Source organism: Microtus oregoni, unplaced genomic scaffold (assembly GCF_018167655.1).
Source record: "Microtus oregoni isolate MIOR12 unplaced genomic scaffold, Mior012 000019F_ref0000042, whole genome shotgun sequence".
Classification (NCBI taxonomy): domain Eukaryota; kingdom Metazoa; phylum Chordata; class Mammalia; order Rodentia; family Cricetidae; genus Microtus; species Microtus oregoni.
The window spans coordinates 34,314,626-34,450,513 of NW_024543078.1; the positions used below are offsets into that span (position 1 = coordinate 34,314,626).

The 135,888-nt window shown below is 45.2% G+C and overlaps 3 protein-coding genes across 6 annotated transcripts; 2 read left to right on the forward strand and 1 right to left on the reverse strand.

Moving 5' to 3' along the window:
* Positions 1-13,749: 13,749 nt before the first annotated feature.
* Ogdh (oxoglutarate dehydrogenase) lies at positions 13,750-79,735 on the reverse strand. Of its 4 annotated transcripts, none has more exons than XM_041668748.1 (24): positions 79,617-79,735; positions 72,944-73,191; positions 56,758-56,949; positions 54,307-54,409; positions 47,524-47,568; positions 38,293-38,408; positions 34,439-34,593; positions 34,091-34,237; positions 33,400-33,490; positions 32,868-33,047; positions 27,459-27,587; positions 22,827-23,006; positions 21,936-22,088; positions 21,191-21,293; positions 20,779-20,907; positions 20,131-20,281; positions 19,725-19,852; positions 19,458-19,636; positions 19,034-19,105; positions 18,356-18,484; positions 17,424-17,496; positions 15,329-15,492; positions 14,973-15,127; positions 13,750-14,848 (listed from the first exon to the last, which is right to left on the reverse strand). In XM_041668748.1, the coding sequence occupies exons 2-24, from the start codon at positions 73,163-73,165 to the stop codon at positions 14,728-14,730; spliced, it is 3,117 nt and encodes a 1,038-aa protein (XP_041524682.1). In that variant the 5' UTR covers positions 73,166-73,191; positions 79,617-79,735; the 3' UTR covers positions 13,750-14,727. The 4 variants fall into 4 exon arrangements, with proteins under 4 accessions (XP_041524682.1, XP_041524678.1, XP_041524679.1 ...); XM_041668744.1 differs by lacking the exon at positions 54,307-54,409 and adding an exon at positions 54,531-54,621; XM_041668745.1 differs by lacking the exon at positions 47,524-47,568.
* A 19,791-nt stretch (positions 79,736-99,526) lies between these two features.
* Positions 99,527-103,620, forward strand: Tmed4 (transmembrane p24 trafficking protein 4). The gene is made up of 5 exons (XM_041669858.1): positions 99,527-99,718; positions 99,896-99,996; positions 100,161-100,286; positions 100,498-100,644; positions 102,085-103,620. Exons 1-5 carry the CDS (start codon positions 99,559-99,561, stop codon positions 102,232-102,234), a joined length of 684 nt encoding a protein of 227 aa, XP_041525792.1. The 5' UTR covers positions 99,527-99,558; the 3' UTR covers positions 102,235-103,620.
* A 3,078-nt stretch (positions 103,621-106,698) lies between these two features.
* On the forward strand, positions 106,699-114,668 carry Ddx56 (DEAD-box helicase 56). Its single transcript, XM_041669984.1, has 14 exons — positions 106,699-106,793; positions 106,874-107,035; positions 107,488-107,648; positions 107,774-107,944; positions 108,056-108,146; positions 108,704-108,948; positions 109,817-109,936; positions 110,274-110,387; positions 110,500-110,594; positions 111,432-111,505; positions 111,596-111,685; positions 112,397-112,502; positions 113,965-114,038; positions 114,316-114,668. Exons 1-14 carry the CDS (start codon positions 106,734-106,736, stop codon positions 114,391-114,393), a joined length of 1,641 nt encoding a protein of 546 aa, XP_041525918.1. The 5' UTR covers positions 106,699-106,733; the 3' UTR covers positions 114,394-114,668.
* Positions 114,669-135,888: the final 21,220 nt, after the last annotated feature.

Consider the following 135,888-nt stretch of genomic DNA (forward strand, 5'->3'; position numbering starts at 1 on the left):
TCCACCAACCCTCACAGTGAGAGTGCTCTGAGATCTGTCTCCTCCCATTTTATATTCTCTAGGGCTGAGATTGAAGGTGTGCCACCACCACCCAGCCCTGCTTCACGTTCTCAATCACAGCTCGATTGAGATAGAGTTTCACTTTGCATGGTTCATCTGCTAGGAAACATGCAGGTCAAGCTGAATGTGGTGTTTTCATCAACCTCTGAAGAACCCACAGACCCTAGCCATCGTCTAGCTGCAAGCTAGCTTCTGTTTTCACTCTGTGTGTGCCTGTTGCATGTACTGCATGTGCGATCGTACAATATATGACCATCTGTACCTGGCTTCTCTCAGGGAGCAAAACCTTCAGTGTTGCCAGGCAGTGGTGGCGCACGCCTTTAATCCCAGCACTCGGGAGGCAGAGGCAGGCGGATATCTGTGAGTTCTAGGCCAGCCTGGTCTACAAGAGCTAGTGCCAGGACAGGCTCCAAAGCTACAGAGAAACCCTGTCTCGAAAAACTTAAAAACAAAACAAAACAAAACCTTCAGTGCTTATCTGTGTGACAGCATATGCCAGAGCTTCATACTTTGTCTGTACAGTGTTCTGTCGGCATGCATCACTGACCACCAGAAGAGGGCACCAGATCTCATTATAGATAGTTGTGAGCCGCATTGTAGTTGCTGGAAACTGAAGTCAGGACCTCTGGAAGAGGTCTTAACCTCTGAGCCATCTCTCCAGCACCCCCTACCCCCACCTTTTTTTTTCAAGACAGGGTTTCTCTGTGTATCCTTGGCTATTCTGGAACTCCCTCTGTAAACCAGGCTGGCCTTGAACTCACAATCTGTATCTTCCTCCTGTGCGCTGGGATTAAACATGCTACCTCACCTGGCTTCACTCCTTCAATTTAGTTTATATATATGAGTGTTCTACTAACTTTATATCAGAAGAGGGCATCAGATCATACTATAGGTGGTTGGGAGCCACCATGCAGTTGCTGGGAATTGAACTGAGGCCCTCGAGAAGAACAGTCAGTATTCTTTTTTTTTCTTTTTTTAAAAATATTTATTTATTTATTATGTATACAATATTCTGTCTGTATGCCTGAAGGCCAGAAGAGGGTGCCAGACCTCTTTACAGATGGTTGTGAGCCACCATGTGGTTGCTGGGAATTGAACTCAGGACCTTTGGAAGAGCAGGCAATGCTCTTAACCACTGAGCCATCTCTCCAGCCCCAATTGGCCTCTTTCATTGCTGTTTTGGATTCAAAGTGACTCTCTTGCCTGTCTTTTACTCAAACTAAACACCATACCAAGGGAGTCCTTCTCAGAAACCCATCCTTACAGCAAGGTGAAGCTTGGGATTTCCAGTGTCCCCATGGTGGCCCAATGTAGAAGGAGCTGCAGGCAGGCCTGCTTTTCATCCCACCCGGCTCCCGCTTGGTTAGCTTTACACCTGAAATAACAACACATAAATTGTATTCTTTTTTTTTTTTTTTTTTTTTGGTTTTTCGAGACAGGGTTTCTCTCTGGTTTTGGAGCCTGTCCTGGAACTAGCTCTTGTAGACCAGGCTGGTCTCGAACTCACAGAGATCCGCCTGCCTCTGCCTCCCGAGTGCTGGGATTAAAGGTGTGCACCACCACCACCTGGCTCAAATTGTATTCTTTTACACACTGCTTGGCCCATTAGCTCTAGTCTCTTACTGGCTAACTCTCATATCTTGCTTTAACCCATATCTAATAATCTGTGTAGCACCATGAGGTGGTGGCTTACCAGGAAGATTCTAGTGTACATCCATCTTGGGCTGGAGCTTCATCGCATCTGCCCTGGAGAGGAGAGGCATGGCGTCTGGCTCACTTCCCTTCTTCCCAGCATTCTGTTCTGTCTACTCCACCTACCTAATTTTCTGACCTATCAGGCCAAGCAATTTTCTTTATTGATTAACCAATGAAACAATAGATTGACAAATGACCTTCCCACATCATTTCCCCTTTTTCTGTTTAAATAAAAAGGAAAGGCTTTTAGTTTAACATAGTAAAATTACATATAACAAAACAGTTATCAAGCAAAATTACAGTTACAATATTTATATCTACTTTATCTTTTATCATAACTAAGGAAAACTATAACTATCTATTCTTCAACTCCATCAAAGACTCCAGAAGGATATAATATTACCTAAGTAAACCAGAAGTAAGCAACTTCCAAAACTCTGTAAGTGACAGAGACATCTCGCTGCCTGGACAGTCACCCAAAGTTCTTTTGTATATAAATATTGTAACTGTAATTCTTGCTTGATAACTGTTTTGTTATATGTAATCTTACTATGTTAAAGTGAAAGCCTTTCTTTTTGTTTAAACAGAAAAAGGTGAAATGATGTGGGAGAGTCTTCTGTTTTGTGTTGATTTCATTGGTTAATAAAGAAACTGCCTTGGCCCTTTAATAGGACAGAAAATTAGGTAGGCAGAGTAGACAGAACAGAATGCTGGGAGAAAGAAGCTGAGTCAGATACACGCCATAGCTCTCCTCTCCAAGATGGATGTAGGTTAAGATCCTTCCCGGTAAGCCACGACCTCATGGTGCTACACACATTAATAGAAATGGGTTAAGTAAGATGTGAGAGTTAGCCAGTAATAGGATAGAGCTTATGGGCCAGGCAGTGTTTAAAAGAATACAATTTGTGGGGGCTGGAGAGATGGCTCAGTGGTTAAGAGCAATGCCTGCTCTTCCAAAGGTCCTGAGCTCAATTCCCGGCAACCACATGGTGGCTCACAACCATCTGTAATGTGGTCTGGTGCCCTCTTCTGGCCTGCAGACATACACACAGACAGAATATTGTATACATAATAAATAAATAAATATTTTTAAAAAAGAATACAATTTGTGTGTTATTATTTCGGGGCATAAGTTAGCCAGGTGGCCGGGTGGCAGGAACACAGCCTGCTGCTCTACACTACAGCCCAACTGTTGTCCCTACTTGTTCTGTCACAGGGAGGACTGACTTGCTGGTTTCACTCCCTGCCCTACGACATCTCGAGCTCTCCCATTATTCCTCTTTCAGCCCATCTATATGCATTATCTTAAATCTGCACAGTGAGGAGCCGGTGCTGTCAAAGAAAAAGCTTAATGTTTTAGGTTTTGGAAATCTGAGGTGCATCAGGTCATGTGGGAGACCGATGCAGAAGTCAGGAGAAATTGCAGGCCCAGACCTTTACTGGGGTTACAGGGAACGTGAGGTGGAGCAGGGCAGCAGCTGCAGTTGGTTTCTTGGTTGGTTTGGGGTAGGGGGAGTGGTTCTTGTTTTGTTTTGTTTTTCGAGACAGGGTTTCTCTGTAGCTTTGGAGTCTGTCCTGGAACTAGCTCTTGTAGACCAGGCTGGCCTCGAACTCAGAGATCCACCTGCCTCTGCCTCCTAAATGCTGGGATTAAAGGTGTGTGCTACCACCGCCCCGGTAGGGGCAGTGTTTTTTTGGTGTGTTAGAGAGGAAATGGTTGCAGACAGGTCTAGGCTAAATGGTTTGCATGTGGTGGCCATGTTCTTGGAGGTGAACTTTACTATCTGCTAGAGCTGGCAGTCCTGGAACGTGTTTCCCTAGATAGCGACACTAGGCAGAGTAGAGCTTCCAACACACACACACACACACACACACACACACACACACACACACACAGAGGAAGAAAATACAGTTCAGTGCCAGGTGGTGATGGCGGTGTATGCCTCTAATCCCAGCATTCAGGAGGCAGAGGGAGGTGGATCTCTGAGTTTGAGGCCAGCCTGATCTACAGAACAAGTTCCAGGACAGCCAAGGCTACACAGAGAAATTCTGTCTTGAAAAACTTGAATGTATGAATGAATGAATGAATTTAATAAATAAAATATATATGTATATAAAGATTCAAGATGGCTGTACCCGTTGGCATCCTCAGGACTGTGGAGCTGCTCTGAGGAGCCTGAGAGACCCAGGGAAGCCTTGAGGGTAGAGGAGTCTGCAGAGGATGAGTCTCCAGAGCAACTATTATCTCCTGAACAATTGAAAAAAAAAATGCAGGTCTTATGGGAAGATGCTTTTAAAAAGTGGGCTCACGGAAGTGAGGAAATAGGATGGTGGAGCACAAGGTGGAGAGAAACTGTGGTGGTCGCGGGTGTGGAAGTGCAGCCATAGGGGACAAAGGAGCATGTTGTTGCATGGTAGGTCCTGGCCTGCACCTTGGAGCCGCCACTGCTGCAGTGCTACCTGCCTCTGCCTCCTCCCCCCCAGTGCTGGGATTAAAGGCATGTGCCACCACTGTCCGACCGGGAGTGGATATTGTTAAGGAACTTATGAGCATTTTGCTATCTGTGGAAGCAGACCTCACCTGCCTTTTGCTATAGAGCCAGACCTCACCCAAATCCCCCTGAGTGTGTACCCCAGACTCTCCCTCCCTAGACCTTTATCCTTAGCTCTCAGTTCCTAGAACCCGTCCTTAGGGGCGATGCCACAGAGCCTGCTGACCCCTATGCTACCCCAGTCAGAGACCACACCAGATCCTAGGCCCTTGAGCTGGAGAGCCATCCCCATGGTCACATGTATGTTGCAAAGGAGTTCCTATGATGTAATCACACATTAAGTTTTATTGATAGTGTACCTGGAGTTGGTATTACCTGGAAACTTACCCCAAATTCTACTGGGTTTAAATGTGCTTGCAATAAACTGGCATTAGACTCTCTATCAAAGTTTGATCCAGTCTGGCAGACTAAATCGTGCTGAATTGAGTCTCCATTTTCTTCTCTTTGCAGTTCATTTTCCTGTCTGCCATGACTCCTACAGGGACCCCCTCAAGCTTGGTAAGAAACTGTCTTTCTGTTTTCCAAAGTATATGTGCCATCTCGCATTCCTAGAAGCAGCAGATGAGTATTCCTGCTGTTCCATACCCTTGTCCTCACCAGATGATGTCAGTATTTGGGATTTAGCTATGCTGGTCAGTGTGTAGTAAGATGTCATTGCTGTCAAATAGCACACCGTTTGAAAAGGATACAAGATCAGTCTTCCTGGGGTTGAAATTTATCACACTATGACTTATATTAGACCTTTGGACACTGTGACCAAATAGCAGCGACAACAGTTCCGAGGGAGGATTGGTTCTAGTTTATGGGTCCAGGTGTTTCAGCTCATGCTTAGCTGGGTCCACTGCCATGGGCCTGTGGTGAGGAGAAGAATATGGCATCCAGGAAGCAGAATAGGATAAGACTGGGGACCAGGAACAACTCTCTAGGTCACACTGTAAATCTAACTGTGGGTCAATCCATTTACAAGGACAGAGTCCTATGATCCAGTCCCCCAAGCCCCATCTCTGAATGCCACTTGTACCGGTGACCAAGCTTTCAAAACATGAGCCTTTTGGGTCATAAAGTCCATATGAAAACCATGGCACCAATATAATCAATAAAGTATAGTATTGATGGAGAGAGGACAGAGATCAATAAGCAGAATAGTGATGCAGGAGTTACTTTCATTAGTTAATAAAGAAACTGCCTTGGCCCATTTGATAGGTCAGCCCTTAGGTGGGTGGAGTAGACAGAACAGAATGCTGGGAGGAAGTGAGGCAATCACCATGCCGCTCCTCTCTGGGTCAGACATGATGAAGCTCCAGCCCAAGATGGATGTACACCAGAATCTTCCTGGTATGACACCACCTCGTGGTGCTACATAGATTATTAGATATGGGTTAAAGCAAGATATGAGAGTTAGCCAGTAAGAGACTAGAGCTAATGGGCCAAGCAGTGTTTAAAAGAATACAGTTTCCATGTTATTATTTCGGGGCATAAGCTAGCCAGGCAGCCAGGAGCCAGGTGGCAGGAACTCAGCCCACAGCTCCATCTACAGAATAGTAAACCTAGAAATAGATGCTAATAATGCCTAGCCGATTTGTTTTCTAGGGGTGGGAGTTTGTAGCTCAGGTTAGCCCATAATTCGCTATGCAGATCTGGCTAGTTTTGAACTTGTGACAAACCTTGCACTTCTACTTCCTGAGCAGTAGAATTATGGGTGTGGGCTCCCATTCCTAGTTCCTCAGCTGATTTTTTTTACAAACATACACCATGAATTCAAGGGCTTGGGAATTTAGGTCAGTGGGTACTTACTTAGCAAGTATAAGACTTTGGATTTGGTTTTCAGCTCCAGGAACAGAACAAAACAAGAAACAAATTCAAGGCAGAAACCTTGGTCTTTTTGTCAAATGGTGCTGGGGCAAGTGACCAAAAAAAGAACTCTGTCTTATACAATCATTTGAGATGAATTTAGATTAAAAACAAAACAAAAACAACCATGAATGGGGGGGGGGGCAGCTGAGCCAGTTACACAGCTCAGTAGGTGAAGGGTTTGCTGTCCAACTGTGGGAGCCTGGCAGCTTGAGCCTTGACCCTTGGGATTGATTCCACACAGCTGCCCTTTGACTCCACATGTGTGCTGTGACATATGTGCTCACACACGCACACACACATGCACACACATGCACACACATGCACACACACGCACACACATGCACACACACGCACACACACATGCACACACACGCGTGCACACACGCACACACATGCACATACACGCACACATACATGCACACATACATGCACACACATGCTTACACACGCTTACACACGCACACACACGCGCACACACACGCACACACGTACACACATGCACACACATGCACACACACATGCACACACACGCACACACACGCCCACACACATGCACACACACGCCCACACATACACGCACACACACGCACACACACATGCACACACACACACATGCACACACACATACACACATGCACACACACACACGCACATGCACACACATGCACACGCACACACACATGCACACACACACGCACACACACATGCACACACACGCACACACACATGCACATGCACACATACACACGCACACACACATGCACGCACACACTCACACACACATGCACACACATGCTCACCCCCCACACACATGCACACGCACACACACACACATGCACACACACACGCACACACACATTCTAATAATAAAAATCTTAGAATAGAGAGACGCCTACTTGGTGGGAACTGGACACTAGCAGGAGGCAAGGGAGGGCAGAGAGTAGGTGATAGCCTAGCAAGGAGGACCGGAGGGCATCACATGCACATGTGGAAGGGGAGGAGGGAATGCATTATGGCCACAGACCCAGCGGTGCAAGCCTGCTGTGATAGCTAATTCTGAGTGTCAACACCATCTAGAATCACTTCCTGGCAGACAAACTTGGGGGACGTCTGTAGGGGAGTTTCTAGATTGACTTCGTTCGTGTGGGAGGACTACCCTATGTTCAGGTGGGAGGACTACCCTATGTTCAGGTGGGAGGACCACCCTAAAGGTGGACGGGAAGATGGTTCCGAGTGAAAGTGCTTACCTGGATTCAGATCCTCAGAACCCAGGTGCTATGTCCAAAACACCCCACCCCAAAATGGCAGTGCTGGTGACAATGTCCTGCTTTGGTCAGGTAAACAGAGAAATTATGTGTAAATGTAAGCCTGAAGGCAGGTTCTATTTGACCAGGAACCTCTCAATCCACTCCCAAAGGTCAACTACCAGGGCAAGGGCATCTAGTTCCTTAACAGCCTGTACCCACCCTAACTGCCGCATAAAATCCTCTTGGTTTTGTCATCTTTCTTCTCTCTGCATGCCCTGACCCTGCCAGGAGGTAGACATAGTGGTTTGATATCCAATAAAATTTTCTTTCCAGGAAACAGTCTGGTTTGGTAGTTACTTGGAGGCCCATCTGTAATTGTGGCTCAGAAGGCAGAGCCAAGTGACCCCAGAGCAAGGTGGCTAGGAAAACTAGCCATCTTGGTGAGCTCTGGTGTTTTGTTTTTTCCCTTTGGTTTTTCAAGACAGGGTTTCTCAGTAGCTATGGAGTCTGTCTTAGAACTCACTCTGTAAATGATGCTGGCCTGGAACTCACAGGGATATGCCTGCCTCTGCTTCCCAAGTGTTGGGATTAAAGACATGCACCACCACCGCCTGTGAGCTCTAGTTTTAAGACCCTGATTTATTGAATGAGGTGGAATTACATCAAGGTGGAAGAGCTATTAATGATTCATCACATCAGCTTCAGGCTTCCATATGCACACACACACACACACACACACACACACACATCCCATACACATTCAAAACACACATACAGAAGAAACGAAAAAAAAAAACTGGTTATGGTGATACACGCCTTTGTTCCAAGCACTCAGGAGGCAGAGGCAGGTGAATCTCTGTTGAGTTCAAAGCTGAGCTGGTCTGTGTAGAGAGTTCCAGGCCAGCCAGGCTACATAAAGAGACTGTCTCAAAAACAAACTGGCTGGTGTGGTGGCACACGCCTTTAATCCCAGCATTTGGAAGACAGGAGCAGGCAGATCTCTGGGTTCGAGGACAGCTAAGACACACCAAGAAACCCTGTCTTGAAAACAGAAACACACGTATACAAAATAAAACAACCCCCCCCCACACACACCCACACTTGTGAGGACCTCACTTTGCAAACTCCATTTTAATCAAGTGGCTTCATCTTAAGCTACATAATGCGCGGGGGCAGATCTCAGCGCCAGAAATGTGCTGTGATAGTGGAATTTGAACGGATACCCTGAAAACAGCCAATTAAGGAGCTAGGGAGCAGGGCCATAAAATTTAACAAGGCCCAGATGTTCGCAGGAGGCATCCTGTCCTTGAAGATACCTTGTCAGTTATTAAAAAAATGGCTCTTTGTTAGGGTTTTTGTGCCCAAAAACTGACCAATGGTTTCAAGAACTACCTTACCCAATGCCCTCCGACGCAATCCCAAGAAGACAGGATGTGACCTCCCCTTTAAAAATTCTCCCCTCCCTGGGCTGGGCTGTGCTTCCCTCACCCACTCTGTTGGTCCAAACTCGAGTTTGTATTTTAAAAACCCTCACCAGGTGGTGGTGGCGCACACCTTTAATCCCAGTACTTGGGAGGCAGAGGCAGGCAGATCTCCGTGAGTTTGAGGCCAGCCTGGTCTACAAGAGCTAGTTCCAGGACAGGGTCTAAAACTACAGCAAAACCCAGTCTCGAAAAACCAACCAAACAAAACAACCCCTCTTGTGCTTTACATCAGAATTCAGCTCATTCAGTTCCATGAAGTTTCTTTTTCTGGGGCTCAGTAACTTGGGCATAACACACCAAAATAAATAAGTAGATAAATAAAAATAAACAAAATAAAATAAAAATATATTTAATTACTTTATGAGTGTTTGCATTTTGCATGCGTGTATGTCTGTGTGAGGGTGTCAGATCCCCAGGAACAGGAGCTACAGACAGGTGTGAGCTGCCATGTGGGTGCTGAGAATTGAACCTGGGTCCTCTGGAAGAGCAGTCAGTGCTCTCCACTCCTGAGCCATCTCTCCAGCCCCACATAGTAAAACTTCTTCTTCTTCTTTTTTTGTTTTTGGTTTTTTGAGACAGGGTTTCTCGGTGTAACAGCCCTGGCTGTCCAGAAGCTAGCTCTGTAGACCAGGCTGGCCTCTAACTCACAGAGACCCACCTGCCCCTGCCTTCCAAGTGCTGCCACCACCAACTGGCTAAAACTTTTATGCAAATACTTTGCTTCCCTCCCCTCTCAGTCAGTAAAACCTTTGTTTATATAAAGGCCCTGCTATATTCATTGATTAAAATGGCTGGCTTCTCCCTCATTCCCTTGGCACTGATTCTTTAAAAATTAACCAATCTCAGAAGACTGTGAAGTTGAATCCCAGACAATGGGGAAAAGACACCACCTCTGCCTGAGTAGAATAAGAACCAAATGCAGTTCCTCTCTATTTCTTGATCGAGAGTCAAGTTTTGTTTTGTTGAGACACTAAAAAAAAATGTTAGTTGATCTAGGGAATCAGGAGCCCCCCAGGGACTATTTTATAACGTTACACTAACTGCCATGGCCTGCCTTACATTTTTATCTACACGTGTGTGATAGCATGTGCTTGGCTATCTGAATATTGCTTTGTTGAGTAAGAGAAATTTTCCAAATTTTAACACATTGTAGGATGTGGTGTCAAAAATTATACAGTATCACGAAAACTCCCCAGGAACCATTGCGATCATGGTGGTGGTAGACACAAGTTTCCAAATTTTTTCAAATTCTTATTTTCTAACAAAAGCTTGAGTCTTGGGGATAATGATTTATTCCAGGTGTTTTCCTCGCAGAGGCTGCTTTAAATGTTGACTGAGTGTCTGGGTGTGAATTTTGTATTCAAAGTGTGAAGTTTGTATTCCAGTTGTCCATTCACATAGAGGTGACCTGGAAATACATGGAACTGGGAAAATTAGACTTAGGAAAACCAGGCCCCAAAGGACAAATTGCATGTTCTCTCATGACTCTTCAGTAGGGCTTATCTAACATGGAGAACCTATGCAAGCCAGGAAACCAGGAAGGGATTACCTAAAGGAGAGGGGAGAGGAGAACACAGGTAAGGAGGGAGAACCTCATAGGTGGACAGTTTACGCAGGGGAGTTGGGGAAGGGTAAGGAGGATTAATCAGGACAAAAGTATAAAGAAGTCATTTGGAAGTAAGATATGCCCATCTGTGCAATAGTGTCTGATGCCCGTATGCATGGGGTTGGGGGACAACTGCCCTCTGAATGGATTCAAGACTCATGGAGGGGCATGGAGGAGGACCAATGCCTGGTAACTAAACTGGTCTAGTAGCAAGACGTGCGCTTCTCTCTCTTCCCTTCTCCTCTTTTCTCTCTTCTCTCTTCTCTCTCTCCCCCTCTCTCTCTCTCTCTTTCTCTCTCCGTCCCCCCTCTTTGTGGATTTGTGGATCTTCAAGACAGGGTTTCTCTGTGTTACCAGTCCTGGCTGTTCTGGCATCTACTTTGTGGGCCAGGCTGGCCTTTAAGTCACAGAGATCTGCCTGCCTCTGCCTCCCGAGTACTGGGATTTAAGGCCACCACTTTCCAGCCTAATTTGTCTTGTGTGTGTGTATGTGGGCAAGTTGCTACCTAAACACCTATTTCTACCCATAGTTAAAAGGGTGCCCAGCTTTAACGGGAGAAGCTTCTTCTTACACTGAACAATGGTGAATGAACAATGAAAGTAGGTGCGCAGGTGCACAGCTGCCCCAAGATGCAGAAAATAAGCAACAGATGCGGGCCCAGCCCAAAGCAAGTCACTCACACCACTATCTTGTAGGTGCAGGAACATTGTAGAAGGGGGCAGGAAGAACATAATAGCTGGAAGACAGGGTGAATGACTGCAAAATGCCTTTCCTTAGACTTGGCACAACCATTGATAGGCTGACACACGACCAGCCCTATCAGTGGTAGTCAAGGAAGGGGGAGGGCCTCCAAGGACCCTATCTTTCACTGCTTAACGGTTGGCTACTGAGAGACTGCAGGAAAAGGACCCGCTATCTTTCCTGTGGACTCTGCTGAACCCACCAAGCTCCAACGGAGAGCTCCAAACCTATGGCCACATGGCCGGTCACAAAACAAGTAGATATGGGAGACTTGTGGGAAGGGAAAGGGCGGTATGGAAGGTGATGGTACATGTCATTAATCCCAGCACTTGGGAGGCAAAAGGGCAGGCATAAACACATATGGGCTGATCTGACAACCTAGGCGATTTCTCAGCAGGGCTGGTTTCCTAGGTGACCAGGTCAGAGGTTTACTGTGGGAAGGGACTTCAGGCTGTGCAGGCCGAAGGTCTCCAAGACAACTAGCCTACCTGAGGCCAGCTCTGGGGTAGCAAGGGTTAGCAAGTGACAGAGCTGACAAGCCCCTGCACACCAGCCAAAAGGCACCTGCTAGCTGGGAACTTGGGGGATTAACACAGCTTCATGGCACCTGGGACAGCAGGCTAGGGTGGGCACACAGAGGGGAGAGGCTCGGGTACAGTGACCCTGCACTCACCTAGAAGAGGGTCTCTGTCTGGAGGACGACAGAATTTTAAATAAGGACATGTCTCTGTGATTCGTCCAATTCTAACTGAAAACTGCTCTGTAACAGTGAGGACGAAGCAGCCTTGGCCATTCATCTTTGCTCACTCGCTGAGTATGTGGGGCTCAGTGCCATTCTGGCCACACCTGGCTTCTTCCTGGCCTTTCAAGAGTATTTATTATGAAGCCATTTCTCCTTGCAGGGTACTCAGAGCCACTGATCCATACACAGAGGACTTTCAACAGCTTCACCAGCAGCCAGGCCTGTCACCACCAGTGGTTACCACACCGAGCTGCCTTAGAACCCCGCTTAGATCACACTTTTCTGGGCTCCAGTCAGACACCCTGACCCTTGTCATCCTTTCAGTCCAATCGGTGAGTCTCCCTCCTGCAGTTGCCTTGGTCTACCGTTTTTTGTTTTTAATTATTATGTATTCTGTCTGCATGTGTCTCTACACGTCAGAAGAGGGCGCCAGATCTCATTACAGATGGTCGTGAGCCACCATGTGGTTGTTGCTGGGAACTGAACTCAGGACCTCTGGAAGAACAGCCAGTGCTCTTAACATCTGAGCCATCTCTCCAGCCAAGTCTATCCTTTCTAAATGGTGTTTAGGTTGAGGGGAGACAACACAGATCTCATCACCAGCTAGCCGGCAGGATGAGGTCAGCAGTGAAGTCCCGGCACACTCCCTCTGGTACCTTCCCACAGCTCTAAGCTACCCACCCCTGGGAAAACCAGGCGAGTCCAAGTACTGAGCAAGCACAACTTCCTGCAGACTGACGACCTCGGCACTTGCTCTGCGGCTCTAGCTTCATCAGATCTCAGAATGGATCCCAGCTGCTCCCACTCCACCAGCAGCTCCTGCAGCTGCGAAGACTGCAAGCGCACCTCCTGCGAGAGCTTCCACTGCTGCCCAGTAGGCTGTTTGCTTTTCTCTGTAGCTTTGGAGCCTGTCTTGGAACTAGCTCTTGTAGACCAGGCTGGCCTTGAACTCACAGAGATCCGCCTGCCTCTGCCTCCCAAGTGCTGAGATTAAAGGCGTGCGCCACCACCACCCAGCATAGGCTGTTTTCAAAGGTGCACTTGACAATGGCACCTGCCAGGAGGACAGTGCTGATCCTGTGTATAAACAGAGCAGTGTGGAACAACCCAGCTGTTCTTCATACAGCTCTACCCTGTTTACTAAATCCCTTTTTCTATCAAGTAGGTGAATAATAAAAGCCAATGTGAATCTAAAAAACCAAAACAAACCAACAACCAAAAACAAATGTTGTGACCTCAGACAGCACATTTAGTGTTCTGTCCTTCCCACCTGAGAGTAAGGGCTGTTCCCATCCCAGGACATTCTCTACTGGGTACTGATGGAGTTATTAGGAGTGCCTCAACCCAAGCTACATGAAGGCACCGGAGCTCCAGGCTTGGGCTAGTGTTGCCTAGAACAGGGTGAGGGGTCTGGGCTAAGGCCCCAGTTTTAGGACCACTGTTGGTGCAAGGTCTCATGTCCGGGTTAAATGAGCTGCCAAGGCTTTAAATCTGCAGGCTGAAAGGCAGTCATTAGGACGACCTCATGAGGAATGCTGACTCGGAGTGCAGGGTACCATCCAGGAAGGGCAGCCTACTCAGTTTGCATTACACACCTACGTACAATGACTGCTGTTGCCCATGAGGGGGCGCAGAAAGCTGTGGGGCAAACATCCAGCTGGCAAGTGGCAGCTGGCACCCTGTCCCCAGTGAGAAGACTGTTCCCAAGCAGGCTGGAAGGGCCTGGCTAGTGAGGAGGTGGAACACACAGAATGACAGCAGACAGACTGGCCATGATAACTTAGTTTATGGGTCAAGCCGATGCAATGCAAAGTTGGTTATCCTTTTTATCATTTCTTTTTTTTAACCAAAATAAATAAATCAGATCTGTCCCTTTGAAGGTCAAAAGAGGAAGGAAGGACAGCTGGCTCCGAGGTCACCTTGCTCTTAATCACTGATCTCCTGTTTCTGACCTGCCTTGGCACAGCGAAGAGAAGGATCTATCAACTGCTTCCTTGTGTTCAAGGGAACAACAGAAAGAGAATTAACTGGCTGGGGGATTAGGGAGGAGAAGATTCAGCAGGACCAAGAGGCAGCCAGTGCCTGGGGTTTGGGACCCAAGGGAGCTTCTGGACTCTACTCAGAGCCAATCACTCCAGCATGGTAGTCAGGGCAAATTCCCCACAGCCCAATCCCAAGAAGGGTAGCAGAACTGGACCTAACTTTGTTGCTAAGGCCTTTTTAGCTGCTCTGTACCATTCTCCACTCACCCAACAGCTGAATGACGCCCCAAAAACCTGCCAGCTATAGCTCCTCCATTACTTCTTAGTTTGGCCCTAGCAAGACAAAGCTAGCCCTAGTCTTGAATCTGTGGCTTGCTAGGTGACAAGGACTGACTACTGGTGCTCTGGGAAGCCACACAGGATTTCTGTTCCAATCCTGGAGGATTACATGGTGAGCATGGATAGGGCCAGAGCTGCCTTTCCTAGGATATCTTGAGGGACCTTTCTTCGTCCTGCTCCTTATCACCTCCATGGCAGGTGTGCAGCCTGAGAAGTCAGCCCAAGCTGGGCAGTATCTGGCCTGGGGAGCAGCTGAGCACTGGAGTAGACAACAGCTTAATTCCTATGAGAACAGGAGTGGGGTGGGGAGGATGTGGCACAGCAAAGGGCAGAAGTGTGGGCAGTGCTGAGGCACTATTCTTTAGTTGAGAAGCAAAGAGCATCATGGACTCGGGGGACCATGGCCTGATCAGCTCCAGGGCACCTAAGAGAATTTCTTGAAGGCGTCCAGGTCAAAGGCTGTGTCCAGGAAGCGCTGCAGCTCTGTCAGGTGAGTCTTCTTGTTGCCGGTGGCTGGAGCAGCTGCTGGGTCTCGGCCAGCATACCTGAGAGAAAGAGAGAGGGAGTAATGAGGGCAATAGTCAGAGGTGGGCCCTGCCTGCTCTCGTCTACCTGTTTCCAGGTTAACTGCCCACCAGCAGGCCTCCCCATTGGGGACTTGGGCCTTACCAGACAGGCTTGGCACGGTCAATGGTGGTCCGAAGTCTTGGCTTGACATAGTCATAGTAGCCTTGGTTCTTGTGCTCTTCCTGGCACCAGGCCAGCTCAGCATTGGGATACTTCTGTGCCTCCTTCAGTAGGAGGTCGAAGGGGAATGGTGATAGCTGAAAGATCAAGAAAGGGACATCCAGAGGGTGGGGAGGGTTACACAAAGGGAGGCTGCAATTCCAGCAGGCAAAGTCTTGCAGCTATTGCAGGTGGGAAAGGTTAGAAACCTCAGTAAACAACGTTCTGCCAAAGCACCGTAGCCCAAATACCCTAGAGGTGGGATACTGGCAGCTGGCTGCGATACCACATGCTCTCACCTGCTCAATCCTTGTAATTGCCACCTGTTCTGCCATGTCCCTGGCTTTGCGCTCTCGGGTGAGGTCATAGTACACCTTGCCAGTGCAGAAGAGAAGTCTTTTGACATTGTTTGGGTTCTGAGCTGCAGGGCCATCTTCTGGGATCACACGCTGGAAGTGGGTTCCTATAAGAAAATTTCTACAGCTGGGCTGGTTCTTTCTCCAGGCCTATTCCATGGTGGCTGTGCATGAGCTGTCCCACAGTGGCTGGGATCGATGGATTCTGAGGGTTAGAGATACTTCTACCTCATGAGCTGATGAAGCCTGTGAATCTGCTCAGACTAAGAGTGCTGTAGAACCCGCCATGGGGATGTGCATCTTTAACCCTAGCACTCAGGAGACAGAAGCTCATTCTACACAGTAGTAGAGACTGTCTGATGGCTGCTTTCACACACACCTTACAAATGTGCAAACACTCAGGACACGTCTAAACAACTGCTGGTACAACTGGTGTGTACCAAACACGAGACCTGACTGTTTCCATGATTGAACATTCAATGGGAAACGACTGAGTGATAGATGAAAAACCCACGGCAAAAATCAGATTCAAGCCAGGCGGTGGTGCCACATGGTTTTAATCCCAGCACTTGGGAGGCATAAACCATATTCAATGGTGAAAGACTGGAAACTGCCTCTAAGGTCAAGAACAAAGGTAGCAGGCCCACCCTCACCACTTCTATTCATCATACTACTGGAAGTCCTAAACACAACAACTGGGCAAGAAAGAAGAAATAATGGCATTAAATGGAAGGTGGAAAGTGAGGGTGTTTCAGTGGATAGAACACTTGCCACGCACACCTGACGTGAGCTCAGCCCCTGGAACCCCGTAACATGGAAGAACCAACTCCTGAAAGTTGTCCTCTCACTTCTATACATACGATACAAACTCTCCATCACACACACACGCACACAAATATATTAAGTTAAATAAAATGATGATGATTTTTGTAGAAGAAAGGCTTACTCTCTAAAATTCATATAGCAACACAAGGGACAATGGATAACCAAATAAAATTTTAAGGCAAAGCTCAGAAGGAAACTTTCAAAATGAACTATAAAAGCTTTAGTAAATAGTGTGGCACTGGCAAGGGCGGTGGTGGTCACACCTTTAATTGGAGCACTCAGGAAACAGAGGCAGGCGGATCTCTGTGAGTTCAAGGCCAGCCTGGTCTACAAGAGCTAGTTCCAGGACAGCTAGAGTTGTTACACAGAGAAACCCTGCCTTGAAAAAACAAACCAAACAACAAACAAATAAACAAATAATTTCTTTACCTGATGAAAGCTCTACAAGTAAATAGATGGCGTGATGGCTGGGCAAAGTACCAGTGTTCCTCTGTAACACTGAACACTTACAAGTGGCTAAGACAGTAGATTTCACATCATGTAAATGCTGCCACACACAAAATGTAGAAAATAAACAACAGGCCTGCTGTACAGAAGACTGTAGGGGCTTGGTGGCTGAGAGGAAGCAGTTTTCATCTGGGTAGCTACGGCCTGTATTAGCACTGCTTGTCACTTTCCAGGTAAACACCTCAAGCTACAGACTCCTACCTCAGCAGTGCAGCTGCACGGTCCTTCCCCTGCACCTTTTCCTCACTGTGAGGAACACACTCCCAGACCTGTGCCCCTGAGCAGTGTGAGCTGTCAACCCTAGACACACAGTAGGATCCTCACTGTGAGGAACACACTCCCAGACCTGCGCCCCTGAGCGGTGTGAGCTGTCAACCCTAGACACACAGTAGGGTCTCTTTTGTTCTTGTTGTTTTGTGTTTTAGACAGGGTCAGACCATGCAATTGTGACTGGTTTGGAAACTGCTCCACAACTCAAGAGATGCTCCTGTCTTTGGCTCCAGAGTGCTGGGATTAAGAGAATGTGCCACCATGTTCTGCTATTTTAATGCAGTCCCGGGGCTACTCAAAGTCTTTTATCGCATGACTAAAAATCTCGAAAGAGCCTCAGGAGATGGATAAATACAAGCCCCATAAGCCCTACGGAACAGCAAAGAGCCACCAGTGCTAACACGGTTCCAGGAAACACATAAGCCCCCACACCTACCTGGAAGCATCTCATCAAAGCTAGTTCTTGCCTCAGGGTGGCGTAGCAGGGATTTGGGAGTGAAGACGATTAACTGAAAGACAAAATAAGTTCACAGTAGACTATATTTTAAAGATTCTAGAATGGAAGTACAAGGTAAGGGCCATCTAAACCTTGATTTTTGGTACAAAGTCGGGATAGTCTGTCTTCCACATCTCAATGGGAGGCTCACAAAATACAGGAAGAAAAAGGAAGACACCAATTTCTCTGCTGTTTACCTCTTCTGGGTAGGTATTTACTCTCCATGACCATCTGCCTGGAGCCCCTCCTTGGTGAGCTGAACAGCTCTCAGTGGTCTTAGAGATAAGGCACTTTTAGCCTGTCTAAAGCTAAGGCCTAGCACTAGGGCTGTTCTGCCTGGTGGGCCTGCAGGCTACTAGGTACACAAAGCTGGAAGCCTTAGCTTTGCATTCACCCTCTGCGGTCTCCCAGGGCAGCAGATTCCCTCTTTCTGATCATCTGCCCACTTACGCTCCCCACACAACTCCTACTCACACTTCAACACGCAGCTTAAACGCTGCTTTCTGGGCTCCTGGAATTCCTTGGTCCCTGCTGGGGCTCACTTTTCCAGTGCTCAGCATACCTACATGACAACCTGTTTTATTTCTCAATATACCACGGCTATACTTGTCCTCCCTGCTGAGCTGACAACTGTGTTCTGTCAGACTCTCCCATGTGGTACTCAAGAGCATGTGAGGACTCAGTTTAGGAGTGAGAAGGTGCAGTTCGCTGGCATTCATGACAACAGGCCTGGCTTCCTGAGAACACACCTCACCCTTATATCCCTTTAGGTATCATCCACCCAACCTACAGGAACAGACACCAGGGGAGCCTGTCTTTGTGGTAACACAGGAAGGCCAGCACCCTGGTCATTCTGGAGAACCAGCACTGACCGGCTTCCGGAAGGGCAGCAGGATCTGTCGTCGAAGTACATGGAAGAAGTTGCCAGGGGTGGAACAGTTGACAACAATCCAGTTGCAGTCGTATAGCTGATTGATATCAAAGTTGTCTTCCTGCAGATCCTGCAGCATGGAAGGAAATGGCCAGAGGCCAGCAGCAGCTGTGAGCACTTTGCCTGGGAGAAGGGTAACTTAGGGCAGAGGTGCCTCAGGATGTCTCACTGGAGACTCAAGGACTCACTACAGACAGGAGCAGGGGCCACAGGTTCCCTGAGTCTGGTTCCATTTAACCCTTGGCTACTTGGCAGTGGATGTATGGAATATAGGAGACACAGGTGCTGGCTATAGTTAAGTCTATTCTTCCTTAGAAACTGACTCCCAGTAGAGTTCCAAGTTCTTTAAAATTGCCTTAAAATCCTATTTGAACCAGAGCAATGGCAATATCACCTAAGAGGTCAGACCAAGGATCCTCGGCTTTCAGCAACAGGACACAAATGAAGTAGCCTATTTCAGGGAGATCAGAAGGCATGGGGTCACACTGAGCTACCCACTCTGATTCCTAAGCCCGAGGGAGCACCAGCTGCAGCTGAGATCTGACCCCTTAGGACATTCAAATGGAATTCTTTCCTAGATGCCCGTAGGCAATTGAGTATCAGGGTCTGTTCTACTCACAGGCAGGACATCTGGGTCATCATTGCACATCTGCAGAAACCGCTCTGGGCGGGCAGAGGAATGCTCTGGACCCTGGAAGCAGACACACAAATCAGTTTGCAAGTTCTCACATGCTGACGACATCTACTGTACTTGTTTCTTCCTCCTGATGTCAGAACTCATTTGATTCTTCCCTTTCTCACTAGCAAAGTACAGGGCAGCAGGGATGAGGAGACTGAGCAGCATCAGCACCATCTGCTGCCCATCTAGGGATGGCTATTCATATTCAGGCTGCATGCAGTTGGGCCACTCTTGCCTTCCAAAGTCTTCTAGTTTTCCCATCAAGTAGATGGTAAACACTAACAGAACACTCTGGTCTTTGGGATGGGGTCCTGAACAGGTCCTTCCCAGGACTTGAATTTGGTGGGCAAGGGGAAGATCTCACCATGCCTTCCATGCCATGAGGCAACAGGAGCACAATGCCATTCTGCCGCACCCACTTTGCCTGTCCTGGGCAGATGAACTGGTCAATAATGCACTGTGCCATGTTGTTGAAGTCACCAAACTGAGCCTCCCAGAGAACCAGAGCATTAGGGCTAGCCATGGCAAAGCCCAGCTCAAAGCCTATAATGGACAGAAAAAGAAGAACGGCATGTCAGGACACCAGGCAAGGGATGCAGAAGACTTGAGGTGGGGTTGGGGTTGTCCTTACCCAGGACACCATACTCAGACAGCGAGCTGTTGCAAACAGTGTAGGGGGCCTGATTGGGCCAAAGATGGTTCATGGGGATGCAGGTTCTCTTGTCTACGTTCTGATCATGGAGCACGTGGTGGCGATGGCTGAGGCAGAATGACAAGATTAATAAGCAGGAGTACACATAGTTGAACCAACCACTTGAAACTTGAAGCTCTAGTAGATCCACTGTGACAACTCGTCTTTCTGCCAGATGCTTCAGAGTACAGCCCTCCCAGCATCCACAACACAAGAGGAAAGGGTGGGGCAGCCTCAACACTGAGGATGCGGTGACTTTTCTGGAAATGACTTCCCCCACTCTGGAGTATTAGATTCCAAAGCCCTTCCCTTCCGTTTCAAACTGAAGGGTAAATATTTTTGTTACCTAAAGGTGCCCCGCTCCACATCCTGGCCACTCAGCCGGACGTGGATGCCTTCCTTCAGGAGTGATCCGAATGCCATGTACTCTGCCAGGGCCCAGTCCACAGTCCGGTTTGTCACTAGCTCCTTCCGAGTCTTCAAGATCCGGCTCAGCCCTGCAGAGAAAGAGAATGAGATGCTGGGCAGTGGTGGCGCACATGCCTTTAATCCCAGCACTTGGGAGTCAGAAGCAGATGAATCTCTGTGTGTTCGAGGCCAGTCTGGCCTACAGAGTGAATTCTAGGACAGGTTCCAAAACTACACAGAGAAATCCTGCCTAGAAAAACCAATAAATAAATAAATTAAAAGAAAAAAGAGTAGCACTCATAACACTGCAGGCCCAGCTCATGTGGACATCTTACTGTCTGTGCTTCAGGGACACAGACACAGGCAGAGACTTTGTCACCCAGTGTTAGGACAGCAAAATGGTGACCTCTTAGTTGCTTCTCTGCTTCTTTCCAAGTGAAGGACTTGAGTGTTGTGGGAGCTGAGTCTACCAACACACACAGTGGGCTCGGGACAGCGAGTTTGTACAGTGCATGGCTGAGGACACTATCTTCAAGAGGTGCTGATCTAGACCCGTGTTTCCACAGGCAAGTGCAGGGTTGGTTACCTCCATGGATGGTAAAGTTCTCCACAGGTACAGAGCTGGCGACATTCCCAATGTGGGCCAAGACATCCTCCTCTAGGCCAGTAGAGGGGCAGGACATGCTCCTGGGCTGTCCATCCAAGGTGAAGAAACCTAAGAGAACAGAGATAGCCTGGGGCACCTGCAGAGCAGACCAGAGTAACAGCTCTCTCTGCCTTTCTAGAAACTTCACCACAGTACCCCACGGTTTTGGGTAAATGGAAAGTAAGAGACAATAAAGCCTAGATGGCCCTGAGGACCACAGAGGCCTTGCTGAATGGACACTCACTATATGTTGTGGGTACAGAGGAGGAGAGCAGGAGCTTTGTCTAGGAAGGGCTTCATGGTTACATCCTCTCTATAAGGAGTCTACCTGGGGTGATGGCCCCTTGCTTACCAGGCCAGGGGGAATCCAGCCAGTGCTTAATGTGCAAGATCTTCTCATCTTTGGATCTGGTGAATGCTTCCTCACAGATCTTGTCATACTTGGAGATTTCCTCCTGGAAGAGTGGGTGGATACACATAGCTAACCGAGCACAGCACCCATGTCATACAGGCCTACTGTACCCTGGCCTTCAGTCCCCAACGACCCACCCACTGTATTTATTCAGAGTTGCCAGTTTCCAACAAACAGCCTCTTTAACATCTGAAAGAAGCCTTTAATTTCTGGTCCTCATTCCCTGCATCATTCAGCTTAGAGTCTGTTTAGTCTGAGTCCCTAGACCAAACGTTTTCCTAAGAACTGCTTCAGTTTTATGTATTTGTAAGTAGGCTTAGGAGCTGCCCCTTCAGCAGCTGTCCAGTCTGGGCCTCAGCACCATCCCAGATGTCTGCAACTGTTGCTCATACTGTCAGGGGACAGAATGCTCTGTGCAGATCATATAGGATCTTTACCAAGCAGCATGGACCCCCGTTTATACATCTCTCAACCCACATAGCCCGTGTCAACAGAGAAGCTATTGGGTAGTCACTCCCTCATCCCTACAACACTTTTCTCCACCTCCTTTAAAAAGTTCAAGTTGAAATGCTGAAATGCTACAGTTGTCAAGACCTCACATGCTTTCACTGGGGTCCTAAGAAGAAGACTGGCCTGGGATGATCTTCTCTAGTTTGCTTAGGACCAAAGGCCTGCCAGGACACACCTCATATTCGGGCTGGTTGACGACACCCTGGGATACCAACAGTTCTGCATACTTCTGCAGTACAGGCTTCTGCTTGCGGATCTGCTTGTACATGAGTGGTTGTGTAAACATAGGTTCGTCCATCTCATTGTGGCCATTGCGTCGATAACATACCTAGTCAGAGTAGCAAGAGAGGACTATGAGAGTGTGTGGCTGGTCTGTAGAAAAGAACACCATTGTGTGTGTGTGTGTTGGGGGTATCTGCCACATCTGTGTGATGGCAACATAGCGGTTACTGCTTTGCTTCAATGTACTTCCTCTACAGCTAAGATTTTGATTTTCTTTTACATGGCGAAATTAATTTTTGTTTTTTTTTTTAAAAAAAGAGTTTATTATGTATACAACATTCTGTCTCCATGTATGCCCACATGCCAGAAGAGGGTGCCAGATCTCATTACAGATGGTTGTGAGCCACCATGTGGTTGCTGGGAATTGAACTCAGGACCTCTGGAAGAGCAGCCAGTGCTCTTAACCACTGAACCATCTCTCCAGCCCCCTAATTTTTGTTTTTTTGAGACAGGGTTTTTCTCTGTAGCCCTGGCTGTCCGGGAACTTGTTCTGTAGACCAGGCTGGCCTTGAGCTCAGAGATCCACCTGCCTCTGCCTCCTGAGTGCTGGGATTACAAGCCTGCACCACCCGGCACAAACTATTTGTAAAGCAGTCTTACATAAGACAAGATGGATCACATAGCTCCCGCTGAGGAGTATTCAGAGGCAAGTGTGTGTCTGAATACTCTAGAAGCAGAAGGATCCTACCTGAAGTATGACATTACAAAGACCCTCGGTGACTTAGCAAGACTAAGGGACAGGCCAGACATTCTGCTTGGATGTGCGTACCCTGGCATCACTTACCAGATCAACGACAACATCCTTGTGGAAGGTGCTCCTCCACTCAGCTGCCACCTTGCACACATACATGACAGCCTCAGGGTCATCTGAATTGACGTGGAAAATGGGGGCGTTCACCACTCGGGCCACATCAGTGGGGTAGGGGGAGGAACGGGCCATCCGAGGGTCTGTGGTGAAGCCAATCTGTAATTACGGAACACATGATCAGGCAACAGGGTACCTGGAAACGGTAGTACAGGGTACAGAGGCTGGTAGGCAGTATGGAGCACAGCCTATAGTTCCTGATGGGCTACTAAGACTATGTGCCCTAAGTGGCTTCTCTGCTTAAGTTTTGCTTGTTTCCCCTACTCTGATAACAAATTCATGTATGTTTAACAAAGGGGATTTGGAAGAGGAAATAGGCTGTCATACTAATTTTTTTTTCTTTCTTTTCTTGGTTTTCCAAGATAGGGTTTCTCTGTGCAGCCCTGGCTGTCCTGAAACTTGCTTTGTAGACCAGGCTGACCTCAAACTCTGCCTCCCAAGAGCTAGGATTAGAGGGATACACCACCACTGCTGGGCTGGTATGAACATTTTTATTTTTCTTTCCAGATTATTTTCTCTGCAGGCATACTTATGTAAATACATATAAGTATATATTGAAGCTTACGATCTTGCTTCCCCAATACACAACTGTTCCGTTCCTCTGCTACAGGTGAAGTAGGTTAGTGGTAGCATGCTTCCCTAGGGTGCACAAAGCCCTGGGTTTGATCCCCGGTACTGGAACAGATATGATCAAGTCAACCAAGCTGTGCACTTTAGAGAGGCCAAATTCTCCCTCTCACTCTGATTTCTTTGTGTGGAGTGGCATGTGTGTGGCTTGTTCTCACGCGGGGACAGGCAAGTACACTGGGAGGTTAAACATCAATGGAGGTTGTCTTCTTGTCTCACTGAACCCATAACTCACCAATTGGTGAGGCTGGCTAGACAGATTGCTCCTAGAATCTGCCTGCCTCTGCCATCCCAATGCTATAACTTCGTTAAGGCCCTCATACTAGTGTGGCAACTACATTACCAACTGAAGTATTTCGCTAGTCCCCGATGACTATCAGCACTTTTTTTTTTTTTTTTTTAAGTTTTTCGAGACGGGGTTTCTCTGTGGTTTTGTGGTTTTGGAGCCTGTCCTGGAACTAGCTCTTGTAGACCAGGCTGGTCTCGAACTCACAAAGATCCGCCTGCCTCTGCCTCCCAAGTGCTGGGATTAAAGGCGTGCGCCACCATCGCCCGGCTCAGCACTTTTTTTTTTTTGAAGCAGGGTCTGACTGTGTAACTCTGACTGGCCTGAAGCTCATGTAGACCTAGCTGGCCTCAAACTCAGAGATCTACCTGTTCCTGCCTCTCAAGTGCTGGGATTAAAGGTGTGGTATGGCTAGGTACAGTTGGAATCCATGGATATTATGTGCAGAAAAAACACAAAACTTTGAAACTGCTCAGTACTCAGGAGGCAGAAAGGAACTTTATAAACGAGGCCAGGCTGGTCTACCTTGTGAGTACCAGGTTAGCTTGGGCTACAGAGTAGGAGCTAAAAACCAAACAAACAATAATCTCCACAAGCCAGGCATTGGTGGCACACGCCTTTAATCCCAGCACTTGATTCCAAGGCCAGCCTCTGTCTGCAGAGCGAGTGCCAGGACAGGTTCCAAAGCTACACAGAGAAACCCTGTCTTCAAAAGCCAAACAAAAACTCCACAAAACAAACAAATAAAACAAAAGTTTAAATGTTACTCTTCTATAAGCCAGCAATTCCACTCATAGGTGTATAGCCAAAACACCTGAAAGGAGGGTCTTGAAGGATATCTGTACACCATGTTCACAGCAGCATTATCAACACAGGGAAATGGAGAGGACGCGAGTGTCTATCAATGGATAACTGAACAAAATGTGGAGAATTCCTAGTGGAATGTTATTCAGACTTAAAAAGATTCTGACAGGGCACAACAAGATGAACCTTGAAGGCATTAAAATTAGTGAAGGAGCCGGGTAGTGGTGGCACACGCCTTTAATTCCAGCACTCGGGAGGCAGAGGCAGGCGGATCTTTGTGAGTTCAAGACCAGCCTGGTCTAGAAGAGCTAGTTCCAGGACAGGCTCCAAAACGACAGAGAAAGCCTGTCTCGAAAAACCAAAAAAAAAAAAAAAAAAAAATTTAGTGAAGGAGTATTATCTTAAGAAGACAAATACTGGGGCTGGAGATGGCTTAGTGATTAAGAGCGCAGCAGTCACTGGCCACTCTTCCAGAGGACCTGGGGTCAATTCCCAGCACCCACATGGCAGCTCACAACTGTCTGTAACTCCAGTTCCAGGGGATCTTATATGACACCTTTGCACCAATGCACATAAAATAAAGTTAAATAAATTATTTAAAAAAAGAAGACGAATACCAAAGGATGCCACTTAAATAAGGTACCCAGAGTAACCACAAATTAGAGACAGACAGTAAAATGGTGGTTCCCAGGAGCAGGGGAGAGGGAACAGAGAATAGGCAGCAATTGTTTTTGTTTAACATTTATTTTACTGTGTGTGTGTGTGTGTGTGTGTGTCTGTAAGTGCCTGATACACGTGTGTGGGTGACCACAGAAACCAGAAAAAAAGCTGACACTGGGTAATTATGAAAGGCCCAAAGTGGGTACTGGAAACTCCACTCAGGTCCTCAGGAAGGGCAGCAAGCACTCTTTTTTTTTTTTTTTTTTTTTTCAAGACAGGGTTTCTCTGTGGCTTTGGAGCCTGTCCTGGAACTAGCTCTTCTAGACCAGGCTGGTCTCGAACTCACTGAGATCCGCCTGCCTCTGCCTCCCGAGTGCTGGGATTAAAGGCATGTGTGTGCCACCATCTTGCAGCAAGCACTCTTAACCATTGAACTCCTCTCCGGTTCCAGGCAGTGGTGTTTAATGTGGAGCTTCTGTTGACAGAGATGAATGGTGATGATTGCTTATTATGGATGTGTTTAATACAATTAAACAGTTCATTAGAAATGGTTATAATAAGCTTGCTAGGTATTTCACCACGATATAAAAAAGGGGAAAAGTTCATTAGTGGAGATTTTTGTTTATTTTAAAAGATATTTCTTTGTCCTTGGTATTTTTTTCCCAAGGTTTCTTAATACCATTTTCTGAAGGCAGGCAGATTACATACTAGTACTATCATCTACCTCAAGCAAGCTACTCAGTCCCTGTTTCTCAATGTTCCTTTTTGGAAAATAGTAATACCATAGCTGGATGTGATGGCACATGCCTTTAACCCCAGTACTGGGAAACAAAAGAGGTGTATCTCTGTGAGGTCTTTGCCATCCTGGTCTACATATCAAGTTCTCAGCCAGCCAGGGATTAATGTGAGAAAAAGAGAGAGAGAGGGAGAGAGAGAGATTGAGATTACTACACAGGTGACAATCCCATGTGTTGTTCTTAATTCCCGTTTGTCCTATGGGGCAAAGACGATTACGCAGGGAAAAGACACAGACACGCGGCGGTACCACGTGGTAGGTACACTTTTTAATGGGAAGGGAAAACACACTAGGAAAAGAGAAAGGAAGGGACCAAGGGAAGGGTTAAGAAGGGGAGGGAAGGGGCGAACTCGTGGCTTGTCCTTGCTTTTAACAGAGGATGCAAAGGCTTCTGGGAAATGTGTCCCGCGCTTGCCGTCCAGAGGGATGTTGGGAGTTGTAGTGTTGCAAGGGAACAACACCATGGACTGAGTTACTTACTGCATGTGAGCTTCCTGATTTGATATGTTGCAGACCATACACACTCAGTCAATGGCAGTTTTGCCACTTACCAGTCCCTCCCACAATCTCACAATGCATCTGGTCTTCAGCTTTCTTTGTAAATTACTAGCTATCAACCTCTGGCCTTCCTTTCCTTCTTGGTATTTTGAGTCCCCACCCAATGGAATCTGAGTTCTGTGTTAGTAGAGCACAGCAGCTCTTGCTCTGTTTGATGCCCAATGTGGTATTTATACTTAGTCAGTAGTGGAGTATTTGTTGGGAGAGTTACACATACTGGGTTAGATGACCCAAAGGAAGGACATACTAGGTAACAGATGACATGTCAACAATGGCCAGAACTGAACTGTGACAACTAGAAGAATACTTGAAAGAAGAAAATCTAAGATTAGAAGTCCATTTTATAAAACAATCTGTAATGACTACTTCTGCGAAAACTGTTTTAAAGGACCACATAATGACATCAGGAAATAATATGGTGGATAAAAGCGGATAGTAATATGTGTATATATAGGATTCCAGTTTCTTAATGAGAAAACCAATTACCTAGAACTGTGACTCTAGACAGAAATACTCTAAAACAATTAATGCCCTCCTCTTAATAATGTAAATAAAATCTTTCCATTGTAAAAAGTGGCTTTCTGGGTTACCCAAAGAAATTTATTTATTTTGTATGTGTTTTGTACACACACCAGAAGAGGGCATCAGATTCCTAGGACTACAGTTATAGACAGTTGTGATCTGGCATGTAGGAATTGAACTCAGGACATCTGGAAGAACAGCCGTGCTCTCTTAATCATTGAGCCAGCTCTCTAATGCTATGTGTTTTCCAAATTTTAGCCAGGGAGACACACAGGAGGTGACAGACACCTAAGGTTACCTGGTTGTTGACAACCACATGGACAGTGCCATGGGTTGTGTAGGATGGCAAATCACTGAGATGGAAGGTCTCATACACGATGCCCTGGCCAGCAAAGGCAGCGTCCCCATGCAGCAGGATAGACATCACCTGCAAAAGAGACTCCAAAGTAAAATATCTTTTTTTTTTTAAAGAATAGATAATGATTTTATTTTTTTATTTTTTTTTAAATATTTATTTATTTATTTATTATGTATACAATATTCTGTCTGTGTGTATGCCCGAAGGCCAGAAGAGGGCGCCAGACCTCTTTACAGATGGTTGTGAGCCACCATGTGGTTGCTGGGAATTGAACTCAGGACCTTTGGAAGAGCAGGCAATGCTCTTAACCACTGAGCCATCTCTCCAGCCCCAAAGTAAAATATCTTGACATTAAGTTTACAAAACAAGTGGATTAAATGAGCTGCAATTAGTTTTTTTTAAAATATTTATTTATTTATTATGTATACAATATTCTGTCGGTATGCCTGAAGGCCAGAAGAGGGCGCCAGACCTCTTTACAGATGGTTGTGAGCCACTATGTGGTTGCTGGGAAATGAACTCAGGACCTTTGGAAGAGCAGGCAATGCTCTTAACCACTGAGCCATCTCTCCAGCCCCTGCAATTAGTTTTTATTACTTGTGTTTGTGTGCATGAAATGAAGAATAGGGTACACACACCACAGCATGTGTGGAGGTCAGAAGACCACCTTGTAGAGGTGGGTTCTCTTTTTCCCCATTTCTGTAGGTTCTCGGGATCAAGCAAGCTCCTTTATGCACTGAGTTATCTTGTGCAGCTCGTAATTTTTTTAAAGGGTAATGTTTTAAGGTCATTCACAACTCACAAAGTAACAGCAGTACAAAGGCTTCTAGAAGGGCATCCCTTCTAGCCTGACTTGCTGCCATATCCACGTGTGCCACTGCCTGCTAGCACCTGCCCTGAATACAGAGAACCGCGAGATAGCATTCTACACCTTACAAACCCTCCCATCCAAGAAAACAACTCCAGCCCCAGCCACCCAGGGAATGTTTCCTCGGTTGTTATGTCTCTGGCTGCTCCTATATACCAGATAGATTAGTTCTGGTCACTTGGTCTGGTCATTGTCTGCCAATTTTTCTTCAATTCATCTTCTCAGCAATGAGCACACAGTGTAATTGGTGGGAAGAACTTCATCTTATTCCTTCTCGATCAAACCTTCATCTCAGCCTCAGCAACATCTAGACCCACCTCAGCTAGTTCCTTGAGTGGCTAATGAATGATGATCTCTGATTTATTACTTCTGCATCTATTAATTGCATCTTCTTCCTTCTCCCTGATTTATGATTGTATGCTCATGATTCCTCTCATTCTACAGAGTGCACATAAGAGATTCAGGATACCATCAGTTATTCTGATGCTCACATTATTTCAATGTGCTGGATCTTCCAGGGTACCTTATTTTCTAGTACCACAGCACTGCAGCCTCATATTGTGCTGTCTATTACCAGCCCTGATTCCTCCAGTAAAGGATAGGACTTAGATTCATGGCTGTTAACCAACACCAGTCTCTAAGCACAGAGCTAGGGAATATATGGGTGTGCACACACAAATGTTATTTCTGTATCTCTGTATACCACATCTACCAACATCTCCAGCTACCCACAGAGTTTACTCAGCATTCCCAGTAGGACCCATTCTTTGGCTATATAGCCTATTTCTCTCCCAATCTCTCTCTCTCTCTCTCTCTCTCTCTCTCTCTCTCTCTCTCTCTCTCTCACACACACACACACACACAAAACAAACCCAAAAAAACAGCTAATGAGGGAGAGGTTGGTATAGGACTGCCTAGCTGATTTTAAGGAAGTAAGCTGGCATGTTTAAGCACTGTGAGGTATTCAGGGCAGTGTGTGTGGGGGGGGAGGGGGGGACGGCTACAGATCTAGGGAAGAACTGAAAATTCAGTGTGAGTCTGAAACTATTTAGAGGCAGAATTCCTTCTCTTTTTGGTACCTGGGTGTTTAAAAGAGGGTTTCATGAGCCAACGCTGGCTTAAAAGTTCCTATGTAGACAAGGATGACCTCTGAACTCTTCATCCTTTACTTCCATCTCCCCAGAGTTGGTAGTATAGGAATGCACCACCATATTCAGTTTTATATAGTGCTGCAAACTAAACACAGGGCCCATGCTAAGTCCTTATGGTATTATTCAGGAAATGGTGATGAGCTATTGAAATCATCCTAGGCACATGTGGGCTTCCCTTGAGTTTAGAGATGTAACACCTCTGGCAGGAGCAAGTTTTCCTTTGCACTGGCTGAGCGCTTATACAGGCTAATTTTATATCAACTGGCACAAATCAGTCATTTGGAAAGAGGGAACCTCAACTAAGAAAATACCCCCACCAGACTGTTTCTTGATTGATGACTGGTGTGGGAGGGCTCAATTCACTGTGGGTAGTGCCACCCTTGGGCTGACGGTCCTGGGTGCTGTAAGAAAGCAGGCTGAACAAACTACGAGGGACAGATCATTAAGCAGCTCTCTCCACGGTCTGCCTCAGTTCTTGCCTCCAGCTGATGCCCCGACCTCCTCTGATGTTGGACTGTGATATGGAACTGTAGCTGAAATGACAATACCTCTCCTAGTTGCTTTTGGTCACAGTATCTTATCACAGCCATAGAGAAGTAACTAAAACTCGGCTAGGGCAATGATTTAAACTTTCACCAAGGAAATGTTTCTGGAATACAAAATCTCAAAGGCCACACTGTACCAAGTCACCAAATTAGGTGAGTTTCTCAATGTACAAGGTTATATAGACTGACCTCAGCCCAATTTACACGAAGTTTTTCCTGAGCACTAAGATTATGTAACCTGCCATCTTAAAGAGTTCTAGATTTAGCAAAAATCAAATCATTTCTAAGGAATGTCAGAAAAGTAGCAAAAATAGACAGGAGACCAACTAAGCTTTCTCTTCACCTAGTGGAGATCATGCAAGGCACTTAGAGCAAGGTGAGGAAGTAACTCAGAAATCGGGCTGGCAGCTACCTGCACTGCGGTAAAGGGAAGCACAACAATGAACTACATGTGGATAGGACACTCCTTAGAACACGAGGAATGGCGCTACAGAGATGGCTTATCAGGCAAGAGCACTGTCTGTTCTTCCAGAGGACCTGGGTTCAATTCCCAGCACCCACATGGCAGCTCACACTGTCTGTAATTCCAGGATTCAACACCCTCACACAGACATACATGCAGGTATAACACTAATGCAGTAAAATAAATTAAGTTAAAAAACCCAACCCAAACCAAAATATGTGTGAATTTCCAGCCAACCAGGAGCTAGCCAATTTCCTTGGTTTAGATCCTAAAAAGGACCAAATATTGAACCCTTTTCTGCCACCTTTCTCATTATTTTATCACCTTTCAGGACACATCCAATATTCTAAACAAGGTCTGCCTGAGTGGATTTTTGTCTACATTTTCAAAGGTAGAAGCCACCTAACCCTACTTACAACTTCATTTTACTACCCAATACCAAATATCCTGGTCAGCCCCCTCACATAGCCCCAGTGTTCTAAATGGACATGGGGCTACTTGTCTCCCAACATAGCTGAAGCTTCACTGTAGGTGTTCTTTGTCTACTTAAAGATTTCCAGCCCCTAAACTGGAACCCAGTAAGTGTCCTCTGTGTGCCTGTGACAGTATCATCAATGAGAAATTCCTTTCACCTTTCAAGGTTATTCCAGCCAGCTCTGTCACTTTCCTCTAAGTCACCAAGCACAATACTATGACTTATAACTCGTTTTTTCTTCTTTAACTTGTGTGTAGGAGTTTTGCCTTCATGCATCTGTGCACCACATCTCCAAGAACAACAAGAGTTTTTAACTGCTGAGCCATCTCTCCAGCCCTGATTTATAGTATTTTAAATAGCCAAACCAGGTATGGTGGTACACATATAAAATCCAAGCACTTAGGAATGGCTGACGCAGACTCTCTTAGATGAGACTAGCCTGGGCTATAGTATGAATCTGTCTTTAAATAAATAAAAAATAAGTATTGCAGACCCTACCCTAATTGTACCCCCCTACAGGCTACTCTGAGAGGCTGGTTGCTGCTATGGTCCCAACCGTCTCTCCACTTTTTGTCCATCTTCACAGAATATTCTTTCCTTTTACCTCCCTAAATCATATTGTTTCTTCAATATCTTTTTTTTTGGTTTTTAAATTATGTGTGCATACATGTACAATGTGTGCAGGGTGTGCTAAGGTCAAACAGCATTAGATTCCCTGCAGCTAGAGTTACAGGCAGTCATTCAAAGGTGTGAGTGCTGGGAATTGAGCTCAGGTCCACTCCAGGAATATCATGTATTCTTGGCTGTCCAGGCATCTCTCCAGCGCTGATAATGTCTGATTGTCTCATCTAACTTGACCTCACGTCTATAGAGGCTTATTCTAAAGCACTGTATGGTCCGTTCTGCAGCTCTGCTTTACTCACTGTTCAATGACTTCCTGGCATTTCCCCCCATTTCTTTTACCTTTTCTTCTTCAAACAGCAAAGATCCTAGAGAGTGGGCTGACAGTGTCTTTTTTACGTATCACTCAATGGACATTATACCACGTACAATGAATATGAATACATGACTTTTCCCCCTGGTTTCTTAGTTTTTAACATCATTTAAAAAAATTTATAGCCGGGCGGTGGTGGCACACGCCTTTAATCCCAGCACTTGGGAGGCAGAGGCAGGCGGATCTCTGTGTGTGAGTTCGAGGCCAGCCTGGTCTACAAGAGCTAGTTCCAGGACAGGCTCCAAAACCACAGAGAAACCCTGTCTCGAAAAACCAAAAAAAAAAATATATTACTCTATTATATACATAGTGTTCCTCCTGCATATATGCCAACATGCCAGAAGAGGGCACCAGATCTCATTATAGATGGTTGTGAGCCAACATGTAGTTGCTAGGAATTGAACTCAGGACCTATAGAAGAGTAGTCAGTGCTCTTAACCTCTGAGCCACCTCACCAGCTCCTTAATACCATTTTTTAATAAGAACTAAACAACTTTATGGAAATATAAAATTGCTACAAACTAAGAATTATATCCTGAGGTTAAATAAGGATAAGATTACAGTCAGATAAGGGTTTTAGATTACAGCCAGATAAAGGTTTATATATTTGAGCAGGCCAGCCAACCAATATTCAGCATTCTCTATCACACAAAGGAAATGCCAGGACAGTTGGGAGTTGTCTGACATGCACTTTTGGCCTGATCAGTGCCACTCTCTCCTAACATCTGCGTCCCACACCTTTTCCTGGCAGTCCCTTTTTCTGTTCCTCCATCAATACTGTGAAGACAATCTGGAAAGCACTGTGTGTAATACGGGCAGAAGGAACTTTATTCACAGTCTCTCAGGGCCTCACCTTTTTCCCTTCAGTGTCTCCACAATAAAACTGCTCAGCTTTGGTCTTGCCCATCACCACAGGGTCAGCAGCCTCTAGGTGGGAAGGGTTTGCCACCAGGGACAGAGTGATGTTTCTGTCCGTCACACGGTTGATCCTGCGGTGATACATGCCCAGGTGGTACTTCATGTCCCCGGAACCCTGATGATAAACATGGCAATGATTGTTGAGTAATGATGGTAGAAGCAGTTCATTCTTAACGGCAGCCCTACAGATGGGATTTTGACTCCTAGGGTCCAACTGTAGGAGGAAGGGGAAAGCTTCCCCAACATTATTCCCCCAGGCACAAGTATAGGGCAGAAGTAAAATATTCTTGCCCCCAGCAGGAGGAATATAAGGCAGGTAGAGGAGGTGGGCCAATTCCAATAAGGAAGGCAAACTGTAAATGGTCTGGAAGAGTGGTGCTTTGGTTAAGACATTCTGAGAAACCAGTGGCTGTAGGGGGTCTCAAGCAGACCAACCACAGTGGATGTATCTCCATACAGAACCTCACCTCATCCGCTGCTTCCAGCTTGGAGTCAAACTGACAGAAAATCTGCTCCAGCTCCTTCCTGATGACATTCGCAAGCACATTCAGTCGTCCTCTGGGACACAGAGAAGAGTGAGTAATCTCAGGGCAAAGCTGCACGGCCCTACCCCTATCCAGGACACATCCTTGGTTTGTAGCCCAAGAACAGTTATGATCCAAAGCATGTTGAACCATAACCCATGAACAAGAAAAGGCAGAAAGCAGAAAAACTACCAGCTCCAGCTCCCCGCCTCTCCCAAACCTCAGAGAGCGGTCATTATTATAAGTGAGACAGCAGCAATGGCACTGGGGTTGATTTACTTATGATACACTGTGTGTGCAACAAAGGCTAGTCTAGCACTTTATAGTCCAAGTTGGACTTGAATTTTGTGATCTTCCTGCCCTAGCCTCTCAAGTACTGTGATTATAGGTATGTATTACTGCATCCACCTAGATTTAATTTTAACAAAACTCACTATAGAATGAAATACAAGTCTAACCATATTTGGCTTTCACTTTGACCCTGACTCTGTAGTCACCCTGATGTGGGAGGGTGAAAACTTGGAAAGTAACACATCTTCACACACTCAGGTACCATCAGATCTCTAGCTGCACTGGATGAGCGAGGAGCAGGACCCGACTACTGTGTCTCCAAGGCCCAAGGGACCTAAAGTACCTGTGTGGCATTCCCATGATCACATAGTCTATTCCATTTTCACTTGACTTGTCAATGATTGTCTTGAGGGCAGGGATCAGCACCTCACAGCCTTCCAGACCAAAACGCTTCTCAGAAGACCACTTCCGCTGTAGGAACTCCTCAAACCTGGATAGAGAACCAAGCACCTTGAAGAGCAATGTCCATAGAGCCAGTCTGAATGTTAGGTGTTCTCAAATGACAAGAGGGTACAATGGAGGCCAATTCTGTTCTCCTGCTTGCTCACCACCCTGGAGGACAGGCTACCCAGATTCCACAAATATGCCATGGATCCCCTGGGCGCCCATGGCCCAAATCACACCTCTTTACCTGGTGGACCGTACAAGCCTGGCCAGCAGGGTCCGCTTTTCCTCATTGGTGAACTGCATGATTCCAGGAGTCTCAAACTTCTGCCGGATCCATTGGCATTGTTCCAAATCATTAATGAACATGAACTCCACACCAATGTGCTGACAGTAGGCCATCTGTTCATATATACATAGGACACAAAAGCCACTGGTGAACACAGACTACAAATTCCAGTGTGCCAGCAATTAGCCATCTACCTGTCCACCACCCTCATACAGGCAAATGTAAGAAGGTACCAACTGCCCTATTATCCAGGCTAGGGAGGAACAAACTTCCTTCTCCTATATATCTAACATGCTGTGACAGAAAGCAGAAATCAAGTAGGTATCAGTCTTGCAACCTTCCGGCCTTGGTCTTTCTATGCTGGGCTTACCAGCTTATAAATGGAGAATGACTCAGTGGTGAAGAGCACTAGCTTCTGCTCTTCCAGAGGTCCTGAGTTCAATTCCCAGCAACCACATAGCGGCTCACAACCATCTGCAATGAGATCTAGTGCCCTCTTATGACAGACAGGCAGAACACTGTTTAGGTAATAAATAAGTCTTTTTTTAAAATGCCACACTTAGCTTCTGAGGTCCTTCTAACACAGCCATGCAGCACATTCTTAGGATCTGGTTTGGTACACTGAGAACCCGAGGAGCAAGGAGTCAACCAGGCTAATGAACAACCAGTTCATTATTTTCATGGTAAGTAAGCAGAGACCATGCCAGCTTTTGGACTGGATCCCTTTCTAAGAAAGGCTGGCTATCCTTATAGTATGTTCACCATCCATGATAAGAAAAGCTTGGTGGCTGAAGTTAAAGACTTAAGACTTTAAATTCAACTTTCTAATAACTGATTTTCCTGGAAACTTAAGGACTGAAGAACATGACAGCATAGGAAAAAGGACAGGACTTTTTAGTTGGTTTGCTTGTTTGAGACAAGGTCTCTCTCTATATAGCCCTGGCTATCTTGGAACTCACTATGCAGACCCACTTGGCTTTGAAGTCAGAGATCCACCTGCCTCTGCCCCCAAATGCTTGGACTAAAGGTATGTGCCACCACAACTGGGTAAAAGAACAGGTCTTAAATAGACCTGATGAGCCTTGAGCCAAGTCTGGAAAGGAGGTGGTGGTCATCCCTGCAAAGGTAGAGACCAGTAAGATAGCTGGCTCTTGGGGAACGAAAACTAAGGGAAGAGAAACTGTGTGTGTGTATATAAATATAAAACATATATATTTATACACACACACACACACACATATATAAAATCTGGAGGGGCTCTTGCAAACCCACCTCATGGATGCCCAAACCCAGTCTTACACAGACTCTTGGTTCTCACTGAGCCTTTACCACTGTCCTGGAGGCCCAGAATACAAGTGTGAAAGTAAGCCAGGGAGCAGCAATGGGATAGCAAAGGTGTCTGACATTGCCAACTTTACAGACCCACAAGCCCAGTTGTCTTTAGCCAGAGGCCTGAATATGATCCCAGTGATTCCTTTCTGTGCCTCCATTTGCTTTAGACAGTGATTCCAGCTGGAACTGGCAGTTACAGGCTTGCTGGACTTGTGGTCAGGTGCCTGTTGTACAGCGGGGTCAAAGAAGGCTTTGGCTGAGCTTACAAAAGTATGGCTGTCCAACATATACTACAGCCTTTCTAGCCAAAAGAAAAATCATATAGCCTGGAAGACCTCTGAAATTGAAGGTGTTATAATTAATTCATATCATGTCTTTTCTTTTTTTAAAGATTTGTTTATTTATTACGTATACAGTGTTTTGCCTGCATTTATGCCTGTATGCCATAAGAGGGCACCAGATCTCATTATACCTTTGGAGGCACCATGAGGTTGCTGGGAATTGAACTCAGGACCAGGGATTTATCATCTAAGATGGTAACTTGCATAACTTCTAAATTAGACTAAGTTATTCATAACTTCATAGTTTTCACCAGTCCACTGTCATGTTTCATTTTTGCAGATCTGCAAGGAATCTGGTGACCAGCAGGACAAGGCATGCTTCTGCATAATTTAGACCCAAAGAACACAGAAAGACATGAGCCATAACTGTTGTCCTCAGAGCAATCCCAACTTGGAATATAGGTATGCACATAAACCCCTCACTACCATATACCTACATGTGATGTGTATATGTGTTATGCTGTGATGTAATTACACAGAGCATATGTTTAGAAAACTTCAGTAAGTTAAATTTTCCTAGAAGAAATAGATGAGATGAATTTCCCTATCTTATTTGACCCAATATATCAAACATATCATTTCAATGGTTAAAGTTATCCAGGTGTTTTGCCCATTTCAAGTGTTCAATAGTTCTACAGACCAGGCTGGCCTCAACTCTGAGAGATCCACCTGCCTCTGCCTCCTGGGTTCTGGGATTAAAGGCGTGCGCCACCATCGCCTGGCTTCAAGTGCTCAATAGTTGATAGGTGGCTCCCACGCTGAAATGGGCAGGATCAGACAACAATCAGTGTCAGTTTGCGACAATGATGCACAGGTGGGACTCAAAGTCAATCAATCACATTGGATTAATCCCGAGCATTTCCGTAAGATGACCATTCCTTCCAGATAAAGACGTAAACAGTTTCCACTCCTTGCTTTCCCAGGGGCCCATTAGAAAGTTAGGCAGCTCCTAGCTGAGATGCTTACAATAAACACAGGAAGTATCCCAGGTAACATTAAAATATTTTCTATCACTCATGTGCTAAGTATGGACCTGGAACGTGCAAAAGATGAGCTCACTGGAAGAAACACTAATCACCAGGGGTGATATGGGTGTGTGTGTGTGGGGGGGGGGAGTTCTGACTTAGGTGACCACAGCAGGATCTCTCCCTGGCCAGGTATCCCTGATTGTGACTATGCTTCAGTCTGGGTTTATGAAGAATAATCTGATGCTACCGATGGGTTCAGAACCTGTTAGTCCTGAATATCATGGATAGCACTATGTAAAAGCAACAGCTAATACTGGATGAGTACCTCTCAGCAAATCCACTCCCTTCTGGCACAGGTACCCTTACATACAGAATAGAGGCAATGACTTGCCCGAGAGATGGAAACACACAGGCAGCCTGATGTGAGAGCCAGGCTCTCAGCTGATATTTGTAGTATACAAAAAAGAGTCCCTTGAATATCAATAAAGTACAGAAAGAAAGAAAAAGTAAGATGGGAGAAATGGGGTTGGGTGGGTGTAGAAGAGGAGCAGCCACCACTGTGAGTGCACTCTGCAGCTGCAGGCCTGTACACAGGTGTAGACGAGGAGCAGCCACCACTGTGAGTGCACTCTGCAGCTGCAGGCCTGTACACAGGTGTAGACGAGGAGCAGCCACCACTGTGAGTGCACTCTGCAGCTGCAGGCCTGTACACAGGTGTAGAAGAGGGGCAGCCACCTCTGTGAGTGCACTCTGCAGCTGCTGCAGGCCTGTACACAGGTTAAGGGAATCTTCCAGGGAGACATGCACCTGAAATAAAATCTAGAGGGAGCTGAAAACAGATTTTTTTTCCCCCCTAAAACAGGGTTTCTCTGTTTAACAGTTCTAGCTGTCTTGAAACTTGCTCTGTAGACCAGTCTGGCCTCGAACTCACAGAGATCTGTCTGCCTCTGTTTCCTGAGTGCTGGGATTAAAGGTGTGCACCACCTGGCTTTTTTTTTTTAAACCAATTTTTCTCTCTTTATGTCTAATGAAAAAATAGATTTCTAGTTATAAAACAAAAACAAACAAACAAACAAACAGGCTATTTTTCCATTTTTAAAAACACAGGACTAAGCCCAAAACAAATAGCCTGGTCTCAAGTCTGATAGATTTTTCTATTAACGGTTCTTACCTCCAGCCGCCGGATAATCTCCCGAAGAGGAAGTGCAGACTCCTGTCCCCCGATGAAAGTGGTGGTGGGCAAGTGGAAGACCTTGTCAAGGTCAGACTCATCTAGGCCATAGAACCCTATAGACGATGAGGGACAAGGCACAGCCATGCAGGGGTCACAGTTTACAGGAAGGGAAGAAGAGGGATGTCCCAAAGAGCAAAAAGAGAGAAAAAGATATCACATACCCCTGATATTTAAATATATGTATATGAAAACAGTAATTCTATCAAAACCAGAAATTTTAACAATAATTAGGCACTAAGATTATTACTATGTAAACCAGAATAAAGCTATTATGCACATATTAGTCCAGTGTTTGGCAATTACTTACAATTTAGAGTTAAATACATTTGAAGATCCCAAGATAAAAGTCAATTTTTGGAGGTGGAAAGAGCCAAAAGAAATCAATCAAAAAGTAAATAAAAAGTTGAGAGAATTAAGTAGGAAACGAGGAACTGATAGAGAACAACAGACCATATATGAGTCATTTAACAGGAATATGAGTATATATTACAAAGTGAGTGACAGAGAGCTGGGGTCTACAAAGTGAGGGTGAAATAGTCACTGGGGATCAAGCCGCTTGTGGGAGAACTGTCCTTCAGGGTACACTTAGGGCAGCAAAGAAAGGTAAACAGCCCTTAGCCTTGGATTAGGGAAAAGTCTTTTTTCCTGAAACAGCCAAATTGCTAGATTTTCTAGGTGTAATCTGCAGTGCGAGTGGATTACAGGTCTAACGCTCACTTCCCTATCGGCTCTCCATCTGAGAGCATGTTTCAGACTGGAAAGAACAGGAGGCTCTTCAGCATCATGCCTGTTCCAACCTGAAGTCATTAAGGGAGCAAACTACCAAATGACACCATTGGTTTGTTTTCCAGTTTGGCACTTATTCTGAAGGGTAAAGAGCACAGTGTAAGAGTCGCCAGTACTTGAATGCCTGGTTCTAGCACTTTCTCTGGCTCCAGAAATGAAAAGTGACCCACCGGCAGACAATCAGCTGAGTCTCTGACATCTGACTGGTCGAGATAAAATGTTTCACTGTTTCCTGCCTGAATTGAGTAGAAATAAGGGCTGCTGTGCGACACGAGTCAGGGAACCGCACTAATGTAAGGAACTTGAAACAGAGACTTTTTGTTCTGTTTCCTGACAGAGTGCCTGTTCAGCTCTGAATTGGCCTAGAACTTGCTATGTAGACAAAGATGGCCTCAAACAAAGGTAATCTTTCTGCCTGGCCTCTGATTAGTGGAATTACAGCTGTGCACCAGTCTGCCTTGTTCTCAGGGGGATCTGTAAAAACACCTTTTCAGTCTTTAACATCGGTGCAGACCCAGGTATCTCCTAATGATTCCCACTCAAGCTAGGTTGGGGGATTGGATCCCCATCCCACTTTTTTTGAGACAGGGTCTTTGCACATAGCCCTAGCTGTCCTTGAACTCAGAGATCCACCTACCTCTGCCTCCAGAGTGCAGGAGTTAAGTGCACCACCACACCTGGCTGGGGAATTAAATCCTTAAGTCTTAAAAAGTTACATTTTATTCAAGCCCTTTTAATTTTATTAAAACAAAAGCAAAACAAATAAAAAAACAAAACCAACAACAAAACCCAAAACAAAACAAAAAAACCCAAACCTAGAGGAAAATAATGGTAAAAGTAAAAGTGGTCAATCTATTCACTTGTTTTTTTCCTATTATTTTACCATAAAGGAACAGCAGTTACGGGCTTAGAGGAAGCACATAGCTCTTGCCTTTTATAACCCAGCTTGTAAGCAACAGCTCTACAGTGTTTATGGAAGAAAACAGGAAATATTTTCTATAGTTGTGTTTTTTAAGACAGGCTCATGTTATATAGACCAAACTCGTCTTGATCCAGGAGCTATTCTCCAGAACCAGCCTCCTAAATGCTCTAACTACAGGTATGCACCACTGTCCTTGATTAACAAGGTTATTTTTGAGAAACTTTTCCAGGCTTACAAAACTCAGCTCAGGCCAGGCATGGTTACTGCAATCCCAGCACTTTGGAGGTGAAGGCAGGAGGATCATGAATTCAAGCTCAGTCTTGCTTATAAGAATACTATACCTCAAAACAAAACAGCAACTACCACCAAATAAAACAAGACAAAACACCAGAAATCTCAGGTTAAGGGGAAGATCAGAGGAACACTGTTCAGTGTAGAAAATATCCAGATTGTGATGTTAACCAACCAGCTACTCCTGCAGATGAGAGCTGCACTGCTCCAGTACAGCCTGAAGAAGTGGGAGGAGGCTCGTGGTGTGTGATGGTGCTTTAGGTGGGACACTCAGTTGTAATTCACTGATCATCCTCAGAAGTACTGGGCCCATTTCTAGATCTTCAGTCATTTGAGAAATGGAACCACAGATATAAGTTTTGGTGGGGGAAAAAATCACTCTTTTCTGCGTTTCTACTAACTCCAACTAAAAACGGTAGATTTTCTATGTAGAAAAAAAGGGTAAGATAACCCTGTGAAAGAACAAAAGAAGGTGGACAAAGCCAGAGGACAAAGCCAGGGAAACCCCTGAGTTCTCTTCTGCTCCCACATCTCAGACAGGGAGGAGAGAATCAGCAGTAGAGAAATCTCAAGTAGTGCAAAGAGCCAAGCCCCACAAATGCTGCTCTATGAAGATCAGGAGGGGGCAGCTTCACAAGATCAGAGACCTTGAGACAGTTCTGCTGCACCTGCCCCGTCTTCTCACTAACTTGTTACAAGCCTCAGTACCCAAACAGAGGTTTCAGGAAAAATCTGAGTCTAAAACTTTTACCTCCTTTCTGAGAGATAAATAGGAAGAAGGTAATTCCCCTGACAGCAGCAATATTCAGAGGAGGCCTGTTATGACAGACTTATATAAGACCACCAAATGCATAATACCAAAATGTCTTTGTTTCCATTAAAAATTTCAAAACATACCACAGAGCTGGTAGAATGGCTCAATGGGTAAAGGAGTCTGCCACTAAGCCTGATGAGTTGAACTGGTCCCCTGGTCCCATGTAGTGGAGAGAACTGAATCCCTCAAGTTGTCTTCAGATCAGCACTGCACTCACATTCACTAAACAGAACTTGGTGATTGGCATGGCAGGGCATTCTGGCACTTGGGGGACGAGGAGGGTCAAAGGGTTAAGATCAGCCTCAGGTACACAATGAATTTGAGGTCAGTCTGGGCTATATGAAAACCAAAAACATACAAATAACAAACAGCATCAAGCACCCCACTATATAAAAATAGAAACAGAACTTTTTAAAAGTAGACATACAAATCCCTAGCACAACAGGAACAATAGCAAAGACATAGGAATATTTGCCAGATGTGGTGGCACATGTCTTTAATTCTACACTGGAAGGTAAACAGGAGGATCTCTGTGAGTTCAACATAAGCCTGCTTTATGTAGTGAGATCCTTTTCAAAAGAAGCAAGAACATTTCCGAATGAACGGGAAACAATAATCAATAGCCTCACAGACACAGATGTTAGAGTTACTTGAGTCAAATAAAGCCATCACAAAACCATTCTAGTGAGTAATTACAAATATACAGTGACAAAAGAGTTGAGTTACAAGTTGAAATTCTTAGCAAAAACTAAAAACATACGAAACACCAGATGGAGGGGCTCGTGCGGTAGTTCAGTGGGTAAGTGTCTGCCGCCAAAGCCTCTGATCTGAGCTCAGTTCCCAGAGAACACACAGTAGGAGAGAACTGACTCCTACACACTGTCCTCTGACCTTCAAACATGCACACATACATAGAGAGAAAGTCAGTGGATCTGAAGATGGAAGCCAACATTAAAAAGCACTGAGTACATGTGACACTATAATTAAACATTTCACACTCATGTGGGCAAATTCCCGAGAGTACCTGAAAAGGTACTTAGAAAATGCCTGAAAACCTCCTAAATTCAACAGAAGACCTAAACTCCCAGATTCAAGAAGCTGAATGAATCTAAAGAATAAGGCACTCAAAGGAGACAAGTTTTCTACTCCAATTGAACAGGTGAAATAATGACATAGTAGACTGATAAATTATGTCTACATAATGTAATGCCTTTGAGCAACTAAAGAGCTATATAAATAGATATATTACAAAGATGGGATTATAAAATAAGAGTATTAAAATCCAGGCCAGGAAGATGGCTCAGTGGGTGAAGGTGTTGCCACACAGGCTAGGTTTAACTCCTGGAACTCATGTAAAGGTGGAAGGAGAGAACTAACGCCACAAACTGTCTTCTGACCTCCAGGTCTGTACCATGGCTTGCTCATGTCCCCTCTCCTGCCCCTACGATGTTTTCCTAAAGGTTCATAGACGAACAGAAAGTAAAAGCCATTTTTTAAAAACTGTCCTAACAAGAATAAAGATATTCTACAGTAACAATTGTAGCCCTCCCTGTGGCTTTTATTAAATAACTGTAATTCCCCAGGTACCTGGTAGGAATTAGCAGAACGAACTGCTCCTTCTTAGAAGTACTTTGACCCTGGAGAGTCCTTGTGGAGAACAGTGATTGTTTCCCAGGATCTGTAGAATGTTTCACTGAAGGGGCATTGTGGCCATCCAGTGACTTTGATCACAAGACATCTCAGGCACACCTGAGGCTCTTGTATTACTGTGTATTGCAAACCATAGGAATGAAGGACTAGAGTCATGGGGCATGTGATGTTCCCCTTCAGTAAGACATGTGAATTAGATTAGCAACCTTGGTTTGAGGAAACACTTTGTGTAACTTTCAATAAATATACCTTTGTATGGCTGTTCAGGGGTTCAGTCCATCAGAGAGGCTGAACTTTCCTGCTGCCACACAGCCCTTAAAATTTCGTCTTGGAGTGCCTTCTTTCTTCAACTGACCTGTGCTACCGGGTGCACCCCAACACCCAGGAATCTTCCTGGGAAAAAGCAAAGGCTGAAGCCTGGTGCCTGCCAGAGGGATGCCTATTTCCTGGACAGAGATTCCACAGAGCTCTGACAACCTGTTAGACAACTAGAACTGAGATAATAATGGGTGTAGACCACACCTTAACCAGGATGGCTGAGTTATGCGTACTTTTGCCCTCTTACTTACACCTAAACTTCACGTAGGGATCCCCAATGGTCTTGGGAAGGTCCCTGGGCCTCTTTACTCCTCTCCCCACTGTGACCACATGGAGTAAGTCTTCTTTTTCTGTTTCTCACCATACTTTCTTTCCTTGGCCTTTTGAAGATGAGTAGCTGAGCCTAACTTGTTAGGGCTGCCAGGGCCCTGGTTCTGATCCACTAACAATATGAAAAATAGAAAAACAGGAAAAAGAACAAAATGGTGCACTTCCACTCTTTTTTTTTTTTTTTTTTTTTTGGTTTTTCGAGACAGGGTTTCTCTGTGGCTTTGGAGCCTGTCCTGGCACTAGCTCTTGTAGACCAGGCTGGTCTCGAACTCACAGAGATCCGCCTGCCTCTGCCTCCCGAGTGCTGGGATTAAAGGCGTGCGCCACCACCGCCCGGCTTGCACTTCCACTCTTAATACATCAATAACCACAGTAAATATAAATAACATTAAATAAAAAGAATTGGCAGGGTAGATTTTTTAAAAAAAATAACTCAACAGAAAAACTAGGACCTAGCACCAGACAGTCTTGGTTTCTTTCTTTCTTTCTTTCTTTCTTTCTTTTATTTTTGTTTTTTGGTTTGTTTTTTTGGAGACAGTGTTTCTCTGTGTAGTGCTACTGTCCTAGAACAGCTTTGTAGACCAGGCTGGCCTCGAACTCATAGAGATCTGCCTGGTTCTGCCTCTTAGAGTGCTGAGATTAAAGTAATGCACCACTATTCCTGGCATGATCATTTATAAAAACCTTACTTATCCTTATGTTATGACATGGGCAGATAGAGAAGATAGCAACCCTAAATGCACAAGCAGATTTTATACATATAAATATATAAATTTGTGATATCATACAAAAAGCTTGTATTTCCAACATTGAGAATAAGGCAGGAGGATTGCTGCAAGTTTTGAGGCTGGCCTGGGTTACACAGTTCAAAGCCAACCTGGGCTACATAGTGAGCCCATGTTTCAAAAAAAAAAAAAAAAAACTAAAACAAACAAACAAAAAGAGCTATAAACTATTGCATCAAAAATTAATTAGAGACTCAAAGGAGAAGTGGACACATCTATATAGGCAATTGAAGATTTCAATGCCCTTCTCTCAAGAAAATTAAAAAATTAGGAAACTGTTATAGATTTAGGAGAATAATCATCAAACAAGATCTAACTGATGTTTCTGTGTACTCCCCTTAACAACAGGCAATACTCTTTTCAAACAACCATGGTTCACATGTCAAGACATGACGGACTAGGCCTTAAAAACTAATAGATTATGTAGAAGGATTGAGATCATAACAGAATCGACTTAGAAACCAGTACAATTTGGATACTCTAAATAAACCAAAAGTATTAAAAACAAAACACAAAGTATGGGGGGAAGGTTATGAATTTATCGAAACTTGTGGGAAATCTAAAGGAGTTCCAAGAAAGAAACTTACAGAAGAAAAATGCACACATCAGAAAAAAAGGTCTTTAATCAATAATCCACGTTCCTAACCCTGATCCAGAACTAGAAGAGGGAAAAACAAAACACAAACCAACAAGCAGATGTAAAGAACTAAGAGAGGGGCTGGAGAGATGGCTCAGTGGTTAAGAACATTGCCTGCTCTTCCAAAGGTCCTGAGTTCAATTCCCAGCAACCACATGGTGGCTCACAACCATCTGTAAAGAGGTCTGGCGCCCTCTTCTGGCCTTCAGGCATACAGACAGAATATTGTATACATAATAAATAAATAAATAAATATTTTTAAAAAAAAGAACTAAGAGAGCAGAAATTAATGCACAAAATAATGAAAACCAGGGAAACAAAGGGGCATTTCTTTGAAAAGATCAATATATTAACAATCTCCTTGTAAAACAAAGACAACACAATTTACAAATGTCAGAAATGAAACACGATGTCACTACAGATCCTCAAGATATCAAAAAGATAAAAAGGGAATATCACAAACTGTAGATATTTTACAGTTTAGAAAAAATGAACATGGAGGAACTTCTCAATTTCCCTGTAAGTTTAACCTAATTCCTAACAAAATGTTGACAAGGTTTTATACAGGCAGAAACTTATTCTAAAATGCTCCAAAACTATCATAACAATTGTGAGAGCAAAGTTATAGCCACAGTAATCAAGATGTGCTACTGGTAAAAGGGTATACACAATTAAAGGAAAACTGGAAATCCAAAGTAGATTCACACAAATGAAACCTAATGATTTTTTGAAAAATTTATTGTAAGCCGTTCTTTGTGTATGTGAGACATACATGGTACAAGGCATGCACGTGGGGTCAAAGGCCCAGAAATGAACTCAGGTTTGTCAGGTGTGGAAGGAGGTGCCAGATCCTATTTTCATCTTATTTTCATTTTATTTTATTTTACTTCCCCCCACCTCAAGGCAGGGTTTCTCTGTGTAACAGCTCTAGCTGTCTTAGAACTCTCGCTTCATGAACCAGGCTGGCCTCGAACTCAGAGATCTGCTTGCCTCTGCCTCCTGAGTGCTGGGATTAAAGGCACTACCACACCTGATTTTTTTTTTAAGATTTATTTATTTATTATGTATACAGTATTCTCAGTATTCTGTCTACAGGCCAGAAGAGGGCACCAGTTCTCATTACAGATGGTTGTGAGCCACCATGTGGTTGCTGGGAACTGAACTCAGGACCTTTGGAAGAGAAGGCAGTGCTCTTAACCGCTGAGCCATCTCTCCAGCCCCCCCACACCTGATTTTTGATCCTACTTATTTTTGAGGAAAGTGCAAAAATATCACTGAAGGAGAGACTTTCCAGCTAACAATGCCAAAGCAACTAGAGACTATGGGCAAAATAAATATTTAAATAACTCTCAGTTTAGACGTTGCTTTTATATGTAAATAACTTTAAAATAGATTCTAGAGTCATTCAAAATTATAAACCATTTATAGTTCAGCTGGCCTCAAACTCAAAGCAACATTTCTGCCTTGCCTCCAAAGTGATAGGATTATAGGTGTGGTCTACTATGCCTATCAAAATTACAACGGGAAACCTCTGGGACCAAAGGTTAAGGGAAAAGTTAAAATTGACAATGAAGTGCAGTAACTGTACATCACAAAATTAAAATGTTTTGTAAATATTTTAAACCAACTGCATCTCCCTGCCATGGGATAGCACTCAGCTGAGAACACTAACAACCTGTATGTATCGCTATATAACTAAAGCTAAAGGAAAAAACTCCAATCTCAAAAACTTACCAATGTTTTATAATACTCATAAAATGACAGAATTACAGAAATGGAGAGGGACAAGAGCAGCTGCCAGGTTAAGCATGGTGGTAGGGTGAGAGGGGAAGAGTTCCGAGCCTTGTCCTGGTGTGATATGTGCTGCAGTTAGAACTTGACCACTGGGTATGCTGACTAAGGCTTGTGAATGTCATTAATTCTCAAAACTGCACAAGTCTACACACTTGTTTCAAAATGCAAAGTTTAATATCTTACAGGGACTATGAATAAGACAGAGGAAAAGAAAAATGTCTTAAGAGAAGCCTGAAGGGAAAGAAACTGGCCGGAAAGTGAGGGGTAGGTAGAGAAGACGACAGGCAGATGGCCCCAGCATCTCAACTCTGGATTCCTCAAGGGTATTCTACACAGAAACAAGTCCTCCAAGAGCTCCTGGAAAGCTTTTACAAATACTTTGGTTGTCTTTAAACAGAATGGTTTCAAAACCTTGCTCAAAATGCCCAGGAAGGAGAATCTGAAGGAATCCAGAGTCTAGCAAAATCCACAAACAGAACGGAGAACAGAACAAGCCACCATGCAGAGCTCGTGTGGCCTCAGGCCCCAGCAGGCTCCAGCAGGAGCTAAAGGTGAGCAGTGCTAAAGATGGACGCCTACAGCAAAGCCATGATAGCAAGTGTGGGATGAAAGTGCTCTCCACAACAGAAAATGAGCAGAAAAGCCCAAAACAGGCACACAGCTCTGCTTGTTGGTAAACAACTAAGTGAAGGAAAAATGTATTTTAAAACAATTAAAAAACTTTTAAAACACTGATGAATGTGTGTCAACTTTCCCCAAGACACATGCTAGGAAAAGTTGCACCTCCTATTCAAACGAAGTCCTCAACTGCAGAACAGCAAAAGGCTCATTATTTTCATACCTCCTACTGTTAGCATTCGGAGTCGTTCCTTGAAAACTGCAAGATCTGAGAGGCAGAGTAGGGTAGCATGGGTGAGCGCAGAAGGAAAAAGACAGGTGAGAGTTAGTTTAAAACCTCAACATCAAAATCAGATACCATCACCACAGAAACAGGCAACACAGATGGAGGGATGGACAGACAGATGGATGGATGGACATGGACCCACACACACACAAAAGGAGACAAGGTTGGGTCTTGTGATCAGGGGTTGAATTGCTGAAACCTGTTCTGGTAAATGTGGGACCCATTCATAGAAAAGCTGAATAAGGTGGATCAAAAGGCACGAAGGCCACCCCCCTGACTCCGAGAAGCCACCAGGCAGCATCACTTAATCTCACTGGTCTAACTCAGCCTCAAGAAGCCACTGACACAGTGCTACCTGGGAAGTTGCACATATTTCTAGACCACTATGTGATGGAAGACAGAGGAAAAAGAAGGTAAAAAGACCTAATTTGTGAAGTAGTCGTCTTTCAGAACTGTATTCTAGAGAATAGAAAGATCTTTAGTCTAGTCTTCTTGTAGAAGATGGCAGAACTGAAACAGAAGAACTCAACAGCCAAAAAAACCAAAAAACCAAAAACCACTATAGGAGCCCTAACTACACACAGCTAAGCACACCTTACACGGTCTTCTATCTGTGAGCTTTTAGGCCTTTCCACCCCAACTTCCCTGGCCACTAGTGAAGCCCAACACATCCTCCCAGACACACAGAATCCTTCCCCGTGAGCCACAGCCATTTCTCTGGTCAGGGAGTGCAGATAACGGCGGCCATGGGCTTCCTTTCAAGTGGAGGGCTCACAGAGAACAGGCGGTCTCACTAAGACTCCTCCAGTGTGCGGATACCAGGCAAAGCTCTACCTTCTTCTCCTAGGGGCATCCATCTAAGACCTGAGCACCCAGTGACTCCTTATGACAACAAAATATCTAAACTCTGCACAAAAGCAGCAATGTTCTGCTTAAGGCTAGGGTGAAGATTTTAATTTTTCTCCTTGGATCTCTAGAACCAAGACAGACCAGGTCAAGCAACCATTAGTGATTCTGCAGAGCTCAGAAACAGGAGATGACCTCAAAGGAAATTGAAATTGCTCATTCTTGTTAAAAAAAAAACAAAACCAAAAAAAACCCTAAATACACTGGTGGTGGTGCCATGTGCCTTTAATCCCAGCACTCGGGAGGCAGAAGCAGGTGGATCTCTGTGAGTTGGAGTCCAGCCTGGTCTACAGAGTGAGTTCCAGGACAGCCAGGGCTGTTACATAGAGAAACCCTGTCTCAAAAAACCACCCCCCCCCCCAAAAAAAAATTTGACCATAGCATAGGATAGTTTTACCACCTGGGTATTGGGTGTACAGACACAAGCAAAGTGGGTGAAAGAGAACCACTGTGCTGCCATAGACACAACTGTCTCCCAGGGTATCTGAGTACTTCGGAGTCTTCTCAGCAGCTACTTTTAGAGTGCAGGAGTGTCACCATAAGTAGACAAAAGCTGTTAGGAATACAGCTGTGAAGCCGGGCGATGGTGGCGCACGCCTTTAATCCCAGCACTCGGGAGGCAGAGGCAGGCGGATCTCTGTGAGTTCGAGACCAGCCTGGTCTACAGAGCTAGTTCCAGGACAGGCTCCAAAGCCACAGAGAAACCCTGTCTTGAAAAACCAAAAAAAAAAAAAAAAAAAAAAAAAAAAGGAATACAGCTGTGAAACTTCTAAAAGCACAGGATACACATGGAGTAAGTTCTTGGGCATATACAAAGAATATCTGTTAAACACTTAGTGGCTTCCAGGTCTGGGCCTCAATGTCCTTTGAATACAGCTTCAGGAAGGCCTGCTTACTGTCTAGACCTGTCCACTCACACAACTCTAGCATTTTGCAATACGGACTAGTTTCTACTTTAAGGTCACCTAGGAAAAGCCTCCTTCAGCAGTGGGATGTCTGACTCTCACTACCACAGTCAGAAAATACACGGAGCAAACCATGGCTGTGGGTGACAGGAAATGTGTCCACAAGGAAGAATGGTCTACAGTACCACCTAGTACAAGTTAAAATGGCCCTCCAGAGGCTTCCTTGGAAACTGAACCCAACTGAGTACCTTATGGAAAGAGGCACCCACCCCGTTCCAGACATCATAAGCACAATCATGGAACATAACCCATAATAACCACCAAGGAACTGCTCTAAAATAAATCTTTACAGTTTTTAATGAAAGCTGTAGTCCTGGTTGTTCAAGAGGCTGAGGCAATAGGGCCTTCTGAACCCTGCGAGGATGAGGGAGGGGGGCAAGGAAGTGGAAGGCAGAGAGAGACAGGAAGGAGAGAGAGACCAGGTGCAGTGGCTCACAAGCATAAACCCAGAACTCCCAAGACAGAAGAATCACTGCAGTGAATTCAAAGTCCCACCAGCTTACACAGAGAACTTGCAATAAAGGTACAGTTTAGTTCTGAAAACAATCTTAGATGATGTTGTCACGTCTGCCTTAAAGATGAGGTGACTGGGATACAGAAAGGTCAAGTTTCCAGCGGAAGGCCATCCAGTCAGGGACTATAAGATTGTAGTCTAGTGAGGAGAGGCTGGGACTTGATTACTTTCTAAACTCATGTCAAACCTGTGCACTCAGGGTAGTTGTTCAAACATCTAACAAGCTGACGCCTTTTTTAACCCACAGGTATCTTCATGTCACACTATCTAAAATTCACAGCATCACGGATAGGATGTAGTTAAATGTGCAGTATTTGCCTAGCTTACTAGAGGTCCTGAGTTTGATGGGGTAGGGGTTAGAGGGAAGCAAACTACGGTGGGAAAGTGCTCTATTCATCAATACTAGGAAAACCCAGGCAGGACAATCTTAAGCTCCAGATCAGCCAGGGCTACAAAGAGAATTAAAGACCTGCTATGGCTTTATAATTTTTCTGATTAAAATAAGAAAATTTACAGGATCAGGTGGTACAGCTTTGTAATCCCAGAACCTGAGAGATAGAAACAAGAAAATCAGGAGTTCAAAGCCAGCCTTGGTTACAGAGCAAGTACTAGGCTAGCCTGGGTGGCATGAAACCCTAACTTAAAAAAAATGTGCTTTTCTCTCTTCCCGAACTTAGTGCATCCACATGCTCCAGGTCACGGGGAGTTGTCAGAGGATTTCAGAGAGCTCTGGGCCATTTCCATGCACTTGAACTTTATGATTTATAAAGTCTTCAATTAGGGCTGGAGAGATGGCTCAGTGGTTAAGAGCATTGCCTGCTCTTCCAAAGGTCCTGAGTTCAATTCCCAGCAACAACATGGTGGCTCACAACCATCTGTAAAGAGGTCTGGCACCCTCTTCTGGCCTTCAGGCATACAGACAGAATATTGTATATATAATAAATAAATAAATATTAAAAAAAAGTCTTCAATTATGATCTTCAGAGAAGCACAAAAATACTTAGGACATATCCAAAGTGGATACAAGGCAAGGCCCTACCTAGAAAGGGAAGGAAGGAGAGAGGGAGGAAGGGCAGGCAGGGCAGAGTAGTGCAAAATGGACTTAGTAGGCTGAGCTTTGATGGAATTCCTTAAGGTTTTTTACCCTTCAAAGACTGCTAGGCTGGGATCCCCACAATTTGCCTTGATTTACACAGTCTGATAGCTTGAGCGTCCCCAATTATTCTAATGTGCAGACTGAGAGAGGTACATTTTAATGCAGATTCCAGCAGTATAGAAAAAGGCCAGTTTTCTCATCCGTTTCTCTCTAGACCTAACTGGTCTCTAGCTTGACTGATAGAGGAGGTGCTCCCTGAGAGAAGAGGAGGTTCCTGGAAGGTCTCAGCTCACAAAGAGAGTGAGAAGTCCACAGTCAGGAGCTTACCCTGACCCAAGCACATGGAGGAGACCCTTTAGGTCTTTGGAGTAGCCACAGAACCGATGGGATACAAACAGGAGGATGAAGAGGCTTGGGACTGCTATGCAGTGGAAGAACTGGGAGACAGTGAGCAAGAGTTCTCACACTACAGGATGACACGGACAGAAGGAGGCACTGTGCAGAAACTGCAGCTTAGGACCAAGTTTTCACAGCTGAACCCCAGAGCAAGGCTGAACTCACACCCAAGTCTATGGTCAGATTCAAGGACTTTCTCTACACTTTCCTCCTGGCTTATTTTATATCTGTGTTTTTGTTCATGGTTTCTGCCTTATAACTTTCTCCCCAAGTAAGGCCACAGAAACTAGAGTTTCTCTTATTCAAGTGGGTCCAAGAAGTTCTTAATCTTCCCAAGTCTTCCTATCACAACTGACTGACCTTGATCTACCCTCTGACAGCAGGTAGCCTCATTTCAGAAGAGTCCTGCCCTAAGCCTGAGAGGAAGAAATGCTGAGAAATTGGTGTCCAACTGCATTTTAGCATGACTGTCCTTGCTTTGATTACACCTGTGTAATACAGTCTCCATAAAAGCTCATGAGGACAGTGTTCTGCAGCTATGTACTACAAACATGGCAGCTGCTCAGATACTTGTCTACATGCCAAGATAGTACTCTACGCCATAGAACAGAGCACGAGACTCCTCCAGACTAGCCCTCGGCTTCTCTTCATCTGACTGATTATTTACATTCTTAAAATAGCTTGTATAATAAGGTAAATATAGGCAAGTGCTTTGCTGGGTTCTGTAAGCTAATTGAACATTTTGGTATATGGCACAAACTTTAATCCCAGTCGGCACCTGGAAGGCATCTCTCTGAGTTTGAGGCCAGCCTGGTCTATATAGTGAGACTCTGCCTTTAAAAAAAGCTATTTGAAGCCAGATGATGGTGGCGCACATCTTTAATCCCAGTACTCAGTGAGTACTCAGTGAGTTCAAGGCCAGTCTGGTCTACAGAGTGAGTTCCAGGATAGCCAGGGCTACATAGAGAAACCCGGTCTTGAAAAACAAAACAAACAAAAAGCTATTTGAACATAAACTGATGGAGGCAGTCTTGGGAAGGGAGGACCCATCCTGGATCTGATTCCATCTCCAGGTAGACGGAAGTTAGGCTGTCTTTTACACTTGTGTGTGTGTGGTATGTATGTATGCACACAGTGAGAGCGTGGAGGTCAGGGGACTACTTGCAAGAGTCCATTATCTTCTTCTATCATGAGGGCTCCAGGGACCAAACTCAGGCTGTCAGGCTTGGCACCAAGACCTTTACCTGCTGCACCACCCAGCCAGCCTCAAGTGGCTTTTGTCCATAGTTCCTGGTTCACAATTTCTTCCCGAAAGCAGGCCATAGAAGCTAGAACTCCTCTTACCCAACATGGATCAGAAAACTCTAATCTTTTCCAAACTTTCTGTTCTAGAGTTCACCATAAACAAGTTCTTTTCATGGAACCAGCTATCAGAACTGAATTAAATGAGAAGAAACCAGTTGGTATTGACTGCTTAATGGGTGGGGAGAAGTCTGTCTAGACCTTTCATTTAGTCTCTGTGCACCTGCACATAGACCAGAGGAGGGCGCTGGGCATCTCGGCCTTATTTCCTTGAGACAGGGTCTTTCACTCAACTGGAGCTAGGCCAACAACAAAGCCCCAGCGATCTTCTACAGGCTCATGTGGCCATGGGGTTTTTTACATGGGTGCTTGGGATTTGAACTCAGGTCCTCATGCTTGCACAGCAAGTACTCTTACCCACTAAGTGATCTCTCTAGCACCTTTTTATACCTTTTGAGGTCACAAAATTTGGGGGGGGGTGTTGATAAACAAGAAAAAGGTTTGTTTTGTACACATTTCCTAAATTGGCTAAAGGGTATATACATGGAGGAAATTCTGTGGTATCTAGGAGTGTTCTTGAAAACTAAACAACAATTTATAAACTATCAACCCAATTACAACATCAATAATGTCTGATGTCCAACTGGAGCTGATTAACATCCAAATCCTTGGTTACAATTCAACAATACTTGTAAGACCACAGGGTAGTACCTGCAAGGACACTAATTTCATCTTCTCCCCAAGGATATTAGCAAGTAGGTGATCACTGATTTCATTAGCATGCAAGGTGCCTATTGTGCACACTCTGGTCATTTCATTATTAGTCACATCATCGTTTCTTTAGTACAGGTTAGCAGCACGGTGACATAAGCAGATTAACTCTGGAAGCAACTGCAGTGAGCACCACAATGCCCATTCACCTCACAAGGAGGACCAGGTACAGGTTGGCATATCTTCTGGCAACAGTGACAAAACCCCAATTGTCCTCCACACATGCACCTCCCAAAGGCCCTGGCCTCCTGACACTGTAGGGAACGCCTTCCAAAGTTTCCTCAGAGTGATCACCAGTATTTACAAATCAGGAAACCCAAACTGCACACGTTGCTCTGGAATTCGCTCCTTAGGGATATGAACATCCTCCAGCCCGAGCAGGCCCCACCATATTCCAGAATGGGACAGCCATGACAACAGCAGCCTTGCGAGCCTGGTCAGCGGCCTTACGAAAGGCAGTGTTGTGCAGGATATGGAAAGCTGGAGCCAGAAGAGCTATTCTCTGAAGCAGTGAGCCAGGTTTTCTCAGTGCCACAGACCCTTCCTTTGAAATTTTATTTTCCAGATTGAAACTTGGACAATCTGGCTGAAAATTGAGATAAAAATAATACCCTTAAAACACACTAAGGCTACATTCCTGCTCAATTTCAAGTGATCAGAACGAAGGAAACTTAAGAGCCTTTCCCTCCTGTCTGGATGTCCTGGCTAGCACAGGCTGTGCACAGCGAGAGGAGCTCAAGCAGCGCAGCTGACTGCTCGCAGACCCTCACCAAGTTTGTCTGTGGATGAGATAATGTCAGCGGGCACGGAGGAGTCCAGATCAGCATCCAAAATCCCCAGGGGGTCCAGCTGTGCTACATGGTGCCCTCGTATCTATGAGTGGGCCAACAATGAGAGGGAAGGACACACACAAAAGGACAGGAGAAAAAAAAGAGGGAAGGGGCAAAAAAAAGTAAAATTACATTAAAATTAGCATTTACATATTAATTCTCACCCACGTTTGAAGAAACAGTTACCGGAGCATCATCAAAATTTACACAACTAATTCCGAGAGGATCAAGTTTTGCAATGTGGTGACCCCTGACCTGGAATAATAACACAAGCAAGTCATTAAGCAAATCCAATAAGCTGTGGGAAGTGGTAAAAGAATTATACTACATACAAATCTTTCTAAGAAAGGAACATAGCTCAGTGAACCCATAAATCAGAGTTAGTTCTTAAAAAACAGTTTATTTTAAAAGGCATTATGTGAGCTAGACCTGAAAGCACAGACCTATAATCTAGGCCACTTACAAGACTGAAGCAGAGAATCAAATATTCAAAAACTGCCTGGACAACTTAGTGCGATTCTGTTCAATTTCCAGTAAAACACATACATAAAAACAATGAATAAAAAAACCCCAAACAACCCAAAGTATTATTGTATATAAAGGCCCTTTTATGAGGATAAAAAAGGAGTATATTTCAAGTTATAATAAACTTGGATATTTAAAAATGAACTGTATCTTGGGGATCCTTAGTTTCTCTAGATCAATGGAAATGAGATATAAATTATTACTTTAATGTAAAAACATTTCCCAGAGGAGGAATATGAAGGCTCAGATGTTAGCTGTTACTGAAAGAGTATAAACAAGGTGTCATCTTATTCAGGGAAGGTTTGCCTTTATATATCCAAGTGTGTGGAGGACTAAAGGCTCTGGCTCTAATGCTGCACAGAGTGGGTCACACATAGAACAGAATCTCCCACTACTGCACTGGTTTAAAGCACTTGATCTGAACTATTAAAAAAAAAAAACAATAGAGACGTGACTCAGCACTAAGGAGCCCTGGTCTTCCAGATGACTCAGGTTCCATTCCCAGCATCTATATGGAGGCTAACAACCACTTGTAACTCTCGTTCCAGAGGACCAGGTGCACATATGGTGCACACACACGAGGCTGGGGAAGAGCTCAGTGGTAGTCCTGAGAACCACTTGTATACCCACGTGCTGCACTCAAACTCCAGCACCACGGAAACAACAAAGGGCAAGGTGGAGTGGGGAAATCCCTTCCATTTTAAAATTTTTTAAAAATATATTTATTTTTAAGATAGTGTCTACTACTATTGTCCCTGGTTGGCCTGGAACTCCCTATATAGACCAGGCTGGCCTCAAACTCACAGAGAACCACCTGCCTCTGCCTCCCAAGTGCTGAGATTAAACATGTGTGCCACCACACTCAGAAAATTCCTTCAAGTTTAATGGGTTTATTTGCTTTTGTTTTTTAGTTAGGAATATTTCTATCACAGTTCTTGCTAGCAATTTGAGAACAGTGGGTGATGAGAAGTCACTGGAATCTAGATCAAAAATGTTACTGTAGCCAACTGTATACAGGCTATGATTAGGGCTATAGCATTTATAGCACTCTGTGCATCTTCTTCCCATGTCAGCACATGTGTGTCCCAAGAGCCCTCATTGAAGAGTATGGCAGGGAAAAGACTAAGGACCCAGGACCTTTCTGAACAACCACCACCAGGAAACTGAAGCATGAAGCAGAAGAAACAAGAGCTCAGGGCAAGCTCCCTAGATACTACTGTTGTATCCATGCTAGTGTGGGGCCTGGACTCTCATTGGAGGTCCTAGAAGGAAGCTACCTGGTTTATTATTCTGTACCTTTCCTCCTCAGTCTACTCAAATTTTAAGGTCTGAATTCTGGTTTCCCAACAGAGGTGGGCATGGAGGAAATCTTTAGTTACTGTACTGAGATGGAGAAAGGCCAGGAAAAAAAAAAAAGAGCCCATTCCTGTTGAATGTATCTGATGAGGCTGGCTGCTTGCTGGCAGAATTTAGATAGAATGTTCTTGTCTCGCCCACATTTTGCCGACTCAGTTCCTCTTCCCTACTCTCCGGCTTCTGTCTCTAACCCCCATGGATTTACTTTTTTACAGTACCAGTTGTTAACTGAGACGGGACAGCGATCCAACCTTCTCACCCTTCCATGCCCACACACTGACTTGCCTATTTATGAACAGACATCATGAGCTACTATGAGACTGACTACTGCAGTGGAAGATTGCTCAACTAGGGTACTCTTGCTTCTTTTCTCTTATAAACTTGCTGTTTGCCTCTGTAAGCCCAAAGCAGGAAGGAAACAGTTGGCATTTGGAAGAGATTTAAACAATGTACATCCAGAAAGGCCTAGGGAATTCTGTATCTTGTATGAAACTGATGACAGCCGCTCACCTGATATGCCCTGATGAGAGATTGCACTGCCAAGTGGTCCTCCACGAGTTTGTCGACGTTAGGTTGTGCCTCCACCAGGGACTGTGCATGGGCCATGGTAGCCAGGGAGCTTCGACTCAGGGAAAGAGGACTCTGGTAGGCAGTGCCCGGAGGTGCTCCAGCATTGGTGTTTCGGAAAAAAATGTCCCATGACTAAAGACAAAAAGCACAGTTATGTGACTCTTCCTTAAATGCCATAAAGAACTGTCCTCTACAAGAAAGCAACACCATCATTTCCTTATATTCCTATTTTTATTTACTTCAGATTTCAATAATTTAATCTGCATTTTGTATTGTAAATTATATACTATACATTACTTAACTCACCTCACACAAGATGTAAATTAAAATATTTAAAGACATATTTATTTTTAAAATTTTACTTATATCTATTTTTGTGTTGATGTGTGTCTTAAAATTTTCATTGCTGTGACCTAGGAAGTAGAGAAAGATAAGATCTCCTGAGTAAATTGGGAGCATGGGGACCATGGTAGAGGGCTGAAGGGGGGGAGAGGCAGGGAGGGGAGCAGAGAAAAATGTAGAGCTCAATAAAATCAATCAAAAAAAATAAAATAAAAAAATCAATCAATCAATCAATAAAAAGATACCATGACCATGGCAACTATTATAAAGAAAATAATTGTTTGGGGTTAGTGGCGCACGCCTTTAATATCAGCACTGAGGAGGCAGAACAAGTGGATCTCTGTTAGTTCGAGGCCAGCCTGGTCTACGGAAGAACAGATGGAGTTCCAGGACAGGTTCCAAAACTACAGAGAAACCCTGTCTCGGGAAAACAACAACAACAAAAACCATTTAATTGGGGTGACTCACTTACAGTAAAGGTTCAATCCATTATCATCATGGTGGGGAGCATGCTAGCACGCAGGCAGAGTGGTACTGGAGCTCAGAGTCCTACATCTTGAAGGCTGTTGTCTGAGACACTGGGCAGTAGCCTGAGCATAGGAATCATCAAACCCCCTCACCCCATGACACACTTCCTCCAACAAGGCCATACCTCCTAATAGTGCCAATCCCCATGACCTTATAGGCGCCAACTGCATTCAAACTACCCCTCTAACCCTAACGCCTATCTGTGTATGAGCATGTACCCATGGAAGCCAAAAGAGGGCATTGAACATCCTGGAAATGGAATTCCAGGTAGTTGTAAGCTGTCCAGGTAGTTGAGAACCAAACTAAGTGCTCTTAACTGCTAAGCCAACTCTCTAGTCCCTTAAAATAGTTGAGAGATCAGAGATGAAGACTTATTTCCACTGGGGAGGAAAAAAAATAGATCTGTTAAAAGGCAGGGTTTTGTGGGGAGGGATGAGCATGAGGACAGGATCTGACTAAGTCACTATTTAGCTGAAACTAGCTTTGTTGTGGGCTACTTGTACACTGTGTGAAGATGTACTGTGTGATTGGTGTAATAAAAAGCTGAACAGCCAATAGCTAGGCAGGAGGAGGTATAGGTGGGACTTCTGAGCAAAGAGAAAACTGGAAAAAATCTAGGCATGCATGCAGGAGATACAAAACAAGTTGGACATACAGAATGGAGAATAGGTTAAAAAATATGTGGTAGAACATAGATTAATAAAAGCAGATTAAGAGTGAGTTGGGGGCTTATGCCAAGACAAGCTTCCATAATAAGTCATTGTTTGGGAGCTGGCTGGCAGGACAGAGACCCCTGGCTTTGGTCTCCCCAACTTAGCTACCATAACACAGCCTTGTAAGGTGAAATGTTGTCTTCTCTGCAATACAGTTTTGTTTCTAAACTTTCCCACCAGTAAACTCTGATTAGACTGTCTTGAAAAAGTATGCAAGGTGAAAACTTACTAGACTTTTATGCTCACCTTCCTAGGAACTCTGCAGAGATACTACCCAGATGTGGGTTTTTTTGGGGGGGTGAGATAGGGGATTAGATGGGTGTGGTATGGGGAGGTTAGTGGCTATCAACTACTCTGTGCCTAAGGGCAGCAGGTAAAGACAACTCAATAAATCATAATATTGATCACTGATCACTGAAGTTCTTTGTCTTATCATGCTAGAAATCAAACCCAAGGCCATCAACTCGCTAGGCGAGTGATTTGCCAGTGGCCCTCTTCTTCATCCCTATCCTAGTCATCTGGCTTTTTAGACTTAGCTCTTTCATGACAGTGTCCAGAAACCAACATATCTGATTTACGAATATATCTATATATTCTTGGTACATAAACCAGGAAGTTCCCTGCTATACAAAGGCCTGACTGCCTCTTACAGAACAGGGTAGCCTCTCATTCTGGATACTTATGAAGACTTTTCTGAAATGCTTATAATAGTCTACAATAAGAACATCAATAAGAACATACTCCACTGTATTCATTTAAAAAAATTAGCTGGGTGGTGGTGATGCACGCCTTTAATCCCAGCGCTCAGGAGGCAGAGGCAAGCGGATCTCTGTGAGTTTGAGACCAACCTGGTCTACACAGTGAGTTTTAGGTAAGTCAAGGCTCCAGAGTCAAACACTGCCCTAAAACCAAAACAGCAAAAAAACACACTGGGAAGATGACTGCGCCACCTTGTGAATATGGTAAAAACACTGCACACTTTAAAATGATGACATCTGTGTTATATAAACTATACTCCAGTGACAATTTCTAAATGTTTTAAATTATCACTTTTCTGGTTAACTTGGTATTGACTGGGGAAGACAGACCTGATATTCTCTTCAGGTACCTACAATGAAACCTACTATAGAAACATTGAGACGTAAGCTGACTGTCTGAAACAGGAGAAAAGAGGTTACAGAGCTGGGAGGTGATAGTGTATGCCTTTAAGATCTCTGAGTTTGAGGCCAGCCAGGTCTACAGAGTGAGTTCCAGAGCAGCCAGGGCTACTCAGAGAAATCCTGTCTCAAAAAACCAAAAAAACAACAACATTATCCAAGTGTTTGCAACACAGATCAAGGATGTAAATTTCTCAAAACCATAGTCTTAATCTTCCTCTATGAATCTGGCTCCCACCAGAACTCACTCTGGCTCTTTCTCTAATGTGGGAAAGAGCAATATTTCTACCTGAGTGGGGAAAAATGGAGGACATGCCTGTTAGCATTCCATTCAGACCCTGCCAGGTTCTATACAAGACATCTAGAAGATGGCTATCCATGAAACTCAATGGATATCCCCAGGTGCTTCTGACTTCATGGAGCCTTTCCAGCAAGCCCAACAGAGCTCCTTTACATCTGGAAGCAGGAATGACCAATGACAGCATACTTTGGCTGTCCATCTTCTCGAAGCAGACATTCTTCTGGAAGACTACATACTTTGGCTATAGGTGCTTGTTCTAGAAGCAAAGATGATCAATGACAGCATATGTGAGTATCAGTCTAGAAGAAATGACCATGGGCCACATGGTTTTAGTGGTCCATCTTTAAATACTCAGTCCAAGAAATCATTAGACAGCTCTCCTTGGCCTACACCCAGGTCTTCAGTAACAGTCTCTGCAATGTAGCAGAAAACTGGGCAGGAGACAATCCAGCCCTATCCCATCCCAGTACTACATGCAAGCAACAAGCAGCTCCTCCCACAAAGAACTCCAAACTAGCTGCACGAAGAGTAGCATAACCCTGACAGCAAGTAGCCCCTGAAGAACAGCACAACTCAAAACACCTTCTTTTTATCTTCACAGCACCCACCAGGGCTGGGGAATCAAACCCAGAGCCTCTCATACCCCAAGCAGGCTCTCTACCATTAAACTAAAATAAATCCGAAGCATGATTTCTTCCTTTATTTTCTAACAAGGTCTCATGTGTCCCAGGCTGGTCTTAAACTTGCTATTGTAGCCGAGGGTGATATTGAGCTTCTTATCCCTTGGCTCTACTCTAAAATGCTAGGATTCCAATCATGTGCCACCATACCTGGCTTATGCAATGCCAGAAATCAAACTCAGGACTTTGTGCATATTAGGAGAGTAATCTACCAACTGGAGCTACAACCCCATTCCCCAACCATTCCCCAAACTTTGTTTTACTTATTTTTGACTTTTTTTTTTAAAGATTCATTTATTTATTATGTACACAGAATTCTGCCTACATGTGTACCTGCACCCCAGAAGAGGACACCAGATCTCATTATAGATGGTTGTGAGCCACCATGTGGTTGCTGGGAATTGAACTCAGGACCTCTGGAAGAAGAGTCAGTGCTCTTAACTGCTGAGTCATCTCTCTAGCCACAAATTTTTTTTTCTTTTTTTTTTTTCTTTTTATAGATAGGTTCTCACTATGGCTAACTGGCCAGAAACCTACTTTGTAGACTAGGATGGACTGGAACTCGGAAATCTGTCTCAGCCTCCAGAATACTGCTCTACGATGCTAGGTCCCTAAACACTTTTTTTTCACTTTTTTTTGAGACAGAAATTCTCTGTATAGCCTTGGCTGTCCCGGAACTCGCTCTGTAGACCAGGCTAGCCTCAAACTCAGAGATCTGCCTACCTCTGCTTCCTGACTGCTAGATTAAAGGCATGCACACCATGGCCCAGCTTCCCAAGCACTCTTAAATCCTTAAAACATACCATCCTTGATGTGGAATAATCCTCTGTACATTGTGAAAATGTGTTGCTCTCATTAATAGAAAGCTGATTGGCCAAAAGCTAGGCAGAATTTTTGGGGCAGAGAGAATGCTGAGGAAGAAGAGCAGATTCAGAGAAATTACCAACCAGACAGAAAGGAAGCAGGACCTGCTGGAGAGGTAAAAGCCACGAGCCTTGGGGCAGCACATAGAGTAATAGAAATGGGTTCATTTAAGTTGTAAGAGCTGGTTAGTAATAAGTTTGAGCTATTGGCAAAGCATTTATAATTAATATTAAGTCTCTGTGTTGGTGAGTTGGGAACTGAAAGGTGGGAAAGAAAAGTCTTCCTACACATCTCTTCTATCTCATGGAATTCACTAAGAACCCAGAAATAGTACCTAAGACCAAGATCTAAAACTGACAATCTACCTGAGCTATAAAAATGACATCGTAGGGCGGTGGTGGCGCACGCCTTTAATCCCAGCACTCGGGAGGCAGAGGCAGGCGGATCTCTGTGAGTTTGAGGCCAACCTGGTCTACAGAGCAAGTTCCAGGATAGCTAGGGCTGTTACACAGAGAAACCCTGTCTCGAAAAACAAACCAGCAAACAACACTGTATAATCCTGGTGAGCAACAGCCACTTAAGGATCAGCATCTATAAAAACATTTGAAGCCAAGTACAATGATGTACTCAGGAGAGTAAGGTAGGAGAATTAACAATTCAAGGCTAGTCTGTGCTACATAGAAAGACACTCATGCGGGAGAAGGAGCAGGTACAGCAGCGGGGTCTGGTTTCAAAGGCCACTCAGAAGGCTAAGAAGAAAGGTGAGTTCAATGCAAGAGCTGGGACTATAGTTCACCTGGTAAAAATCTTTGACACATAAGCACGAGGGCCTGAGTGTGATCCTCATATAAAAGAGCCAGGTATGATAGTGTGCATCTATAATCCTTGTGCTGGGGAGGTAAAGGTCATATCTGGGGCTTGCTAGCCAGCTAATTTAGTGAAATTGGCAGACTGCCTCAAAAATAAAGTAGGGAGGCTAAAGTTATCGTTCAGTGTTTGCTGTACAAACATGAGGACCTGAGTTCAAATCCTGGGCACACAAGTAACAAGAGAGGCATGGTGGCACCACACCCAGCTCCCTGTGACCTTCTTTTGTGCCTAAAACGCCAGGTGATTGGCTGAAGACAACAGACAAAACCTCTGCTTGTACTAAAGTTAGCCAAAAAACCAGGTTCATACCAGTATTCTTGGGTTTCCAGAGGGGAAAATAAAGGTTACGCAGCTCCAGTGGTTCTTCTCAAACAAACTGACAAGAGAAGAGTGCCCCCATACTGGGTTGGGACTATACCTAAAGAACCCCCTTTGAACCACGACTGCTGTCACACTAACAGATAACCATCAGAGGCTACAGTACACAGCAGCCTGCCACACCTACTTGGCAAAACTCATACTACATATACTGAATAAATTTAAATATGCTATTTAAATATTCTTTTAAAAAAACTTAGAGAAGTGCAGGATATCATTTGGCCACAGGTAACCAAACTAGAAGCACTCTTACCTGGTGACCATATTCTCTTCCTAGCAGCCTTAATGAAACAACTTTCTTCTTGGGAAGGCCAGAGACCATTCCCATTTCTCTCTTGCCTCTGCAACCCTGCATTTTACCCACAGCTCCCATCCCCCAGTCCTGCCTTCATCTCTCCCACCCCTGATGTGCCAACACATCCACGTCATTGTCCTCTATAATATCCCAGTCCTGGGTTTGGGGTTCTCTTTACTGACCACCGACTTCTAAGATCCTTGCCTTCCCCATGTCCTCCTCAGATACCTAGATACCCATTCATTCACCTCACACGGGAGTCACTGTAAACACCTGGATTTACCACTATCTCGGATAGTCCTGTTGGTCTCCTGCATATATGTCAACTTGAGAGTCTATGAATTTATCGCTCGTCTGTCTCCATGCTGCCACAACAACTGAAGTCTTATCTTCGCAGGAATGCAGGAGATCACCACTAGGGCTGAGACATTAGTGCTTGGTCTGTACAAGAGGAAGCTTCTGTAAATGTAAAAAGTTTCAGGGGGCTGGAGAGATGGCTCAGAGGTTAAGAGAACTGACTGCTGTTCCGGAGGTCCTGAGTTCAATTTCCAGTAACCACATGATGACACACACCCATCTATAATGAGATCTGGTGCCCAGAACACTATATACATAATAAATAAATTTAAAAAAAAAAGAAAATGAAAAAAAGTTTCAGGGGGAAAAAAGTCAACCCCCTCACCCCCAATTTCTGCTCAGTGCAAACTAGAAGACGGAAGGCCACTCACTAAGGCAAGTAGCAGCACTGGTGGCATAGATGAAAACCTGACCAACCCCAATCTTCTGAGTGATGAAAATGAGCCTAAGCCACCAACCCCAGTTCTCTGAATCAAATGTATTCCCACCTTCATTATCCCTTGTTATCACCTGGATAAAGTCCACCATCAATGTGAAAAGGGCAGCAATTTCTACCTTCAGAAATATGTCTGGGGACCAGGAAGAAGTAAAAAGAAAGAAAGCAACAGCTAGGTCACTGGGAAACATGATTCACAGAAGTTTCCTGCAGCTGGAATAGTTTCTTGTCCACAAGACAAACAGAGCTGGACTCTGGCTCCAGGACAATGAGGGTGGTGGAGACTTCTGAGTCACGTTGACCTTCGCTCTCGGCCCCATCCACCACACCCATTTTTAAGGTCACTTGCCTCTCCAACCTCTTACTTGGCATGTTTTGCAATAAACAAGGAAAATATGTCTCCTTGCCTAGATTAGTACTAGACTGCACAAAGTTCACAACATTCAAATCTCTGAACAGAGATAAAGAAAAAGGTTAAAATATCACAGTAGGTGGACAAGGTTATAAATGATACTCATAGAACAGAAAGCTGTCAGGATTATGTCTGGATAAGAGGTGCCTATCCCAAGGCACCAGTCTCTGCACCTACTAAGCAATTTTGAAAGTATACATAGTTTTTTTTTCTTTTTTTGGGCATATTGTATATGTGTGCATACATGTTTATGTGTATGAAGAATCTGTAGGTCATGTGGGCACCAGGGGTATCATCTTCCACGACTGCTCTTTACCATAACTTTTTCAGACAGGGTCTCTCACTGTACTTTGGGCTCACTGATGCAGCTAGACTGGCTTGCTAGAAAGCCAGGGATTCTATCGTTTCTACCCCCCACCCCCGTGATGGGACTACAAGCATGCACTGCCCACTGTAGCCGTATTTTTAATTTATTTACTTTTATGTGCATTGATGTTTTGCCTGCATGTATGTGAGCTGTCATGTGGGTGCTGGGAATTGAACCCGGGTCTTCTGGAAGAGCAGTCAGTGCTCTTAACTGCTGAGCCATCTCTCCAGCCTACTGTGGCCATATTTTACATGGATGTTAGGGATTCAATGCAGGTCACTGCTTTACTAATTGAGCCACCCCATTAGCTGAAAACACTTTTTTTTTTAAAAGAGTTAGTTGTACAGTGCATGTGGGGAGTGGGTGAAGGGCATTATTTTTGTTTTGAGACTGGGTCTCACTCTGTATCCCAGGCTGGCTTTGAACTCATAGAGATCTACCTGTCTCTCTCTGTCTCCCCAATGTGGGGATTAAAGGTATGCACCACCATGCCTAGCAAAAACATGGGTTCTAAAAACATGGTTTTGGCCAGGCAGTGCTGGTGGGTTTAAGGTTATAACCTTTCTGTCAAAATGACTTGAAACAGATTTCAAATGCAAATAATTTTAATACTATGGTTGAAATAAAATGAAGTCTGACTTCCCACGTTATTTATAGAAAACCAAAAGCACTTAGTCCTGTACTGGTACCAGTCAAAGAATAACCAACGACATGTGACAATAATCCAGCGGTATGGGTAGGGCGGGTTCAAAGGCCTACCTACTACTGATAAATTTTTGATGAATCCCAGCATTATCAAATATATACCCTTGATTATTAAGATCAAATGCTAATTAATCTTATTGTTATCAATATGAGCTACAGGGAAATAAGTGAAAAGGCAGATACTCCGAGTGACCCAGTGTCCACCCAGTGCCCTATGATCACCTACCCACAGGATGGTAAGTGCCATTTGGAAGGGTGAGCCCTGCTGTCCTAGCCACAGCATGCACAAGTAAGGCTGACTGCATGCTATCTATCCCCCTCCTCCAAACCTATGATTCTGTTCTTTCTCGCAGGCTCTGAGTCCTTCCAGAAAACACCCTGGGAATGATTTCCAATGTGAATGTGTGTACCTTGTGTGAACAGGTCTCAGGCCCGATGTGAAAGTAGCCAGAGTAAAGGCTAAGCACAAATGTTCAAAAAAAAAAAAATTCAAGAGGGTCATTCCAGCACTTGGGAGACAGAGACAGGAGGATCTCTGTGAGTTCAAGGCAAGCCTGATCTTTAGTGAGTTCCAGGACAGTCAAAGCCGTTACACAGAGAAACACTGTCTTGACAAACCAAAAAAAGATTCAAGAGGCTGGACTCCAGACACTTTCATCCCCTCAGGCAATCCCTAGGCAGAGGTCTCTTTTCCAGCAAGATATGACCACTGACCAGCACCATCCCATCTATGAGACAAAGCCTCAGGTAGACTGTGATCCATGCTTGCTGGTACTACAAACCCAGTTAAAACTAGAGCATGCCTGTAGTCCCACTACTCTTGAAGATGGCAGCCTGTAAATAATAGTAACGTATTGTTACCTAGCAGGTAAATAAAATCACAAGGAACTAACAAAGACCTAGGGAGACCACTACCAGATGTCATGCTCCATTACCGCAATGCTGTTGTTTTTACAGTACAGTACAGGTGACAGAAGTTTCTAAACTTTCTGTCTGGGTATGTGAATTAAACTGTGATGGATACCTAAAACTAACAAAGAAAGCTCCCTTAGCTCTGACTTATGGAGGGTACTGTAAGTAAGGCGTGCTGCACTGAACTACAGGTGGTCACACTATCAGACCACAGTCAAACAGGATGGAGGCTAGCCTAGCCAGTCAGTCCTACATGGTCTTCCATCCATACACATGCCCTGCCTCTCATCTCTCAGGGTAGAGTCTGTCTCTCTTCAACCCTTGAAGGCCGACATCAACCTGCACTTACCAATAGGTTCCAGTAGGAGACCTGAGCTTAGATCTCAGGAACTCTGCAGCCACTCCTTATCACTGGAACCTTCTTAAAACTAAGACCCAGTGCCTGAGAAGCAGGCCAGCAACGACTGCCAGCTATGAATAAGGCCTTCATAGACCCCGCCTAGAGTAGTCTTGGCTGCATGGGGACACGATGAGAAACCAGGGGCTTTCAGCTGACTGAATCAAGAGAAACACCACACTGTTACCACTTTAAGATATAGTTTGGGAATGGTTTGTTATACTGATACTCTAGGGAACCAAGCTTTCCCCATAGGAAAAATACTTTCCTATGGGAAACATACCCCGTGACTCTTCTCTTGAGCAGACTCAGGAGATTCTGCAGCAAAGGAGAGCACTTACCTCTGCCCAGCTCTATACGTGACATAACTCATGAGAGACCAGTCAAAAAATGGTTATCTGGGGTCACCTATGTAGATCTGGTTGGGGCCCACCTGGAAAAGGACCAAGCAATTTTGTCCTCCACAGTTGTGACTGGGCCTCCTGCGTAGGAGCCCTAAGCTTGCTGGGAAAAGCAGCTATTCCAAGACTTCTTTTAGAATGCTGAGGCTTCAAGTCACCACGTCCTCCCCTCACAAGATAACCACTGAGTTAAGCAAGAGTCCCAAGGGTCTCAGACCTGCAAGATAGTCTTGAATGGAGGGAAGGAGCCAGAGTGTAGAAAGCCTCAAGATTGTACAGGCTACCTCTACAATGTGAGAACTTCTGTTTTCTAAACACTGGCATTGGTTCCTTAGAACACGTAGAGAAAATGAGCTATTTCTTGGACTTACAAACAGCTCTTTGATTTTCTCTGGATTTTTCTGAATGCAGTCAAAGCAGTTGTCACTCCCATGGAATGAATGTGACTTGTAATGTAGATTATGCATATGGACTTGTATCTTTTCTGTTCTGACAGGTTCACTCGCAGAAAATAAGAAAATTTTGGTTTATGAGCATGAAAGAAAGCACAGGCCAAAAAGGGCAAGAGTTAGGCCAAATGAAAGTGATATCCCTCCTAGTTTCTGAATGCAGAGTCCCTCACTCCTACAGCAACCACCTGGAACTGTAGTTCCTACTGTACTTTAGGAATGGGCAAGCAAAAGACATAAGAAAAACACAAATAAAAAATGGCTATCAAGATGGGTGGTGGTGGTGGCACACACCTTTAGTTCCAGCAGAGGCAGAGGGAGGCAGAGGCAGGTGGATCTATGTGAGTTCAAGGCCAGCCTGGTCTACAGAGCAAGTTCCAGGACAGCTAGAACTGGTCCTGAGAAACCCTGTCTCAAAAAAGAGAGAGAAAGAAAAAAGAAAGAAGGAAGGAAGAAAGGAAGAAGGAAGGAAGGATCAATTAACAAATTCAGAAAGAAGGGAGGCTTTGGGAAGGTGGAGGTGTCATTCAAGCCAGGAAAAGGCTAGAGTGCTGCAGCCGTGAGAGCGCTCAATGGCAGGCAGGCAGAAAACAAGCAGGACCAATGACAGGTGCTGGAGCAACACGGGGAAAAAGGGGTAAAAGGAGCTGGTCCTTCAGAACCAAACTAGATTTATCTCAGTCAGGCCCAAACCAGGTAGTTGCTTCAGGAAGAACTAGATGCCATACTATACCTGGAGCTTAGGTACTGTCTCTACTGAGTAAAACAAGACCAGTTTCAAGATTGACAGGGGCTTAGCAGTTTTCAACTACCTGCTGCTTTTAAACATTAACAAAGGCTACTGAGATCACACATATGTGCCATCATGCTTGGCTAGTTTTGACTGTTTTTTGTAATTTTATTTATTTATATTTTATATATGAGTACATATATACCTGCATGCCAGAAGAGGACATCAGGTCCTATTATAGATGGTTGTGGGCCACCATGTGGGTGCTGGGAATTGAACTTAGGACCTCCGAAGAGTGGGCAATGCTCTTAACCACTGAGCCATCTCTCCAACCCTAGTTTTGACTGTTTTTAAAACAGAAAAATGGCTGGGCAATACCTTACACCTTACTCCCAGCACCCAGGAGTTCGAGGCCAGCCAAGGCTGTTGCACAAAGAAACCCTGTCTTGAAAACAAAACAAACCACCCCCACAAAAATAGATGTCATCATTCTAAGTATCCCCAACAAATTATGATATCAAAAAAAAAGATAACAGGCTACCACCAAAGGTTCTTAAAAGCATTCAATGAGAAATACCTATAACAGATAAAGTCTCAGAGAAGACCAAACTTAGAACAAAAGGATAGTAGACCTGGTGCAGAGGCAGATCAAGTAAGAAAACAGAACACTGTGGAGCAGCACTGGAAGAAGGGACATAGGAGCTCTATCCTGTGGCAATATTTTTGCCACACACAGAATTTTCACAATTATATATTCTTTTTTTTCTATGAAATACTGGGGATTGAACCAGGGGCCTCATATATGTTGGGCAAATACAGTACTACTAAACTAAAACCCAGCCATCTTTTTAAAAAGTCGCTTCTGTGGTTATTGTTTTCTTTTTCAAGATAGGATTTCTTGGTAGCTCTAGCTTTCTTGGAACTTGTTTTGAATCAGACTGGCCTCAAAGTCACAGAGATCTGGCTGTCTTTGCCTCCCAAGTGCTAGAATTAAAAGCATGTGCCATCACGGCTGTCTTGTTTTAAATATGGTCATACACGATGGCTCATGTCTGTAATCCCAGTACCTGGGAGACTGAGATAACAGAATCACCATAACTTCCAAACTAGCCTGTGCTACACAATGAGTTCCAGTCAGTCTGGTCTACAATGTGAGACCAAGATTCAACCAAATAAATAATATCAGACAGAGACATAGCTCAGTGCCCAAATCATTGCCTCATATGCACAAAGCCATGGGTTTAATCCCAAGCATCACAAAAAGGGGGAATGGGGTGGTAAAAGCAAGGCATAGCAGCCCACACCCACAGACCCTACTACTTGAGAGGCTACAGCAGGACTGCTTGAGCACAGGAATTCAGGGACCTGGGCCAGGGTCTGAGCGACACAATACAACAAAACAGAACTCCTTAAAAAGCAAAAATTAAAAAAAAAAGGCCCCTGAAGTAGTACCCTGATTGGATTCTGAGCAGCATACAAGTAAAAATATGTTTATGCATATGCATATTTAACTATAAAGCAAAATACAAAAGGCTGGAGAGACAGCTCAGTGGTTATGAGCACTTGCTACTCTTCTAACAAATCACAATTCAGTGCTGGACTGTGGTGGCACGTCTTTAAACCCAGCACTTGGGAGCAGAGGCAAGCAGATCTCTGTGAGTTCAAGGCCAGCCTACAGAACTCTACAGAGCGAGTTCCATGACAGTTAGGACTAAATAGAGAAACTCTGTCTCAGAAAAAAAGAAAACAAACAAAAATACCCCCAATTAAGTGCCCAAAATCTATGTCAGGCTGCTTATAGTTATCTGTAACTACAAGTCCAGGGGATCTGACGCCACTAACCTCCCCACATACATTCATCTACACACACACACACACATACACACACACACACAAACACACACACACACACACGCACATTCATAATTTAGAAGGGCAATTTTATGATATTTGCAAAGATTTAAATACAATCAAAGATGTAATTAGAGAATTACACTGTTAACTGTATTCAGTGTGGTCATGAAAACACCTCCTTATGCTGGGTGGTGGTGGCGCACACCTTTAATCCCAGCACTTGGGAGGCAGAGACAGAGGCAGATGAATCTCTGTGAGCTCGAGGCCAGCCTGCTCTACCAAGCGAGTTTGAGGCCAGGTTCCAAAAAGCTAGAGAAACCCTGTCTCGAATCCCACCCCCCAAAAAAGAAAAAAACACCTCCTTTTGAGGCAGAAGCAGGTGGATCATGAGTTGAAGGCCAGCCTGGGCTATATGATTTCAAGACCAGCTTGGTTACATAACAGAGACTCTGCCTCAAAATTGACAGACAGACAGGCAAATAAACAAATAAATTTAAGTTTGTCCTATTGAACATCTTTCACCAGCAGCCCCCATGACCTCTCTGAAAATCATTATTGAAACTGACCTCAGACATTTCTAAAATAGAATTTACCAGTGCGGTTAAATTGGCTGACCAGGCAAGCCTCCAGGATCCTCTGATCCCATCCCCAGCACTTGGATTATAGGCACATGTTGCCACATCTGGCTTTTCATATGGCTGCTGGGGGGTCTGAACTTATGTCTTCATACATGTACATCAACCACATCATCCACTGGTCCATCTCCCAAGTCCCCAAAGCATTTTTAATAAAACTGAAGCATTCCTAAGGTTACAGATCCTAACATTCTGTGGATTACAAGTATCTTTAAAAATCTGACTTAAACCTGGTGGTGGTGGCACATGCCTTTAATCCCTGCACTTGGGAGGCAGAGGCAGAGGCAGGTGGATCTCTGTGAGTTTGAGGCCAGACTGGTCTGCAAGAGCTAGTTCCAGGGCAGTTAGGGCTACACATAGATGCCCTGTCTCTGAGGGGGGGAAAAAAAAAAGACTTAAATTAAGGGTCATCTCCCTCAAAAAATGTGTATGTACCATGTGTGTGCATAATACAATTTGAGGAGGACTATCTAGCGGTAAACAAGGCAGGAGAGATATCAAAGTGCTGTCAGACTACAGCCAGAATTTCTAGAGGGCCCAGCCCTTCAATCAGCCTTTCTGGTCCTCCCTCTACAGGTAGAAGGGGCAGAGCAATGCCTAACTCTGTAAAAGTAGCCCAGACTCGTCAGGCAGTGGTAGCGCACACCTTTAATCCCAGTATTTGGGAGGCAGAGCAGCAGGATCTCTGTGAGTTTGAGGCCAGTTTGGTCTACAAAAGCCAAGTTCAGGCCAGCCAGGACTAATACATAGAGAAACCTAGTTTCATAAAAAGCAAGAAAAGTTTTTTTTTTCTTCTGCCAGTTCATACAGTAAATGAAGAATCCTTGAATATGGTCCCAATTAGGTTTGCCACCAGAAAGCTGCCAGCATCTTCAACATCACTTTTCTCCTTAAAGAAGGTGATATTCGTATGCTCAAATGCCACATGTACATGAGAGTCGTCTATAAGGTGTCCAAGAACACAGGTGGCCAGAATCAGAAGCAGCAGGTTTGGGAAGGGCCCAGGTAAATGAGTCTGCTGATTCAGGCCCACCGAGGAACCACCACTATCAACATATAGAAAATGAAAGAGGAGTGAGGATGAGGTAGGTATATAAGAGCAGGTATATGGGTGCCATGGGTGGGGCTGTTTGTTCTTTGAATTGTTCATGATATTCATCCAGGGTCTCAAAAAAAAGACCTGAAGTTGAAACAAATAAAAAACTTAGTCACAGGTCAATGGATAACAGGCACAGGATGCCTTCTGTTGAGGTGACTCTGTGATTGAATAGGGCAAACAGGCCCAATTCACAGGAAAGGTAAACATCTTGGCTGAGCATGGCCTCCATGAAGATGATAATCATCATGCCTCTGCCATTTTCTTCTTTTCTCTCCAAAAACTTACAGATGAGGAGCTGTGGAATATAAACTCTTACATCACACCACACTGCAACCACTCCATGTTCCTTATCCAAAAGCTAAGAAACCTATAAACAAGCCGGGCAGTGGCAGCACACACATTTAATCCCAGCACTCAGAAGGCAGAGGCAGGAGGATCTCTGAGTTCAAGGTCATCCTGGTCTACAAAGTGATTCTAGGATAGCCAGGGCTGTTACACAGAGAAACCTTGTTGCCAAAAACCAAACCAAAACAAAAAACCCTATAAGCAGTCATTGGCCACAAACAGACCAAACCAATTCTGACACTACTAAGATGACTGGGCTAGCCCAGGGCAAGTGGATATATTGTGATAGTTTGGGGATTCACATCTCCACATTGTCTGAACAAATTGCCCTCAGAAAGGGTTCAGGAAAACAGTGCAGAAAAGAAAAGGGTCTAAGAAGAAAGTGCCCATGTAGATGATACAGAAAAATCAAAAACAGGAGAAAAAGAGAAACAAGGATCTAAACCAGTTTATATAGAAATTACATGTACTGAATTTATAATGTCACAAATACATGTGTTCTCTCAGAGTAGCAAGGACGAAGAGCATCTCGAGGTCCCATTCTTTCTCACAGACTTTCTTCAGAGGCTTCATCCTAAAGCAAGCTTTGGGGAAATCCTGGAGCGCCAGTCTTGTGCTTCCTCAATGTTCGCAGGACCACACTTGTATTTCCTCATATCCTTGAAGGGCTACACATGCTTCCTTGTGTGCTCAGAGTGTTGAGTTTATTGCTGGAAATCATTCAAGAAGGCTGTGTTCTCCGGTGAGGCCACACTGAGTCTGATGCAGCTGACATGGTAGGTGGTGTTGGGGTCCAGTTGCCTGCCTGCCCACCGACTCTCCTAGGTACACTTACTTACCTGGCAGTCAGTGAGCACCTAACCAACACACACAGCACAGGAACTCTCTGTGAGCCTTACCTTATGTACACTTTTGGGATTCTCCAACCAGGCACAGTACATTTCCTCCACATAGTTCGAACTAGTCCCACTAAGAAATGGTTCAGCAGCTACAGGTGCGGAATAGCACCGAATCTGTTGAAACGTCCTAATTGCTGCTGGTTTGTTTTGTGACAATGTCTTAACAGTCTGGGAGGCCGTCAATGGCCTCAACTTAGCAGCACAAGTCCTTAAATGAAACATTTTGTCCTGAAGCCTTCCACAAGTGCCTGTTTAAAAAGAGAGAGAGAAGTTTTAGGAGAACATTAAGGAGATAAAACTTGCCCAACTGTTCAGGAAAAAGACTCTAGCTTGAAAGGTATTCATACCAGCCAGTGACTTGCTCAATGCCCAGTCCACATGAGAGCAAGACAGAGCATGACTGTCAAACTGACATACTCACATCCCTGCAATGCCTGGATTAGCCCCAGAAAAGTAGGCACAGAGTTGCAGACTTGATCCCATCTGACTTGGGATCTTTACATTTATTTATTTATTTATTTTAAAGGTAGTTCCCAATCAGCTACCCTGAGAATCCAGGCAACTAGCTGTAGGACTAAGATTTAAAAAAAAAAAAAAAAAAGATTTATTTAGTTAGTTATGTATACAACATTCTGCCTGCATAAATGCTCGCACGCCAAAAGAGGGCACCAGATCTCATTACAGATGGTTGTGAGTCACTGTGTGGTTGCTAGGAATTGAACTCAGGACCTCTGGAAGAGCAACCAATGCTCTAAACCACTGACCCATCGCTCCAGCCCCCTCTTTACATTTATTATGTACTGTCTAAAATGACTGCAAAAAAAAGACAACAAGGATTGGTTAAAGATTGACTATAATTGCAAAATGGCATTTTCTACTGTATCCAGAAATCATTGAGTATTCTCTGTGCTCTTAGTATTCTGGGGAAGTAGAAGTGTTGCATAGGAACTGGGGCAATAGCTCTGAAGTTAAGAGCACTGGCTGCTCTTCCTGAGGGCCAGGTTCAATTCTTAGAACCCACTTGGCAGCTCACAACTTTCTGTAACTCCTGTTCCAGGGGATCTGACACCCTCACAACAGACATACATGCAGGCAAAACACCAAAGTACATAAAACACAAATAATTTTTTTAAAAAGGTGTTGCATAATGACATACACCTGTATTCTCAGCAGTCTGGAAGCTAAGGCAAGAGCATCTAAATATTAAATACATACAGATATATGTATGATATATATACTTATATACTACTACTCATAAATATGTGTACTTATAGGGAGGCCCAAGGTCAATCTCTGGTGTCATTCCTTAAGTGTTGCCTTCCTTTTTGGAGACAAGGTAGCTCACTCGCCTAGAACTTATCACATAAACTAGGTTTGCTGGCCAGGGAGCCCCAGGGATCCACCCGCCTCTGCCTCCCCAGCTCTAGGATTACAAGCATGTACTACCATACCCAGGTCCTTGTGCAGTAAGAACTTTACTGATAGTGGCACAAGTATCAATGATACCCATATGCTGTGTAAGCATTACTTACTAGACCTGACCTGCTCAGTATCTTTGAACCAAACAGTAGAGACAGTAATTACTCTTGTCGCTCTCATTTGTTTGTAATTATAATACAAATATTCTATGACTAAAGAATTATAACTTACAAGTAGGCCAACGTACAATTATAACTTATAAGAAGCTAACAGAGATGTTTGAGAAATTCAAGTTCCCAAGATAAGTAAACATCAGTCACCTTGGTATGGCAATTACTCTAACTCGTGAAACATTAGTGGAGTATCTCCATTTTCTAGTACACGGCCTACTTAGCCCGTCTAACTGCATGCAGGCTTTCATCCAGTACTTCCAAAGCCAGATCGCTGAAGGAGCAAGTCTCTATACCTGAGTCTGAAGATGGCTGTGCTCTTTCCCTAGCTGTGGCTCTGCAGCATCAGAGGTGCCCAGGCCTGCAGGGGTCTAAAGCAGGCAGACTAGTGAAGGCAGAAGGGAAGAGGCACTTTAAGAGGTTGCATTATGGGGGCTGGAGAGATGGCTCAGTGGTTAAGAGCATCGCCTGCTCTTCCAAAGGTCCTGAGTTCAATTCCCAGCAACCACATGGTGGCTCACAACCATCTGTAATGAGGTCTGGTGCCCTCTTCTGGCCTGGAGACATACACACAAACAGAATATTGTATACATAATAAATAAATATTTAAAAAAAAAAAGAGGTTGCATTATGACACACACCTATAATCCCAGCACTCTGGAGGCTGAGGGAAGCCTCTAGAGGCCTCTAGATTTCCAGCCGGAGTTACTTATTTAGATAGACCCTATTTCAAAGAGAATTTAAATTTATTTATTTGATGTGCATTGGTGTTTTGGCCTGCTTGTATGCATGAAGGTGTCAGATATGGAATTACTGACAGTTCTGAGCTGCCATGTGGGTGCTGGGAATTGAACCCACTGGAACTGACTGGAAGAGCAGTCAGCATTCTTAACCACTGAGCCAACTCTCCAGCCCCTTGATTTTTTGGTTTTTGAGACAGGGTTTTTCTTTGTTGCAGTCCTGGCTGTCCTAGAACTCACTTTGTAGATCAGGCTGGCCTGGAACTAACTCAAAGATTTGTCAGTCTCTGCCTCTCAAGTGCTGGGATTAAAGGCAATGGTATGTTCTGAAAGAGTGAAAATTCTGAAATCTTTATAGAAAGCATGATAATCTGCCAACATTTTATTAAAGTATATACAGAATTCCTGTTTCTTGCTAAACTCAGCCCCAAACATAAATGTTAAATTTAAAACAAAAGTCTCCAAAAGGTGGAGAAAGCAAGCAAACTGACTTGAACCTTGAATCTTGGACAGAGCACTGACAGAGCACCGTCCTTGTGCCACAGGTTCCAGATTAATGAACAGAGGAACTCTAAGAAAGGTCAACAGGCAGCCGTGCGGTGGTGTGAAGTGCCTTTAATCCAGCACTTGGGAGACAGAAGCAGGCGGATGTCCGTGAGTTGTCCGTGAGTTTGAGGCCAACCTGGTCTACAGATTTAGATCCAGGACAGCCAGAGCTACACATAGAAACCATGTGTCAAAAAACCAAAAAGAAAAAATAAATGCTAACAGGTGTAGACAAGAGAAGGCACAAAGCCTATGCTCTTAAGTCAAAGGATAGTGACAGGTGCAGCAAAATGAAACATCTAAACTATTTTCCTACTACAAACATCAGAGAAGGTACCACAGCTCCATCTTCAGTGACGTCAAAACACAAATGAGGGACTTTATCTCCACCTTTACTCCAGCGACAATCAGCTGGGGCCTGATTCCAGCAGTAATGAGGGCACATTCCTCATACTGGGTGGGGACCACAACTACAGCGGTAACGAAGTTCTTAGACGTGAGGTAGCATTCTCTGCTATTTAGCAGTCAGAAAATGCCTGCTCTACTCTGCTTAAATATTTAAGAGCCAGACATGGTGGTGCATACCTTTTATCCTAGCACTGGAAGGCAGAGACAAGAAGATCTCTATGAGTTCCTGCCTCAAAAATGAATGAATGAATGAATGAATGAATGAGAGAGAGATCTGGGCCAGCCAGAGATATACAGTGAGACCCTGACTCAAAAATAAGTAAAAAGATGAGATCAATTCTCATACCTTCTCAACTTACACTAATACCAATATATCACAGCTGTTAAGACTACCATATCTGGATAGGGCCAGGTGCCGTAATGCGCAACTTTAATCCCAGCACTCAGGAGGCAGAGGTTCAAGGCCAGCCTGGTCTACAAAATAAGTGGACAGCCAGGGCTACAGAGAGAAATCCTGTCTTAAAAAACAAAGCAACAGCTGTGCAGTGGTGACGTCTGCCTTTAATCAAGGCACTCAGGAGGCAGAAACAGGTGGATCTCTGTGAGTTCGAGGCCAGCCTGGTCCACAGAGCAAGTTCCAGGACAGACTCTAAAGCTACACAGAGAAACCATGTCTTGAAAAAACAAAAACCAAAAACAGCAACAACAAAATTTCCTGATTTGGTAAAAGGCTTAACTACACATATTCAAGAAGATAAACAGACCCTAAAGCTAAACACTACAGACATATCATAAACTTATAAAAACCTTGTGAAAAACTACAATGACGCATTATGACCAAGAAAATGAAATTAAGAAAAGGTTTGGGACCGCTTAAGTGGGTGAGAGTGTTATATAAGCATGAAGATCAGAGTTCAAATCCCTAGAAGCTACTTGCAAAGACAGGTGTGGTCACTCATGTGCATCTGTAAGTCCAGTGCTGGGGGAGGCAGGAGGAGGACTGCTGGGGCTTGCTAACTGGCAGTCCAGCTCCAGGGAAGATCTTGTCTCAAGGAATAGAAAAACTTAAAAACGGACAGTTTTTAAATACTAAAGGAACAGAACTGTCGATCTGAAATCATCCAACAAGAGCTGCCAAGAAAACTCATCACTTTGGTTGAGGCACTTGCTGCCAAGTATGACAACCCAAATTGAATCCCCAGGATCCGCACGGTGGGAAAGTGACTCTCTGAAGTTGTCCTCTGACCTACACATGCACACGCAGTGCCAGGAATGGTGTGGCATGCCTGCAAACCCTAGCATGCAGAAGGCTGAAGCAAGGGGATAACCTTGGGTCCAAGGTAAGCCTTGGCTGTATGTACTAAAGTAACCCAAAGGAAGTCAGTACAGAGAAAGAGGAGAAATGAAACTAGAATAAGCAAAATGGAAGACTTAACATTTAACATGCCACTATAAATCCTGACATCAGAAAAAGCCCAATAGGCAGGAGGATAAAAATAAGAGTATATGTTTGTTGACAAGATAGTAATAATGAACATAAGATCGAAAACACATTATTTCACAACAAGTGGTGGTGGCACACACCTTTAATCACAACACTTGAGAGGCAGAGGTAGGCAGATCTCTGTGAGTCTGAGGACATTCAGGTCTAAAGAGAAATCGTATCTTGAAAAACCAAAAAGAAAACCCAAGTATTTCCAAGAATGGCCCTATTATCTAATAAAGCAGAGCAGTGAAAAGGCAACTACCAGAGACTGAGAGGAACATAAATAATGCAAAGGTCAATCTGCCCGAAAGATAAGCAAACCTAAATGTGTACAAACCAGGGGGAAAACATCTGCAAGATGGATCAGGGCCACCAAACCTGACCACCTAAGTTCAATCCCCAGGACCCACACGGTGAGGAGAAACCCAAATCTCACAAGTTGTCCTAAGGAATCTACACAAGCGCTGTCACATGTACATGTTCCCCTACACACAAATAATGTAACTTTTTAAACAGAAAGAAAGAAAACTGCCTAATATGTGAGGCAAAGGGACAAGAATAGAAAAGAGAAAAAGACAATGACGGTGTCACGCATCCTAACGTCAGCTACTAAGTAATCTACCCAGGGGCCACGTCAAGGGCAGGACCACAAGACCGGGCAAACTAGGAAACTCCAACAGTGCCCTCTGCTCAATGTCACAGCACAGGATGCACAGACGCAAGTCGGGCCCATAGGGTAATGAAATCCACAGGGAAAAAAAACATTTGTTTTTAGTTATTTGCTTCTACAGAGAGGTCAAGAAGCTGAGTTGCACAGCTGAATTGGCGTCACTATTTACAGATAACACCTCTGACTGACGATCACCGTATTTAAAGTGTTTACACGCCCTTCGAGGCCTCGATCGAAAACTGGCTGACCCCACTGACCCCACTTGGGCCCGTAGAGAGGTGTTCCTTGAGTGACCTTTTGACGTCAAGGGTCTAAAACTCCACCCTCCAATGGTAATGCCGCCATTTTCTCATCCCGCAGAGCGAGTCAGGAAGTGGGGCTACGCATGCGCACATCACCTAGCGCTGCGCTTCTCATTTCCCTTTAATTCCCTTTCCCCAGCCTCACCCTGCAGCTACCCCTATGCGCTACCCTCGGGCCTCCGGTCTGCACGCTCGTGTCCGCCACGTGACTACTCTTCCCGAGCTTGTCATCTCGGCTACTGGCGCACTGCGCGTGGGTAAAAGGCACACGATCTGGTAACTCCTGCGAGGGCACGGTCGCAGGCTTCCCAGTCACTCGGAAGGATAACTCGGGTCTGTCACACACACTCTCGCGAGGAAAGCGGTGCGTGGACGGGGTTTCTAGGGAAACGAGTGTCACCTTGGCCCGCTGCCGGTTTCACCTCACACCGGCAGGTGGGGCTGCCGTAGGCACCAAGGTCAGCGCCTTGACCGGGCGCGGCGAACACAAGGACGGCGGCCTGCTGGGGCCAGGGCACGCAGGACAAAAGAACGCGCGCGGGCCGGAGGAAGCGACCGGGCCACGTGACGCGCCGCGACCTTGGGGTTCTCCCGAGCCGCCGAGCCACCGACACCCAAGCCCGCCGCCTCCGAGGCTCCGCCGCCAGAGCCAATCGCGCTCGGGCCGGCGACCCCCGGCGCGCGTCCGCGTCCGCCAATCTCCGCCCGCCAGGCGGACCCTGCCGTTCCATTGGCTTCGACGCCTGTCCGTCAGGCTCGTCCCCCGCCCACCATCGCCGCCCTCCGTCAGCCCGACTCGGTCCGGCTTCACGCCCGTCACTCGGGTGGCCCGGCTGCAAGGGCGTATAGGCCTCCCCCTCGGCCGCCGGCTCCAGCTGGCAAGCGCCGAGCCGCCCAGCCCTGGACCGAGCCCGTCCGCCGCGCAAGGTTACCTGTCTGCCGTTCTGCTCCACCCGAGTGAGGCGCCGACACCCCACTCCGGGCTCCAAACTCTCAGCCCCGCCCCGGCGTGTGGCGTCAGCGCGTAGCCCCGCCCCGGAGGAGCGGCCTGCCTCAGCGACGGGCTGTGGGCGTGTCGTGATGTCACAGAGTTGCCTTTCCGTCCCTCTCCGGCTTCGCGCCAATGCGGAGCTTGCAGCTGGCCAAAGTCAGCCTGTTGCTCAGCGCGCTTCCACTGTCATTAGTTAGAGGTGAGAAGCTTCCAGAGCCTGGTTAAGACTCTAGTAAACTCAGGGCGTGTGGGCACTCTGGTCATTGCAGCGTTTGACAGGCCCAAGGCGAAGCGTCGCGACTTTGAGGCCCACAGGCTTTGGAGCCAAAACAAGCACTAAACAGCTTTTCTCTATAGCTTTAGAACCTATCCTGGAACTAGCTCTTGTAGACCAGGCTGGCCTCGAACTCACAGAGATCCGCCTGCCACTGTCACTGCCTCTGCCTCCCGAGAGCTGGGATTAAAGGCGTGCGCCACCAATGCCCTGCTAAGATCTACATTTTTGAACACTTGTTTTGCAGCCGTCTTGCGGAAGAGGAGTTAGTGAGCCCCGTTGTATATCAGCAACCTGTGACTTGGGTGTCCCCTCCTGCTTTCTGACAGGAAGCTGTTGCTGGGTGGGATTCCCCTGGATCATCCTGGCTCCAGAGCCTGCTATAAACAGGCAAAGTACCACTAACTAAACTATCGTGCTCCGCCGATCATAAAATTCTCCCAGTGTAAAAATGTTGAGCCAGATTTGGAGGTACACACCTGTAATCCCAGAACTGTGAAGGCTGTGACCAATTTGAGGTCAATGTGGTCTACATAAAGATCTTGAGGGCAGTGTGGGCTACATAGCTGGATGCAAAAGGGGAGTCTCAAAAAGGGGAGTGGTTCATTTCAACTCATGTTTTTTGTTGGTTTTTGTTTGAGACAGTAGCTCATGCCTGCCTAAACCTCACCATATAGGCTGGTGTTGAACTGTTCCTTTTGCCTCCATACACCAAGTACTGGGATTATAGATATGTAATGCCAGCTTCATGCTCGTAGCCTTTAACTCCACTCTTATTTCTGTTTTTTAACAGAGTACAGATTATAGACTCAAAGTTTTTGCTGGACAATAATACAGATTTTAAAATACTTTATGATTTTACCCTTGCTGTGTATGGCAGATGGTGCCAGTGCTCTATGGGCGAGATGGTTCTGGAGTCCTCTGCCTTACTGGAATAGAAGTAAGTGAGTAGGGCTGGAGAGATGGCTCAGCGTTTAAGAGCTGGTTATTGCTAAGTCCTGATTTCTGAGGTTCAATTCCCAGCAACCACAATGTGGTTCACAACCATCTGTAATGTGATCTGGCGCCCTCTTCTGGCCTACAGGCATACATATAGGCAGAACACTGTATACATAATAAATAAGAAAAATCTTTAAAAAAAAAAACAAAAACAGAAGTCATGAGATCTGAATTTTAGCAGCAGTGCACGGGCCATAGTGCACAGGCAGAAGCAGCAGAAAATGGCACAAGTGAGTTGTCTTCCTTCTCAGGTATTGGAGTTCTTGGCCCTACAGGTGATAAAGCTCTTATATGGGTCTAGGAAGCCAAGATTCCTCAGTTAGATTAGAATTAGAACTTAACCAAGATTCCTTGGTTAGAGTTTGTTGCAGATTAAAGGCAGCCTAGGTACTCAAATTCCTTGTCTGAGATCTAATAAAGAGTCAGAGAAAAGTGTCAAGTGTTTATGGCCAAGGGTCTGGTACCCCACAATATAGCATTGGCTGATGTTGAGCGCTAAGGAATCCTGCTTTCCCAGGCCTACAGAAGAAAGTTTTCTTTGTGCTATAGCCTCAGCCCTCACTACCAGAAGTAGGCAAGAAAGGACACTCAAGTAAATACTTTTAAGATTTGACCCAGCCAAATAGTGGTATCCAACACCTTTTATCCAAGCACTCAGGCGGCAGAGGCAGGTGAATCTCTGAGTTTGAGACCAGCGTGGTCTACAGAGCAAGTTCCAGGACTACACAGAGAAACCCTGTCTTGAAAAACAACATCAAAAAAAAAATTAAAAAATAGCCGGGTGGTGGTGGCGCACGCCTTTAATCCCAGCACTCGGGAGGCAGAGGCAGGCGGATCTCTGTGAGTTCGAGACCAGCCTGGTCTACAAGAGCTAGTTCCAGGACAGGCTCCAAAACCACATAGAAACCCTGTCTCGAAAAATCAAAAAAAAAAAAATTAAAAAATAAATAAATAAAACTGAACCTGCTATTGCAACACCAGGGAAGCAGCACAGGACAGCATCTCCCAGTGTCCTCAGGAAGGGAGCTTCAGCATCCTGTTTATACCAAAGGAAGAGTTTGGTTTATTCCCAGTTGTGACTCTTAGCACCAGCCACTGAGCATGTGTTTTGAACACCCACAGCTGTAATAAAACACCATGACTAGCAGGCGGTGGTGGCACACTCCTTTAATGTCAGTATTCAGGAGGCAGAGTTCTAGGCAAGCCTGGTCTACAGTGAGTTCCAGGACAGCCAGGGCAGTTACACAGAAAAACAAAAAAACAAAGAGAAAACCACCATGACCAAAAGTAAACTATGGAGAAAGGATTTAGTTTATTGTATAGATATTGAAGGTAAGGCAGAAACTGAAGCAGAGACCATAGATGAACATTCCTCACTGGTTTATTCTCCATGGCTTGCTCAGTTTGCTTTCTTGTACAACATAGGACCACCTGCTCAGGAATGGCACTGCCTGGGCCCTCCCATATCCATAATTAATCAAGAAAATGCCCTATAGGCCAATCTGGTGGAGATATTTTTTCAATTAAGAGGTTCCTTCTTCCATAATGATTTTAGCCTGTGTCAGGTTAATAGTAAACTAACTAGCACAGCCCCACACCTAGAAGTTAATTCTGGGCTTCTTGGTAAGCATAGCTTTCCTGACACTGAGAAACCCATTGGGCAGTTGGACTTTGACTACTCATAAAAGAGTGTTAGAGCTTCGTGGGACTGCGTTGGCTCTGTAGATCACTCTGGGTAGCATCGACAGGTTAGCACTGTTGAATTTTCCAGTCCAAGTCAGGCTATTTTCCCATCTCCCTTCAGAAGCTGGAAACACTCCCTGTGCAGAGCCCATGCGGGCAAAGTTGTAGCGGCTATTTCAGAAGGGAGTTCAGCCACCTCATCTGCCCAGGTTCTTCACCTACAAAGAGCGTTCTTCAACACCTGTTTATAAGGATATAATTTTCTCCAAAGACTCCATTCTTTTTTCTTGTTTTGTTTTTGTTTTTTATTGAACTATGTATTTTTCCCACCTCCCTTCCACCTTCCCCCATAACACCTCACACTCCCAACTCTCTGGAGCTGTGACTTGTAGTGTGGTTGTTTTTTGTGTTTTTTTTTTTTTTGAGACAGAGTTTTTCTGTGTAACTGGATCTCAAACTCATATCTCCCTGCCTCTGCTTCCCAAGAACTGGCATTAAAGGCATGAATCACTACCACTCAGCTAAAGACACCATTCTTGACCAAGATACAAAGTACCGGAGGCTTGAAGATTCACAGTAAAGGACTATGTACAGAGCCAGGTGGTGGTGGCGCACACCTTAAAACCTGGCACTTTGGAGGCAGAGGCAGGCAGATCTCTGTGAGTTTGAGGCCAGCCTGGTCTACAAGAGCTAGTTCCAGGACAGGAACCAAAGCTACAGAGAAACCCTGTCTCGGAAAACAAAACAAAATAACAACAACAACAACAACAAAAAAAAAAACAAAACCTATGTACAGCTGGGAATGTGTACAGCTGGGAATGTGTTGGAACCTCTCACTTCCTTGCACTTAATCTCTCCATGTTTGTGACTACCCACAAAAAATTCAATTTGCATTTTTTAATTTTTTACATAAAAGACTTTATGTGTAGGGGAACAGAAATGTAATCAAAAAGCCAAATTCTGTGCCATAATCTTCAGACTCCTCCTTTTCGTCTTTGTACCCTGCGTGGGTGGTGGTAGAGCATGAAGGAATGGCAGTGGGAGCCAGTCTCAGGAGCTACAGAGCTAGGGGCAGCAGGGGCAGCAGAAGCAGCAGCAGCCCCGCGAGCAGGCACACAGGCGAGCTTGCCCACACCCTCCTTCAATGTTTCTTCCGTTCTGTTCACTATTAACTTCGCTGCTGGCCATCAGTTGCCTTGATGCCCAAGCTGTCTAGAATCTTCTTGATGTCTGTCCTGGGAGAGAAGTTGCTCCAAGGGCAGCCAGCAGGCAAGAGGCCACGTATCACATGTCTGTCAGCTGGGGCTGACAGGTCTCACGTCTGCAGTGTAGGGCAGCAGAAAAAAAAAAAACATTTTTTTTTTACGTTGTTCATGTAATATTTAAGAATTCATTGACAAATCTAAAGTCATGGAGATTTATTCTTGTGGGTTTTTTCTAAGAGTTTTGTGTTTTAACTAATATTTAGATGATCTGTCAGTTTGTTGAGACAAAATTTCAGTCTTTCCCAGGCTGTCTTCAAACTCCAGACCGCAAGTTATTCTCCTGCTCAGCCTTGTGAGGAGCTGAGATTACAGCACTTACCACCACAAGCAGTTTATATCCATTTTAAGTTAATTTTTCTGTAAGGGATGCAGCAAGGGTTCAACTCTATCCTTTTGCTTATAACTCCAGCTATCTGTGCCGTTTGTTGAGAAAATGGTTCTTTCTCTCACAGAGCAGACTTGCAGTTCACATGAATCTGAGAACTGGACTTCCCACAACTCAAAAGATTGTCAGAGTTTAAAGGGACTGTGCTGACTCTATAGCTGACTCTGGGGAGCATTGGCAGCACTGTTGAATTTTCCAGTCCATGAAGCCAAACTCTTTTCTCATCTCTCTTTATTTAGGACTTATTTAAATTTTTTTTCAGCAATGTTGTGTAGTTTTTATTTGACAAGTGTTTACCTCCTTTGTTAAATTTATTCCTAACATCCATTTCCCACCCCACCCTTTTTTCTTTTCTTTTTTTCCTTTCTTTTCTTTCCTTTTTTTGTTTTTGTTTCTCTCTCTCTCTCTCTCTCTCTCTCTCTCTTTTGAGATAGAGTTCTCAAAAGCTATGGAGCCAGTCCTGGAACTCGCTCTATAGATCTGCCTGCCTTTGCCTCCTGAGGGCTGGGATTAAAGGCATGTGCCACCACCACCTAGCCCCGACCCCCTTTCTTGAAGCAGAGTCTCACTGTGTAGCCTTAGCTGTCCTGGAATTCACTATGTAGACCAGGCTGGCAAACTCACAGAGATCCACCTACCTCAGAGGCCTCACTCTGCCTCCCAAGGGCTAGAATTAATGACCTGTGCCACCAAAACCAGATTTTTAAAAGCCCTCCCCTACCAAGATGTTTATTTTTTAAAAATATCCTTATAAAAGCCAGGCGGTGGTGGCACACGCCTGTAATCCCAGCACTCGGGAGGTAGAAGGCAGGCGGATCTCTGTAAATTCGAGGTCAGCCTGGTCTAGAAGAGCTAGTTCCAGGACAGGAACCAAAAAACTACAGAGAAACTCTGTCTCGAAACCCCCCCCCCAAAAAAAACCAAAAAAAAACCCCAAAAATATCCCTATAAGTGGAAGCTCTCTCACTTTTGGGTTGATCATTACTAGTGTATTGCTTTGGGGGTATAAATGTGTGCCTTGAAACTGAGTTTGTTAGTTTTATTAAGTGTTTGCTTGTTTTAGTTTTTGAATTTTCTGTATATAGGATCATACCGGTAATCTGTGGATAGAAATAATTTTCTTTTTTAGTTTGGATGTCTTCTGTCTTTTTGTTTGTTTGCTTGTTTGTTTATTTTTTTGTTTTGTTTTTCAAGACAGGGTTTCTCCATGTATCAGTCCTGGCTGTCCTGGAACTCACTCTGGAGACTACACTGGCTTTGAGCTCACCGAGATCCACCTGCCTCTGCCTCCCGAGTGCTGGGATTAAAGGCATGTGCCACCACCGCCTGGCTATGTCTTCTGTTCATGCCTCTTGCCTAATTGTTCTGGCTAGAGGATTCATACAATACCAAGCAGTAATGAAGTGAGCATGCTTGCCTTGCTCCTAATTTCAAGAGAAAGACTTTCAGTTTTTCACCTGGAATTCACTGCTTTCTGTGGGATTTTCATGGATGCCTTTTAACATGTTAAGAAAACTTCTGGGTGCCAGGCATGAAGCAGGATAAGAAGATAGGAAAGATCCAGTAGGTAGTGGCACACACCCTTTATCCAGCACTTGGGAGGCAGAGGAAGGTGGATCTCTACGAATTTGAAGCCAACCTGGTCTACAAAGCTAGCTCCAGGACAGCGAGTGCTGTTACATAGAGAAACTCTGTTTTGGGGAGAAAAAAAGAAAGGAAGAAAGGAAGGGAGGGTGGGAGGAAGGGGAGGGAGGGAGAGAGGAAGAAAGAAAGAAAGAAGATAGATAGATAGATAGATAGATAGATAGATAGATAGATAGAAAAAAGAGGAAAATAAGGAGACCAGACCATATGTTTTTCTTTAAGTTTTAAACTGTACATAATCCTTAAACCTTGTTGTAAATAACATCCTTTGATCAGTGGAACTTGGGCCACAGTCACACACATAGCAATTAGAAGGACACCTATGTCCTTCCCTCAAGAAGCCTACACCTGCCAGGCGGTGGGAGGACTGTGTCTTTAATCACTTTGGAGGCTGAGGAAGGCAGAGCTCTCTGAAGTCCAGACTAGCCAGGAATGCGTAGTCAGACCTGGCTCAGACCAACCACAGCAAAAAGAGCCCATGTTGTCATGTACTGATTTTCATATGAGTGTCTCTAAAGGTTGTATTTAAATCTAAAGTGTACGCTATTCCATATCACTACTTAATATATTTGCTGACTTGACTTGTCCTGACATACCCTTTTGTGATATAATCTAAGATCTGTCTTTACCTCCCAATCCTTCCCAAACAAATCTACCAACAAGGGATCAAGCATTCAAATCTATGAGCCTGTGAGGACCATGCTCATCAAACCAACACAAAAGCCCAGTAAAGGGTTCTGGAGCAGTATCACTTACAGTTCCCTGATTCTGTTGAATCTAGAATTCAACTTCAATTCCTGGACACTGGTCACTGGTGGGTCAAGATAGAGGTCCCTAAGTGGGGATTGCCTCAGGCTACTGGTGCAAGTGCTAGGCTGTCTCTCTGCCACTGCTGATGGACACGATGGTATATGCTTCTTGTCCTAGGATTGGAAGATTGAGTCAGTAGGATCATGAATTTGAGGCTAGACTAGGCTACAAGTTACAGACCAATCTGTGCTACATAAGACCCTATCTCAGACGAAGATTGTAGTAGGAGGCTGCTTGTTCATTTCCCAACCACCCTGACTCAGAATAATCACTCAGAAACTATATTATTGCAATACTCTTTGGCTAATAGCTTAAGTGTATTGTTAGCTAGCTCTTCCATCTAGAATGAACCCATTTCCATTATATTTTATCATGAGGTTTGTAGCCTACCAGCAAGGTTCCAGCTGACAGCTTGTGTCTTTCCCCTCTGGTGGCTACATGACATCTTGTGACTCCACCCTCTTTATCCCAGCATTCAGTTTAGTTCCCCCCTCCACCTACCTCTATTCTTCCCTATCACAGGCCAATGCAGCTTCTTTATTCATTAACCAATAAAGGCAACACATATACAGAAGGACTTCCCACACCAGAAGATGACAAAGGGAGAAAAAAATAAAAAGAAAATTATTGGGCTGGCATTGTAGTTCAGTTGTAGAGCACATTCCTAGCATATGAAAGGCCCTGGATTCTATTCCCAGCAGAAGGGAAGAAAATTCTTCTAATATTAATTAACTTTTTAAAGATACTTTTTAAAGTATGTGTTTATTTGTGTGTGGTGATTAGTTTTGTTTTGAGTTTTTGTTTTTTGGTTTTTTTTTGTCAACTTAACTCCAACTAGAATCATCTGAGTAGAAGGAACCTCAATTGAAAGTTTGGCCTTTAGACAAATCTGTGGTGCATTTTCTTGGCTAATTATTGATGCAGAAGAGCCCAGACAACTGTGGATGGCATCATCCATGGGCAGTTGGTCCTATGGTATGTAAAAAAGCAATCTGAACAAGTCTCACCAAAACATAGTCATGTCTGAACAGCAATATTTTCTTCTCCTGGTACCAATTTTTATCTTAGTTATAGTATCTGTTATTGTGATAAAACACCACAGCCAAGATCTACTTGAGGAAAGGATTTACTTTATCTTACAACCCTCAGGTCATACTCTATCACTGAGGGAAGCCATAACACAAGCTCAAAGCAGGAACTTGGAGGCAGGGACTGAAGCAGAAGCCATGGAGGAATGCTGCTTGATTGCTTGCTTCCCATGACTTGTTCAGCCTAGTTTTTCATACAACTCAGGACCACTTTCCCAGGGTTGGCATCACGCATGGTTGGCTGGGCCCTTCTACATCAATCTTTAATCAATAAAATGCCCAACAGACTTGCCTATATGAAAATCTGTTGTTGTTGTTGTTGTCATTTTGTTTTTGTAGACAGGATTTCTCTATTTAACAGCCCTAGCTGTGCTGGAACTTGCTTTGTTGACCAGGCTGGCCTTGAAGTCACAGAGAAACCTGTGGCTCTGCCTCCTGAGTGCTGGGATAAAAGGTGCGTGCCACTATGCCTGGCTATAGGAAAACCTTAATAGAAGAATTTTCTCAATTGTGAGCTTCTCTTCCCAAATGACTATGGCTTGTGTTGAGTTGACAAAATACTAACCATGACATTAGTAAGCCAGCAAGCAGTACTCTCCTTGGTTTCTGTTTCAGTTCCTGCCTCCAGGTTTCTGGCTTTTCTTCATGATGGACTATAAACGATAAGCTGAAATAAGTCCTTTATTCCCCAAATTGCTTTTGGTCATGTTCTTTATCATAGCAACTGAAAGGTTTTTTTTTTTAGTATTACTTTAATACTACTGTTAGTTACCTGTATATCCTATGACCAAATATTTGAAACAATTTTTAATGGAAGATATTACTTATTTCGGTTTACAGCATTGGTGATTTCAGTCTATAGTCCTCCTGGGCCCCTGGTGAGGCAGAGTGTGGTGGGAGCATGTGGAGGAAGCTGCTGTTCATGGTGTGTATGTGAGAGAGATAGACAGACAGGCAGGCACAGAGATGTGTGTGTGTGTGTGTGTGTGTGTGTGTGAGAGAGAGAGAGAGAGAGAGAGAGAGAGCACCAGAAGTCAACATCAATTTTGAGAGAGTTTTCCTGTTCTGGAAAGTACTATTGCCAGCCTCTGCCTCCTGAGTGCTGGCATTAAAGACCGTACACCATCATGGCTTCGCCGTTTTTTCCTTTTTTTGGAAACAAGGTTTCTCATTGAACTTGGAGCTCACTGTTTCAATTAGACTGACTGGCTAGTGAGCCCCGAGGATCTTTCTGTCTCTCCCTGCCTAGTGCTGGGATTACAGAGGTCCATGGCTGCATTTGGCTTTTTACGTAAGAGTTGGGGATCCAAACCCAGGTTCTCATGCTTGCACAGCAATTACTTTACCAACTGAGATGTTTCCCCAGCCCAAAGCTAGGCATCCTATGGTAGACAGGAGCAGGACTGAGGATAGATTTAACCTGCAAAGGCACACCCCTAATTATGTACTTCCTACCTCTAAACATTTATACAGCTTCTGAAAACAGAGCCACCAGCTGGGGACAAAACATCCAACACATGAATCCACGGGGGAGGGGAAGGCGCTTTTTATATTCAAACCACACCAATCACAAAAGGTTACTGGGTTGTGTCCAATGCCATTTCTTCATTACTTGAGATAGACATGTATTTCTTTTCTTTCTACTAAGGTGATAGATATATCATGTTGATTTTTGGAATGACTAATTTTATGTCAACTTGACACAAACTAGAGTTATCTGAAAGGAAGGAACCTTAATTGGGAATATGCCTCTGTAAGATCTGACTGTATAGCATTTTCTTAATTAGTGGTTGATGGTGGAGGGTCCAGTCCATGATGGGTAGTGCCATCCCTGCGCTGGTGGCCCTAGGTTCTATAACAAGGCAGGCTGAACAAGCCATGGGAAGCAAGCCAGTAAGCAGCATCCTTCCATGGCCTCTGCCTTAGTTCCTACCCCCAGGTTCCTCCCTGTTTGAGTTTCTGTCCTGGCTTCCTTCAATGATGGACCACAAAGTAGAAGTATAAACCCAAGAAACCTTTTCCTCCCCAAGTTGCTTTGGTCGTGGCATTTTATCACAGCAATAATAATCCTAACAAAGATAATTCTCAAATGTCAAAAATGTAAAGACAGGTCTCCAGGTAACCTTGAACTGGTCCAACTTTCCCCTCACTTTAGTTCCCTAAAATAGCTGTAGGACGTGCTGAGAATGCAACACCCTGATAAGAGGGACCTGACCAGAAACGACCTGCTTGGTTCCAGTCTTCCACAGAAACAGGACGTCCTTCAGTGGTTAGCCAAGCGTATCAGGTGGTTCCCAGGATAGGAAGTCCTGAGGTGGAATTCTTTTCTGGACTCTCAGCTGAAGTACAAATGGGGCAACTACAAATAAGCCTCCATCCACTTTAGGAAAATTTCCTGAGTCCAGGGGACCTATCTGCTTGCCCACAACCCATACCTTCTGTTATCTTCTATTGCTTCATGTAATTTCTTTATGCCAGTGTTTGGAACTTTTTAAATTCAAGCAAGTAATAACTTTGCGGTCCAGGCTTCCCTAGGCCATTTAGCTATACAGGTAGCCTACCTCTAGATCCCATCTTCTTGGAAGAAATGGCATGTACTCTGAATTGAGTTTTGATGTATTTATGATTTCTTGTGCACCATAGATTGTATTATCCCAGGACACTTTATTCCCAAATTATATCACATTTAAATTTGTTGGTAATGAACTGCCTGGCATCAGACTCCCCAAAGTTTGATCCATGTTGACAAATCAATATGAACTGAGTTTTCATTCTCACCTCTTCTCAGTTTGCTTCCCAGCTTGCCGTGATCACCTGCAGGGTTCCCCTCAGTGTCCCCTCACCCCAATGTGAAGAACTTAAATATTAATGCTGTTTCTTTGAAAAATGTTTGATGAAAGTCACTGGGGAAGTTGCTGTGTGTGGATATGGTTTGTTTCCCAGTGCTTTGTATGTCAGAAGTTTGATTCTCCATGCATCCATTTTAACATGCAACGGTGTTAGCAAGTGGAACTTTAAGAGTAAGTTTGCTGGGTGTGGCAGCACCTGCCTGTAATTCCAACACTTGGGAGGTGGAGTTAGGAAAGTCATCAGTTCAAGGTCATTCTTTTTCAAGTAGTAAGTTTGACACTCACCTGGACTTTGGAGATCCTGTCTCAAACAAAAGAAAACAAAATAGAGCTTAGTGGAGGATTCATAAACCAATTAAGAGTGCTAATGGAAAAAAAAGAGTGCTAATGGGCCAAGCAGTGATTTAATTAACACAGTTTCTGTGTGATTATTTCAGGTCTGAGCTAGCTGGGCAGCTGGGAACCAACAAGCTGCTCTTCCTCCTACACACACACACACACACACACACACACACACACACTGAAAATCCTGTTTGAGGGAGTCATACATGGGTGGACATTTTGTGGGTCACTATCTAATTTAATGTACTTTGTCACTTTCCCCATGCCTTATTTTGTTTTTTGACAGTTACCTGCAGATGACCTACTATATGTTTACTTATTTTTCTTATATATTGGCAGATAAGAATTGAGATAAAGGCAAAGGAAGGAGGATATTTGTGCTTTGGTCACCATTGTTTCTCTTGAACATTTAAGTATTACACATGGCTTTGCCTTGTAGTGGCAGGATGAGGAAAGAAAGGGCCAACCTAGACAAAGAACCTCAAAAAACCTTGACCAAAATTGCTCCAGTCTTTGAAGAAAAAATAATTAGAAAACCAGACAGTGATGGTTCACATCTTTAATCCCAGCACTTGGGAGGCAGAGACAGGTGGATCTTTTTGAGTTAGGTGACATCCTGGTCTACAAAGCGAGTTCCAGAACAGCCAGGGATATTATATAGAGAAACCCTGTCTTGAACCCTCCCCCATGAACCCTCCCCCATGCCAAATAACAATAATTAGATTGCCTGACATAGATTTTCTTCTTATTTATGTGTATGGGTTATGTCTATGTACATGTGTGTGCATGTGCACATCTGGGCACACATATGTGGAAGTCGAATACCAAATGTTGTTCCTTAGGACTACTATCTGATGGAGGAAGGTCATTGGCTAATAAAGGCACTGCCCTGGCCCATTTTATTGGTTAGAGGATAGGTGGGAGGAGTAAACAGAACAAAATGCTGGGAGGAAGAGGAAGTGAGCTCAGAGACTCACAGCTCTCCTCTCGGGAGCAGACGCCTCAGAGAGAGACGCCAGGCCCCGCTCCCGGGATGAAGCTCCGACCCAGGATGGACTAGGCTGGAATCTCCCCGGTAAGCGCACCTTGGGGTGCTACATACAGATGATTAGAGGTGGGCTAAATTAATATGTGAGAATTAGCCTAGAAGAGAATGGGCCAGGCAGTGTTTGGAGGAATACAGTGTCCGTGTAATTATTTCGGGGCATAAGCTAGCCGAGCAGGCGGCCAGGGTGCTGGGGACGCAGCCCCGCCGCCCTTATTACTACAACTATCCACTTCATTTCATCTTTTAATTTTGTTTTTGCTCTTTCAAGACAGGGTTTCTCTGCGTAACCCTGACTGTTCTAGAACTCTCTCTGTAGACCAGACTGCCCTTGAACATAGAGATCCTCCTATCTCTGCCTCCCAAGTGCTGGGATTAAAGGCGTTCACCACCACTGTCCAGCTTGTTTTATCTTTTAATTTTTAAATTATATTTTATCTATTGTGTGTGTGTCCATGCACACACGCACATGCATGCACTCCCTCCAAAGCATGTATGTATCTCTGTATGTGCCATGGCTCATAGTTGGAGAGCAACCCTCACGAGTTGGTGCCCTCCTATCATATGGGTGCAGGAGATTGAACTCAGGTCTCCCGGCTTGGCAACAAGTGCATTAACCTGTTGGACTCTTGACAGTCTCTATCTTGCTTTTTTTTTTTTTCCTTTTTTTGGATTTTCGAGACAGGGTTTCTCCGTAGCTTTTGGTTCCTGTCCTGGAACTAGCTCTTGTAGACCAGGCTGGCCTTGAACTCACAGATAGCCGCCTGCCTCTGCCTCCTGAGTGCTGGGATTAAAGGCGTGCACCACGGCCCGGCTCTATTTGAGACAGAATCTCTAATTGGGACCTGGGATCTAGGCTTACCAATTAGTCAAGACTGACTGGTTGGAGCCCTAGAAATCTTCCAGTTTCTGCCTCCACAGAAATAGGATTATAGTCACATCCCACGACACTTACCTGCCTCTGCCTCTTAAGTGATGGTGCTGAGGGTCTTTAATAAATACAGTAAGGGATTATGATAGAGTTTGGCTTAGTGGAAAAACTAATATAGGTAAAAGCAAGATATCATGTTTCCCCCTACCCCACCCCTGATAAAGCAGGGGCTGCAGAGGACAGAAAATAAGAACAAGAAAATGTCACACAGCTAGTTTCTCTTGAGGAGCCATATAGACTGTGGTTTAGGTTAATGATTAAGAAAAACAACCAAATCCCTGAAGTCAGCTAGCTCAAGTTTTTTTTTAATCTTAACATTGAGAGATAGGTTCACAGGTTTCAAAATGTATCATAGCTGAAACAAAGCTTTAAAAAGAGAATTTAATGTTAGATTAAGATGTTTTTGTTAAGCCGGGCGGTGGTGGCACACGCCTTTAATCCCAGCACTCGGGAGGCAGAGGCAGGCAGATCTTTGTGAGTTCGAGACCAGCCTGGTCTACAAGAGCTAGTTCCAGGACAGGCTCCAAAACCACAGAGAATCCCTGTCTCGAAAAAAAAAAAAAAAGATGTTTTTGTTAATAGCTTTGAAGCAGAAAAAAAACAGAGAAAACAATCCAAAGTTTAGAAAGGCATATAGTTGAGTGAGGGACTCATTGAGGTCAAGGGACAAGAACAAAGCAGCCCAATTGTTATTAGTTGATATGACTTTCTTGCTAGGATTAGTTGGTGAGCAAAGATGATGATTAATCTCTTGTACCCATTTCTGCCCTTAGGTTCCTGATATAAAAATATGTTGACAAATGGGTGTGCACCCCAAGGATTTAAAATAGAACTGACTGTTTTTTCATATATAAAAGTTTAGGTTTGTGATTTTTCTAGGATTCCTTATAAGATTACCTTTTGAAATAAGTAATAAAGTGATTGATCCTTTCTTTGTAACAAAAAAAAAATGCAGCCTGCCAGTAAAAGAACTGACATAGAAAAACACCTCGCTCGCTCATGCTCTGCTTATCTATAACAATGGATATGAATGTATGTGGATTCTTGGGGTAATTTGTGGGGGTTTGGTTTTGTTTCGTGTTTTGTTTTTGTTCTTTTGTTTTTTGAGACAGGGTTTCTCTGTGTAACAGTCCTGACTGTCCTGGAACTCACTTTATAGACCAGGCTGGCCTTGAACTCACTGAGATCTGCCTGCTTCTGGCTCCCAAGTACTGGGATTAAAGGTGTTTACCACCACTGTCCAGCGGGATAATTTGTTTTTCATTTACAGTATGTGGAACATTCAATTGTGTAAGTGAAAATGGGAAACATGTTTTTACCTGTATTCATTATTATCATTCAGTTCAAAATAGGAAAGCCACATTGTATTTTTTGGTGGTTTTTCGAGACAGGGTTTCTCTGTAGCTTTGGAGCCTGTCCTGTAGACCAGACTGGCCTCAAACTCACAGAGATCTGCCTGTCTCTGCCTCCTGAGGGCTGGGACTAAATGCGTGCACCACCACTGCCTGGCCCACATTATAATTTTTATATTGGTTGAAAAATTTTGCTGGAATATATAACCTCTAAGGGGAAAACTAATGAAGTGAGAGGAGTGGGTCGCGTCCTGCCGCCTGGCTAGCTTAACCCTCGAAATAACCACACAGAAATTGTGTTAATTAAATTACTGCCTGGCCCATTAGCTCTAGCCTCTTATTGGCTAACTGTCATTTAACCAATTTCTAATAATCCTTGTGGCTTACCGGGGAAGATTCACCATGTCTGACCTGGTGGGTGGCTCCATGGTGGCAATCCCTGACCCCATTTTCTTCCTCCCAGAATTCAGTTCTGTCTACTCTGCCTACCTAATTGCTGCCCTATCAAAAGGCCAAGGCAGTTTTCTTTATTCAACCAATGAAAGCAATACATAAACAGAAGGACCTCCTGCACCAAGTAAAGTTAGCTAGAAGACATCAAGAGATACAGAGGGTAGCACCAGGGTAAAAAAAAAAAAAACAGAATAGAAAAAAAAACAGAGTAGAACAAGCAACAGTAAGAATAATAAAATAAATAATCAACCTTTGGCCCTCAGAAAAGTCTTTGTCAGTGATGGAGAGATGGCTAAGTGGTTAAGAGCATTGCCTGCTCTTCCAAAGGTCCTGAGTTCAATTCCCAGCAACCACATGGTGGCTCACAACCATCTGTAAAGAGGTCTGGCGCCCTCTTCTGGCCTTCAGGCATACAGACAGAATATTGTATACATAATAAATAAATAAATAAAAAGGAAAAAAAGAAAAGCCTTTGTGTGTCTGTTTGTTTAGTTTCTTTGACCTGCTGAATGAAGGCTTGCTTTTCATTAGCACACTAGGTGAGATCCTGACATATTGGAGATGTGTATGTATGTATGTGTGTATATGTGTGTGTATGTGTATATATGTGTGCGTATGTATGTGTGTGTATGTATGTGTGCGTATGTGTGTGTATGTATGTGTGTATGTGTATGTATGTGTGCATATGTATGTGTGTATGTATATGCGTGTATGTGTATGTATGTGTGCATATGTGTGTGTGTTTTCCTTTTCCCTAGCCCTAGAGAATTAAGTTGGTTTTTTTTTTTTTTGGTTTTTCGAGACAGGGTTTCTCTGTGGCTTTGGAGCCTGCCCTGGAACTAGCTCTGTAGACCAGGCTGGTCTCAAACTCACAGAGATCCGCCTGCCTCTGCCTCTGGAGTGCTGGGATTAAAGGCGTGCGCCACCATCGCCAGGCGAGAATTAAGTTTTACTCCTTCGGAAAAGTCAAGTTGAATGATTAGGTTGCCGGCTCTGTGTAACCCTCAATCCCTGAACTGCTGGAGGCTGGTCCTCACAGTAGCCAAACTCTTTCTTTCACATCTCTCCATGACAAATTTCCTTGCTTCTTTCTCTCCCATCTCTCCTCCTCATACTTACTCCCTTTTTTTTCCATCATGCCTAGTCCAGCAGGGGCTGAGGGCAGGCCTGGGTGTTTTGTTTTGTTTTTGAGATAGGATTCTATATAGACAGGATTGTCCTGGAGCCCAATATGTGGACCAGGTTGGCTTCAAACTCCTAGAGATCCTCCAGCTTCTGCCTTGAGAGTTCTGGGATGAAAGGCATGTGCTACCACATCTGGCTCAAATTGCTAGATTTTTATGACAGGATCCTAAACTGGAGCTGTCTTGAGCTTAGAGAGATTTTGGAGGCACTTATAGGGCAGGCTGTGACCTGCTCTAAGTTACTCCATATTGTGTAAAACTGTAGGTTTGGGGCTGTAACTTGCCTTGAGTCACTCCACTTTACAGTCATATTTGGCCCTGTCTTAAATGTAACTGCCGAAATATGATAACGTGCACCTCACTGTGCACATAAACACCATCACCTGCCTAGTACTACCCATGAAACATAGACCAATAAACATTGATAGAGTACTATCTATGAACATACCAGAGTAGATTGAGACCACATGAATGTACTGGTGTGTTAAAACTATTAGAAAACAAGGCCTGAGAACTTACCAAACATATCAGACTGAGCTAGGGTCCATCATCTTCATGTGAACCCCACAAAGAGGAGTGCTCCTGACCTGCCATCTCATTATGGAATTGTATTTCAAGGGATTGGCAGTCAAGGGACTCCTCAGTGTCCCCAGGTTTCAGCTCAACAAGATCTCTGCCACTAATTTATTTTCTTGGTCCATCTGGACCTGGTCCTGAACTTTTTTTCTATGGTCCTGTGATTCCTTTTTTCACCTCTGCTTCTGCCTGGATCAATGCTATGGCTCCAGCTCTAAAGGCTCCTACAGCCCTGTGGCTGGTTCAGTTAACCTAACAGAGCCACTCAGTGACCCAAAGAAACTTGGGAGGAAAGGGTTTATTTGGTGTCTGGTTACAGTCCATCACTGAGAGAAGGTAGGGCAGGAATCTAAGGCAGAAACTGAAGCAGAAACCATGGGAAAGTGCTGCTCACTGGCTGGCTTGTTCAGTTACTTTCCTTACACTGCCCAGGACCACCTTCCCAGGGCGCTACCACCCACAGTGGGATAGACCCTCCTTTATCAACTAACCAAGAAAATGCCCTTTAAACAAATTTGTAAGCCAATCCAGCTCCACAGTGGAGGGTTCCTCTCCCTGTTGTTTCAGGTTGACAACTGATGCTATGACAGATACATAAACATAATCACTGTGTGATTATGGTGTATATATAACGTGTGACCTGAGAGATAGAATTAGTAATTAAGATTGGAATGAAAGATGCTTTGTTTGGGTTGGGGGCAGCTGGGTGGGTAAAGTGCTTGGCCAACATGCAGGGAGCTCCCCAGAAGCACCAGGTGTTGTTGTGGGAGAGAGCGGGCTATTTGTCATCCCGGCTGCCCGGCTAGCTTAACCCCCAAAATAATCACACAGAAATTATATTAATTAAATTACTGCTTGGCCCATAAACTCTAGCCTCTTATTGGCTAACTCTCACATCTTGATTCAACCCATTTCTAATAATCTGTATGTCACCACGAGGTCATGGCTTACCGGGAAAGATTCTAACCAGTGTCAGTCTCAGGCAGGAGAACCATGGCGTCTGCCTGACTCTGCTCTTCTTCCCAGCATTCTGTTCTGTCTTCCCCGGCTATCCGAGTTCCACCCTATCAACTAGGCCAAGGCAGTTTCTTTAATAACCAATGAAAGCAACACAAATACAGAAGGACCTCCTACACCATTTCCCCTTTTCTGTTTAAACAGAAAGGAAGGCTTTAACTTTAACATAGTAAAATTACATATAACAAAACAGTTATCAAGCAAGAATTATAGTTACAATATTTATATCTATTTTATCTTTTATCATAACAAAGGAAAACTATAACTATATCTATCTATCTATTCTTCAACTCCATCAAAGCTGCAGAAGGATATAATATTACCTAAGTAAACAAGAAGTAAGCAACTTTCAAAACTCTGGAAATGACAGAGACATCTTGCTGCCTGGACAATCACCCAAAGTTTTTTTGTACTGTTGGGGCATCCATCTTCAGCCTACAGGCCCATAGCATCCAGCAGACTTTTCCAGGAAGCAGGAAAATTCTAAGAAAGTTCAGTCACTTTTTTTCTGTATCCTGCAGAATGTCTCGCAGACTCTTTCATGAAGCAGGAACCCCGAAGGATCATCTCACCTTTAGGCAAGTTCAGCAGTCCTCTCTCTGCAGGTTCTTCATGTCCAGTTTATGCAACAGTCCAGGCAAGACCAGTTTCTTGCCCAAATGGCTAACCAACTCCATAAGGAGCCTCTTCAATGCCCATCTTCCTCTTGAAGTAGCTGGTGCTGCCAGGAGCAGATATGTCTCACTGTCATGAAAAATCATAAGTTATAAAACATTTTAAATGCCATATTCTGTTGCCTTTGAAAGATATGAAGAATGCCTATCTAACTGAAATATATCTCTATATATCTAGAAAATCTAACTAACATGACTACAAGCTTGACTATTATCAATGATTATCCAGTAACAACCTATGTTTCCTAATTATACATTTTTTTATTTATTTATTTAACTTTATTATGTTCGTTGGTGTGAAGGTGTCAGATCTCGTGGAACTACATTTTCAGACAGTTGTGAGCTGCCATGTGGGTGCTGGGAATCGAACCCGGGTCCTCTGGAAGAGCAGTCAGTGCTCTTAACCGCTGAGCCATCTCACCAGCCCCCTAATTATACATTTTTAAATGAACTACACAATCACAATACCTTAATCAAGATCAGAAATATGCATATAACAAAACTGACCTTAAATTAGTATCAGTAAACCAAGATTCATATCAGTGCAAATTATTCATCTCTATATCATATTCCCTTTAAGTGTAAAAAAAAAAGTATTTATAAACAATATTTGGGAATATGGGCGCAGTTATTTCTCTCCAAACTGCATTGTGCTGAATGGGGGCGCTGTTAATCATGTCTTTCAACCCTGCTCAGGGGGTGGAGACCGAAGGATCACAATTTCTAAGCCAAGTAGCAAAATGCAGGCCAACCTCGGACACTTGGAACCCTGTCCCAAAACAAGCAAACAACCCAGGTGCTTGCCAAATTGATACTACTAGGCAAATTGTGGCCGATGAAGCTAACTTGTAAATTTGTTACTCAACAAGTCCTGAAATTGTGAGATGACACTAATGTGTTTCTGTAACTTGCTCATGAGAATGGTTCACTTGCTTCTGGCACTGAGAATAAGAACTCAGGCTGTTCAGGCCTCGGTTAGGGGATAAACATCTCCCAAGGTGGCCTAGCACCTTACACAGTGCGCAGGCACGGAGCGGTGCATAGGCAAAAGCTCTTAAGGCTAACAACTAGAGACAGTAGCGTTGGGCAAAATCACCGCGCAGGCATTTTACCTCCGTCTGGCTAGTCTACGCTAGCAGCAGCGCAGGCGCAGAGAAGTGCAAAACTGAGGTTTCCAACGGGGTTTGGGATGGACAGAGCTGGGTAAGGGAGCGCAGGACCCACAACACCGCGCAGGCGCACTTCCACTTTCCTGCTGAAGCGCAAACGCTGACCAGTGCGCGAGCGTGCGCATGCGCGGAGTTGAGGCACGATGGCAGGTGTCGGGGTCAAGCGGCTGCAGGCGATGGTGCGGTTTGCGCTGCTGGTGCTCACTGTGTGTGCTGCTGGTGCCCATGGGCTCTATTTCCACATCGGCGAGACTGAGAAGCGTTGCTTCATCGAGGAAATACCCGACGAGACCATGGTCATCGGTCAGGGGGCTGAGGGTGGAGAGGCCCTTTGTTTTCGCCTGGCCCTCGGAAGGGCCCCTCCTCCCCTGTCAGCTCGCCCCCATCCTGACGGTGCCTTGAGGGCGCCAGGTCCCCTGCCCAGCGCCCTGGGGCCGCTTGTTGGGGGCCCCCGGTCGTGACTGTGTGTCTGCCCCGCAGGCAACTATCGAACCCAGATGTGGGACAAGCAGAAGGAGGTCTTCCTGCCCTCGACCCCTGGCCTGGGCATGCATGTAGAAGTGAAGGACCCGGACGGCAAGGTAAACACGCCTTCCCCGGAAAGCTCTAGCGGGTGTCAGAAGTCCATTAATGTCATTATGGGATGTAAAGTACCGGTAGCCTCGGTCCTGAGAAAAGATCCCTAGGTATCAGATCTTGCATTTTGAGAGGTCGTTGTAAAGTTGGGGCCTGATGCATATTGCAGGTGGTACTGTCCCGGCAATATGGTTCCGAGGGCCGCTTCACGTTCACGTCGCACACACCCGGTGACCATCAGATTTGTCTGCACTCCAACTCCACCAGGATGGCTCTCTTCGCTGGAGGCAAACTGGTAAGAAGCTCAGACTGAGAGTTTTTCCTTTGATCTATTGCCATCTTTCATTCTTTTTCTTTTAATCTTGCCTTTTGGGGGAAGCAGGTGCGCACGGTCAGAACTGGGGAGACCAGGCTTGCCCTTCTGCCTCAGCCAGAGACGAGAACGGACTCCATAACAGTAACAGACAGTAGGCGGCACCCACTCATTCATTCCTGTTTCCTCGTAGCGTGTACACCTGGATATCCAGGTTGGGGAGCATGCCAACAACTATCCTGAGATTGCTGCTAAGGATAAGTTAACAGAGCTCCAGCTTCGTGCTCGCCAGCTGCTTGATCAGGTGGAACAGATCCAGAAGGAGCAGGATTATCAGAGGGTAAGGGCGTGTGTCTCTTTGCACTTGGAGGTTGAGACTGACCTTTAAAACCCACAGTGCAACTTTTCTGTTTAGGGCTTTCCCTACCTGCAAGATTAGTTTTTCAGAGAATGAATTGGGAGCTATCAGTCCACGTAGGTGAAGTTTGCTTTTTCTTTTTGGCACTTCATGTGCATGTCTGCAGTGCCGAGGGTTGGATCCATGGCCTCTCCTGAGTGTTAGTCAATATCTCTACCGCTGAACCACACCTTCAGTCCATCATACATATATATGTTTACACACACACACACACACACACACATTTAAATCCTACACCACCTGGTATTTTCCATCCAAGTACTAACCTGGCCTGGCCCTGCTTAGTTTCTCAGATCAGATCTCAAGAGTTCAGGGTAGTGTGCCTGTGGCCCCTTTTTTGTTTTGTTTTGTTATGGAATACGTATAAAACTTAGCATTTTAACTGTTTCTAAGTATATAATACTTTAGCATTAAACAGATTCATGTTGTGTTGCAACCATCACTGCCTCCTAACTTCACCTTCCCAGAGAATCTGAACCCGTCAAATGCTCCACTTCCCTCAGTGCAGTTTTGATTTTTTGGTCTGTGGTCCTGATGAGTGTTAAACACTGATTCCCCACTTACCTTCCCATGTTGCTGTTCTACTTTTTTGCTTATAGTCTTGACCGCTGTAATTCAACTAAATGGAACCCTTTTGTGACTGTCTTAGTTCATTTATCACAATGTGTCCAGGGCTCATCTGTCCTGTAGTGTGTCACAGCGCTCCGTTTGTCACATTTGTTTATTTTTGCAGTGCTAGAAGTTGAACTTCATTTAGGCTAGATAAGGGCTCTGAAGTCCACCATACCCCCACTTAAAGATTTGTTTTCTTATCAGTTATGTGTATATGTGTATGGTTTATGTGTAAATGCAGGTGTTTAAGGAGGCCAGAGGCATTAGATTCTTGGAGTTACAGGTGGTTGTGAGTCACCTGACATAGGTGTTAGGAATCGAACTCAAGTCCTCTGGAAGAGCAATACATGCTCTTAACCACCGAGCCATCTCTCCAGCCTCTGTCCAACTGTAGAGCTCTCCTTTTAAGGTGAAATAATAGCCTGTTGTATGTAGAGACCTCATCTTGCTTTGGGTAGTTATTTCTAAATTGTATGAGCCACTCTAGAGAGGACAACACACAATTTAGGAGTACCTATTGCTTGTATTCCATGGGCTCTTATTATAGAAGCATTATCTTAGTCCTAGCAGAGATGGTTGTAGAGGGACATCACTTTCCTTCCTAGGGGCAGTCTTGGAGAGACTAGTCACCTGACGGAATTACAGATGGCATTTGGTCTGGGAGTTGTGCGTCACACGAATAGAGGGCCCTTGTAATGGGAGATTGTGTTTTCCTACCCATTCTAATCCTTTGCTCACTGTCCCGCGCAGTACCGTGAAGAACGCTTCCGCCTGACGAGTGAGAGCACCAATCAGAGGGTCCTGTGGTGGTCCATCGCCCAGACTGTCATCCTCATCCTCACTGGAATCTGGCAGATGCGGCACCTCAAGAGCTTCTTTGAGGCCAAGAAGCTGGTGTAGGGCTCTTGCTGTATAACCCTTCCCCTTTACCCCAATTAGTTGATCATTTCCCCACCTGGCCCCACCCACCTGGATTTTGAGGAGGAGGAAAAGTGAAAAATCAATGTGTCTCACATTGGTGTCATGGCAATAAGCCGCTGAGATCAGCTACCTTTTGACCCTGGTTCTCCAAGAAGCAGACATTGGTCCACGCTTTCAAAATCCGCCTTAGGGTTTGGGAGAAGTTGGAATTAACCCAAGATCAAATCGTTTCTTTTGCCCCTGGTGATTCTCCTGTTTTTGAAGAGATGACCAAATGCTCTTCCGTTTTCTGGTTGTCTATCTCTGCAGTGGACAACCGGCATGTCCCATGAAGGAGGCCCTGCCTCGGTGTTCCTGGGTCAGTCCTGAGTTCTTTCAATGGCTTTGTGAATGTAAATAAGGGCCAGTTCTTGGCCCTGAAGGATTGAGATGTTTTCTATATTTTAGAACTATTTTTGGATAAATTATATGTATTTTCCTTCCTGGTTGAATCATCACTGCCTATAATAGCCAAAAGCACCAATCCAGACCTTATGCATTCTACTTAATTCCCACACTTTTAGTAACTGCCATGACGTGCTCAGAATTTCAGCAGTCTGGGGCCAGAAAGCAGATACTGTAGTTACTCTCAAGTCCATGTTACAAGGCCAAGAAGAGTTCTCTTGAACACTTGTGAGTCCGATCCATCAGTCCCAGAGTTGAAGAGAGGGACAGAGTAACTTGGAGCAGTGTATTCTCCCCTCAGTTTTCACTAAGCAGTGGCAATGGTTTGTAGGTTCTTTTTGTTTTGTTTTTGAGACAGTCTCTGTTGCTGTGGCTGGCCTGGAGCTCCCTATGTAGACTAGCCTCAGATCCACCTGTGTCTACCTACCAACTGCTGTGACTAAAGAGGCATGTGCCACCACACCTGACAAATATTTCCTTCAAGGGAACCAGATTTTGGTTCTGTATGCAGATTTTTTTTTCCAATGAAATAAACATAGTAGCTATGTTTGATAGACAATAATAGGTTGTGGACAGAGGTAAGCTCACTCCCCCCCAAAAAAAGATGGGGAGGTTACTGGTGTAGACATCTTGCCTTTGTAAAAAATGTGGGGTTAGACTTCAATGGGCGCTCTTGCTAAGACTTGGCCTGGGAGTGGATGAGTGGATTGCTTAACCATTCTGTAAAGTCACCCTAATAAATAAGATGTTAGCAAGGAACTAGCAAAACAAAGCCCCTGAATCATAAACAGCTCTTAAGACATACCCCTCACCCCCTTCTGTATAAGCCTCATGCCAGTAGTTGCCCATTCTTGATATTTTATTTCACAGTTTTATTATATATTTATTTGGAATATTTATTAAATTTTCTTTTTCTGACTTATAGAGCTAAATTCTCCCCTTATTTCTGTGTACTCTACTACATACGAACCTGTTTTACACTTAGAGTATATGCAATTTTTTTAGTTTGCAAAGAGGAAGGACAAAAAAAAAAAGTCCTACATAATCCTCCTATTTCTAATTCTGGATGGCCATATAACCACCAGAATAATTCCTCTGATACTTGAAAAAGTTTACAGTCTTCAGTTTAGGATCAGGATGGGAAGCCAGGTGGTGGTGCATACCTTTAATCCCAGCACTCAGGAGGAAGAGGCAGGTAGATCTCTGAATTGGAGGCCAGCCTGATCTACAGAGTGAGGTCCAGGAAAGTCAGGCTACACAGAGAAACCCTGTCTTGGGAGGGGAGTGTGGATTAGAATAAATTAGGTGTTGAGAGAGTTGTTTAGTTTTTTTAGACAGTATCTATACATAGCCACCAGGATGGCCTTGAACTCACAGAAATCCACCTGCCTCTGCCACCAGAGTGCTGGGATTAAAGGCATGTGCCACCATGACCAGTAAGAGAAGGTCTTGGTTTGTTTTTGAGATAGCCTTGAGGTAGCACTTGTGTTAGTTTTTAAGATCCTGTTGGACCTGCCTTTCAGGTGTTGGAATCATAAGTGTGCCAACATGTCCAGAAGTAAGATGCCTTTAAATGACTTAGATGTTTAGACCCATAGTGCAAGGTCTTAAGAAGAGATACGTTTCTGCTGTGTTGTTTTCTCAAGAAGTCTAGACCTGATAGAGAAAGAGGCTAGAAAAGGCCAGGCTTTGGTGGGCTTATCCAACAATAAACACGCAATAAACAGCAGGGTTTCTCTTGCTAATCCCTTTCAGCTCCGCTTTGGAGACTTAGCAGATGCAGGCTTGTGTATGAGGAGTAGACAGGAACTTGACTGCCCCAGTGCCTCTGAAAGTTATGAATGCCACTGGGCATGACAGATTACTAACCAGATAACTTTGAAATAAGGAGCTAGTCTAGATCAGTGGTTCTCAACCTTTTTCAAGATATTTCCAGGGCTGGAGAGATGGCTCAGAGGTTAAGAGCATTGCCTGTTCTTCCAAAGGTTCTGAGTTCAGTTCCCAGTGACCACATGGTGGCTCAAAACCACCTATAGCCGGGCGGTGGTGGCGCATGCCTTTAATCCCAGCACTTGGGAGGCAGAGGCAGGTGGATCTCTGTGAGTTCGAGACCAGCCTGGTCTACAAGAGCTAGTTCCAGGACAGGCTCCAAAACCACATAGAAACCCTGTCTCGAAAAACCAAAAAAAAAAAAAAAAACCACCTATAATGGGGTCTGGTGCCCTCTTCTGGCATGCAGGCATACACACAGAATATTGTAAACATAATAAATATTTTTTTAAAAAAGATATTTCCGTTATAATTTTTGTTTTTTTGTTTTTCAAGACAGGGTTTCTTTGTGGCTTTGGAGCCTGTCCTGGAACTAGCTCTGTAGACCAGGCTGGTCTCGAACTCAGAGATCCGTCTGCCTCTGCCTCCCGAGTGCTGGGATTAAAGGCGTGCGCCACCATCGCCCGGCCCATTATAATTTTTTTTTGTTTGTTTGAAGACAGGGTCTCTCTGTAGCTTTGGAGCCTGTCCTGAAACTAGCTCTTGTAGACCAGGTTGGCCTGGAACTCACAGAGATCCGCCTGCCTCCGTCTCCCGAGTGCTGGGATTAAAGGCGTGTGCCACCACTGCCCGGCCTTTCCGTTATAATTTGTAACAGTAGCAGAATTACAGTTATAACATAGCAATGAAAATAATTTCATGGTTGGGGGTCACCACAACATGAGGAACTGTATTAAAGAGTCCAGCATTAAGAAGGTTGAAAACCACTGATATAGGTTATCAGAATGAGCCCACTGTAATGACAGGTGCCAGAGACTCGCCTTTTGCTGTTAGGCTTCTAGTTAATCTGTCTGTCACCAGGAGTGCTTCCCCTATCTTAATAGATGCTCACTATAATAAGACCCTCCTGGGTAAATGCCCAACAATCTCTTTTTCTATTACTGCCCTAACAGTAATTACCAAATGGCTTAAAACATCAAACTGTTAGGTTTGGGAGACCAGACTAGGTGACCTGAGGGCAAGCTGAAGGAAAGGCTTTGGGGAGGGGAGGTGCTCAGAAAAAAATGAGCCCAAGGTCGGCTGACTTCACCTAACTAGACTTGGAGACACAGTTTATTGTATTTTTGACTTTAGGAACTGTTTAAGAGGTTCCAATGAAGTTGGACGTGGTGGTGCAGCTTTAAGACCAGCCAGTCTGGTCTACTTCCCAAAGTTCCAGGCCAGCCACAGCTCAATAGTGGACCTTGTTTCAAAAAGAACAGAATAAAAAGGTCCCAAAGGACATACCCGGCGGACGGAGTTCTGGAAGAGGGAATGGGCCTAGTTGGTATGTAGTAACACCGTCTGACTGCAGCTTTTAGTTTTCTGGAAAAGTCGGGTCCCAGGAAGGGGTCAGGTTAATCTGGCACTTCTGTGAAAGATAGCAAGGCGTGTGGCAGGATCCATGAGACTATTCGTAGTAGCTGGGTTTTTTTGTTGTTGTTGTTTGTTTTTGAATTTTTTTTTTTTTTTTGAGACAGGTTTTTCTGTGTAGCCCTGGCTATCCTGGAACTCTCTGTAGACAAGACTGCCCTTGAACTCATGGAGATCGCCTGCCTCTGCTTCCCAAATGCTGGGATTAAAGGCCTGCGCCACCACCCCCGGTTTAACAGTTATCTTGATAGGTTAACACTCTGTATCGTGATTTCAAACTGGTTACCCACACAGCCGTAACACCTCCACGCGCACGCACATGCCCAGGTGGGCGGCCTTGCTGCCTCTTCTCAGCCAAAGCGCGGTTGGATCCTGACCATAACTTAGCAGTCAAAGTCCTGCCCACACTACTCCGAGGGTCAGCGAAAGTTGGCGCTTGAGTGGGTGGGGGCCGGGCTGCAGCGACCCGGAAGGCACGACTCTGAGCCTGCGCACTGCACAGCAGCATTTGCGTGCTGCAACGCCTAACGCCCCCACGGAAAACTTCCAGGAAGTGACGTTTCCTCCGGAACTGATTCGTTGTTGGTTTGTCCCGCCCTGACGCGTGCGCACTGTCAGTACGGAGGCACACCATGGAGGACCAAGAAGAGCTAGGTTTTGAACACATGGGGCTGGATCCCCGGCTCCTGCAGGTATGGGGATGGTTGTGAAGCTGGGACCTGGGGTGTCGTCGCACTCCGCGCCGCCTGAACCCTGTCCTCTTCCTTCTTAGGCTGTCGCTGACTTGGGCTGGTCGCGACCTACGCTGATCCAGGAAAAGGCCATACCTCTGGCTCTGGAGGGGAAGGACCTCCTGGCCCGCGCCCGCACAGGCTCCGGGAAGACGGCAGCGTATGCTATTCCGATGCTGCAGTTGCTTCTCCACAAGAAGGCGGTGGGTAGCGAGAGGGGACAGTGGGCACGAGGAAGCCCCCAAAAGGCCAGGGAAGGAGGTGCCCATCTATGCCAAGATTTCTCTTGTTTGGCTGGTCCATTTGTGGTATAAACTCTGAGCTGGAGTTCAGGTTCCCTGGCTTTCAACCCAGGTCTTGCTACCACTACCACCAGCCTTGTTGTACTCTCGAGTAAACCATTGTTTATCTAGAGAAGGCACATCAGCTCCATACCGAGTCTGTGTTAATTCATTTCAGACATGCAGCAAGGTATTTTTAAATTTCAATGCTCTGGAAAGCTCTCCCATTCAGTGTTCCGAGGTGGGCAGAATTAAGAGTTTATCAGGACATAGCTAGGTGATTGTATTGCTCAGTCCCCACGGTTTGGGGGAGGCGGAGAAAAGCATTAGGTGGACCCGATATTTTTAACAGTCTGTAACTCAGGCTTTTACAGACAGGTCCTGTAATGGAACAAGCTGTGAGAGGCCTTGTCCTTGTTCCTACGAAGGAGCTGGCGCGGCAGGCCCAGTCAATGATTCAGCAGCTGGCTGCCTACTGTGCTCGGGATGTGCGAGTGGCTAATGTCTCAGCTGCTGAAGATTCCGCTTCTCAGAGGTGGGTGGAAGCTGCAGGGTGCTAATGCGTGTGACTCTGGTTTGGTGAGCAGCCGGAGGAGGCAGGTCTGCCAGGATGAGGTTCTGGCTGCTAAATTCTTGCTGTCCATAACTTGCCACCTGCAGAGCTGTGTTGATGGAGAAGCCAGATGTGGTGGTGGGGACCCCATCCCGAATATTAAACCACTTACAGCAAGACAGCTTGAAGCTCCGTGACTCCCTGGAGCTGCTGGTGATAGACGAAGCTGACCTTCTCTTTTCCTTTGGCTTTGAGGATGAACTCAAGAGTCTTCTCTGGTAAGGAGGTAACGGAAGTGGCTCCTAGTGGGAACCTCTGTGAGTCTAACCTTGGGACTGAAGTGGGATGGGTGGAATGGAGCCTCAGTAGGTCCTGTTTTTCTTCCTCAGTCACTTGCCTCGGATTTACCAGGCCTTTCTCATGTCGGCCACTTTCAATGATGACGTACAAGCTCTGAAGGAGCTGGTACTACATAACCCGGTAAGTTAGCTTGCTGAGGGAGGTGGTACTACATAACCCGGTAAGTTAGCTTGCTGAGGGAGGTGGTACTACATAACCCGGTAAGTTAGCTTGCTGAGGGAGCTGGTACTACATAACCCGGTAAGTTAGCTTGCTGAGGGAGCTGGTACTACATAACCCGGTAAGTTAGCTTGCTGAGGGAGCATTTGGAGCCGGAGCCGGGGACACTCGAGGCTCCCTCTCAGAGGAAACTTGGTGTTTGGGGTGGGGCCAGCGTTCTCTTGTATATATTTCAGTCTCGAGGACCATTATGCATACCTACTGTGCTGTGTATTGTCTCTTAATCAGTGTTTCTCTTTGTTATATCCGCGGTGCTGTGCGTATAGTATGCATTTCTATATATCACAACAGTTAGGGTGCTTTGAGTTCTTAGGTTCAACCCTGGGGGTAGGGTGTGGGGAGGATGGGGTGATGGCTCACTGTCTGCTCTGTGCTGATGTGGGTGCTTTGGTTGCTGAGGCAGTGGCCATAGCTCCTCTTCACTTTCTCTTCTGATCACAGGTGTGTCCTCTTCCTAGGTTACCCTCAAGTTACAGGAGTCCCAGCTGCCGGGGCCAGAGCAGCTGCAGCAGTTTCAGGTGGTTTGTGAGACGGAAGAAGACAAATTCTTGCTGCTGTATGCCCTGCTCAAGCTCTCGCTGATTCGGGGCAAAGCCTTGCTCTTTGTCAACACTCTGGAGAGGGGTTACCGACTGCGGCTCTTCCTGGAACAGTTCAGCATTCCGTCCTGCGTGCTCAATGGAGAGCTCCCGCTGCGCTCCAGGTTTGCTGGGGTCTGCGTCCTGGTGAAGATAAGCTGAGGGAAACATGGAAGGGAGAGTGCAGTTTGTTCTTTCTTTTTTTAAGAGATAGGGCTCTATGCTAGAATTGTAGACCAGGCTGGCCTTGAATTTAGAGGAGTTCTCCTGCCTCAGTTTTCCAAGTGTTGGAATTAAAACTGGGCCAGCTCAAACAGCTTGGTCTTCTTTCCTCTCTCCTCTCCTTCCTCTTTGAAGTGCTAGGGATTCAACCCAGAACCTTGTTGATGCCAGACAAGCACTCAGCCACTGAGCTGTATACCTGGCCCTTTGTTCTTCCTTCCTTCTTTCCTCTCTCTCTCTCTCTCTCTCTCTCTCTCTCTCTCTCTCTTTCTCTCTCTTTCCCTCCCCTCTGCCTCCTAAAGACATGTATACCACGGCTTTTGTTCCTGTTTTTTAAGCACTTGCTGGGATTCAGACTCTAAACAGGCCTGACAAGTATTTCTCACAACTCTGAAATACTTACTGGTGCTCCATTTAAAGGGAAAATTTTTATTTATTTATTTATTTTTATGTGCATTGGGTATTTTGCTTGCATAGATTTTTGTGTCCTACATGCATGCCTCGTACCTATGGAGGCCAGAAGAGGAAGATGGATCTCTTGACGTTGGAGATACAGACAGCTTATTAGCCACCATATTGGTACTGGGAATAAAACATAGGTCTCCTGGAAGAGCAGCCAGTGCATTTAACCACTGAGCCATCTCTCCAGCCCGTTGTGAAGATGACAAAAGAGAGTAGAAAGGGCAGAGTCGGAAAGGGTGGTGGTTAGGGTGATGCTAGTATTGGGGGAGCCTCTTGTGATGCAGCCTGGCCTTTCCTCTTGGCTTGCAGGTGCCACATCATCTCACAGTTCAACCAGGGCTTCTATGATTGTGTCATAGCAACAGATGCTGAAATCCTGGGACCACCAGTCAAAGGCAAGCGGCGAGGCCGAGGAGCCAAAGGAGACAAGTAAGTCCACAGTTCTCTTTTTCAGCTTCCCCCAAGAGGACTGCTTGTCTGCATTTGTAGGACTGAAGGCAAAGTGCGCAGAGCAGGTGGCCAGATGTTCTTGATGATTATACCGGGCAGTCTCGCGGACCCTTGCTCAAAGAGTTCAGGGTCACAGGGGTGGTTTGTGGGTCAGTGTTCTGCTATTACCCAGAACTGAGGTCAGGGCAAGCCCTAGAATAATTCTAATGTCCAGTTGTTTGGTCTTTCAGCTTTGTTTGCAAGATAGTTTAGAGACTGAACTTGAGCATCCCTTTGCTGAGGTTAGGATCTGGCTGACATTGGGTTATTTCCTCAGCACCTCTGATCCAGAGTCAGGTGTGGCCCGGGGCATAGACTTCCACCATGTATCTGCGGTACTCAACTTTGATCTCCCTCCCACTCCAGAAGCCTATGTTCATCGAGCTGGCAGGTAGGACAATAGCAGTGTGGTGAGCCAGGCCATGCTGAAGGAGTTGGAGTGATCTGGACAGGCCAACTCCTGGACAGGCTAGTGATGCATATTTGATCCCCTCCCACTGTAGGACAGCTCGAGCCAACAACCCAGGCATAGTTCTGACCTTTGTGCTGCCCACAGAACGGTCTTGCTTGGGAAAGATTGAGGCGCTTCTCAGTGGAGGTAAGAGCCCTTGCTCTGTGACTGTGGACCTCTAAGAGCCAGACTTCTCCCATCACACCTTGAAACCTACCACAGTGCATAATACGGTGGTCATCAGAGAACATGGGGAGAGCACTGGATGATTGGCAATTTGAGACTAGCCTAGGGTATATAGCAAGACCCTGTTGTTGTTGCTGCTGCTATTTTTGTTGTTGGTTTTGTTTTGTTTTTCCAGACAGGGTTTTTCTATAGTTTTTGGTGCCTGTCCTGGAACTAGCTCTTGTAGACCAGGCTGGCCTCGAACTCACAGAGATTAACCTGCCTCTGCCTCCCGAGTGCTGGGGTTAAAGGCATGCACCCATCACCACCTGGTGTGTTGTTGCTATTTTTAAATCAAAGAATGGATCAGTGGTTAAGAGTACTTGTTCTTTTAGAGGACCCAGGTTCAGTTTCTGGCACCCACTTGGTAGTTCATAGCTGTCTGTAACTCCAGCACCTTCTTTTGGCATCTGCAGGCACCAGACATGTATATGGTACATGTATGTGCATGCAGGGAAAACACACACATAGAAAATAAACCATTTTTTAAGGGTCCCAGATGGGAGAAGAGGGCACTTAGCAACAATGCCAAGTGTGGTATCACATACTATAATCCCAGCACTTGGGAGTTTGAGGCAGGTGTGGTGGCAGGAAGATTCGGAGTTCTAGGTCAGCCTAGGCTACATAGCTAATTGAAGGCTTCAAGTATAGTGATGCTGAGTTGTCTCAGGGAATGGCCTCATTGGGAGAAGAGGAGCAGCAGGCTGCCAGGGAAGGCCTGACATGGCCCTGCCCTCCTCACTGCTGCCTTCTCCCCAGAGGGCGAGGCTCCCATCCTGCTTCCCTACCAGTTCCAGATGGAGGAGATTGAAAGCTTTCGCTATCGCTGCAGGGTGAGCTCAACACTGGGGTGGACAGGGGGCTGGTTGAGGAATGGGCTGTGACCTCATCGCTGAGCTGCCTGACTCCTGGTCTGCCCACAGGATGCCATGCGCTCAGTGACCAAACAGGCCATTCGAGAGGCGAGACTGAAGGAGATCAAGGAGGAACTTCTACACTCAGAGAAGCTCAAGGTGAGGGCAAGCTTGGGAGCTGTCCTTTTTGAAGGCTGGCTAAGCTCTGGGTAGTGAGAAACGGAGAGCTGGACAGTGTGCTGGCCTTTGGCAGGGAGACAGGAAATCAGCTGAAGACAGCTGGTCTGCTGGGAGGATGGTGGACACACTTCATGGTGGGCACTTGGTATTAGACACAAGTGAGCGTACATAGGGTGTGTGTGCATGTGAGTGTGCACACACTATTAGGAAGCGAAAGATGGAAGCCCCATAGGGTCCACACCATGTACCTTAGAATGTACGGGCCATTCCTGGATGTTACACCGACACTGGAAAAAGTGAAGAGGTTTTAGGTGTGTTGAAGAATCTCATCTGTGAGATGACACTAAGCTAGTGATTCAGAGTGTTGTTTGTATCGTAGAGAAGGATGTCCTTGTACCCATGGTTGGAACTCAGAAGAACCAGCATCTAGCTGTCCTGAGTTGCCAATCTCTGGTTTGTGTGAAGGAACTACATTCCAGAGCTGACAGATTTCTACAAGGTCACGGTGTGGTATCTGGCATTGCTGCAGCAAGCAGTGCCTTGCTTGGCCAGAAGAGGTCAGGTATGGACGCCTGTTGTGGTTTGTGCTAGGCTGTGGCTGTTGAGGAGGGCTAAGAACAAAGTGATAGGCAAACTTCATGGATGTTGCTTCTTGCGCCTCTTAAACCGTGGGCTCTCTCTGCCTGTCAGACATACTTTGAAGACAATCCCAGGGATCTCCAGCTGCTACGCCATGATCTGCCCCTGCATCCTGCGGTGGTAAAGCCTCATCTGGGCAATGTCCCTGACTACTTGGGTGAGTGTTGCTGAGGGTCAGGAGACTGGAGGAAATGGCCTAGCTTTTCTTGGCCATCTCCACCGGCCCCTGTGTTTGGTGTTGGGAAAGCTTCATGCGTGTAAAAGGACCTAGAGACCCAGGCAGGCAGCCTGTGTGAACATAAACAGCTGTGCCACTGTGTACTAGCTCATGTAGATTTGTTCAACCCAGCCCATGGTAGCTGTCTTGTCTCTTGTGGAGATGAGAAAACTGGTTGGGTAGAGTTGGTGGCCCATTCCCAGGGTTTGGCTGATGGGAAGAATGAGCCGGTGAGGGGCGTCCTGTGTTCTGAAGAGGCCGAGCAGGTGTGAGGGTGGGTCTTGGGCTAGAGAATGCTCAATTGGCAGGCAGCAAGGGAAACACACCACACAGGGAAGGAGAGTAGCCATTTGCCCTTCTCGTCTCAGCAAGGCTCTGGGTGATAGCTTTACTGCTTGGGTGTCTAACGTGGAGTATTTTTGGTGATGAGTATTCATGCCTTGTGTGCTCACAATGACCATAAAGGAGAAGAGTGAGGTGGCTGGACCGTGAGTTAGGCCCTCCACCATTCCTGATCTTGCCTACCTGGAATGGAGGTAGTTTGCTGATACACTGACGTAGAAGTGACAGGAAGGTATAGGAGGGACACCTGGGGCAGAAAAGATGTGATATGAAAGGGCCCAGGAGAGCTGGGAGCATGCTAATACTAGGGGAAGAGCTGAGAGACAGGTTCCTCAGGACGGTGACTGAAGACCTCTGCCTTGATCCACGTGCTGGGTGGGTCCCTTTGGCTTTTCTCCTCTTTCTTTCTTTCTTTCTTTCTTTCTTTGTTTGTTTGTTTTTGTTGTTGTTTTGGTTTTTTTGGGGGGGTGGACAGGGTTTCTCTGTGTAACAGTTGCATCTGTCCTGGAACTCGCTTTGTAGACAGGCTGGGCTCGAATTCACTGAGATCCATCTGCTTCTGCTTCCTGAGTGCTGGGTTTAAATGCTTGCATCACACCGCCCAGCCACAGCTTTTCTTTTTTCTTGGTACCTGTTCTTTGTAGTGAACTAAAACATTACAGCTATGGTTTAGACAGTGGGAATCCAGGGAGCTAACTTAATCTTTTGTCTGTGTAAATATAACAAATAATTGAGTATTAGAGACCCTTTCCTCCCGTCCCCTCCCTTTTCCTTCTCTGCTTTCTGAGGCTCCCTGTGTATCCCTGGCTGTTCTGGAACTCACTCTGTAGACCAGGCTGGCCTCAAGTCAGAGATCCATCTGCCTCTGCCTCCTGAGTGCTAGTGTGTGCCACCCCTGCCTGGCTGGAAGTGTTTCTTGAGTCAAGATTGAGACTGTGCTGCACTTTAGGGTAGCACTGAAAAGGGGATGGGACAATGCTGGAGGCCAGGTCTCATGGGTCTCTGTAGCTAGAGTTTAGAAACGGGTGAGGCTATGCCTGAGACCCAGCATCTCTTCCAGTTCCTGCTGCTCTTCGTGGCCTTGTACAACCTCGGAAGAAACGGAGAAAGCTGCCCTCCTCTAAGAAGACTAAGGTATGTCTCCTGGGAGTCTTGGGACAATAGCAGGGCTCCTTCCTACTTTGCCCTTCGTCTTCAGCAGCTGCCTTGTCTGAGGGAGAGACAGGACTCCCAGGAACAGGGGTGTGGGCTTGTTGTCTTCCCACAGTGGCCTGAATGCCCTTAGCTGACCGCTCAGATTGTGTGCAGCTGCTGGCAGTGTCTGGCGTGTGGCATGGGGATCTTGCCAGCACTGCTCACTCTGTTGGGATCATCTGACTGCCCACAACTAACTTGTGACTCTGCCCTGTAGAAGGTGAAGACTCGGAACCCACTGCGTGACTTCAAGCACAGGGGGAAGAAACCTAAACCCACAGCGAAGCCCTCTTGAGGTGGCTTGGGCCTGAGGACACTGAATTGGGCATCCTGACCTGGATGGAGTGAGTGGGCTTCCCACTTTTTGTGGGCACACTCTGATGCTCACTGCCTGGACAGACTGAACTTCGAAGTGGCGGACTTGGGCACTCCATCTTCTTGGTACTACTGGACTACCATCCTGCTTAACAGAGTAAAGATTCCAGGTGCCCCACCCGGGCTGTAAGCCTCTGGCATCTGGGAAGACACTGCTTTCCCAAATCTCCAGAGTTAATAAACTTTTATAAAGTGGTTCTGCTGGATGCAGTGCCTTGTTTGGCAAGCAGAGGTCAGCTGTGTAAGCCATGAGAAGCCTGTCCCAATTCTGCTGGTCCAGTGTTGGTTGTGCTCGGCTGACTCAGAGCCCTGTATCAAGTTCTGTGATTCTATTGATCCAAATGGCCTTCTCATGTGAAGAATTGGATGCTTGGGACTGGCAGGGTTGTCTCTTAGACTCAGTTTGAGAATGGAGTCTAAAGTAGGACAGGTATACTCGGAATAGAGTCAGGAATGGGCTACCCTGGACGAGGAGGCACTTGGCCATGTGAACCTGGAAATGAAGGAAAGGGGCAGGGCTTACTGGAAGCTTGAGGCAGTTCTCCAGTCTGGGACTACCTTATGATCTGACATTTTTATTTACACATGTGTCTTGACCATGACCTTGTTTAGAATTGAGAACAAGGCAGTCTGCATGCAGGAACATTTATGGGAACCAAGAATTGGCCCCCTAACCAGGCAGTGATGGTACATACCTAGAGGCAGGTAAATCTTGAGTTAGAGGCTAGCCTGGTCTACAGAGTGAGTTCCAGGACAGCCAGGGCTACACAGAAAAACACTGGGAGGGGGGGTGTTTGAACCCCTAAGCTACAGTTGACTTCACAACTTTGGGCTTGTATCATCAGCGTTTGCCTATAGTAGGGGAAGTATTGGCAACTCTCAAGGTCTACGTTCCAGGGTGGAGGGCTGACATTTGGGTAGTACCCAAATGGGAAATAGTCATGGTGGGGAAGACAGGATGCTGGACGTTTGAGAAGGGCCACATTTGGTTGGAGGGACTGCTGAGGCAGGAAGGGCAGGAGGAAGTGCAGTCCTGGCAGGGGACCTCTGAATTCCCTGGGAATGAAGATGAAAGTACCAGTGTGGTTGTCACCAAAGTATTTGACAGTGAAAACTCATCTGGTTGATCCTGGAGATCCTGTAAAAGGTGAAAGGACTGCAGGGATCTTAGAGGACAGCACCCTGACCAGATAGTCACACCATGTTGATAACGGAGGGCAGGGCGCGTCCAGAAACCTCTGGACCTAGAGCACGGGAAGTTCGTGCGCCATACTAATTCTTGGCTTGCACCTGCCAAGGCTTAATGACTCAGCTTTTGAGGAACTCATTGAGGACTCTGACCTTTACAGTTGATGTCCCTGTATTGATAAGGTAGAACTTGAGCCGGGAGACGCCTCAGCTCAAGCCAGCATCCTTTCCTGGGGATAATGACCATGAGATGCCTGCCGTACAGAAGGGGCTGCAAGTCACTACTTTCCCATTATGACAGACTGCCTCTTCCTCCTTCCCTCTCTCCCTCCCTCCTTCCCTCTCTCCCTTCCTCCTTCCCTCCCCCATCTTGGATTCTGTGTTCTGACAGCTTTCTTCCCAGGTGAGGCCAATTCTCGCCTAGACTGCCATTTGAGGTTCACTGCTCATCTGTCTTGCAGGTGGACAAGCAGGTTCTGATTACCGACCCACTCAGTTGGCTAAGTTATGCGAAGGGAGGGGCCTTTCCATAGGTCTCTAGCCTGCAACGTTCAGATCTGTTTTGAGGCTGCTTGCTCAGCCGGGCAGTACAGACATTCATTTCCTTCAAAGTTTCAAGAAGATGAAGAAGGTTACTACATAACCATATTCCATTCAGTGTTTGGAATATAATTGCATTTTCAAAACAACAACAAAAAAAGTATTTGAGGCCGGGGTGGGGGGAAGAGCAATGTCTAGTGTGTGAAGTCCTAGGTTTAACTCTCAGCAACACAGAAGGGGGGAGGGGCTGTTTTCCTTGAAACTCACGTTCAGCTGTGTCCTGCGTGTATGAAAGATTTGGCAGGCTCAGGGCTCTAATCCTGTCTCACCTAGCACTCCTTCCTTCAGGAGGCCATTCTGAACCCAGTCTGTGCCACTAATAACTGCCTCACTCATGAAACATCAGTTCCTAGCGGCTTGTCCCACCCTCCTGTGGGCAAAGCTCTGGAGGCAGGAGCATGGCAATTGTGTTCCTGGGTGCATCTACTCATTATTAAAAGCTTTGCCCTGAGAGTATCAACACCTCTTTTCTCTGGCCCAAGGATCTTGAAGAAAATGTCCAGTTAGATGGGAAAGGAAAGATCTCACACGGAAGAACTCAAACTCGGCAGGGCTGGACTCTGCACCCAGCACAGCAGACATGTCTCCGGATGCTATCACGTCATCTGCACACCTTCCAAGGGCGGAGATGTGCCGGGGGTCCCATGGTCAGCAAGACTGTGTAACAGATGTGGACGCCCACACTCGCGAAACACCGACCCTGTAGGCAGAGCTGTGGGCCCCTTTCAGGCTCCCCCCCCCCCAAAAAAAAAATACAGTGCAAGTGTCTGGTTTAAGGTTAGAAAATGCAGTGCAAGCCGGGCGGTGGTGGCGCACGCCTTTAATCCCAGCACTCGGGAGGCAGAGGCAGGCGGATCTCTGGGAGTTCAAGACCAGCCTGGTCTACAAGGGCTAGTTCCAGGACAGGCTCCAAAACCACAGAGAAACCCTGTCTCGATAAACCAAAAAAAAAAAAAAAAAAAAATGCAGTGCAGTGTTAGAGACGATGACCGCTAAAATCAAGAGTGCTAAGCAGCTCTTGGCTACTCTGAGGATTAGACGCCTCACAGAGACTAAGCATGAAGGCCCCTCTCTGGCCTCATCCCAGCTCAGACTGGACACAGGATGCATGGTCTCCATCTGCTCAGCTGTCTGGGTCTACCTTCCCCTAATCTGTGGCCTGTGTTCAATACGTTCAGTGTTCGACCCTGCCCAGGTTGAGACTCTGGTAGAACCTAAAACAGGAAGAGGGTGCTGGGAGTCACTGGTCAAAGCAGATGGACTGAGCTGCCCACTCTCTCCTCTAAGCAGCCCACGAGTAAGTACTAGACACCTCTCCATTCAAAACCTGCCATGGAATGAGAAAACTGACTCCCGAACGTTGTCTTCTGACACATATGTACACGTGTGTACTGCACAATGATCCCATGAACACTAACACAGGAGAACACAATAAGAAAAAGAGCCGGATGGTGGTGGCACATGCCTTTAATCCCAGCACTTGGGAGGCAGAGGCAGGCGGATCTCTGTGAGTTCGAGGCTAGCCTGGCCCACAAGAGCTAGTTCCAGGACAAGCTCCAAAGCTACAGAGAAACCCTGTCTTGAAAAACCAAAAAAATAAAAAGGGAGCTGGAGAGATGGCTCAGAGGTTAAGAGCACTGGCTGCTCTTCCAGAGGTCCTGAGTTCAATTCCCAGCAACCACATGGTGGCTCACAACCATCTGTACTGAAATCTGGTGCCCTCCTCTGGCGTGCAGGCATACATCAAGGCAGAATGTTGTATACATAATAAATAAATCTTAAAAAAATAAAAAATATATAAAAAAATAAAAAAGAAAACTAAATTATGTAGTTTTCCTTTTCTTGTCTGTGCTTTTATATTGTTTTTTTTTTTCAAGACAGGGTTTCTCTGTAGTTTTTTTGTTTTATGTTTTTTTTTGTTTTGGTTTATTTTGTTTTTCCAGACAGGGTTTCTCTGTGGCTTTGGTGCCTGTCCTGGAACTAGCTCTTGTAGACCAGGCTGGCCTCGAACTCACCGAGATCCGCCTGCCTCTGCCTCCCGAGTGCTGGGATTAAAGGCGTGCGCCACCACTGCCCGGCTTCCTCTATTATTTCATAGCTAGCTTTTGTATACAGTGTAAAGACAACACACACACACACGTATGTTCTGATTTTCTTCAAAAATCGTTGATAAGGCAGTCCTTATCTATTGGCAGTCTTTATGGCAGCACCACACTGTTTGATTTTGTTTTTGTTTTTTTTTTTTTTTGTTTTTCGAGACAGGGTTTCTCTGTGGTTTTGGAGCTTGTCCTGGAACTAGCTCTTGTAGACCAGGCTGGTCTCGAACTCACAGAGATCCGCCTGCCTCTGCCTCCCGAGTGCTGGGATTAAAGGCGTGCGCCACCACCGCCCGGCTCACCATACTGTTTGAAATCACGAAGTGAGTCTTCCAACTTTGTTCTTATTTCTTGCTTGTTGGGCTAGTCAAGGCCTTTGGAGATTCCATATGAATTTTATAGTGGTTTTCTATTTTTGCAAAAACACATTATAGGTATTGTGATAGGGATAATGACAGGTCACTTTGTCCTCCATGCAAGAACCAGGAATGTCTACTTAAGCTTTTAAAATTTCTTTGGACAGTGTAGTTTTCAGAATACATAACTTTCACTTTTTGTTTACAGATAGCATCATAAATTATCTTTTTTTTTTTTCTTAAAAGTATTGGCAATTGACCCAGGCCTCAGGTGTTAGGAATTTTTCCTAATGTGAGCTCTCTGCTGACGCAAAAATCCCAATCAAGCCAAATCACAAGAAGCCAAATTGAAAAATATCCAGGTTTAATGGTATTCCTGCGCTCTCAGATGGCCCCGAGGGAGAAATGGGAGGCTACAAATGCGACCACCAGGAGGAGAGGAAAGACACCATGTGTTTCTCTTTTGGGAGCTCACTTAAATACCCTGTGGGAGTGGTCCTGATCCCCACCAGAGAGAGGTCAGAAACTGGCATGCTGGGATTTGGAGTCCAGACCAATACAACTCTCAGGCCTGGGGGCTGGGATGGATGCGAGGGGCTGGGGACTATGCTTCCAACTTAACATTCCAGACTCTTTGGATATAGGGATGACAGGAAATTGAAGTGATAATTGTGACCAACAATTTAGGCTCTCTAGGAAAAAGGGGCATTGACTCAAGTCTGACTACTTCCTGCGGGTATAGGGCGACGTGGGGAAGGGGAGAGCTAGGTGTTGGTGGGTCATGCTCAGCGAAAGGTGTAGCTGGAAAGGCATCCTATGTACTGTCAGCCCAGAGACATCAGGCATCTGTTCCTTGGGGGAGGTGAGAAGGCAGGTGTCTAGGAAGAAAATATTGTTAATACCAAAGATGAGTGTGCCAGGATGAGGAGCAGGTAGGCCCTTCATTGTGGCATCCTGGAAAACTGGAGGGTGGAAGGTCCTGTCTCCTGGACAAACCAAGTGTCCTGAGCAGGTGCCCGCTTGAGCCTGGAGAGATGGTACCAGCATGGGTGTCCCAGGAGCTTGGCAGCCGAGGGGATGGTGAGGGTTACCGTGTGAGGTCCTGTCCATCGAGGCTCGAGAGACCTAGGAGTTAACTGTTTAAGGAGTACTCTGTCCCCTGGGGAGAGTGGGGCAGGTTTAGGGGCATTAGGGTCCACTGGAGTGGTGGCAGGGAGACAACTGTCAGCTTGTGAACGGAGAAGGGACCTTAAAAGGGAGAGGTAGAGTAAGTACCCCACCAGTGGAGGAGTTTGGACTGGGAGGTGATGGTTAAGGAGAAAGGGCCTGCCCATAAAGCAGCTCAAAAGGGCTCAGGCCCATAGAAGAACATGGGGTGCCCTGAGGCGAGTCAAGGCAATGGGGAGAAGGGAGGGCCAAGATAACCTGAGTTCAGTGAAGAGCTTGGTTAGTTGTTTGATGAGTCCATTGGCCCTATCCACCTTCCCAGAGGATTGTGGATGGTAGGGGGTGTGGAATTTCCAGATGTTGAAAGCTTCTGACACGAGCTCCATGACCCTGGAAATGAAGGCTGGCCCATTGTCCATCCGGATGGTTCGTGGAACACAAAACCGAGAAATGATGTGGTCCAGGAGTAGCTGAGCCACCACATCTGCTGTTTCCCTGGAGGCTGAAAATGCTTCTATCCATCCTATAAAAGTGTCCACAAGTGTTAAGAGATAACAGAGTTTTTTATGAGTAGGCATATGAGTGAAATCAACCTGCCAGTCTTCACCTGGTTGATGTCTGCGAAGCTGGTGTAGAGACTGAGAGCCCTTTGTGGGTTGGTGTGGGCACATGTCAGGCAGGAGGAGTGAACCTGTAAAATAGAATCTTAGAGATGGGTGGCGTCAAAAAGGGGCTCCGAGAAGCGGAACAAAGCTTTGGGGAAGCGGCTAAGGATATCTCCACCCAGTAAAGGTGCTGGGCAAGCAGATATCACTAAGAAAGAATGAGAGAAAAATTGACCTGCAAGAATGCAAGGCAGTGGCAAAGTTTTAAGTGGGGAGGAACGGGTCCCATGTACCCCCATAGCTGAAATTGGTGAGGGGAACGTGAAGCCTGAGTAAGATGTTAGAACAGAAGCTCTGGGTCCAAGATAAAATTAATGGACTTACCCGCTACCTGCGGCTTTACCCTAGGCTTGGATAGGGTTATGGGATGTACCAAGTCTGGGCAGCATCAATCCTCTGCAAGGCTGAGAAGTTCAAAGGCTTGCACAGTTTCACTTGCCGATGTTGGTGAGGCCGGATTTCACACAAATCACGGGAGGATTGTGATTTCCAGTGTCCAGGTTGCTGGCAGATAGGGCATAACCTTGGAGGAGGCATAGTGCAATATCATGCCACGTGACCATTTGGGCCACACTTGAAACAGCTTGCCTGTGAGGTTGACTTAGGCTGGGCTCCACCAGGGTAGAGCCTTGTGGTTGGTTTCCCTTGTCCCCCTTCCTGTGACCTTAGGGCAGCTGCTAAGGCCTGGGTCTGTAGGTTAGCTGTCTATTGTAGTCATGTAAAGGCCATTTTTACCAGTTTTCATGTAGGGGTTTGGGGTGACCCTCCTCAAATTTTCTTAACTCTTTCCTAATATCTGGTGCTGACTGAGAACTAAAATGGGTAAGCAGAAGGATTAGTAAAAAAGGAACCTAGCTGTTTTCTGAGAGAGGTGTGGAAGAGAAAAGGGAACACGAGGAGGAATGGGAGGGGCTAGCCTAGTGCACAGAGGGGGTCTGAGGGTGGAAAGATGTGGGGGGGGGTAAGGCGGAAGTTGACCTTGAACCTCCAGTTTGGGAAGGGAGGGGTAGCCAGGGAAGGAGAGGAATCTGGAGACTGTTGCTCCACAGGAGGCGGTTGGGTAGTATGGGCTGGAGGGAGTAGGGGAGGGGCCAGTGCCACTGGCTGCACGGTGCTGCAAGACTCTGGCTACTAAGGGAGGGGTGAGAGCACAGAGCCCAAAAACCATGGACCTACGTAAGCTCTGTCCATTTGTCTTTATGGCGACAAAAATGTTCTAGGTTCTGGAGGATGGTAAGCTCAAGGCTTCCTTCTGGTGGCCAGTGTGTCCCATTGTCAAGATCGTACTGAGGCCAAATATTTGTGCATAGTGAAATTAGCCGTTCAGTACAGATTGTATCAGACAGACTCAATTTAAAAAGATTTTGTACAGGTTCAATGCAATGCTCATCAAAATCCCAGCAAAATTTTTCAAAGACCTCAAAAGAATGGTACTCAACTTCATATGGAAAAGAAAAAAACCCAGGATAGCCAAAACAATCCTGTACAATAAAAGAACTTCTGGAGGCATCACAATCCCTGACTTCAAACTCTACTACAGAGCTACAGTACTGAAAACAGCCTGGGACTGGCATAAGAACAGACAGGAGGACCAAAAGAACAGAATAGAAAACCCGGATATCAATCCACACATCTTCAAACACCTGATCTTTTATAAAGAAGCAAAAAATATCAAATGGAAAAAGGAAAGCATATTTAACAAGTGGTGCTGGCATAACTGGATATCAACACGTAGGAGAATGAAAATTGACCCATACCTATCACCATGCACAAAACTCAAGTCCAAATGGATCAAAGACCTCAACATAAAGCCAGCCACACTGAACCTTATAGAAGAGAAAGTGGGAAATACACTTGAACACATTGGCACAGGAGACCACTTCCTAAATATAACCCCAGCAGCACAGACACTGAGAGAAACAATAAATGGGTCCTCCTGAAACTGAAAAGCTTCTGTAAAGCAAAGGACATGGTCAACAAGACAAAATGACAGCCTACAGAATGGGAAAAGATCTTCACTAACCCCACATCAGAGAGAGGTCTGATCTCCAAAATATACAAAGAACTCAAGAAATTGGACACCAAAAAAACACATAATCCAATAAAAAAAATGGAGTACAGACCTAAACAGAGAACTCTCAACAGAGGAATCTAAAATGGCTGAAAGACACTTAAGGAAATGTTCAACATCCTTAGTCATCAGAGAAATGCACATCAAAACAACTCTGAGATTCCATGTTACACCTGTAAGAATGGCAAAAATCAAAAACACTGATGACAACTTATGCTGGAGAGGTTGTGGGGAAAGGGAACACTTCTGCATTGCTGGTGGGAATGCAAACCCCTTTGGATGTCAGTGTGGCGATTTCTCAGAAAATTAGGAAAAAACCTTCCTCAAAACCCAGCAATACCACTTTTGGTATTATACCCAAAGGATGTTCAATCGTACCACAAGAACATGTGCTCAACTATGTTCATAGCAGCTTTGTTTATTACAGCCAGAACCTGGAAACAACTTAAATGCCCTTGACTGAAGAATGGATAAGGAAAATGTGGTACTTTTGCACAATGGAGTACTACATAGCAGAAAAATAATAACGACATCTTGAATTTTGCAGGAAAATGGATGGAGCTAGAAAACATTATTTTGAGTGATACAGAAAGACAATTATCACATGTACTCACTCATGGGTGGTTTTTAAACATAAAGCAAAGAAAGCCAGCCTACAAACCACAATCCCAGAGAACTTAGACAACAATGCGGACACTAAGAGAGACTTACATAGATCTAATCTACATGGGAAGTAGAAAGTATAAAAAGACAAGATTTCCTGAGTAAATTGGGAGCATGGGGACCTTGCGGGGGTGGGGTGGGGGGATGGGGGGGTGGGGGGGAGGGTTGAAGGGGGGAAGGGAGAGGCAGGGAGGGGAGCAGAGAAAAATATAGAGCTCAATAAATATCAAGAAAAAAAAAGATTTTGTAAGAGGCATCCCAGGGGAGACAGTGGATCTGACGTTGAACTGCAAGTGTCCATTTTAAAGTCTGTGCCCAACCAAGTGGCCTAAGTCTATTATAGCGTGTCCACGTAAATAGCTATCAGGCCCAACAGGGTTGCGAAAATTGAATGCTTGGCGTCCCAAAGCAAACAAATCCTACCTCAGCCAAGTCTGGTCTTGCTGGTCTGTCTACTGTTGAGATCAAACTCTTGATGCAAGCTCATGGCTTCAACAAGAGTGTGATAATTGACAAAAATAAGTGTGAATGTGTCACCCCAAACCCCTATAGCATAGACAAGAAAAAGGGACTCACCAAGATGCAGCCGCTGTAGCCCAGGAGTTGATTTTTGTGTGGTGTAGAGAGCTCAGATTATAGACCAGGGGGCTTTCACACGTGGCCTAGGGCCATGTGGAAAGGCTGCCCTATCTCGGTGGGACCTCCAGATGTTAGGAATTTTTCCTAATGTGAGCTCTCTGTCAAAGCAAAAATCAAGCCAAATCACAAGAAGCCAAATTAAAAAAGAAAAAATCCAGGTTTAATGGGATTCTTGCACTCTTGGGTGGTCCCAAGGGGGAAATGAGAGGCCAGGAGGCTGGGAGGCCACAAATGCAACCACCTGGGGAAGAGGAAAGAGACCACCTGTTTCTCCTTTGGGAGCTCACTTAAATACCCTGTGGGAGTGGTCCTGACCCCTTTGGAGTCCAGACCAATACAACTCTCAGGCCTGGGGGCTGGGATGGATGGCTACGCTCCCAACTTAACATTAAGTATATTAAAGTTTCACTCCAGATCTCTTTTTTAGTTGTTGATATTATTGCTAATCTTATTTTTATTGTTATTTATTTTGTTTTTTATTTTTTGAGACGGACTCACTATGTAGACTAGACTGGCTTTGAACTTGTAGAGATGCCACCACCATGCCTGGCCTCAAATTCCGAAATCCACCTGCCTTTGCCTCCTGAATTCTGAGATTTAAGGTCTGTGCCACCACGCCCAGATGTTACTTTTTGTTTTGAGATGGGGACTCATCAAGTTTCTCAGGCTGTCCTGCCTTGAATTGCAGTTTTCCTCCGTCTTCTGAGTAGCTGTGATTACTGGCCTGTACCCATAGTCCTGATTTGGTATGGCTTTCTTAGTTTCTTCTTTGGATTGTTCATTTTTAATTAGTTAATTACTTTTTGTTTTTTTGAGACAGGGTTTCTCTGTGTAACAGTCCTACCTGTCCTAGAACTTGCTTTGTGGACAAGGCCAGTCACAAATTCACAGAGATCCTCCTGCTTCTGCCTCCCGACTGATGGGATTAAAGGCGTGCACCACCACTACCCAGCCTCCTTTTCTTTTCTTATGATGTCAGAGTATCATAAAAGCAGATGCTATGAGGGTGGTCTCACAGGATTTCATATTAGTTTTTTATTACAACAATGAAATATCTGAGGCAAACAAAATGGTGTTTAGAGGCTGGAAAGATGGCTCAGCAGTTACAAGCACAGACTGCTCTTGCAGAGACTCCAGCTTCGATTTCCAGTGTTCCTGTTCGTTGGCTCACAGCGCCTGTCACTCCAGCTCCAGGAAGATCCGACACCTGTGGTCTCCAAGTGCAGCTGCATTCACGTGCACAAATGCTCCCATTCATTTAAAAAAATCTTCAAAGGAAAGATGATGTTTGTTTCACGGCTTTGGAGGTTGGAAGTCCACATAGCACAGTGTCAGTACTGTGGGAACATCGTGATGAACAAAGAGGCAGACCAGTCTGGAGCCAGACCCAGGCTTTAGCAACAACTTGCTGTAAATCCAGCGGTACCTGAAGAGCTGTCTTAGTCCTTGCCACAAGCAGTTCTCTTAATAACTCCAGGACAGGCAACTGGGTCATATCTCTTAAAGGTTCTATATGTAACCATGCTGAGACCTAGATCCCACCTCTAAAAGGTTCGAACACTGTATATCACCACTCATCAGCTTCCCAGGACCCACGACTCAAAGGTCCCACCCCTTTATTCCCACTCTGTAGACCAAGCTTCTGACTCACTCACACCGTCCTCACATGGCAGCAAATGAATCTGGAAATGTCTTTTCCTCTTCAACAGTTTTAAAACAGTTTAAGAAAGGTCACTGTTGGTTCTCAGGAAAAGGTCTGGTGGAATTCACCAGTGAAGCCATGCGGTCCTCGGCTTTCCTTCTGGGAGAGTTTTAAGTTACTGATTCAGTTTCCTTATTCTGTACGGGCCTATCCAGGCTTTCTGCTTACGAGTCAGTTTTGGGAGTTGAAGATTTAAGAGCTTCACTTATTTCTTCTATGTTACCCAGTCCATTGGCATTCAAAGCATTGTGTTAGCCAGGGGTGGTGGTGCATGCCTTTAATCTAAGCCCGTGGCAGGCAGAGGCTGGTGCATCTCTGTGAGTTCAAGGCTTGCCTAGTCTACAGAGTTGAGTTCTGTGACAGCCTGGACCATTTACAGAGACTCTGTCTTAACAAACAAACAAAAAGTGTTGTCTTACTTATTCCCTGAATACTGTAAAGTTTCCACCTTCAGTTTTTAGCTTTCTGAAGTTAAAATATAATTACATTATTTTTCCTTCCCCTTTCCTCCCTCCAACCTCTCCCATATACATCTCCTCCCTTGCTCTCTCTCAATTTCATAACCTCTTTTTTTTATTTTTTGAGGCTTATTTTTATTTTATATGCATGGGTGTTTTGCCAGTGTAGGGGATCAAGTCCCCTTGGAACTAGAGTTAGAGATAATTGCTAACTCCCACGTGGGTGCTGAGAATTGAACCCAGGACCTCTGGAGGAGCAGTCAATGCTCTTCACCACTGAGTCAACTCTCTAGCCACGCCTCTTTTTCTTTAATTGATACACATATATATTAGGAATATATAAATAAATGTTCCTAAATCTATAGGTACAACCTGTTTATTCTGTACAATGTTACTTGTATGAATGTGTCAGGGCTGACCTCTGGTTATCGGATAACCAGTTGTGGGATTTCTGCTCTCAGCAATCTTTACATGCTTATAGTTCTTTTGCTAAGGTTTGGCCCGTGAGATTTTTCCCCTCCATGTTAGCATGTCTGTTGTTGCGGTCATTGTTCAGGTCTTGTTTAGGCAGCTATGTTATGGAGACTTCGTGAGTACAGCTTCCCTGACATTTCTAGGAGATAATTTCACGGTAGACATCCTGTTCCTCTGACTCTTACAGTCATCCCACTCCTCTCTTCTATAATGTCCCCTGAGCCCAGGGCTCAGGAACTGTGCTATAGATGGATTGGTTCAGGCCAGGAAACTTATGATCACTTGTTCTCTGCATTTTGATCAATTATGGTTTTCTATAATGGTGTCTTTCTATTGCTTAAGAGAGGTTTATTTTTATTGCTATTATTATTGTGATTATTTTGTTTTATGTTTATGGGTGTTTTGCCTGAATGTATGTCTGTGCACCATGTATGTGTCTGGTGCCCAGGGAAGTCAGAAGACGGTGTCAGATCCCTGGAACTGTTGTAGTTATGGATAGCTGTGAGTCTTCATGTGGTTGTTGGGGATCAAAGTTGTCCTCTAGAAAAGCAGCCACTGCTCTGAACTACTTAACCATCTTTCTAGCCCAGAATTTTGTTATTGTTGTTATTGAGTGGTGATGCACTTCCCCGTGGCTATAAGAATAAATATTCAAGAACTGGGCAGTGGTGGCATATGCCTTTAATCCCAGCACTTGGGAGGCAGAGGCAGGCAGATCTCTGTGAGTTTGAGGCCAACCTGGTCTACAAGAGCTAGTGCCAGGACAGGCTCAAAGCTACAGCAAAATCTGTCTTGAAAAACCAAAACCAAAAAAAGAAAGAATTACAATGGTTTCGTAAAGTGGCAGTTCTCCTTACTAGCCCTGGCTAGTTTCCCACTGTGTGTGTATGTCCCATGATGGAGTAGGGGACTAAACCCAGGGCCTTAGATGCCAAGCACATACTCTCCCATTGAACTATACTTTTAGCCACTAAAAAGCCAGCCTGACAACCCCTGTGCTGTTGGGCATAGTGGCACACACCTTTGATTCTAACACTTGGGAGAGGAGACTGACTGATCTCTGTAAGTTTGAGGCAAGCCTGGTCTATGAACAGAGTTCCAGGGAAACCAGGGCTACACAATGAGACCTTGTCTCAAAAACAAACAAACAAAAATCCTTACACAACAAAATAAAACACAACCGTTGTCTTTTTTTTTTTTTTTTGGTTTTTCGAGACAGGGTTTCACTGTGGCTTTGGAGCCTGTCCTGGAACTAGCTCTGTAGACCAGGCTGGTCTCGAACTCACAGAGATCCGCCTGCCTCTGCCTCCCGAGTGCTGGGATTAAAGGCGTGCGCCACCACCGCCCGGCTTCCGTTGTCTTTTTATTATTGTTTTTGTATAAAAGACTGGTTCTGTTGGGGCTGGAGGCTGGAGAGATGGCTTGGTGGTTAAGAGCACTGACTATTCTTCCAGAGGACCCGGGGTTCAATTCCCAGTACCCACATGGCAGCTCACAACTGTCTGTAAATCCAGTTCCAGGGAATCTGAGACCTTCACACCAATGTACATGAACTAAAGTTAAATAAATCATAAAAAATTCTTTAAAAATTTTTAAAAAGAGAGAGGCAGATTCTCTTTTTTTGTCTTCCTGCTAAGCGTAGCCTCTTTTTTGTTTTGTTTTGTTTTTCGAGACAGGGTTTCTCTGTAGCTTTGGAGCCTGTCCTGGCACTAGCTCTTGTAGACCAGGCTGGCCTCGAACTCACAGAGATCCACCTGCCTCTGCCTCCCGAGTGCTGGGATTAAAGGCGTGCGCCACCACTGCCCGGCCCAGAACTAACTCTTATAGACCAGGTTGGCCTCGGCCTCGAGCTCCCAGAGATCTCCCTGCCTCTGCCTCCCAATAAGCGTAGCCTCTTGAAGGCTGGACCACAGCCTGCCTCAGCACATCATCCATCTCTTCTGTGATGTGTGTAGTTCGAGCCCAGAGTTCCCCCTTAGCACATCCTTCCTGCATGCACATTTGGTTTGCCAGGGCTTTATTTCATTTGACTTCAGTCGTTTTATCTTTACTTTCTGATACGTTTTTTATATTTTTACTTCATTTCATAGCTTCCTTATGAAATGGGGTCTTGAGAAGGCCCAGGTTGGCCTCAAACGCATCTTTCTTCTAGTTCAGCCTCCCAAGTAGCCTTCTCAGCAGGTGTGTGTCACTATGCCCTGCAGGGATGCTTTCATTCCCCGCTTGCAGAACTTCAAATTCCTCCTTGTTTTTTGTCATTGAACTTACTGGATGTGAGAAACGTGCTTAAAATTTCTCCGCATTTATGGTTAAAAATATTTCTTTTTATTTTTTTGCGTGTTCGTCTACATATAGTTAGGCTAACAAGGCCAGAAGAATGGTAGCAACTAAGTTCAATGGTAAGGCAGTTTATATTGCTGTCCAAATGTTTTCTGGATTTAGTCCTAGAGAACAAATAAAAACCACATGGCAGAGTGTAGAAAAGAATCAGCCTGAGATGAAGTTCTATAAAGGTATTTATGTTCTTACTTGACCCCTGGGTCAACTCACAACCCAGGTGTCTAGTACAGCTTCTGTATCATAGGATCCTAGTTCCCTGATCTGGTCTCTGCTTTGTTTTTGTTGTTTTGTTTTGTTTTTTGAGACAAGGTTTCTTTGTATCTTTGGAGCCTGTCCTGGAACTCACTCTGTAGACCAGGCTGGCCTCGAACTCACAGAGATCCGCCTGCCTCTGCCTCCCAAGTGCTGGGATTAAAGACATGAGCCACCACTGTCTCGCTAACCTTTGAAGTTACAGTTCTAGATAATCTAAACATATCAAGAAGCCTGAGAGAAACAACAGTTAGTTTATGGGATTGAGAATACACTTTCATGTATGTTAAAATAACTAAATGGCTGTGCACTAAGAGGGTTGAAAAGACTGGGTGTGATGGCTCACACCTGCAATCCCAACATTCAGGAAGCTAAGACAGGAGGATTGCTGTGAATTCAAAATCATCTCTGGACTACATAGTGAGTTCCAGGTTGTCTTGGGCAATAGAGTGAAACTCTGTCACTGAAAAAAAAAAAAGCTGGGTAATGGCACATGCCTTTAATCCCAGCACTTGGGAGGTAGAGGCAGATGGATCTCTGAGTTCGAGACCAGCCTGGTCTCTACAGCGAGTTTCAGGACTGCCAGGGTTACTCAGAGAAACCCTGTCTCAAAACACCAATGGGGGGGGAGATAAATGGAAGGAAGGACAGACTACATCTTATTAGTGGGATTAGGAATCTAGATGTTCTGTGACTGCTGGGTGAAATGTCATTGCTGTAGTCTAAATGGGTGGATTTTATCATCTTTTCTCCCAGAACCTGAAAACAGCTGTTTCTGAACATCCTACTCTCCACGGCTTCTTTGGGCTAGGTGGTCCTTTGTAGGTCTCCCGCTAAACTCTACCCAGGCACTGTCTGGAGTGGTGACTACCCTTGAGGATAATTGCATGGGTGTTTGGATTAGCCCTGCGCAGGAGGGCGTTCCCTGTGTGGTAAGCAACTGTGGCTGTTGCTGTAAGGCAGAAACAGCTGCCACCTAGGGGAGAGTAGGGGCAAGGGTGAGGAAGAGCATCATAAAACTGCCCTAGCATTTTCAGGGCAACTTTTTTTTTTTTAATTAATTGTTTGCTTGGTTGCTATATACCTTTATCTAATTTTTTTTTGAGCACCTACAGAGTTGGTTCTGACGTTTCTGCTTGTTTTATCAGTGTTTCTATGGATAGATACTATCTTAGAGCTTCCTTGTTTGCTATCTTTCTGAGGCCACACCCGAACGACCTATATATATCTATTTTTTGAGATAACAGGTATACTTTAATAAATGCTGTACTTTCTGGGCCTAACAGATCTAATTTTCCAATAGGCCCTGGGTGAGATGATTCCATGGGTGGCTTAGGAGGAATGGAGCCCCTCCCATCACATGAATGACGAATGGCCTATTTTTTTGTTTGTTTTGTTTTTTGAGACAGGGTTTCTCTGTAGTTTTTGGAGCTTACCCTAGAACTCTTTCTGTAGATCAGGCTGGCCTTGAACTCACAGAGATATTGCACATCTCTGCCTGCCAAGTGTGGGGATTAAAGGCATGTGTCACCACTGCCCTGCCGGAATGGCCTATTTTTAAAAATCATTACTTATTGATACTTCAGGATCACAAGATTATTGCTACCATGATATCCAGTCTGGATACCTGGCATGGTGAAGTACGGAAAGCTAGAGCGTCCCACCAGCAGTGCAAGTCGTATTTGTCTAGAAGTCCAGAAGTAGATGGCATACCACTGCCTGTGACAATAGAGGCTTTGAACACAGGGACAGCATCCTCTTCTGAACTGGAGGCACAGCCCTTCACCAAATACAGTCTTGGTTCTGAAGACAGGAAAATGAAGACGCCAATAGTAGGCTGGTTAACCCCAAAGAGCCAAAAGCTGGCACTGTGACCACTCACATTCACGATGGTCAGCCAAGATAACAAGGGTAACTGTTAGGGGATGTTATTTTCAGGTGTGTGAGCTTTTCTTTATGCTGCATTTGTTTAACTCTATGAAGCTGTGATTCTTTGCCTGTCTAAAACACCTGATGGTCTTCAATGCAATGCCCATCAAAATCCAAGAAAAATTCTTCGAAGACCTCGAAAGAATGGTACTCAACTTCATATGGAAAAGAAAAAAACCCAGGATAGCCAAAACAATCCTGTACAATAAAAGAACTTCTGGAGGCATCACAATCCCTGACTTCAAACTTTACTACAGAGCTACAGTACTGAAAACAGCCTGGTATTGGCATAAGAACAGACAGGAGGACCAATGGAACCGAATAGAAAACCCGGATATCAATCCACACATCTTCAAACACCTGATCTTTGATAAAGAAGCAAAAAATATCAAATGGAAAAAGGAAAGCATATTTAACAAGTGGTGCTGGCATAACTGGATATCAACACGTAGGCGAATGAATATAGACCCATACCTATCACCATGCACAAAACTCAAGTCCAAATGGATCAAAGACCTCAACATAAAGCCAGCCACACTGAACCTTATAGAAGAGAAAGTGGGAAATACACTTGAACACATTGGCACAGGAGACCACTTCCTAAATATAACCCCAGCAGCACAGACACTGAGAGAAACAATAAATGGGTCCTCCTGAAACTGAAAAGCTTCTGTAAAGCAAAGGACATGGTCAACAAGACAAAATGACAGCCTACAGAATGGGAAAAGATCTTCACCAACCCCACATCAGAGAGAGGTCTGATCTCCAAAATATACAAAGAACTCAAGAAATTGGACACCAAAAAAAACACATAATCCAATAAAAAAAATGGAGTACAGACCTAAATAGAGAACTCTCAACAGAGGAATCTAAAATGGCTGAAAGACACTTAAGGAAATGTTCAACATCCTTAGTCATCAGAGAAAAGCAAATCAAAACAACTCTGAGATTCCATGTTACACCTGTAAGAATGGCCAAAATCAAAAACACTGATGACAACTTATGCTGGAGAGGTTGTGGGGAAAGGGAACACTTCTGCATTGCTGGTGGCAATGCAAGCTGGTACAACCCCTTTGGATATCAGTGTGGCGATTTTTCAGAAAATTAGAAAACAACCTTTCTCAAGACCCAGCAATACCACTTTTGGGTATATATCCAAAGGATGTTCAATCGTACCACAAGGACATGTGCTCAACTATGTTCATAGCAGCATTGTTTGTCATAGCCAGAACCTGGAAACTACCTAAATGCCCCTCAACCAAAGAATGGATAAGGAAAATGTGGTACATTTACACAATGAGTACTACACAGCAGAAAAAAATAACGACATCTTGAATTTTGCAGGAAAATGGATGGAGCTAGAAAACATTATTTTGAGTAAGGTAACTCAGACACAGAAAGACAATTATTACATGTACTCACTCATAGGTGGTTTTTAAACATAAAGCAAAGAAAGCCAGCCTACAAACCACAATCCCAGAGAACTTAGACAACAATGGGGACACTAAGAGAGACTTACATAGATCTAATCTACATTGGAAGTAGAAAGTATAAAAAGACAAGATTTCCTGAGTAAATTGGGAGCATGGGGACCTTGAGGGAGGGTTGAAGGGGGGAAGGGAGAGGCAGGGAGGGGAGCAGAGAAGAATGTAGAGCTCAATAAATATCAATAAAAATATATAAAAAAAACCCTGATGGTCTAATAAAGAGATGAGCAGTCTATAGCTAGGCAGGAGCAAGGACAGGCAGAGCTGACAGAGAGGATAAGCAAGAGAACGGAGAACAAGGAGCAAGAGAACAGGAGGGGAGGAGGGCAGGGATCAACCACCCAGCCAGCCACGGAGTGAGAAGGAAAATAAGATAAACAGAAGTAGGAAAGATAAAAGTCCAGAGGCAAATGGTAGTCAGAATAATTTAAGATAAGAAAAGCTGGCAGGAAACAAGCTAAGACGGAGCATTCATAACTAAGAACAAGCCTCTGTGTGATTTATTTGGGAGCTGGTGGTGCCCCCCCCCCCCCCGCCCAAGTCCAAGGAGTAAAATGTAACACAACAGGTGACTAGCTTGGCAATGTCACCTTCCCTGCCTTTCCACACGGACCCCAAACTCTGAGTGCTCCTGGAGTACAGAGCAGTCAGATAGTGAACTTTCTTCTCCTCCTCAGGTCCTGCCAAGCAAACATTGACCTGGTCCCAGAGTACTGCCTTGCCCCAATCCTAAGCTGCCCCCCTCCACCCTGTGTCGTGTGAAACGCTGCTCTGGGCTGCTGACAAACTACATCATAGCTATAGGTAATTGTATGAATAATACAAATAAGTTAAAAATGAGATCTCCTGACTGGCCTTGTAGTTCCGTGGTTTATCACATGCTTACCACATACAAGTCCTAGGTTCATCCTAGGTACCAGGCTTTCCCTGCAAACCCCGAGGTATCTTTTTTTTTTCCGAGGTATCTATTTTTTTAAAGATTTATTTATTTATTTATCATGTATACAACATTCTGCCTCCATGTATGCCTGCACGCCAGAGGAGGGCACCAGATCTCATTACAGATGGTTGTCAGCCACCATGTGGTTGCTGGGAATTGAACTCAGGACTTCTGGAAGAACAGCCAGTGCTCTTAACCACTGAGCCATCTCTCCAGCCCCCCCCCCCCCCGGTATCTTTTTATCATGCTACAGTTACTACGGTAGTGGAGCTTGGTAAACATACATGATTAGCGGAGAGTGTGGTGAGACACTGTGCTTGCTGGCGTCACCGAGCGTCTGTTGTTTAAGGGTTGGGACTGACCCTTAGCTGGATACCAGTAACAGAATCTGATAATCTTCTGATAATCCTCATTTAGCTAGAGGAATGAAATCGTGAAGTGTGTACTTCAGAGTCATAAACATGCTGAAAATCATAAATCTCAGCTCTGGAAACACATTTTAAGGAGATATACCCCCCCCAAAAAAAAAATAAAGGAGGAGGGGAAAGAAGAAAGACAATGATACATCTTAGACACAAAGGATTAACCTCATTCTGTTTTTTTTTTTTTTTTGCGGGGGTGGGGGAAGGTTTATTTGGCTTACACTTACATTTCCAAATCACTGTCTTAGGGTCTCCATTGCTGTGAAGAGACACCATGACCATAGCAACTCTTATGAAGGAAAAGCATTTAATTGGGGTGGTTTACGTTTCTGAGGTTTAGGCCATTATCACCGTGGTGTGACATGGTGGTGTGCAGGCAGACATGGCACTAGAGAAGTGGCTGAGTGTCCTACATCTTGGCTTGCAGGCAGCAGGAAGTGGTTTGTCTCTCAACCTCAATCTTATTCAACCAGCTCAACTTGCAGTGCTGGAAGAGCAGAACCCCCGCTACTTTGTGGACCACAATTCCAAATACACTTCCTGATCAAAGGAGTGTTAAAATCAAGGGGGAAGTAGCAGGCAAGTATGCCTGCGTCACATGCTCAGGAATGAATGCGTGTGCCTTGGGCAAGGCCTAGAGGGGCCCACATACAGGTAATGGAAGTAAGACTGGGCAGTGGTCTTTCTTTCTATCCCTAGTGTGACTGTGTGATTCTCATGCTTTTTTGGGCTTCAGACATGAACTCAGACCAGACATCTGAACCCTGACTGTCTGGTACTGGGCTGGGCACAGCTGAGCGACCCTCATGAGACCTGACATATAGAAGGCAGGGCTTTAGCATCTCTCACTTGGGCACTTGGGGTTTTCATGTGACTGTAGTCATTTTTTTTTTTTTGAGACAGGGTCTTACTCTGTAGCCCTGGCTGTCCTGCAGCAACTCACTCTGTAGATCAGGTTGACCTTGAATTTACAGAGATTCACCTGCCTCTGCCTCCAGAGAGCTGGGATTAAAGGCCTTGCACTACCATGTCCCTACCAATAGTAGCTTCTTGTTTCGAGGGTTTGTGATGTGGAAAAATAGCAGCCACATGAACCGTGGTTCAGGTTTCCAGGAGTGTCCTCAATCAAGGACTTGCAGGTGCAGACAGTGCCACACCCCTATCCACTGTGTGTGTGGATCCTCTAGGATCCCCCTGCGTCCTGGAGTGTCCTGGAGGTATCCGGGAAAGGAGCTGCTCTTGAATCCATCTTGATCAGTTTACCCATAACTCATGGTTCTTTGCCTGCCCACTCCACTGTTGTTACCGGAAGCCACCTTCCAAGTAAAACCGTTTTTCCTAGGATTTCTTGTCTCAGGGTCTGCATCTGGGGGATCAAATGAGAACCCTAAGACAAAGCAGAGATGAGCAGATACCATCCGGAAAGTAACAAGAGAACCGGGAGGTGTTGGGTGCAGGCCCTGTGCTGTCTCAGCCTCTGCTGTTTCTACCTAAGCTTGGACAGCTCCCCTCTGAGCCCACCAGAGTCCATGGTGGATGACGAGGAGTAGGCCCCTCCCAGCAGGCAGCTGTCTGGGCAAGGAGCCTCGTGAATGCTTTGCTACAGTTATCAGCAGCTCAGCTTTGGCAACAGGGGCCAAGGTCCTGGCCCATCTTGGTGATAGCACGAGCCCAAGAAGAAACTGGAAGATTCCTACTGGAAAGAAGCAGAAGGAGAACCATGGGCCCAGGTTGAGTGGGATTTGCCATCCAGATCACCTAACCAGAGTTGTTCAGTGGACTAGGCCAGGGCCAGGGCCGAGAAAGAAACCGAGCAGGAGTGGGGAGGAAGGGAAAAGGGATCAGATGAATCTCTGGTTTCAGTCCTCTGTCAGAACCTGAAGGGACTTTCATCACTGAATCACTGTACCCTCAGTGTCCCTTTATTATCTGGGTGCTAATATCAATTAATCAGTTGCTAGGTTGA

Excerpts from the sequence above, each read along its gene's own strand:
- Tmed4 (XM_041669858.1), top strand. The coding sequence starts at position 99,559 with ATGGCAGGTGTCGGGGTCAAGCGGCTGCAGGCGATGGTGCGGTTTGCG. Across the intron at positions 99,997-100,160 it reads TGAAGGACCCGGACGGCAAG|GTGGTACTGTCCCGGCAATA; the intron begins GTAAACACGCCT and ends TGCATATTGCAG. Across the intron at positions 100,287-100,497 it reads TCTTCGCTGGAGGCAAACTG|CGTGTACACCTGGATATCCA; the intron begins GTAAGAAGCTCA and ends GTTTCCTCGTAG.
- Ogdh (XM_041668748.1), bottom strand. The coding sequence starts at position 73,165 with ATGTTTCATTTAAGGACTTGTGCTGCTAAGTTGAGGCCATTGACGGCC. Across the intron at positions 47,569-54,306 it reads CTCATCCACAGACAAACTTG|ATCTTGCAGTTTTCAAGGAA; the intron begins GTGAGGGTCTGC and ends TCTGCCTCTCAG. Across the intron at positions 19,637-19,724 it reads GTCTGAGTATGGTGTCCTGG|GCTTTGAGCTGGGCTTTGCC; the intron begins GTAAGGACAACC and ends TGTCCATTATAG.
- Ddx56 (XM_041669984.1), top strand. The coding sequence starts at position 106,734 with ATGGAGGACCAAGAAGAGCTAGGTTTTGAACACATGGGGCTGGATCCC. Across the intron at positions 108,147-108,703 it reads AGCTGGTACTACATAACCCG|GTTACCCTCAAGTTACAGGA; the intron begins GTAAGTTAGCTT and ends TCCTCTTCCTAG. Across the intron at positions 110,595-111,431 it reads TGAGGCGCTTCTCAGTGGAG|AGGGCGAGGCTCCCATCCTG; the intron begins GTAAGAGCCCTT and ends CCTTCTCCCCAG.